The 112,742-nt window shown below is 49.7% G+C and overlaps 5 protein-coding genes across 6 annotated transcripts; 2 read left to right on the top strand and 3 right to left on the bottom strand.

The window, feature by feature from the left end:
* Positions 1 to 3,565: 3,565 nt before the first annotated feature.
* Positions 3,566 to 18,845, bottom strand: GLYCTK (glycerate kinase). 2 transcript variants are annotated; one of them, XM_059856327.1, is made up of 5 exons: positions 18,724 to 18,845; positions 9,994 to 10,381; positions 9,476 to 9,627; positions 7,486 to 7,661; positions 3,566 to 6,869 (listed from the first exon to the last, which is right to left on the bottom strand). In XM_059856327.1, exons 2-5 carry the CDS (start codon positions 10,278 to 10,280, stop codon positions 5,964 to 5,966), a joined length of 1,521 nt encoding a protein of 506 aa, XP_059712310.1. In that variant the 5' UTR covers positions 10,281 to 10,381; positions 18,724 to 18,845; the 3' UTR covers positions 3,566 to 5,963. The 2 variants fall into 2 exon arrangements, with proteins under 2 accessions (XP_059712310.1, XP_059712309.1); XM_059856326.1 differs by lacking the exon at positions 18,724 to 18,845 and adding an exon at positions 12,311 to 12,993.
* A 51-nt stretch (positions 18,846 to 18,896) lies between these two features.
* On the top strand, positions 18,897 to 34,974 carry WDR82 (WD repeat domain 82). Its single transcript, XM_059856331.1, has 9 exons — positions 18,897 to 19,295; positions 24,109 to 24,206; positions 27,010 to 27,076; positions 27,266 to 27,365; positions 30,002 to 30,118; positions 30,863 to 31,018; positions 31,143 to 31,212; positions 32,973 to 33,115; positions 33,291 to 34,974. The coding sequence occupies exons 1-9, from the start codon at positions 19,135 to 19,137 to the stop codon at positions 33,318 to 33,320; spliced, it is 942 nt and encodes a 313-aa protein (XP_059712314.1). The 5' UTR covers positions 18,897 to 19,134; the 3' UTR covers positions 33,321 to 34,974.
* A 2,506-nt stretch (positions 34,975 to 37,480) lies between these two features.
* PPM1M (protein phosphatase, Mg2+/Mn2+ dependent 1M) lies at positions 37,481 to 45,029 on the bottom strand. The gene is made up of 10 exons (XM_059856329.1): positions 44,800 to 45,029; positions 43,724 to 43,847; positions 42,884 to 43,138; positions 42,295 to 42,407; positions 41,269 to 41,353; positions 40,825 to 40,943; positions 40,364 to 40,427; positions 39,393 to 39,500; positions 39,042 to 39,190; positions 37,481 to 38,770 (listed from the first exon to the last, which is right to left on the bottom strand). The coding sequence occupies exons 1-10, from the start codon at positions 45,012 to 45,014 to the stop codon at positions 38,626 to 38,628; spliced, it is 1,377 nt and encodes a 458-aa protein (XP_059712312.1). The 5' UTR covers positions 45,015 to 45,029; the 3' UTR covers positions 37,481 to 38,625.
* A 24-nt stretch (positions 45,030 to 45,053) lies between these two features.
* TWF2 (twinfilin actin binding protein 2) lies at positions 45,054 to 69,271 on the top strand. The gene is made up of 9 exons (XM_059856330.1): positions 45,054 to 45,202; positions 55,105 to 55,182; positions 59,106 to 59,284; positions 60,607 to 60,702; positions 61,433 to 61,537; positions 66,809 to 66,934; positions 67,028 to 67,178; positions 67,590 to 67,711; positions 67,859 to 69,271. The coding sequence occupies exons 1-9, from the start codon at positions 45,178 to 45,180 to the stop codon at positions 68,024 to 68,026; spliced, it is 1,050 nt and encodes a 349-aa protein (XP_059712313.1). The 5' UTR covers positions 45,054 to 45,177; the 3' UTR covers positions 68,027 to 69,271.
* A 4,541-nt stretch (positions 69,272 to 73,812) lies between these two features.
* Positions 73,813 to 81,003, bottom strand: ALAS1 (5'-aminolevulinate synthase 1). Its single transcript, XM_059856325.1, has 10 exons — positions 80,722 to 81,003; positions 79,766 to 79,972; positions 78,608 to 78,763; positions 78,303 to 78,525; positions 77,664 to 77,848; positions 76,949 to 77,128; positions 76,616 to 76,780; positions 75,251 to 75,519; positions 74,647 to 74,809; positions 73,813 to 74,094 (listed from the first exon to the last, which is right to left on the bottom strand). The coding sequence occupies exons 1-10, from the start codon at positions 80,918 to 80,920 to the stop codon at positions 73,934 to 73,936; spliced, it is 1,908 nt and encodes a 635-aa protein (XP_059712308.1). The 5' UTR covers positions 80,921 to 81,003; the 3' UTR covers positions 73,813 to 73,933.
* Positions 81,004 to 112,742: the final 31,739 nt, after the last annotated feature.

Genomic DNA, 112,742 nt, shown 5'->3' with positions numbered 1-112,742 from the left:
TGATGTAGAAAGCCAAACCCCCCAGGTTTTGCACTGAAAAAAGCTTTTGTGTGGATGGATACCCCCTTCCTTGGGGTCTGGCAGCCCTGAGCCTGCGCTGCCCAGGGAGGGCACGTGTGGAGAGCCTTGCCTCAGGACTCCTGCCCATCCACCTTTCAGCATGGGCAGGGACATCCCACGAGGGGTGATGTGCAGAGCCCACCCTTCTGCACAGCTCCAGCCCCTGGAGAAACCTGGGCACTGGGGGTGGAGGAAGGCTTCTGGGAGTGTTTTGAAGAGTGTTGATGCTCCCAGTGCTATCCTGTGGCATGGAAAGGGAGCCTGAGACTTGAAATTCCTCCTGCTGGCTTAAGCGGAGCCCAGGGTGATGGTTCTGGTGTGGCTCAGCCCCTTTGGAGCTGCTTAAGACAAGGCTTTAGTGCTCAGCTGGAGGGCTGCTGGTTGGCTGTGCTGTCTTGGGCCAGCAAAAAGAGTTTTTTGGTGCTGTGTGGCAACCAGAGAATGTATTGGCACTTTGTTGGGGGGGTTTTTTGTTTGGTTTTTTTTTTTTTTTTTGCGGGGAGTTGCGGGGAGAGGTTGGTGTGGAGTTTTTATTTGTTTGGTTTAGTTTGTTTTTTTTCCTTTGGTTTGGGTTTTTAATTTTTTTTTTCTAGCTAGAAGGCCTTTCCCTTCTCAGTCTGGGCCGCATGAGCCTGCACCCAGCACCCATTCTCGCCTGCCCCAGGCACTGCTCCAGCTCTCCCATCCCATGGATGCCAGAATCACTGCCGGGATGTGAGCAGAAAGGCAGGAGGAGAGGAGGTGGCACAAACAGCCCTTTCTGCTGGCCACCACTTGGCTTCATCCCCAGCACTGCTTGGGTGGGCTCCCAGGGGAGCCTGCCCTGGTTGCCCCCCCGCCCCTGAACATGGGGCTGTGCCAGTGCTGCTCTCGGAGTGTTCACTGAAGAACAGCTCCCTGCTTTCCCTCCACCCACATCCACCTCCTCAGAGGAGGATCCACACTTGTTCACGTTAGTGCCTGGTCCCCTGTCAAGAGCTCCTGCAGGCAGCCAGGAGCTGCTCCTAATGGGCTGCCAGGGGATTTGGGATCTGACAGCTGGGTGCTGACAGCTCCCTGCAACTGCTCGCTCCAGCTGCTGGGCCCTCCTCTCCCTGGTAAGATGGAGAAGGATGCTCTGACTGCCAGAGGGAGGAGGCTGGCTCCTTTTTCTCCCTTCACCAGGTGTTTGTGATGGTGCTGGAGGGTTGTGGTACCCACTGCCTTGGTGGGGCTGGTAAAGCCCTGGGGGACAATGGTGGTACAAGCAAAGGGATTCCAGGCTGAAGGAGCTCCTGCAGGGTGGTGCTCCCAGATGGGCACTGTGAGAAGGGAGGAGGTCTGGGTGTTGTACAGAGCAAGTCTTGTCACAGCTCCTAGCAGGGTGTTGGGATGGGAGGCCCTTGTTAGCTGGGAGTGCTGGGAGCAAGTGCTGACACCTCCCAGGGCTCCCTCTGCAGCACCTCTGGGGCCTTCCAAGCTTTCTCCTGGCTGACACATCGTCTCTCTTCTCTGTTTGATGCAGGGCTCCTGTGTCTCCCCACAGACCCCATACAGGGGCTGGGGGGAATCCTGGGGCTCCCTGGGGTCTGGCTCCATCCCAGCGGGGCCATGGCAGCCCGGGCAGAGGGACTGTCCCGTCGTCCTCCAGCACGGAGCATCTCCCAGCCTGCCGTCTTGTATGGCTTTTTATTCCTATGTGATTATACATCCCACTTCATATAGGGATTGAAGCCGTGCACTACGCCGGGCTCTGCGGCAGAGAGCAGCCCCTGTGCCATGGGAGCCGGCCTCGGAGGAGCCACCAGAGCTGTCCCCCAGGGTGCTGGAGGAGGACTGACTGCTGGCCTCAGCCTGGACTCTGTCCTGCATCCCAGGCTCCCCAGCCTTCTTGGGATGCAGGTGAGGGGTGCCAAGCTGCTTTGGGGTGAGGCCAGCACAAGCCCACTCCTTGAATTGCACCCCCATGCGAGGGTGGGCCTGGTTCTACACCACATCTGCCGTGGAGAGCCCCAGTGACTGCACTGGTGGGCTGATCCCTGGGGAACCTGCTGCTTTGGTTTTGTCCCCGACTATCCTGGGATATGCAGCATCTGCGTGCAGGCACTGCCAGCAGCACAGGGGAGGAAGAAGAGGAAAAAGATGCTGAGGAATGGCCACGACAGCAAGGGCTGCCCCAGGCACGACGCTCTTCAGGGTTTCTCAAGAGGCCTCAGCCACTCTTTCAAGGTTTGTGTTATATCTGTCACATTAGCAAAAATGGTGAAAATTGTGGCTTGTGGAGGAGATGAAAGGCAGCCCCTTCCAATGCCTCCATAAAGGAAGGGCCCCATTAACACCTAGTGAATTATTGGCCATTAATCAGGCTCTGTGCAAAATAAAACCATCCACATTTATCATTATTGGATCCTTAATGAAGTGATAATGGGAATGCTGGGGAGCTGTGATATTAATGTCTTCTAAGAGGCAAGAGCAGAGCCAAGGGCGGCAGCCAAGATTTTTAATTTACTGCCAGAAGCTCGTGCTGTTAATAACGCTGTTACTTCTCCCGGCCGTTAGCACTGTTTGGCTACGAGCTGCCGACTTAGGAGAGCAAATCAAACCTGAACAACCCAGACTTTGTTCACCTGCTCCCCACACAGCATCTGAGCATGTTTTTCCCACCCACTGTCCCAGTGTCCCCTGCCCATGTGTAGTGATATGGCCAGGGAGCTGCTGGCCAACTTCACCCACCCGACTCCCTCCTGAAGGCTGGCTGCTGTAGAAAGTTTTGCTTTTTTGATAAAAAGGGAAGGGACTGTGAGCGTCAAGCCCCAGTGTCTCTTACTGTCCTCACTCTCACTCTGACTTTTCTCCTTAGGCACAAGCACCCAGAGCCAGGGTGGTGTGGAGCTGGTCCTAGCACAGCCCACACGCTGGGGTTGCTCGGTGTGACTGCAGCCACACTCTGGTGTCTTCATTTGCACAGTTTTACTCCCATGAGGCCAATATCCCATCCAGGACAGCAAGGACAAGCTGCAAAGCCCTGCCAGCCCAGAGGCAAATCATTACCAGGCAGGTAAGCGGATGCTTTCTTGTCTTAAGATTCGTGTTATCTCACAAATCCTGTTAAACCTGGCCAGTAGGGCCCAAAGGTATGTTGGCTCATGCCTGGGGCCTTTTGACCTTTTGTGAAGGGACTGCAGGTCAGAGGGAGCTGGCCTTGGGCTGGAACGATAGCCTACAATTCCCTGCTGAGCACTATCCAGAGAAATAAGATGCTGCTTTGTCTGTGAGGGCTGAGCACACTCCAATGCTCCTTTTGTCCCTAGGCAGAAGTTGCACAGGGTCCACCAAAGCAACCCCTTGGAAATGGAGCTTTGAGTTATCCAGGTAGAAGCATCAGAGAAGTATTTCTGTAGCCTGGGTGTTCCTGCTGAACCTCCCCCTGGCCTGTTATCTCCTCATTAGGAAAGAAAGGACAAGAACAAAAATCCATATATGGCAGCCAAGCAAAGGTAGATGGGAAATGCACTTCAAACAGCTCTCTCCTTTCAACAAACCTTTTATTAGACTTCTCTCCTCCCCAACACACACTCTTTACTTGTAATGAAAAGCCACCATTCAGGAAGCAAGGACACTGCTCTGGCTACCTGGAGTAGGCATTTTCTAGGAGAAGCCAGCCAGCACTAGTCCAAGGCCCTCTGGAATTGACTGGGAGGCAGCACAAGCAGCAGCTCCAAGTCCAGGGTGGTGCTCAGCAGTGTGGCAGAGCTGTAGGCAGGGGTTTATGGTGGCCCTGTGGCAGTGTGCCCAGGCTGGCACACTGTACTGCTGCTGAAGTGACCCTTCTGCCAGGCACCCCAGCCCAAAAGGCAGTCACTCTGCATTCTGCTGGAGCAGAATGGCCCAGGGAGCACCCAGCACGCTGTGGAGCCAGCCTCACCCAGCTGTCCTGGCTGCAGCCCACACTTGTGGCTGTGTGGCTGCCCGTGTTAGTGCCCCCGTGGAGCAGGCGACCTGCCAGCGACCTCTGGAGAAAAACACAGGGCACAAAGCAGCTTCTCCTGCACAACCACCCCCTGACATTACGGGGGCACAGCAAGCTCTGTAATGCTTGGCAGATTTTCCCCAGCAGATCTTGGAGCTGTTTGCCACTGTGAGCAAGTTCAGGCATGTTACAAAAGACCTTCAGACTCAGGACAAATGAGATGCGTGGATGAGTTTAAACCACCGGGCAAGAGTGGGGCTTTCAAATTCCCAGGGTTGTGCCTTATTCTGAGCCTGGGCTGTAGCCCAGACAGTCCAGCTGCCAGCCTGGCATCGACAACAGGCCCCATGATGGTCCTGCTGATATCCCTACTTGTTAGATACTGGCTTCAAAACCAGAACAGGAGGTTTTGCATCCTCCTCAAAACCCCACCCTCTGATCCACCTTGAAGTGGGGTGCAGAACAAGTGAGTGTTCAGTGAGACACCACAGGGTGTTGGCACAACGGTGTATTTATGTCACGAGATGAGATCAGCCACACAGAGTAGGTCGGTCTGTCTGGAAAGAGTCTGAGTCAAGCGTGTCCTATTACATTAGAGCTGGATTTTCAAAGGAGCTCAGCTCCCACTTAGGCTCTGTAACAAACAGACGGATATTCAAAAGGAGTTGGACGTGCTGGGTCATACTGGCTGCTGAGCTAAAGACCTTTGAATATCCAGCCAAACCGTCAGTATGCCTGTTGCTGCAGGCAAAGCCCTCCTGAAATCCAGCCCCACTGTGAGCTCCATGTCCTGGGAAACCAAGCTCATCTCTGCTCTCCACATACCACACTGCAGTAGGTGACAAAAACGTGATAACCACTGTGTCCTCGTGCATGTGGGGGGAGCAGCTCCCTGTCAGAGCACAGCTCTGGCAGATTTGCCCTTTGATCAGCTCAGCAGCATGGGTCAGGAGAGCTGAGCACGAAGGTTTCCTTGTCTTTTGTTCTGTGGAATTAGCAGAGTTAATCAGAATGACAGCAACTTCTGCCTCAGTGCAGAGGAAAGGTCAGTGGCTCAGGCTGGATGCACGACAGTTTTCTAGAGTTGGAAAACAACACCATGAAAGCTCATAGCAAACATGCTGCTAGCACACAGGCTCTCCCAACAAGGACCAGCAGTGAAGATGTTACTGTGGAGGGAAGGAGGCTGGACGAGGACTCCACACAGCTGGCTTGTCACTGCACTTCATTCATCCCCATCCTTACACTGCACAGTGAAGGTATGTTGTCCTCTTTGTCACTGTGCACTGCTTGTGTCATCCAGCCAGTATCAAAAACTTCCCTCTGCCAACATGCATCTTAGCCACACTTCTGGGTGTGCATCCTGCTGGGCCTGGGGTCTCTGTCATCTCAGTACCCTGGTGTGGGAAGAGCTACAGGGCACTGTGCTGGCATGTGGAGAAGGTGCTGGGTGTCCCCTTCCCAGCACATTCCCCCAGCACCTCCTTGCTTCAGGTGAGCAGGCCTTGCTCTTACTGCTTTTACATCCTTCAGTCACTGTAATTTGCTCCAGTGGACTCCTAGAACCCCACTGCTGAGCTGCTCTTTAGCTGGGGGCACTGGAAGTGCAACAGTGCAGCAAGGGCTCTCCATGGTAGCCCTGCCATGGCCTCAACTTCGCTACATCTCTTAAATTAACTATAGCTGAAGCAGTCACAAGCCTTAAATCCAGTTTCCTTGTCTGTAATGTGACCTCTTACCTTCCTCTGATCCCACCAATTACAAGTGCTTGTTTTTGCTGTGGATGTCCACTCATGTGTTTAATTAGTGGATTTTTGATTCTTTCTGTCAAAGACACTAGCAGCCTCAACAGTGAGCCCTAATTTAAGTAGTTTGCATTGTAGTCCACAGCATTGGTGCTTTCATTTACTCCTGCTCCTAATTAAGTGCATCTGAGTGTCTGCAGAGGGAGCTCTCATGATCTCTCCATGGCTCTAATTAAAATGGCCTGGATGTCCATGACATTGGTGCCTGTCAAGCCTGTCACCAGGAGGTGATGCCCACTTTGAAACTGGCTGAAGAACGTGTAGGAGTCATTGTTCCTGAGAAATGCCTCCACATCCAGGCCCTCCTGAAGTGCCTCAGCCACCAGCCCTGGGCTGCAGAAGGCTCCTGCTGCCTCCGTTGGCCCATCCTGCCCATCTGTTCCCCCACTGAGGAAGAGGATCTCACACCTCCCTTGGGGGCTGCTGGCTCCTGTGGCCTGGGCCTTGTGCAGCCCCAGCCCCACACGCAGGGCCAGCTCCTGGTTTCTCCCTCCCCTGCCCGTTCCTTGGAGCTGGACCGTGGTTTCTCCACCAGCCAGGATGCAGACTGGTCTGTCGGGCCCTAATCCTCGCAGGGCCTGTAGAAACTCCTCCAGGTGCAAGCCTGGGATCTGCAGCTCTGCTGCCAGCTGCAGGAGATTGCCCCTCAGCTCGTCCCCCAGGGGCCCTTCTCCGAGGCTGCTGAAGCCCAGGCAGACCAGCTGGATCAGCTGGCAGTACAGAGACGCAACACAGCCCACTTCCCCCTGGACTGCTGCACTCAGCACCAGAGCTGCGTAGCCCAGGCCCTCAGCCTGGTGCCTGGCCTCTTCCAAAGCCAGGGTGTTGGACCCAAGGATGATGTTGGAAACGTGGGAGTAGTTTTCTGGAGCAGTGGGCTTGGTGGGAGAGCTGGAGAGGACCATTTCCACTGACTTGGGCAGGTTGTGCAGCAGGTTGTATTTGGTGAGTATCTGAAGGCAGTCTTGGACACTGTGGGAGCTGGCAGCAGTGGGCCCACTCGCTATGATGTCCAGGGGGTCACCTATCACATCAGACAGGATGAGGCTCACCACCTATGGAAAGAAATGCCCACAGATTATTGCAGGAGGCAAAGACAGGTGACCACAAAAGAGCCCTGGCATAAGCACTGCTCTGAGTGCCATCCCCACATCAAAGCAGATGGAAACAGGGTAGGTCTTCACCCATTTTTAATTTATGGACCTGTGAGTGTCACCTTGCCCTTCACACACCCACAGATTTACAGTCCCCTTTGAAGCTGGACTATCATGTTGGAAGACGTAACCTGTGACACTGCACTTGTCAGGCCCAATCTAGTGTGGGTTCAGCAATGGGACATGCTGAGAACAGCCCCCAGGGGAGCCAAGGGTCAGAGCCAGCCTTGAAAGCACTGTGCTGAAGCACCAGCACTTGGAAGTGCCTGCTGAGTGTGGGCTGGGGTCTGCAGAGTGGCATGATGGGAGGGCTTATGTTTCCCAAGTCTGAATTCCCACTCTCCCAGCTCTGTCTCCCTGAGAGTTTCAGTCCAAAGTGAAATCTCAGCCAAAGAGTCCCAAAACAGTGTGCAAAGTTGTTCACTCAGTATGGACAAGAACCTGGCAAGTTGATTAAACTTGTGTTTTGAGGGTAGATGGGTGATCTCTGGGCAAACAGGGGCTTTCCCTTGGTTACCCGTGCAGGATGTGCCAGCTGGGCCAGCCCTCCACCCTTCAGCACGGACAGAGTCTTCCGGACAATGTTCAGCTCCTGTATGGCAGCTCCTCGGGAAGCCAACAGCTTTGTGAGCTTCTCCTTCTCCTCGAGGAGGATGGGAGGGATGGGAGCAGGCAGTAGGGCTGATCCACCCCCTAGGATGCAGAAGAGATGGCAATGACATCAGGACAACAGGAGAAGGAGGACAAGGGAGAGCAAGGCTTTAGCCTTTTCTCTTCCCTCACCAGTGTCTGGAGGGAAGGCAGAGGTGATTGGGGACCTAAGCTAACATCTCTGGAGAATTCAGTCATCTTCAACAATGGGTTTTAATCACTGCTGTCCTGCACTCCCTACAGTCAGCTACACTTCACCCAGACAGTGTGAGCCCAGCTGGATGGGGGCACCACAAGCCTGCAGTGTGGTGGGGATGACAGAAGAGGGACAGCAACTACCCTCACCCCTGCACTGGGCTACAGCTGGCTCCTCACACTGATATTCAGGGGTTACCTGGGTGGGTGAGCAGGGAGCATGGCCTCCACGGCTCACACAGCAGCCAGTGCTGTGCACATGGGGACACTGCCTGCTTTGGTGGCTCCATTTATTCAGGACAGTGTGCAAAACACTGGCTAGGGATGCAGCAAGATTGGAAACTGCTGAACTGCACTCATCTAGGCCTGGGAGGAAAGAAAAGGGGGGACAGTAATGCAAAGGACAAAGCACACTCTGAGTCCAGGGTGATAGCTTCACTGCTGGGAATTCTGTCTGATACAAGCAGGCATTGGAAATGTGGAAATGAAGGCAGGACTCTAATGGAAAAAGTGGAATGGATTGAAAATACAGAGCAGAAAAGAGCAAGGTCTGTGCACAGAGTGAACGTGCACAGAAGTACAGCTGAATGCTACTGTCAAAATGCAAAGCCTGCTCAGAGGTTTGAGACAAATCAGCATCAATAAAACATGATGAGCAAGAAAAACAAATGCAAATGCCTGTGTTTCCCAATAGCCAGGGATCTAGCTGAGAGGCAGGAGCAGTTGGGGACCGGCTGCTGTGTGGGAGTGCACATGCATAGGGAGTCACAGCCACGGGGAGATCCTGTACAGGCTCCCTGAAGGGCTGAGGAGTCTCTTGGAGATCCCTGTATCCAAAAGACAGGAGGAAGCCCAGGGGAATCCCCAGAAAGCACAGCTAGTTTCCAGTCACTTGGGTGTTTGCCTAATGGCACTGCTCTCTCTGTACTGGATCAGGCTTCAGCATCCACAGAGGAATAAACACTGAGCAGAGGAGAACAAGGCCTTTCTGCAGAGCTGCTCCAAGCCCCTGCATGTTTTTGCCCTGTGATACCCACTGAGCTCAGGATGAGGTGATGCCACTGCATCCCTCTGATGCATCTTCTTACACAACCCTGGATCTGGGGACAGCCTGGGGGCTACCAGCCAAGCCCTGGGAGTGTGCAGGGCTGCCTCTGCAAGGCATGCAGCTTACTGTGTGGTACCTGTAGGCCTCATTTCCACTAGCTGGGAAGGAGCCAAGCCCTGGGAAAGGTCAGTCCCAGATCTCAGCTTTCAGACTTACACTCCTGCACAAAGGCTGAGCACGCAGATCTACTGAGTGCTTGCTTCTCCAAGTCTGTGTCCCCAAAGGTAAGGAGGGGGCAGGAAGAACGTGTCTCCTTGCCAAGAGGTGGGAACAGCTGCCAGGCTGTGCCCAGAGGTGCCACTTCACTGTGGCAGCACAACAGGCTGTGCAGGTCAGCCTCTTTCCAGTGCTGGGAGGCAGCAGCAAGAAGCCCTGTGCTCTCCCTTGCTGCATGCCTGGAGAAAGGATGGCAGAAGGGAGAGGAAAAATCAAAGGTGCAAGTGTCTGTGCTGAAGGGGCTGGCACAGCACAGCACTCCCTTGCTGCAGGGTCAGGGATGGGCAGGCAGCTGGGGGCCCTCAGCAGATGCCACTCCCTGGGATCCCCACACTACCTGAGATGAGCACAAGGAGCAGATCATCTGCAGTCAGACCCTCAGCCAGCTCCTGGATGGCAACTGCTCCCTTCAGAGCCTCTGCATCTGGGAGGTTGTTCTTGGCGCCTTCGATGACCTGGATTCTGCTGTGTGGCTTCAGCAGCATCTCCCTGGTGAGGTAAGAGAGGCAATTACACCATGGATCTGTGCACCCACACATGCAGCCAGCCTGTCTCCTGCAGGTGCCTGGTGTACCAGTGGCACACAGTGAGTGACCAGGACAGGCACTTGGCCTTTGCTGAGTGTCTCTTCCCCACAGCCAGAGGCAGCACACCCAGTACAAGAGGTGGGCTGCATCACTGGTGTCACTGGGATGTGATGGTGATTGAAGATGAGAGCGGTGGGGTGGATGGGGTGGGCAACAGAGGGCAGCTCAAAAGGACTTAAGGTGTTCATAGCAACATCCCACAGAGAAAAATCTGACAGCCTACACCCATCCTTCCTGCTCCCCAAAATTGTCCAGAAACAGTCCTTACTGCATTCCTGCTCGCTGCAGGCTCTCCTGGATCCCCAGTGGCACATTGATAATCCCCCGAGTGAGGTGGTCTCCCAGGATCTCTTCTGCTGCTGCAGCCATCCCCAGCACAGCTTTTCCAAAACCCACCAGGTACAGGTCCCTCTTCACTGGAAAGGCCTGGCCCTTCACCAGCAGCTGAGGGCACCCATCTCCCTGGAGCTTCAGAGCCCTCCTCAGCATGGGAGCTGGGCGGACGGTGCCCAGAGCGCCACGGAACAGGGACAGTGCGTGCTCACGGAGGGACATGGTGCACTGGCTGCCAGGGCTGAGCCACTCTGCCTTGTGGGGTGGGCTTCTGCACTCCCTGCCAGCACTGGCAAGGCATCAAGGGCTGAAACAGCCAGCACCTGCAAGGGAAAGTGAACATTTTTGCTAGTAGAAGAGACAGAGCTGTCACAGAAAGAACAGAGAGGTCAAAACATGAACTGTGGAACTCTAGCTCCTGTTTCCCCTAGATTAAGGTGCCATACAAGCAGCATTTTCTAACTTTTCCCCAGGCAGGAGGAAGGGAAAGACAGTGTCACATTCAAACTATCTGTCAGCTTGTGATTCCCCTGCAATCTCATCACCTCCTGCAGGGAAGGTGAGCTCTGCCAGCCAGCTTCTCCATCACTGTAGTTTTGCCACTGGCAAGCCATCATTTCTATTTGCTTAGCGTTTGACACCTTTCCAAACTGTGGAAGCTGCTCTCTGTCCTGGAGAGAGCAGGGCATCTGGGTGGAACAGCTTTTCACTACATTAACTCCCTTCCCCATGCTAGCCAAATGCTGATGTCATCCTCTGGCTGTGCATTGCCCCATGTGTCCCTGCAGCATCAGACACGGACTGAGGAGAAACAACAGCCTTGCTGTCTGCCTCATCCCTTGCTGCTGGTGGCCACAGAGAGACCAGTAATGAGGTTTCCTCACCAAACAGCAAATTAACACAAGGCTTAATTTACCTTTCTCTTTTACTCCTCATTATCCATTAAAATCACATTTAGAGCCCAAATAAGACTTCATATCCAGGCAAAGTGTCTGTGTCTGTGAAAGCCCATTTGAGCTGCTCTCCACTGAGCATTAGCATTATCTGCAACAGATCTGTGCATGGACCAAAAGATCTCAGCTGCTCAAGGGCAGATACTTGTCTTGACAGAGGAAAGGTGGCCCCTGCCAGCACACACACATCTATTCCCTCCCAGCATTTCTCCTTCCTTCTGTTAACAGGCAGCAAATTCACTGCTGGTTTCTGAGGATCAAAGATCCTTGTGATCTGCATCTCTCCTGCTCATGGCATTTAAGGCAGGGTGCCAGGAGGCTGAAGCAGCCAGGGCAACACACTTGATCACAGGCCCATTGAAATTCCCTGAGAGAGAGTTAATCCTCTCTCAAGTAAGTGGATGTGTTTTGTGCAAGGGCTTCTTTTAGGAGAGCTCAGGAGTCCAGAGGTCTCTTTGTCCTGACACTCCCTAGCATTGCAAGGTGTTAATCATTAAGCTGGACAAGCTTTTCAACAGTTCCTCTGGGTCTAAATTTGCCTTATTTGGCTGCAGGGACCCAAAAGATCTACAAAGAAAACCTCTACACACCTTCTCAGGCATTGAAACTTGGGAACACTCTGAAATCTTGAGACAAGAGACTTGTAGGTAAGACTATACAGAGAATCAAAAGTTTGTCAGAGAAAGAACCCCAAGAATCACTGAAGTGGGAGAAGACCCTTAAGAACAAGAACAGCAATAAACCATTAATTGCTTAGAAGAACAGATTTTAAAGCCAAAAGCCAAGGCAGATTAACTACCTATGTGTACTTCCTTTAGTTGCAGGTCAGAAGGACTGGCTTTTCAACCACTAGGAGACAGGAGAACAAAAGACAGGGTGCCCTGACCACTTTGTTACTATAGACTCTTAAACTTCATGGCAGCTGATGCTGCCAGCGGTTGAAACCACTGACCCCACTTCAGTGAGGGCCAGAGTAACTGTGCTGACCGCAGTGAAGTCAGCCCTGCACCTCTCAGGAACTGAGATAAGCATCTCTGCTCCCAGCAGGTCTGTGATTCACCTGGCCCTGGGCACAGCGCAATCAGAGGAAGGTGCTACAAAGCAGAGGTGCATGCACCCCAGGTCACCTCGTCTGAGCTGCAATACAGGGTTTCAAGAATGGCTGGAGAAGAAAAGCTTAAGGGGAGCCAGGGGAGTTTAAGAAAATAAAGCCTCAAAGTTTTTAACAGGCTTTGTCTCTGCCTTGATGTTTCTGTGCCCGCTGACCCTGAAGCCCGGGGAAACAGAGCACAAGCAGACCTGCAGCCGTGGCTCCTGTCACACGTGCCCTCCTGGCAGCCCCGTCCTGCTCCAGCTCCAGACACCACACAGCAGGTGTGAGTTCTTTAAAGGCAATCCTCTCCTACTGGAGGTGGAAAAACTAAATGCCAGCTTAATTCATCTGGCACTTGTGTACATACTGCTAATGCTTACTCTGGAAAGCATTTCAGTACAATAGCAGGCATGTAATCTGTTTTCTGCACTCTGAACTCAGATTATATTTTAACCATCGAGGCCTGATCCAGAGTCTGTGGAAGCCAGCAAGTGCCTTTCTATTGCATCTCAGGATTTTGGGGTCCACTGCCTGACACTGGTCTCAGAGCACAGGTGTAAAGGCAGAGTAAATACAGTGTAAAACCCCCTTGCACTCAGAGGTTTTCCAACTTTATACCGGTGCAACAGAGAGCTGAATTTGGCACAGGTCCATTTGCTTTGGATGTCTCAGTGTGTGACTCTGCTCCTTGTCAGCTCTGATTAGACACACAGGCTTTCTGGAGACTCCCCTTGGAATGGGGGTGCTGCTAATGATACCACAAATCCCTTTTTATGTAATTTATTTATACAGTCTCAGGCACTGGGTACTAAATGTCATCAGGGAACAGCTATAAATCAGTGCTATGAAATCCACTGTAGATATTAACAAAAAATAAAACTCCTACTCATTTACTAAGGCTTTAAAAACAAGATCAAGAGAACTGAATATCACCCCAAAACACAGGCAGTTGTGGAAAGAAAAATAACCCAAATGGCAGCTCTCATGCTCCCTCCCCAGATGGTGGGTTTTGAAGTGGTGTAATTGCCTGTTAACTGCTACGTATTGCACGAGGGGAAATTACACCCTCACATCCCTGCGTTTTCCTCTTCCCACTGCTGGCTGTGAGGAATCTGGGCTGGGAGTAGGGGCTGATGATATGACTCATATTACTTCATGCACTAATCTTAGTTTCCCAGTTTCTCAGGAAAATCACCTAAGGATAAATGAGCCTTCTTCAGATATACGGATATAAGGTGACAAGCTATAGGCATGAGGAGGTTCAGGTTTCACACCTTCCCTTTGTCCCTGGTTGAGATAATTTGGAGTTGGGATACAGACAGTCTTTTGAAAAGTTTCCTGTAAGTTCGTACTAAGCTTAGGATGAAAATGATGCTAAGAATTGCCTGTTCCAAAGAGAGCTGGAGGATTGTAAGGGGTTTAGATTAATCCCCTTTAAATGAAAACTTCCTCAGCTTTCATTCATGAATAATCTACGCTCTTATAATAATCTACACACACCATTATAAACCCTTTCTTCAGAGGGCTCCTCCTAAGCCTGTAGAAATTTCCACTGTTAGCTCTCACACCAAAATGCAGCAAAACCCCAGCTTCTCATTTTCACCTTCTCTGGGAAAGAGGGAGGGGCAGGAGCTGGACTGTGATAAAATACAGGCAAAACGCTCATTTGCATTACCTTTCATTAACTTTTTAATTAAAGCAATTCTGCAGGCAAGGAGCCAAAGTCAGAGGGAGACAGAAAGAATCCAGCAGTAGGGGCAGAAATGTGGTAAAGCTGCCAAGTAAATTGGATGGTGGCAAGAGACCAAAAGCATGGACATAGCAGGGCAGAGTCTGAGCCATAAACTTGGAGGCACACTGGGGAAGAAAACAGTGAACAAATGAGCTGGCCATGCCCATGCAGTGAGAAAAATGAGCCAGCACCTCACTCCATGGCAGGTACTTGAAAGCTAGAAAAATATTCCTTTCTAGGGGCCAGTCTGCCATCACTGGGCAGAGCTGAGCTGTTCCAGGTGCTGCGGTTGGAGGTTTGTTCAAGGATTTGCATCTTGGGCTTGTGGTTTTTTTGAAGTTGGGGCAATTGAGCTTATTGCAGGCCAACCCAACCACACAGACATCCTGAGCATTTCAGGTGCTGTGAGTTCAGAGGATGCTGTGCCAGAATGCATGATTTAACTGAGAACTTCAGGGACCTAAGTTACCTTAGTTTCAATGTTGTCAGGATGCCTCTAGATTTCGTCCAGGACTGGTGGCTGGCACACCTTGTACAGGGTCAGCTTCAAAATCCCTGAGGGGCTAGGAAAATATTTGAGATAGCACTGGATCAAACCCCAGGTGCTGGAGGATAATTTTGAGCTCAAGCTCTAAGAGCTAGATTACAGTAGTAAACTCCCAGACGCAGCAAGTTTTAGCAGTGTCTCTTATTCCTCGTTTTTCTTGCTGCGTGACTTTTTTCTGGCCTCTTGACATGTAAATTACTGACAGACCCACCAAGGCTCCCTGCTTCCATTTCTCCTGCATCACCAGGGGAATTTACCTATGAAGTACAACAAAGTGGAGATTTTACTGCCTTAAACTCCCTCGTTCCCACTTACTGACACATCTCCTCTATCATTTGATATATCAGCTTTAATTTGCCTGGTGAGCCCTGCTCAAACCCAAGCTTGCTGCTCCACATGGTCCCAAAAGCATTACAAGAAAATTTTCCAGGAGATGCACTAAACCCAGGAGGGAAACAACGCACTGAAGGCTTGTTCCAAGTGACTATTCTGGGAGGATTAGATGGGGGATTTTTCAAGACTAATCTCTTTAAATGAAAATTTCAGAATTTGATTAATTTTTTAATCTGCACATGGATTTGCATAAAATTACTGCACTGCCTCATTCACATTTGGCAAAAGAGGAAATGTCTGCAGCAAGGATGGGCAGGTATGAGGGGTCCAGTGCACGAGTGGGTGTGCAGGGAGAGGGTGAGGGGCCCTTTGCCTCTTCTCACTGCAGTGCTCCTGCATCCATAACTGGGAAAAAGTATGAGGGTGGTCAGCAACAGTATGATGAGACCAGAGGGCTTGCCAGGCAGGCAAGGGAGAAAGTAGGATGGAGCCTGGATACCTTTGTTTTAAGAATATGCTGAGCTCTGGGAAACCCAGGAGTCCTAGTTTCCAGTACATGACTTTCTATATGTTGCTTGGAAAAGAAATATGTTGCTCTCATGACTGATTTACTCACCAGGAAAGTGTCAACAGGGTCTCTTTGCCTTTGATGGGGAATGTGGCTTAAGGCCAAGCACAGGGAAGATAAGTGCTCTACTCAGCATTTTATATATATAGATCAGTATCATTAGCAAAAAAAAATTAACTGGATTTGACATATGCATCTTACTAGTTTTTCTAGGTCACACTCCCTTCACTCCCTATATACCTTTTGGAAATGATTTTCCCATGCTCTGGGGATTGCAAGGAAGAAAAAATTTTCACTAAAAATTCTTCTGTAGCTCAACACAGAACACTACTACCCTGAAGCCAAGCCCATGCCAAGTCTACTTCCTTTCATGCTGTAATTTCTCAAGCTCCCTGTTCTGAGTCAACTTGCCATCAAAGATGAGAGTCATTTAAAATCCAGGGAAGGATCACAGTATTCTAGAGAAGATGAAAAGCTGCAAGCCTTGAGGACTGGAACAGTAGAAAGGGGTTGAAATTCAGTGCTGTGAAATACAAGGTCATGGTCTTTGGGATTAATAGCAGAAAATTATGAGCTCCTCAGCTGGAAATAACATAAGAGGAGAAAGAGCCAGGAATCTTAATCAGTCACAGGATGACAATTACAGCTGCCCTCTGGGCTGAGACAAGAGGCTGTGGGGAATGTGGAAAGCAGCAGATGTGAACTGCCTGGACTTTGCTGAGGTTTTTGACATCATTCCTGTGAGCACGCTGGAGTGTGGGCTGGGCAATCAGAGCTGGAAACCAGCCCGACCACTGGGCTCAGAGGGCAGAAAGCAGTGGCTCGGGGTCCAGCTGACAGCTGGCAATCAACAGGGACTCTGCTGGTATTTGTGTTGCCCCACGGCTTCATGAGTGACCTAGAGAGTAGCACAGAGTGCTCAGTCTGGGGAACTGCTGATGGGGGCACCTTCCAGGGGAACTGTGATAAACTCAAGGCTGGGGCTCACAGAAACCTCAGGGCACTCAGCAGGGAGAAGTGTGAATTTCTGCTGCTGAGCAAGAACAAGTCCCTGTATTGTGCAGGTTCCATGGTATCTAATACAGAAATGCATAGGTAGAATAACTGCATTTGATCAATATTACTCAAGCAGCAATTAAACATTTTTTCCATTAACTAATTTTGCAGGGGCATTATCCATAATTCCTACTTAATATGACATTTTTCTAGGAGATCCAATTATCCTGCCAGCTAAATTCCAGCTTGGTATAAACTGACAAACTAAGTTCCAACGATTAGGAAGAAAGGCAGAAGAATAAAAAGGAAGTGACAAAATATCAAATCAACAACCCACGGTGTTATACAACTCTAAAACTTAGCTAAGTATTGTAGGTGTTTTGAAGTAAATTGTCTTATGATGTTATTGGTGAGTCACCTCCGGGCCTGCAGGAGATAATCCAGGCTCTGATCCTGCAATTTAGAGTGTGCAGGAGGCACGACATTCCCAGATTTTCTAAAACCTCTTATCACCGGAAAATAAATCAGTTGTGGGTTTTGAACTGGTCTAACAAAAGGGCAGCTGACCCCGAGACACTCAGGAGGAATGAGAGTGTGTTTTGGTATCCCTGGACTCCCCTGTGAAAGTCTTGACTGTTTCAAAGTAAAAAAGGTAAATCATTCTGAGGAGCCAAACCCACCACAGCGTGACGGGATGACATCTTTAAACGTGTAAGAGGGAGCTCCAGCAAGCAAACAGCAAGGGCAAGGACTCTGAGTAAAGAAACAATTAACTAAATCAGACAAAAGTAAATGCACACAAAATAATTCAGCCCGTTTGAAGGACGTGCAGAGCTTTAACAGTCCTTGGACTTGCTGAGGTTTGACCACAGGAGGGCAACAGGATCTAAAAGCAAAATCAAACTCTATTCTGGACACCTTGTGAGGAAATGCAATTAACGTTCAGGAAGGCATTTTACAGTTTATTTTTTTCTTTTGATTGTGAGTTTCTGGGGGACTGAAGTGACAAGATCTCCTGGTTTCTAAATTTAAAATAGCATAAAACTTCGTGGGGTAAGATTTTCACAGCTACTCATACTCCAAGAGCAGCTTTTTAAGATAAGAAATACACAAAAACATGCACAGAGCCTGTCATCAGGTTTCGTGATAGAAAAAAGCAGTTCCAAGGTGTGTGTACTGGAGAAGCATCCTCAAAAGCCATGGTGTGTTGCTCAAAGGCTTAAGTGCGTGCTGCCCACCTTTACCTGAGAGCCTACGTGGTGTAGGAGCACAATGCTACAGCTATGGTCTTGCTGTATTATTGCCAACAAGTGGAATAAAGATTACTGGGAAATAAAAATGTGCAATAGCTGGACTGAAAGTGGGAAGGGAAGGGTGAGAAAGTGATCACAGTGTATCTCAAAGGAGAGGGAGCTGACTGATGCTCCCTGGGCACGCTGGGCTGCCCTGAGGCTGCTCCTGCCGGGCTCTGTCGAGATGCCGGCACAACACAAAATCACATGTGTTGAAAATGAACCCTGAGACATCGAGTCCAACCTATGACCCAGCACCACCGTGCCACCCAGACCCCATACGGCTACAGCCAGCCTTTCCTGAACACCTCCAGGGACATGACCCCACATCTCCCCGCGCAGCCCATTCCAGCGTCCAAGCACCCTTGCTGTGAGGAAATTCTTCCTGATGTCCAACCTAAACCTCCCCGGTCACAGATTGAGGCTGTGTCCTCTTGTCCTGTCAGTGGTTAGCTGGCCAAGCCCCACCCGGCTACAACCTCCTTTGGGGAAGTTGTAGAGAGCAATAGGGTCACCCCTGAGCCTCCTTTTCTCCAAGGTAAACACCCACAGCTCTCTCAGCCGCTCCTCACATGATGGTGCTCCACACCCTTCCCCAGCTCTGCTGCCCTTCTTTGGACCTGCTCCAGTATTTCAATGTCCTTCCTGAACTGAGGGGCCCAGAACTGGACGCAGCACTCAAAGCGTGCCCTCACCAGTGCCCAGGACAGGGAAACCATCAGCGCCCTGCTCCTGCTGGCCACACTATGACTGATACAGGCCTGGTGCCACTGGCCCTCTTGGCCACCCGAGCACGCCCGGGCTCATGTTCAGCAGGCTGCCGACCAGTGCATTTCTCTCTAGTTTCATTAGAAACTCCGAAAAACGCCTTAAATCGACATCACATGGGGACAACCCTGCACAGGGCGCGGCTGTCCCGCGCTCCCCGCGGCCCCTCACGGCCTGCAGCACCACCAGCCCGCCCAGCCCGCACCGGAAGTGACGCGCTCGCGCCGTCGCGAAGCCATTGCCCGTTCTACGGGATGACGTCATGCCCTCAACCCGGCCCCCTACGCCTCAATCGGCACGGACGGGCGGGTGGGTAAAGAACGGATAACGAACCCCGGCCCCGCCATTGCCGCCCGGCCCTACCCTGCGCAGCCCCTTCCCACCTCGGGCCCCGGGAGCGGCAGGGACGGTGACGGATGCTGGCAATCACGGCGAGCCGGGAGCGCGCAGGCCTTTCTGCTCTTCCTGCCACACTCAATATGGCCGCCGGACACCCCGCCCTCCCCCGTCCCAACAGCCCCTGCGCACGCCCCCCTCAGCACCCCCCGTTCCCAGCGTGTCTCGCGCGGCCCCGCCGGAGCCGCAAGATGGCGGACACAATGAGGGGGAGCCGCCTCTCCGCGGCCTGACCACGCCGAGCCCGCCGCCCTCCGCCGCCCCTGCGGCCCCTCACTGCCCCTCACCGCCCCTGACCGTCCCGCCTCGGCCGGCCCCGCCGTTCCCACCACCGACCGGAGCCCCGCCCGGCTGCCCTCAGCGCCGCCGCCCTCGCTCGGTGCGGCCCGGCGGGCGGGATGAAGCTGACGGACAACGTGCTGCGGAGCTTCCGCGTGGCCAAGGTCTTCCGCGAGAACTCGGACAAGATCAACTGCTTCGACTTTAGCCCCAACGGCGAGACCGTCATTTCCAGCAGCGACGATGACTCCATCGTTCTCTATGACTGCCAGGAGGGCAAGTGAGTGGCGGGGCTGGGGCTGCGGCCTTCGGGGTCCGGGGCACGGGGGTGCGAGGGGCCGTGGCGACTGCCCACGGTGGCCTTTGGGGACAAGCTGTGCCCGCAGATCTGGCCGGTGAGCTTCAGCTTGAACTTCTCTCTAGTTGTTTTTCAGCGTAGGCTTCTGAGTAGAATCCTAGCGGCAGGGATGGCAGCAGCGTGGGTTTGCCTGGTCTACGGGTGTACTTGTTATCTTGGTAAGCTGGAGATAGTGGTGATAATTTCCTAAGAGTAAGCGAAAGTTCATTTCTCTGAGAACTGAACAGTTGCTAAGCCTAAAGGGTTCAGTCTGGTCACTTTTCCAGGTCTCGGGATTGCTGCAGGTATGGAGCTGAGTTCCCGGGCTTCTCTGGGCTCAAGTCTCACTAATTGGTAAAGTGGTTGTTGTGAGCAATGTGCAGATGTGCCCTTTTAATGCCTCATTTGAGTGTAACTTCTTTCCTAAATGCTTTAAGCCAAAAGGTGCAGATGGTGTGGTGTATCACTACAGCTGTAAAAACCTGATGGTGTTTTCCATAAAATCCAGTTCCTAAGTGGTGTCTTGGATTGGTGCAGACAAACGTGTTCCTCTGTGTTTTGAATCATTTTCTCTAGTTGTGTCCTTATCTGTAAAGCACCTTGTGTGATTTTCCTGTGTCTTCGAACATTGTCTGTTTGGATGTAACCGATCAGGGTGTTGATTGATTTCTGTTACCTAAGGGTAATGAGGGTGTATTTCTGTTTCTCATTTAACTGTCCGGGTTTATCTTTCTTCTACCATTGATCACATGGTGCTCATCTTGATTTTTGATAAACTCTAAGAAATTTGCAGAGCAGTTGAGATCTGGTACTCCTGTTCAGCAGATGGAAACCTACACCAAGGGCGTTTGTAGTCTGTGAGAGTTGGAACAGTTTGAGCCAAATGGTGTCATTATGCCATTAAAATCTTTCTCTGTGCTTTCTCACGCTCTGTACAAGTGTGCATTTGTCTACTTTAAACTCTTTCAGGTTCTAAGTTTTACATGTGCTTATTGGTGTAGAGATGTAGTTCTGAGGTTGTTGGTTGTTCTTGGTGTTTTATAAAGTCAGGACTGGAAAGCATCATGTCCACACAGAGCATGAAAGGAGAAGCGTGTGTATTGTAGGACAGGGAATAGAAGGGTCAGGGTAGTGCTGGAATGAAAAAGAAATGGCTTGGGAGTGTCAAGACAGAGATATGTCAGTGTTGTATATATTTTCTAGTAAACTAGGTATTCCTAACCCTCCTGCTTTTCCAAGCAGGCCAAGACATCATACTTGCTGGGAGGAAAGATTGCCTCCTACATATTCTCTTTATTTCTGTCTATTGTATATTATTTTAGACTTCTGTGTACTTTGATTGCTTTACACATTAAATGAACTCTGATGTGAAAATATTTAATTTTGATTTATGTAAGAACAGGTAACTCTATACATATGGATTGTGCCATGGATCGTATCCCAGATCTTAATTATATACAGTAGTAGCAGGGCTGAGTGATGTTAATGCAGATGGTATTGATTGCTCTTCCCCTTTCAAACTTGTAAAGAATAGTTTGATGAGTTGGGAGGCATTTGGCTCTCTCATTCCTATCTCCATCTAAACCTGATGTGCTTTATAGTCAGAGGATTTGCTTTAATTAAGTTAAATGTAGATGAGTGGTCCTTTACTGCAGTGCTGCAGGGCAATGATAGTAGTTTCAAGGTAACTTCTGGGCTGGGATGCAGTTCTCTGGTGGTTATAAAATTTTTAAATTATTTGAAAGCTTCTCATGCACTGTCAACTGGCTTAAAAGTGTAGCTGTCATTTTTAGGGGTAGCTAAGGATGCAGGACACACTTGTTCTCCAACCTGGAAAGTTTTACTTTGCACTCGAACTTAATGTGAAGATGATGTTTCAGGTCCCTGAGTGATCATTGTTGTGGCAATTTCAGGCTTGTAGTTGGTTTATTTTTCCTTGTAAATCACAATTTCAAGAGCCTGGAACTCTCACCTGCTTAGATATAATGGCCAGGAGGAAATGAAATGTCCTGCTTGCTGGGGTTCAATGTAGGATACCCTGCTTCCTCAAATGGCCTGAAAATTAATTCATCTCCCTGTGTAAAAGTGGGAAAATCTGTTGTGTGTCCTCTGTTGATGAGCAGTTCTGTTGGTAGAATAAAAATGCAACTGTTTGGTTGTACTTAAGGAGTATCCTAACCTAGTTTGCTTTGTTTTGCCACACCAAAATGAGTTGTTCAGCTCTATGAGAGCGTGCTCGACCCCATCTTGGTGAACTTCAGCTTGTGACAGTGTCAGGACAGTTGACACAGTGCTGTGTAGCCAAGGGCTGACAGGACAAGATTATCTCCTTATCATGTATTGTTCTGGGCTTAGGCAACTGACATGAGCATCCAGTGATTTTGGTCCTGAGATTGCATTTCTATTTCAAAGTGTGCAAACAACTAAATTGTTACTAAATTTTTAACCCACCCTGCATCACCAAATCCCTCCACTGCAGGCTGGCTCAGAAGCTTAAGAGGCTCAGTGGAGTCTGCTTGGACTTGAGGAAGGATTGTGAGAACTTTTTGTGTGTTGAGATGTAGAGCAATCCCTGAGCTTGGGAACAGCCTGGTTGCACATTGGTGACCCTGCAGTGATAGAATGGTGCTCCAGTAAAGGTTTAGCTTGTGTTTTAGTGTATATCAATTGTGTGCTATTGAAACAAATAAAGTGACAAATAAAGTAAATCTGGACTCCTGCTTTACTGTGGTGGTTGCTGGGCACACCCACATTCCTGGTTGTGGTGATGTTTTACCCACAGCAGCAGTGATTCAAACCAAGGCATGAATGATGTTATAGTCCTTGCCTGTGTTTTGTTTCATCTTTGTAGCAGATTTGCCCGAGATCTTGTATTTTTCTTTGTCAATATTGCTTTTTTTGTAGGTGGACTGCATAGATTGACCTTGACTTTGGAATTGTTTTAGTGATTGTGATTTGTTGTTAAAAAGTACTTAGTTTTCTTGTTTGTGTTTAAAATAGTTGACTGGCAATAGGTCTTGTGTGCAGTGACACACTTCTCTGTGTCAGTTTACATGAGCACCTCACCTTTCATAGAACACAGAGCTCTTTTTTCTTCTTTTTGGTAGATGTACTTTTGTCCGTCTGTTGATCTTTATTGTCTCTCTCTGTATGTTAATTTATTCTAAATAGATCTTCTGAGGTTTAAACTTGTAAAAGAAAAGGAAAAGCCAAACTAGGCATGGGAGAATCTAATACATGTAATATATTTTGAGATTAGGGTTTTTTCTTGGTTTGTTGTTGGGTTTTATTCCTACCAGATTGGTCGACATCATAGCTGAGGTAACTTCAGAAAGCAGTGTGGGGAAGTATATTACACATAATGTTACAGTGTGTCAAAATATAAATTAGGTTGTGCTTTTTCAGTGTATGGCATGTTTAGATCTGAAGAATAATTTTAAAAAGTGCTGAAGTTACTGGGGAAGAATCAGTTGAGATTTGGTCTGTGGTACAGGTGGTGTGTGGCTTTGCTTTACTGCACTTGCTGTGCTGGCTTTCCCTTTGTGGGAACTTGTCTCCGGTAAGTTTGTTTGAAGTCAAAGCCCTATGACTTCTGCTGTTTGAGAATTGATATTCAAGAATGAATGTCTGTTTTTTGTTCTGATATGAAAGGTCTCCAACTTGTGCTCTTGTTTGGGTGTGTCAGGTTGAGGCTAATGAAGAAAGGAAAAAGTCCAGTGTAATATAAATTCCTTGTCTGAGGTGTAGTCTGACAAACTTTTCTCTTGGCAGCAGTATTGGTTTCGAGTACTCCTGCTGTTTGTTTCCGTTCCCATGCTGTTTGTCTTTGGTTGTGTGGGTAGAATATTTTGTGGGCCTATGTAATAACCAGAGGCATGAGTCTCTGGAATAAAAATTGCTCTCGGAAGAGACGGCATTTCTGGAGTTGATCAGTACCTTCACTGCCCCACTGCCCAGCTCTGAAACATTCATGCTCCCTCGGCTGGGAATGAAAGGGGAAGGAGGGGTGGTGGAGACCTTGTACTGCTCAAACAGGCACCACTGCTATGAGATACCCTTATTAGCCAGCTGCTTCCAAGCTTACTCTGCAGTTTGAATTTCTGGTACTGCAGTGCATTACCTGCTTACCAGACCCCCAGAAACCCAGTTCTGTAGGTTGTGTTTGCTCTCAGTAGTATTTTTCATTCTGTTGCAAAATGTTAAATTTCTTTCCCTAAGATTGGATTTAAGTATAATTCTGCAATGGTTTGGAAAAGTCCCTCTGTTACTATGTCTGTTAGAGATGACTGGTATATAGATGTATTTGGGTTAATACCCCATGAACAAGACACCCTGTTCTAAGGTTTGAAGTAACAGAGAACAAAGACAAATTATACTCAATCTAAAATAAGCAGCAGATGAATGGGGAGATTTGAATGGACAAGGGCACAGTAAGGCAGTGCTGCTTGCTTTGCTCATTATGGTAGCTCCTCCTTTTCTTTTTGCAGTAGAAGTCATAGGAAAAGGAATTTTTGGAGGAGACGCATGCATTTAGCAGGTGTTACAGAGACCTCTTCAAGCCTAGGGATCGTTTTGGAGAAACAACAAGATCCTTGTTTGAAAATAAAATACAAAAGTTTTTCTTTCTTTGTATAAAAACATCTGACTTCTTGAAACAATCATGTAATGCCTCAGTGGGAACAGGCCTTGTTGATGTGAGTTTTGTTTTGAGATTTTTTTTGCAGAGAGTGCAATTATTTGTGCTTCCTCCTGACAGACCAAAGAGGACCCTGTACAGTAAGAAGTATGGAGTGGACCTCATCAGATACACACATGCTGCCAACACTGTTGTGTACAGCTCCAACAAAATAGATGGTAAGTGATCCACTGGAGTGGAGCATATTAATCTCCTTACACTGCATGTCTGGATAATTAGAGCTAAAGATTTGGGAAAAAGTTATAACAGCTCTTCAGTGATGAGAATTCTGTCAGAGGCAGAGGAGGGAATTAATGTCCAACACTCATGCCCAGCTTGGTGCTAGTCCCTTGAGCTTCCTTACATCTTCATTCACTGCTGCAGTAACTGAGGGGTTAAACATTGTTAGGGAGATAAAACTCGGGTTCTTCATTGGGCGGCGTTGGTGTCAGTGCTGTCATCGGCCTCTGCACACGTGAGTGAGGTGGAAGGAGCAGCTGGGCCGAATGCCAGGGCTCTGGTGCACACAGCTCAGCTGCAGGGGAAGGGAGGGCAGCAGCTTCAGGCAGCTCAACAGATCACCAGCTAAGCCTCGAGGAGGTCACAGAGCTCAGTCTTGGTTTTGTTCATCGTAGTCAGTGTCTGAGAATTTTGCAATGGCTACGTCTCTTAGCACAGCACTTCACAAGTGGATTTTAACACTCTACAAGTAGACTCATAATTTCTGTAGTAGAGGTTTTGGTTTGGTTTTTGCTTTACATAGATGAAACTTAACAGTAGAGATGCTGGTACCTTCTGATGTGTGCTGGGCTACTAAAGGAATTGCAGAGGCTGTAATTTAGAGAAGATGGAAGTTAAGAGTTAGGAAGTTGGGTTAAACTAGAGCAAGCTGGGCCTGAAACTAGAGGAACAAGGAACTCTCCACCAGAATTAGATTTAATGGTGTAAAAGGTTTAAAAGTGTCACAGGAAGCACATGCCGTTTTAGTCTGTTTCAGAACCCACTTATTTTTTAAATTATATTATTACTATGTGTCACATTTTTAATTTGACTGTTATTTAATTTACAATAAGTAATAATTAACAATCTAATGAAGCATTTTAATGCTGTTTTGAATATTGAGTTTTTGTTTAGAAGCACTGGTAAGCCTTAAGACTTCAGTCTTCCTGCTGCAGGGTAGCATTATGGTGAGCACCTAATTAGAAGAAAAGAAAAACAGACGATGTGAGAATGTTTGTTGCTGTTACAAATTGTAACCTTAATAAAACCAGTGTGTTCTGTGGGAGTCCAGGTACTCTGTAGTCCCTAATGCATGTGGTCATGGGCAAGGTGCATTATATTAACCTGTTTTGCTGGTATTGGGAGGGAAAATTACCTCAGGAACATTCTATAGGAATGCTGGTGCTTGTTTGCAAGCTTTTTTCTGTTGAATGTTTTGTTGCTACCAATCTACTTGTGAAGATTTCCTCAAGACCTCTGGACTTAATTCTGTTGCCTGATTCCAGGCTGAGGTAGTAGTTTGTACAGTTTGAGGGTCTATGATACCACCCGGTACAGGAGATAACTGTACAGGCCACTGCCTTGCCTGGGACAGAGCACTGCCAGCAGTGAGCATCACGGAGGAGCGCAATTGCCCAGTGCTTCCTCTTTAGCCAAGGAGGATGGAATTCTGCATGGATACTTCAAGGATCAGGTAATGACACTTCTTGCAGGAAACCAGAGATGAGTCCTAATAGCAAGTTTGAAGCATGTTGGTTCTATCCAATGTGGGATGTGACACTGGTGTTAGGGATTTATATTTTTGGATAATCACCTCAGGTCACTTAGAGCTTTTCAGAACTGTCTGTCGCCAGTATTACATTTCCAGTTTGTTCAGTCAGCTTCTAAAATACTGGAAGTTGGTTTAGACCTCTGATATCAGCTTGATGAGCAACTTCAGGCAACAATGAGAACTTGATAGTTTTTTCACAGACGGAAACTTTTGCTGAATGAGCCTTTCAAAACATTCTGAACACAGTAGCCCCTCTGACTGTCAAAACGCCCAGTTCATGTTGCATCCTCTTGGCACATGTTCTTCTGAATCAAAAGTAGAATGTCCTTGACCCTCAGCAGGACTGGTTGTTCCAGCAGTACAGAGTCTGCACATAAACAGTAGCTTCTGTCTTTTAATAATTGTTTCCTCTTAGAAGGATTTCTTTTAATTTTGGGGAGGAAGTCTCAACAGCATGTTCCAGAATTGTGGGATACTCTTGGTATGTTCACCTATACTCAGGATAAAAGTGGCACGTGAGAAAAGTTGTGCTGCTGCTCTCGTCTATTCAATTTATGTTTAAGGGCGCTTGAAATGCACTAAGCTTTAGACTACTCTGTCCTCTTCTTAGAGCTTAGTGCAGAGAAAGTGTGAAGTTGTTGACTGTCAGATTAAACAAAAAGAAGAGAGATTTGCTAATTTTTAATGATCTTATCCTGGCTTCAAAGTATGGTTTTCTCTTTAGCTGAATGCCAGAATTTGTACATTTCCTGTGTGTAGTGCTTAGTTGGAGATTTGTTTGCTGAATGTGTATGTAGGAAAGAAAGCAATACTCATGCTGCAAAGCAATATGAAGTGGTATCAACTCTGTAAATTTGATACTCTCCATTTCGTGAGAGCAATGGAATAAAACCTGCTGCTAGTTAAATTTTAGCACCTTTGAAATTACCTTGCATAAATCACATGACAGTTATGTTTAAGATGTAACATGACTTCAGACTGTAGGAAGTATCTTTTCCTGTTGCCTAATTTTTAGTTCTGCTTAAGAACTGAGTTGGTTTATGTCTGTTTCTAACTTGATTCTCTTTAGAAGTCTTACTTGAAATTAAATTACCTGATTTAAGCACTGTGGTGAGATTACTATTGCCCTTGGGAGCAAGTTACTATGTGATCTCTTTCAGATAACCTTGGGCTGGTGGTATAATAAAGCTTATGGTTTGTTTATGTTTCAGACACAATCCGATACCTCTCCCTGCATGACAATAAATACATTCGCTATTTCCCGGGGCACACAAAAAGGTGAGATGTGGCTTGGGGGCGGGACAGGAGAAATTGAAATGAGAATGGTGATGGGCTGGACCTCCATTACACTTGGTTCATGCTGCTTTTTGCTTAGTTCAGTTATGGGTTTTTACACAGCTGTTGGGGTGGGTGTTGCTGCATTCACTTTTGGTTTGTTTCTGATGCATGTGGGTTTCTGTATTGAAGGGTGGTTGCTCTTTCAATGTCTCCAGTGGATGATACTTTTATTTCTGGATCTCTGGATAAAACTATTCGTCTTTGGGATCTCCGCTCTCCAAATTGCCAGGTAAGTTATAAAATTCACGTGCATAATATGTTGAGTTTTCAGTTGGAAGAATAAAAAATGGATGTGTGTTTGTAACAAACTAAAAATACTGCCAGAAGTGTGTGCTGCTGATTTAGTGTTGACACATTCCTGAAGGAGCCTGGGTCAGGAATCTGTACAGTGTGTATGTGTGTATGTGTCACATTGTGTAACAGCACTTGCTCTCACCTGTGTCTCTGCTGGAGAGGCACTGGGGTGGGCAAGAAATAACACCCATAGCTGATGAAACAAGAGAAGGGCTGGGTGTCATCAGCTTGTTCATCAGGCTGCTACCTTATGCAGAGGGTGTTCTCTCAGAGTTGGCATCTCTCCTGTGTTGAGAATTCATCTTATCTGAGTGTTTGTGTGTCTAAAATTGGTGCCTTGATGCAATTAAATTTGATGAAGAAACTGGCAATCTAAAGTAACACAGCAGCCATATGGTCTGCCACCTCCTTGCATCACCTCTGTTGTTGATCAGAACTGTTTGTGAGCAGGTTTGACTCGATAGCAAGACAGCAAAACTGTTTTTGTTTACTTACTTTTCTGGAATGCTTTACTCTTCTTAGTGGAAGCAGGCTTGTAAGAGCTGAGAAAAAGACAAGAACTGGCAGCAGTGGCAGGAATGAAAGATTGGAAGTAGAATATCTACCTTTAGTGGTGCTGAGTTGTTTTGTCCTGGTATCTGGGTACACAATGTTGTGCTCTCATATTTCCCCATCTCTCTGGCACTGTTTTGCTTATGAGAGAGGGCTCCTTGCTTGTTCCAGATGATGGAACTGTAAATGAAAGAGAAAGAAAAAAGTTACATTTCTTACCAAACGTTTTTATTGTTCTTCAAACCAAGCCTTTTCTTAATTTTTTCTTAATTCTGCTTTTTTTTGGGAGTATGCCTTTTATTCCAGTTTGTAGGTTTCCCTTGGGATGAATCTCCCATCTCCAAGTTGCTGCACATGAGACAGGGTTGTAGCCATGCAGTAGCCATTCTGTGACTTATGCTAGTGCCTGAACTTGTAAGAATGGTAAAACTGGGACTTGTAACTGGATGCTGCATCCATCCAAGTTTGGGAAACAGGTTTAGGAAGTGTTACTTGTAGTTTTCAGTTGGTCCGTGAGATGGCAGCCATACTGCCTGGAAATATTCCCAGGAAACCAGAGCTGGCCCACTCACCAGGACCCTGAGCATTGGCTGAGCTCTCTGCTTCACCTTCAGAGACCACAGGGAAAACTGACCTATGAGGGAAAGAAGAGAAGTAGTAAAATCTCTAGATTTACCTAAAGAGGAATGCAGAAAGAAATAAAAATGCAGGCACTTGTTAAATGTGTTACAGATTTAATAAAAGATGTGTTCTTGTTTATATGCAGTTCGTGGAAATGTTTGACTAACATGCACAGACTGGTAGTCAGGATACAGAAGATTACATATTTTGTTGGCTTTTAACAAACTTCCTCAAGTGTTTTCTATGATGTGACTTAAGGAAAAGGTAACATCAAAAATAAACACTGGTAGGAACCTATCAATTTTAATGTGTGTGAAAAATGCCATTCACTTTTGTTAAAATTCTAGGAGTTTAATAGTAATAAAAATTAAAACTATAAGAGACAATAAAAGCAAAGAATTATGGATGTCCGGGTGCCTGGAACTCTGCCTCAAAGCACACCTTCCTAACAAAGGATTACCCCTTAAAAGTAATAGCCTATTGCATATTCATATATCTCATACATGATTCAAACATTCCTTTCCAACTAGGGTGTTTCTGCTTAATTTTGACTTCCCTCCCCCATCTTGTAAATCAGTCTTCTTGGTTCCTCGACGTCTGAGCTTTCCTGATAAGGAGGCAGTAATTCTTCTCTTGGGATCTTGGTGTCTGTTGCTGTTATCTCTATCCAGTTAGGACAATGTGAAGAATTTCTTGATTATCTTTTCCATTCCTTGAGCTAGTTACAAAAAGTATCTTACATCACATCGTTTCTATTTTAATATTATGCTATAGCCTAAGAACTGTATTTACCACACTATTTAAAAGATATTAATACAGCACTACTTAAAAGGGATTAATACAGCATAACTGCCCAACATAACACACAGAGCATTGATTTTAATGTTTGTGAAGAGCCAATATTATAATGTGTATCTGTAACATCTGTAAGGTCTATTGCCTTCCAGCAGGTGTGAGGTTTCATTAAACAGGCATGTAAAGCTCAGCAGGGATATTCCCTTGCTTTCAAAGTACCTTTTTTTCCCTCTTGTGCAGCCATAAGTGGTGGAGCATTGCTGTTGATCCCAGCAGCTGTGTTTTGTGGTGCTGCTTGGAGTGGTTATCAACACAGCCGTATGAGCCTCCCTTCTCTGGAGACTTTAGGAGTGCATGACACCTTGAAGGATTTTTTGATTTGTTTTGGTGTAAACTTTGTCACTGAAGCAAATTGGAAGCCCTGTATGATGACCTAAAATTGAGAAAGCTGAGTTCTGAACCTTTGTAAAACCTCAGTATTTACAATTGAAATTAATTTGTTCCACCCCTAGTATGCTGTCCTGCTCGCAGTGGACTCAAAGGGGGGTGGTAGAAAAGTAAGCATCAGTCTTGCAAAATAATTCTGGCTATTTCTCTTTCTAGGGTTTAATGCATCTCCAAGGGAAGCCAGTGTGTTCTTTTGACCCAGAAGGGTTGATTTTTGCTGCTGGAGTCAATTCTGAAATGGTGAAGCTTTATGATCTCCGTTCTTTTGACAAGGTGAGGTACCTGACTTCCCTTTTTACATCTTTTATCTTGCAGTAAGTAATCTAAACGCAGTGCTCAGAGGCTGGATTTGTGTACTCAGGCTTACTGTCTGGGTGCCTCCTTGGCATCCAGAGAGTTCTCAGTAAGCACACATCTCATGGACAGAGATACAAATCCTAAGGTGCACTCTTAACCCATGTTAAAGTGCTAACTCTTGAACCAAACTGCAGTTCAGGCTCTTGTGCAGTTTTGGCCTTCCTTTCCTTGCTGCTTATTCTGGAAGAATGCTGGCAAAGATTGAGCCAGGACTGTCAGAAAGGATGAAAATTTCAAAGGAAACTGTACTGGTGTGGTCAGCTGAACTGAGTAAACACTGAGCAGAGTTTAGGTTTATGGTTCTCAAAACTCAGATGACAATTACACTGGCTCAAATTCTTTCTCTAACTTCATTTAGCAGCCTTGTTTGAAAACCTGTTCCTACCTTAATTTAATTTGTGCTGTTGATTGTGGTAGAGTATGAAACTGTTGGATTGAAATAGCCTATTGCACTCTTTTTTTTGTTTTGAAAACTAGATTCATATATTGAAACTTATACATATAAGAGACATGTTTGTCTTGACACTGTCTTTTGGTATCTTAGGGCTAAGGATTTCCTTTTAAAAAATCTGAGCTGTTTTCCTGCACTAAGGTTAAAGCAGATTCTTGTTAACAGCAATATGAACAGTGTTCCTCACATTTCCCATTTTCTGTCTGCAGGGGCCATTTGCTACATTTAAGATGCAATATGACCGAACGTGTGAGTGGACAGGCCTGAAGTTCAGCAATGATGGGAAACTCATCCTCATCTCCACCAACGGCGGCTTCATTCGGCTCATCGATGCCTTCAAAGGAGCTGTCTTGCACACGTTTGGGGTGAGCCTGCTGCCTCTGGTACTTGCTGGAAAACCTGGTGTTAGTTTGGGGAGCAGGTGCCCTTTGGTTGTGAGATTGCTGTGGACACACTCTCTACTACGTATTCTCCTGTTTTGTGCCATAGGGTTATAACAATAGTAAGGCTGTCACGCTGGAGGCATCATTCACACCAGACTCTCAGTTCATCATGATAGGTAAGATAATTCTTGGCAAGAATTTCAGTGCTCTGAAATTAGCCGCGTTATGTAGGGCTAAAGCTGTGTCTGTTGGGAAACAGAATGTATTTAAATAATACAATGCAGCTGTATGCTTTCTTTGCATTGACAGTGTTCTGTTTTGTTAGATTGCTCAGTGTTCTCTAGACTGAAACGTAAAAAAGCCTGCAAGAAGTCTTTTCTTCTTTTCTTACATATAAATGCTGTTCCAAAATAGCTAAGAAACCAGGAAACTGTTTTAGTGTGGGAAAACTGGTCACACAGTTTGCTAGTGGTCCTCTCCCTGTGGCTAAGATGCCCTCATATGCTGCCTCACAGCATTTTGTGGCTGTGTTGTGGCCATCCCCTGATGACCAAAGCACATGTTTGTGCTTGGGAGACTGGTCTCGTAGCTTGGTGCATTTGTTCTCACTGGTGACATTCTGGGGCAGCTGCAGTTTGTTCATGTGGCTCTTGTAAACCCCCATGTCTGTGGAACAAGTTCTTAACCCTTAATCGAAGCTGTAGGCATCAGTCTGGTGGCTCCTGGTGTATGAGTCCCCTGGCCCTCTGCAAGATAGACTCCTGAGGGAAGCAGGTGGCAAAAATCAGCTTCAAACTCCTGTATAGCCTGGTGCTGTACCTTGGGCACCCCACAATGAGCACTTCAGTCACCTGCTGCCCAACAGGACCTTTGGACACAAGTCAGATGAGTCTGTATGGTGATGGCCCATCCTAGAACTTTATATTTTCTTCTTATTTCTGTGGCTGATGTATCAACTATGTTTAACCTTGTGCAAATTTGATATCCAGATCCTCATTTTTCCTGTATGAGTGATGGTCTTGGCAAAACTCCCGTTCTTTTGTTCTGGCTGAGAACTTCCTGATTGCAGAGAAGTGGGGTGGGGTTTTTGTTTAGTTTGTCTCTGGAGAGCACTTTATTGCACATATTTACCTTCCTGTTGTGCTCTTCCAAATTAAAACAGTAGTCGAAGTTCCAAACCACTTATTCCTGTTCAGTTTTTACATACGTTAAAGTTGCAACTTGTGCTTCTCAATTTTTTTTCCTGAAAGGCTACAGACATAAATACAGAAGGAGAAGAAAATGCTTTGCATTTTTATTAGGAATCCTGTTTAAAATGAGTCTAAAGCAGAACTGAATTAAAAAGCTCTCAGTTCTCAGCCTCAGAATTTGAAAAATGTAATTTTGAAGTGGAAAAACTTGTTCCATTATAGTCATGTGGAGAGTCGATATCTCCGGGGGAGCTTCTGATATTTGGCTTAGTTCATTGAAATCTGGTTCTCTTCCATGGTGAAAGCTTTGGCTTGATTTTATGCCCACAGAGTGAGACATTTACCTGTGTCTGAACTGAGAACTTGTGTGAACAATGACTCTTTCCCCAGCACTTGGCCTCTGCACATTGGTGCAGGTAGGCCAGGGTCTCTCCTCCGAAGCTGGAGGTGTCAGGTCTCCTTTCCTACTGGGTGGCAGTAGTTAACATTTTTGCCTGAATAATGTTGCCCTGTTGTGTAGTTGAGTCTCTGCAGTGCAAAGATAAAAACCTGCCATTTGGATACAGGTGTTTCAACTCAATGATGTTTTGTACGTGCCCTTGTGGCACTTGAAGAACTCTAAAGGTTGTATTATGAAGTTGAGACCTGCCTGTTCCTAAAGTTCTGACAGAAAAAAATGTTCTTTCTTTCCTCTGCTGATATCTCCAGTGCATCTTACATATCTTGTTTTCCACTCCTACCTTCAGGTTCAGAGGATGGGAAGATTCATGTTTGGAATGGAGAAAGTGGGATGAAAGTGGCTGTCCTAGATGGAAAACACACAGGTCCTATAACCTGTCTGCAGTTCAATCCAAAATTCATGACTTTCGCTAGTGCATGTTCCAATATGGTAAGGAAATGGGCTTTAAGTTCCTCTGAGCCCCATGAGGTGCTGACCCTTCCAGAGATGAATCTGAGAAGGCTCAGTGCCTCTCATGTGTGCTTGCAGAAGGTGGCAGCTCCTACAGGTTGCTGTAGGAGAGATGTGTTTGCTATGAACAGATGTTTTCTTTCCTCCTCTGCAGGCCTTCTGGTTGCCGACTATTGACGACTAATTCCTGCGCTGCGGCCGCTGTGGATGGCGCCATGCTGCTAACAGCAGCACGTCATTGCAAGCATAGTTCTGGAATTGCCTACATCTCCTAGACTGTGTTCCTGTTCTTGCATATTTTCCATGTCTTACCTTTATCTACAGCATTCCGTTGTGAGGACTGCTCCTCTTGGCCTCCTGGCACGCTAAAGAAGCAGTATGCTACAAGTTCTTACCTTCCAAGCCCAGCAGGCTTTAGCCTAAGATGGAACTGACACAGTGTTATTTCTTAGAGCCTTGAAGTCTGTTATCTACAAAATGTTTGTGGCATTTTTTAAAGCTGTAATTATGTGTTTTCCTGCTGTAAATGCACAAGGCTATTGATGTTCCAATGTGGAGCGTGCAGTTCCTTTCCATAAGTGCATGTTTTTAACGTCTGGCATCTCTGGTTTCACTGCAGTCCACAGATGCAAATACTTCTGTGCCAAATGTGAACACTGACAGTTTTCAACGGCAGATGCTGGATTCTCTTGCAGTGGAACATGCACCAGAAGTGTGGGTAGCTGTGAACGTACCTCATACATCTTGTCATCCTCTTTTTTTTTTGGCAATTTAGTGTGCAACTGCACAGGTTTCATCCACTATCAGAGATTGCCAAAGCGTCCCTGCTGTTTGCTGTGTCAACATCCTGGAGGTGCAGAGAGCACTGCTGAGGTCCAGCCAGTGTCCTGAGCAATAAAGGAGTCTGTCAGCAGAAGATGGAGAAACCACACTGAGACTGAAAGCACAGTCTGCCTGTGTATCTTCCTTATGTACCATCTTGGCTGATCTTACTTGTAAATATCATGGGGTGGGTGGGCAGTGGGAATGGGCCATATTTTTTTACTTTTAGATATAAAAGAATATGATGTGGGCCAGTAATGTGAGGTGTCTAGGCTGTTTACTTTCACCGATGCAGTTTTCTGCCCCCTGGTTTGTAAATAAGCTCCATGCAATTCATCCCACAGCAGGCTTAGACTGGTATCCCTTTGTTGTTTGGTAAAACTGATTTGGGTAGTCCATCTCACAGTTTGGCACTGGTCTGCAGGTTTTTGGTGATAGCTCCAAAAGAGCCATACATCCTTTGTCAGATGTTGTCTTCAGAAATTAATTTTAAAAATCTTAGACATGACTGTGCTGACTCTGCTTTGCTGTGACCCTGCTCCAAGGAATGCCCCTGCAAAGTGATGGGGAGGGACATGCTCTCCTGCCTCAGGGGCTTGTAGCACTGAAAAGCTGGCTGGCTGGTCTTCAAGCCCAGTTCCAGGGTTTTTTTTCCTGAAATGCTGCTTCAATGGAATGCATTCACCAGCAAGCTGGGACAGGCCTGGCAAAAATGTAGTGTTCACTATATTCTTGCCTTTCCAAACACAGTTTGGAAAGTTGTGCTTGGGAAGTCTGTTCTTTCCCTTGCCCAGTCACATGTGCTTCCCTGCTCGTAAATATGAAAAGCTGGCAAGGTGACAAGACAGTAACAGGCATGTTCTCTCTGCTCTCCAGGGCCACTCCATACTGGCAAGCCATGCTGGAGCGTTTTCCTTAGGTCAGTTTCCTGATGTTCCCCTGTTGCAGCAAAGTTCATCTCAGCTGTATATGGTTCACATCATGACTCCCTGGAAAAGTAAATGCCTTGTAGAACAGCTGCTTCTGTTTTGCTTTTTCTTGCATATTTTTTGTCCCCTCCCAGTCCTTGTCCACAGAAAGGTGCTGTGCTAAGAGCTGGGGACAGGCACTGAGCATTTCTGCGCTGCTGGTTTGGTTCAGGTTGCAGCACTTGGCTGTGGCAGTGCAGGAGCCCTGCCCACACGGGGCAGGCTCACACCTTGGTGCTCCATCTGTGCTGTGGTTGTGGCTCTGCTGCTGCTTCCACATGGGGCATTTCTAACCACAGGTCTGCAATGTGAGTTTGCCATCCTCCAGCAGAGTGATGGATGCTTTCCCTCTGCCACACAGGCCTGCTGCTGGAGATGCAGATGAGAGGTTCATGCCACCCCTCTTCTGTGCTGTCCCACCGTCGCCTATAAATAAAACTGCCCCATGCAAAGGGAGGTGGTTTTCTCGGGGCTCGGTCACTTAAACTCAGCAGTGTTGCATTTCAGGCTGTTTGGTGCTATTTTACCTTCGTTGGTATTTGCAGTGCTTTATAAAATACAGATATTTGGGGTTTGTAGTGTGTTTTAACAGTCAAACTTCAGCGTCCAGTAGTAAATTATCTTTGAGGTTTTTCAAGTCTTTTGCCTGAGGAAGTGAACAGATAGCCTCTGGCCATATTCCTTGTTACTTCTGACAGAGAAGCATTTGCAAGTCTTTTATTCTATAAAAGCTCTTTGTTAATGTGGTTTTGAGCGCTTGTCTAGAGGTTGTTGTTCAGCTCTCTTCTGCTTGCAGTGTTGTAAAACATGGTGTTTTGTGGCATGGAATGTTGAAGAAAAAGGGAACCGGAGGAGTGGTTTAGGAGGATACACACACAAGCACATCAGTGGGTTTCTGGAGTGAAGAGGGATGTTCAGGCTCATGCAGTAGTTCTCCATTCAGGGTGGCAGCTGAGCGCCTTCCCAGGGCCCACTGCCACCCACGGAGGTAGAGATATCTCTGTTGATGTAGCATGGAGTGCTTTCCATCTGGCTATAGAAGAGGGGAATGTGCCAAGTGTTGTCAGGAAACATGAGGATTGTGTGTTTCAGACAGTTGGACAGGAAAGGTGAATAAAGCTTTTAGCTTTCAGCTTCTGTGTGCTTCTCTAGGAGTCCCAGGGCTGCAGTTCCTGTGTTCTTTAGGGCTGCCAGCTAATGAGAAACAGATCTGATGAAAAACAGCCTTCCCAGGTCTGACAGTGGCCAAGCAGCAAACAGCATTCCTCCTCCAAATCTGACAGGTAAATCCTCCCCATGTTCTTTGGGATGAATTCAAGACCTTTCTCCAAAACAAGGGGGAAATGAGACTCAAGAGCCCACCTCTAAGTCAGCAGTGTGGTGGCTAAGCACATCTGCCTGGGCTGTAGGAGATTTCAGGTGTAATTCTCCAAGTCAGTCTTGAAAGATTTTTATTACTTTATTGAAGCTCTCAGGTCCTGGATTTGTGCCCCAGTCCCTTTGTGCTTTGGAGGGTGCAGGAGTGATTGAGTGACAAATTTGGAAGCAGCAGGGTATCTTTTTCCAATGCCTCTTGGCTATTTTAGCACTTTAAGAGACTTCACCTTGGTTTTGGGTCAGGGGCAGGAACCTGGTGAGCCTTTCACAAACTGGTCTCTGTGGTCGTGAGCTGCTCTAGGGAGTTGGACTCCTCGGTGGTATCTGCCAGTGAGTGTAAATACGTAAAGTCAAATTATGTTTTGTCACAAAATACTACCTATGTGGAGAATTCAATGTTGTGGCTGTGACCAATAAATATTTTGTAGAGAGACCACTTGAGTGCTGTAAATTCTGCATTTGTCCAGTGTGATACAACTTGCTGGTTTCTTAGAGGGGGAATGTTAAACTCATGCACTTTTTAAAAATCTCCCTTTGTTTTGGAGAGTCAGAAATTACGTAGTGGAAATTCCAGTTCTTTGAAGTTACCCCTCCATAAATTGCCCATTTTAAGAGGGTTTTTTTGCCTATGAATGTACCAGGATAGGGAAGCCTTGTGACAGCTACTTATGGAGCTGTGGTGCTCTAGGTAAGGAGGTGTTCACAGCAGCCTGTGGTCTGAATGGAAGTGCTGAGCTCTTTCTCAGCAAGGTGAGAAAATAACTTCCTGAATTTGGGTGGCAGGAATCTTGGGTAATTACAGTTAATGCCTATAAATGTGTTACAGCTACTGAAGGGAGGAGAGCAGCCAGTGTCATTACCATGGGTGAATCCTCATGTGCATTGTTTTCAGGTCAAAGTTAAGAGGATGGAAGGAGAGAAATGTTTTTTATTCTACCCCTTGCCTAAAACATGAGCAGATAACTAAGAATACTGCCCAATTCCTGGGGGGAGTTTCCTCCCACTGCTGGAAACAGTCTGTCAGCATCAAGCCCTTGCAACAGTTCTGGTAAGGGGATGCTTCTGGTGACAAGCAAAGACAAATTAAAAGCAAAAACCCCCCAGTGATTTTCTGAGGCTGTTTTCCTCCAGCCCAGATCTATGTAAAACCCCCAGCAGGAATAACACCACAGTAAGATGCATGGGAAAAAAAAAACGAAGTACTTTTATTTGGACTTTTCATCCTTGGGGAACTTAAACCACACACTGGGGTTTGGCTGCTTCTCTAGGGAATCCTGGAGCCTGTGTAATGAACAATGAAAACCAAACTGAGGACCTGGGGAGATGGGAAGCTTGTCCAGACCTGAATTTGCCTGGCTAATAAACAGGTTGGGAAGCAGATCCTCAGAGTTTAAGACAACTCTGGGATGTCTGCTGCACTGTGTTTCTCCTGGAATAGGTGCTTGAAATTCAGCACTGCAGACAAATTGCAACAAACCGGTTTTATTTTACTTGGAGCTCTTCTACTGAATCAGCTGGTGCACTGAACACCTTGGTTCTCATCAGTGCGCTGCTGCAAAACCTGCTTTGCTATCAGAAATGACCTGAATAGACAAAGTGTCAGCAAATGTGGATTAAGATTTGTTAGAAATCTGTACACTGTGTTACTAACACACTTCAGTGTTCTTAAATAAGAGTAAGGCACATATCTTTGCACAGGAGGCTTCTGTACACCAGGGTGAAGCTTCACCTGGCTACATCCTCTGGGTTTGAGGTCCTGCCTACAAATGGCAACTGTCTGGGCTACTGCTCCAGCATTCCCATGCCACAGGCACAGCTGTGACCAATGCTGTCTTGGCAGCAGCTCCCAGGTTTTCAGCACATCTCACATTACAGCAAATGGATACGAGAGATGCTTTAGCTTATGCGTCCAGTTCAGCTTAGTTCAAGTCTGATTAAAAGCCAGCTCTTCAGACTGGCTGGATCTCAATTGATCCTTATTGTTCAATATTAAAAAGGGAGAGGGATCAGTAGAAATATGGATTTGAGTGTCACTGTACCGCAAAGCGCTCAGGAAAAGTGCCTTTTGGTTTGCATGGCCCCCTTTGCAGGTTCTCCTTGGTCCAGCAATGAGAAAGGGGAGTGATTTGTTGCCCACTGTGATCTTCTTGCATGTTGTTAAGGAGCTAATCTTGTTCATCCTGTGCCAAGTGCTGGCTGTGCATTTCAGGTTCCACTGCAAATGGCTTTGCTGGAAGAGCAGCAGAAGTGCCTCAGTCTCAGGCTGATGCAGAATGGCACCAGAGTAAGGGAACACAGAGATGCTGTGTGTCATCCTGACAGTCAGTCCTCTTCCCTGTTGTGTAGTGGGATGACAAATACAGAGATGTCATCATAGGATGCCTCGTGGCTGTCATCCAGCATCCACTGGTGGCCTCTCTTCTTTCCCCTTGCCCTGCATACCAAGCACTTGGCCAGTTCTAAAAACCTGTGGGTAGAAAAATGCAAGGGCTAATATAGCAACTATTCCCCTTACGTACAACGTTGAGATGTGACTTTATGTTGTCAAAATAACAAGGTTTTTTAAGACATCAGCTTAGTAATTGTTACTTTAGGATGGGAACAGATTAGTAGGCAGTTTCCAAAGCCACAGAAAAGAGTGGTCATGCCAGAACTGACCTGGAAGCAGTGGGATCTCAGCCTTCTTTAGGTCTGACCAGGTTCTTTGGGAGGGAAAAAAAAGGCAAAGCTGGTGTTACCTTTGAGGATCTGTCCTGTTTTCTGCAAGGAAGCTCCTGACCACATGGGCCACCTCGTCATTGCACAGAACATCCCAAAGGCCGTCAGTTGCCATGATGAGGACATCATCTTCCTTAATGTCATGCAGAGCAAAGTCAAATACATTCACCTGGAAAGCAGAGGAGTAAATCTGTGACAATTCCTACAATGTAACAGAGGGGTCAGGGAGATGAGACTGCCCCTGAGAGATGACACACTGGGACCAGGGTGCTTGGAGAAATGCTAAGACCTGCCCAGTCTTTAAAAGGTGCATCCTTCAGAGGAGCAGCTTGTTTAATTCCACCCTACAATTCCCATGTGCTGTGACTGACCTTAGGAATGCAGGAGAGGAAGGGTTTGACTTCAATGTTGGTGTCGATGACCTTGAGTTGGTGATCCCCCAGGCCTCGAGAGACAGCCAGAGTGCCCAGCAGGCGAGCCTGGCCCCAAACAAAGCAAAACAGGATTGAAATGTCAGGGTGTGGGGCCTTTCAAGGCTGGTGTGTGGCTTGTCCTGACTGATCTATGTGTTGCTTTAGGACCTTTCTCCAAGCATCACCCAGAACAGCCTCTGGAGACTTTGGAGATGGAGGAATGATCAGAAGCGATGGCCTGATGGGAGTGTGGAAGCAGCCTGACTGGATGGCTCCATGTGGCCCAGGGTGTGCTCTGGAGTTAGTACATGTGCTCTGGCTAATGCTACAGACCTCAGGAGGCCCATGGTGGCATCTGCTCTTGGCTTGAGGTGGCAAGAAAGACAGTTGGGCTGGTTGGGGGATGTCTGTTTGTCCTGGCAAAGGAGGTTCTGCACTGACTCAGTAAAGGGGGTGGCACATGGGCTGTAGTGCTGGGGGAGGTGATGGGACTTTCTGCTCACTCCCAGCAGGCAGATGCTGGATGGGTGCAGTCACTGCTTCTCCCTACCTCCTCCTTCCCTCTCCAGGCTCATTTCTCAGCCTCCCCTCAAGGAGGACAGTTTCTGGGAAAGGCACTAGAGCTAAAGGAGACAGTCCCAAGTGGGAGCTGATGAAGTTCTCATCTGAACTGAGTTCTGAGTGCAAGCCCTGTGTGCTGCTCTCTGCTCTGCTGTACTCTGGAGGAGGGAGCTCCAGAGGGCTCTGGGTTACACCAGCAAGGCAGCAGAGAAAGCTGCTGTATCCAGGCTGTGGGACTGTGCTGTGCTGCAGAACACCAGAGCTCCAGGTCTGCTCTAGTGCCCCAGAGTGTGACATGAGTGACAGGGACACTGAGGACACCCAGAAGACTTGCCTGTGCCTTCCCAGTGTGTAAAGCTTTAAGCTACCTGCTTCCCGTGACCATGGACAAGAGGATACTTGAGGTCAGCCTTCTCCACCGTCTTGTACCCCCTGGAACAGAGAATTCACTGTTGATTTGGGATTTGTCTGACTTGATAGTACAACCCAGCCAGAGCATTTTGACTCTGATTGACCCTTGTGGTGTCCCCATGCACAGGCACTGAGGATGGGGCAAGGTGCTCCTCACTCTCCCCTTCCTCCCCAGCTTGTACTTGCACCAGTTTGGAACTGCCTGCACCAGCCCCGTGCCCATAGGTGCCAGAAGGACCATCCTGACTGTTTTCTAACCACCCTGCCAGGGCCTTGGAGGGAGCTGCTCACAGCATTCTTCCCTACCATCATGCTGCTGCTCTCACTAGCAGGATGTGCCCCTTCTCCCCTCACTTCCCCATGGGTGTGAGCAGTAAAGCTGCCCTGTGCTGAGCCTTGCAGGGCAGAAGGGACTCACCAGCCCTCCATGAAGTAATCCCGGTACAGGACTTTGTGGCCCACATCATCTCCCTTCAACCTCCGTGGAAACTCAAAGCGGGTGAATTCACCAGCCAGGAGCTTGGGGAAAAGGAAAGCCTGGAGGAGGGAATGGAGGGGTGAGCATGGACAGGTTCTGCTTCAGTGGAGTAGGGCAGCAGAGCTGCTTCCACCTCAGGACTGGCACTCCCAGCAGCAGAATGGAGACCAGAATTGGGAAAGCACATTCCCATGAGGACATAAACATCTCCCATATTTAAGACTGTTGGCTGAATTTCTACCCCCGCCCTCCCTAGCTAGTTCCAGCTGACATTACGGCCACACAGTGGCCTTCAAGGAAAGCTGAAGGTCCTCTTGCCACAGGCTCTCTCTGGCCCAGTGGGATGCTTGCTGGATTGTCTGATGTGTGGAAGGAGTCACTCACCAAGTGCTGGATTCGCTGCCTCTCTGACTCAGGGGTGAACTCGCTGCTCATGGGCACAATGCTGTCCTTCAGGACAAGAATTGCCCTACAGGCGGGAAGAGGCAAAGGTCAGCTGTGCCAGAGAATAGCTGTGCACCCAAAACTGTTAAAAAATGCCACTGTATTTCAAATAACTCCATTGCAATTGCACTGTTGCAGCAGACAACTGTGCTTGCCTGGTTTGACAGTGGTCAAGCTCACTGTTAGAGGAATGGGGGGCCACAGCCAAGTGAGGGAAATCACCCCTCACTTTGAAACACCTGCCAGGCTGAGTGGGCTGCTGCATTACCACCCCAAGGCTGTGTTTAGGCAGCTTTAGTCCCTTGAAATCCCCAAACTGTTCCAGAAGGCATGAGATCACCTTTTTTCCAACAGGTCCTGTGCCAGGCAGGAGGGGGATGGCTGAGCTACACATTTACTGTCTGTAGGATTAAATCAGAGCTGTGCTTTAACCTGGCAGCTAAACAACACACACCCACTCACTCATTCCCCCACACCCAGTGGGATGGGGCAGGTAACTGGGAAAAAGATAAGTAAAATCTGTGAGCTGAGAGAAAGAAAGTTTTTAGGACAGGAACAGAGGGAAAATCATAATGAGAAAATAATTATAGAAAACAACTGATGCAGAGTGCATTTGCTCACCACCTTCTGACTGATGCCCAGCCACTTCCCCAGCAGTGGCCCCAGGCCACCTTTCCCCTCAGTTCACACACTGAGCATGGTGCTATGTGGTCTGGAACATCCCTTGGGTCACTTGGGGTCAGCTGTCCTAGCTGTGTCCCCTCCCAGCTTCTTGTGCCCCCAAACCTCCTTGCTGGTAGGGTGAGAAGCTGCTGAGCAGTGCTTGCACAATTCAAACATCAGTGGGTTTCCAACAGTGTTCTCTAGAACTCTGTCCCAGCTGAGACCAGGAGAGAAAGATGCTGGAAACCTTGTTTAACTCCCAGCTCTCATCCCCAGCAACTTCCCCCTTTTATTATGACTCACCTGCTGTCCCCAGCATTGGCCACATAGAGCTTTCCCTGGAAATAAAGGGCAGCCAGAGCAGTGCAACCTCCTGTCTGGTTTGTAGCTTCCATCTCCTGGCCAATAACTTCATCCTGTTGGTTTCAACAAGTTTGGAGACTGGCATGATCTGGGCTGCTGCTTTCTACACACTGTCTCATCCCTCCCAGCAGAGATCCAGAACCAAAACTGACTGTGGATGGGCCACAGGAAACCAGCAAAATAACAGGCAATGTTGCTTCTGTACAGCCTACACAGCTGCTGCTCCTGGAGTACAGATGCTTTAGGAGGGTGATTGGGGAGAGCTCAGCGTTGTAGGTGCTGTATGAGTGTGACAACAGCCACCTGCCTGCCCTACAGAATTGTTCAGAGCTACTGCAGCTTTGCTCTGGGTCAGCACTGCCAACACACAACTCTGACCCGGCATGATCTCAGCACATTTAAAGGTTTGGCCCAATGTTCCAGCCTACTCAGCAAGCAGAACAGCAGACCCTGCCCTTCCAGGGCTCAGGGAGGGGCAGACTGTGGCTCCCTGGGCCAGCAGGACTGGTGCCCTGCATGGGGTACTCACACATTCCTGGAAGGCATTCTCCAGGGCTCCCACCACCAAGTCTGCTGCATGGATGTGCTTCTCCTCCACGAACTGGGGGTCACTGTCACAAACGCAGCGCCCACTGAGGTGCATGGGGGGCTGGGCCTCGGTGATGCCTCCCACAATCTCCTCCAGCTTCTGCTTGATGCAGTAGTGCAGATAGTTGGAGGCGATGATGGCAGCGTCTGGGCCACCGTGGCCATCAAACAGCGCCCAGTAGTGACCAGTCAGAAACTGCCGTGAGGAAGAGGGAAAGACAGCGGCTGAAGAGGTTGTACAAAGGGCAGGCTCAAAGCCAGGATGCCACTGTATGTGTTTTGCCTGACTTTTCCACCCCAGCTTCCATTCCCTGCCACTGGTAAATCTCCTTAAAGTCAAGTGAAGCCCACGTGTTGCTCTGCTAGACCCTGAGCATCTGGATTTGCACCACACTCCCTCATGTGCTGTACTGGGGGAGATGGGGCCATTTCACAAGAAGTGCAGCAGAGCCTGGTGAGAGCATCCTGTGTGCCCAGCTCACGCTGCTGCCCAAGTGATTGCAAGACACACTGGCAAGGGAGGATGGGAAAGGTGAGGGCACCAAGGGCTTGGATGACCTCAAATGCTGCAAGTCATGGGCCACAGAAGTAGAAATGGCATTTAGAGAGCTATATACTTGCTGGCCACAGGGTACACGGGTCCCCTAAATACATCCAAGGAAGGGTTTTAGCATGTGGGCATGTAGGACTGATGGAGCAATCAGTGTTTCCCGAACCTCCGCCCTTCGGTGGCAGAAAGAGGCTGGCAGCAAGGGGAGCACAGCCTGCCTGGGGGCAATACCTGTGTGGAGCACAGGATCAGCCATTCCTCATCCTCCTCCAGGCCTGGCTCTCTCCTCCGGACAGAGATCTGACAGCAGGCTGCCTGGTCCTCATTGAACTCCGACTTCTCGGCATTGATAACCCTGCAAACACTCCAGGTAAGGTGTGGGGACACACTGCACCTCTGCTCCCAGGCAGCTGTGCTGGCTGCTCTGCAGCCCCTGCAAACAGCTGCACCTTGCCCCTCCTTTCCAGCCCCATGCTCCCTGCTCCCTTTTCAAACTCAAGGATCTCTCTGCTGATGACTGAAATAGTACGTCATTATGAGCAGCAGGGGAAAGCCCAGCTGGGGACACAGAGACCTGCACCCTGGCCTCAGGCAGCCCTCGTCAGCAGCCCACACCGAGCCATTTCCTTGTTGACACAGTGCATTGCAGAACCACCACCCTTGCTTTTCCTTCCAGCCTTGATAATGTTTGTCCCTGGATGGGAGTGGGCTCTCCTTGCATTTCACGCTGTACCATCCCAACACCGTGGGGTCATGACGTGGTCTGGCCAGGACGTGGGAACAGCTCCTGCCTGACCCATCCTCTCTGCCATCTAAAACATCAAACCAAGAGATCTCTAAAATCGTGGCCATCCCCTTCCTTCGTTTTAAAGACACTCTGCCAAGAGCGGTGCTGCTCTCGGGGCTGCCCCGGCCACTTGTCACAGCGCTGGAGCCGGCACTGCGGCTGGCAGGGGTGGCCAGGGCTGTCCCCGCCGGCCCCGGCAGGAACGGAGAGGGGCCGGAGGATTCACCGCCACGCCAAACCTCCTCTGGGGCAGAAAGCCGCTCTCTCCTCGCCCGCAGCTGCTGCAGGAGGGCGAGCTGTGCCTGCGGGCGACCGCTCCGGGCCGGGGCGGCTGCAGCCGAGGGGCGCAGCCAGGGCAGCTGGGAGCGACCGCCCGGGCACCCCGCCAGGAGTCCCCTAAGCCTCGCCGCACCCTCGACACCCCCTAAACCTGCACTGTTCCCCGGTATCGGCACCCGGCAGCGCCCCTCGCCCCGCCCGGAGCCCCTCCCGGAGCGGCCCCGCTGCCGGCTGCACTCACTCGGCGTATCCCGCGCCCCAGGGCAGCGGCCGCTCGGGCGCGGCGCCCCGCACGGCCCGCCCGCCCCGCGGGGCCTCCTCGCCGCCGCCGGGCAGGAACTTGGGCCGGCGGTAGCGCAGGGCGGGGGGCGGCGGGCCCGGGCCCGGTGTCGGGGCTCCGCCGGGGCGCTCCGCGGGGCCGCCCCGCCGCCAGCGCCGCAGCCACTCGCCCGACATGGCGGGGCAGGTGCGGCTCCTCCCGGCCCGGCCGCGGTCCCGCCCCGGGGCGGCGCGGAGCGGAGCGGCCCCGCGCTCCGGAACGGGCGGTGCTGCCTGCCCAGCCGTTTCCTGCCCGGGACGCGGCGGAGCGGAGCCGAGCGGAGCGGAGCCGAGCGGAGCCATGACTCACCAGACCGGCATCCACGGTGAGCGGCGCTCGCCGAGCGCTCGGGTCCCCCCGGCCCATCCCGGGGGCTGCCCCCGCCGCTCGGCCCCCGCCCCGGGCCGGGCTGCCCCGCTGCGCCCCCCGCCATCGGCACCCCCGGGGCCGCGCCCCGCGCATCCCCGGCCCCGCCGCGGCGGACTGCGGGCGGTGTCGCGACAGCGGCGGCGATGGGGGGGATAAGATGAAGCTTCGGGCTCATCGGTTCTTCGGTTGAACCCCCGCAGGCGGGTTTCCTGCGGTTAGCGGGGGAGGGGGACACTGAGTCAGGCTCGAAGGGAGCGTTTGGGTGCCGGCAGGAGGTGCGGGAGGGGGTTCGGCCCCGGGGTGCCGCCGGTGCGGGGCTCTCCCGTATCCTTTGTCTGGGCTGATGCTCAGCACCCGCCGCGACGTGCTCGGACAGATGTGTCACGCTCGTCTGCCTGGCCGCAGCCCCGGCCACCGCTCCCTTGCCTACGGGGATGCTCGGCCCCAGCTGCTCCCCAGCCCGGGGGAGCTGCAGAGTGCCCGAGTGAATGAATTCCTGCTTCCCGATTTCTCCGCCCGCTCCCACAGGACCCGGCCAGCACCCCGACACGACGGCTTCTGCATTTCTGAGTGTGCTTGGTGCATGACTGACTGTGTGTCCTCACGGTATTTCCCTCCTGCCTCTCGCCTTGCCAGCTCAATTAGCAATATTAATCAGGAGTAGAGGTGCTGCATAATTTATGTAACCGAATCAATATGCGAGCAGGGATGTGAGAGCAGCTGCCCCCGGAGCCTTGCTCTGTGCGGTCGGCTGTGAATCCAGCCCGCAGCATGTCCCGGGAGGGAGCTGGGACATTGGCCTCGCAGCTCCCTCTGGCCAGCAGCTTTGTGCCGGGGTGGGAATTTGTGTCTGCTGGTGCTTTGTGGCAAGAGCATCCTTGTTCCTTCAGCATGGTTGAGACCACCCTTCCTCTCCAGTTGCTTCTGGAGGGGCTGTAGCTGAGAAGTGGGCAGCAATGATGCTTAGATGTTTCTCCTGCCTGTGCTCAGGAGAGCTGGTGGTTGTTGATGGCGTTTGGGTTCAGGTTCATTGCTTCTGGCTTAAACTGAGATCCTGAAGCGCATGCTCTAATTAAATCTTCCTTGTTTTGTAAAAATATAACAATAATTTAAAAAGTTAAAAATCAGCAGGATGGAGCCCTACATCTACCTGAGCTCTGGGTGTGCTGGCCCCATGTGCAGCGCTGTCCATGGGCTTTGGCCAGGCAGGGCCTGGTGCACTGTGTGCCCCTGGAGGCTGCTGCCTGTTGCTCTCTGGCCGTGCCTGGCTGCTCCTGTGCTGCTGGTGCTGTCCTTCCTGGCCCTCTGCAGTTGCCAGGGAGGGAGATGTGCCAGCTTGGCTCTCTCTGAGAGCACTGACCTTCGCTGACCTTGCTTGCCCACTGCTTGGCAAGCTGTGCCCAGTGCTGGGAGTCACCGCTGCCCGTAGGACGTGACGTGCCCTGTCAGCGGGGAAGGGGAAGGGACTTGACTTCCCCCAAGGAGCTGCAGTGCAGGGGGGGATGGACCCGATGACTCTGTCCTGGCAGCAGATTCCTGGGCAGGGGGTGGTGTAAAATCCTCCCTGTGGTTATGGAAAATAGCTTGTGTTGGGTCTGGCTGTCACAGCATCTTGGACATCTCCGGGCTCTCTCTCCGTGCCCTGTTGCGCCGTCTCTCTTCCGGGAAGCTGCTGTTTCCTCTCTGAATGCAAATCTGCCCCTTCAATACCTGTCATGCACAGCTGGGGTGCTCCAGGCTTTAAGGGAATCCCCCCCGAGGTGGGTTTGGGATATTTCAGTCTGCCCCACCCCGTCATGGTGATGGGATTATTCTGTTTGCTCAGCAAAGTGCAGATTCCATATCGAATGAGGAAGAGCAATCCCACTGCTACTTTCATCCCCTCTGCTGAGGCACTGAGGTCTCTTGTTTGCTAGGAGGAGGAATTATTCACTTCTTCCTCGTTTCTGGGGCCTTGTTATCTTTGTGTGCACCCAGCGTTTTCTGTTTCTTCATTCCCATTTCTCCCGCATTTTCAGGAAGACATCTGCTCCCAGGGGAATTATGATCAGGTTCTGCAGCTGGCTTAGGGGAGGTTGCAGACAAGCTGGTGAGGGATTTTGCTTGACACAGTGCTAGATCTGTGTGAGGCAGGGTGACGTGGTGGTGGGGAACCCCCGGAGCAGCCCCTGTGGGAGACACTCCCACGTCATCCCAGCTTTTGGGCAGAAACAGGTGCAGGGGAAGCTCTGACAGTGAGAGCTGGGGGGTCAGGGAGTGCAGTCACGCCTGAGCCTTTCATGCAGGGGCAAGAGGCTAATTATTATTTTTTTAGGTATCTCAGGCAGCTCTCTTGAAGGTGCTGGCAAGAAAACCAGGCTGCCATGGAGACTGCCAGGCTGGGGAGGCGGTTGGAAGCTCTCAAAGGGTGCAGTGGGCTTCCTGGGGCTGGAAACCTGCTTTTGAGCTACAGCTGGGAGGATGCATTGAGTGGTTTTGCAGTCCCTATTTTGCTCTGAGTGGCATTAGCATTAGATTGGAACAGCATTTGCTGCCTGAGCTTAGAACCTTGGGAAGGCGATGCTGAACGAGGGCTTTGATGCCAGTGGGAGGTCATCTGCTTTCAGTTGCTTCTGGGATCTCTTTCAAGACCACTGGGTAGAGAGAAAAAGTCTCTTAGAGGGTATTTTTTTCATCTAGAAAGTAGAGAAATCAAATGCATTTTGTTTCTTCAACCCCAAAATAGAGTTTGGTACCTGCTCTTTCTGGGAGAGGTGATAAGATCTGGGGGTAGGGGGGAACCTTTGCTCCCAGCCACAGCTGAGCTGCCACTTTGCCCCAGGATCTTGCTTTGGGAATGCATCTGGTAGGAGTGGATGTTTGCTTCAGGAGAAGCATAACCATGGTGCACATGGGCAGGACTGCTGTCAGATGGGTAAAGAAAGAGCATAAGGTGGGACCCAGGAGCTGCTGGGTTTGCCAAAGTCTTAGTGGAAAGCAGGCAGCTTCTTGTCTCTCTAGTGAGAAGAAAGAAGGACCTTCTCTGCCCATCCAGCACATCATTAGCCCCTCTCCTCTGCCTGTGCTGGGAGGCAGCACTGGCTCCTGAGGCACCTGGATGCACAAATGTGGGGGGCAGCTTTGGAATGCTGAAGGCACCCCCGAAGCAGAGACATGTCACAAGGTGCCATCAGTGAAGGAGAAGGAGGAGAAGGATGGCTGGTTCATGACCCCTTTTATCCATGGGGAACAGAGGGCACTGGGCTGCTGCAAGGATATTTTTGAGGAGCCAGACCCAGTCTCTTTTCTGGGGCCACCTTGGAGGTTGATGCCCCCTGGGGCTATGGCCCATATCCAAGTGGGGGGCACGTCAGGATGGCCAGAGAGGCAGCACTGGTGGCAGACCAGATAAATGCCCTGAGATGGCAAATCCCTTGAGGTGAAGCAGTGATGGGATAGAGGAAATCCTTTGGAAAGTGTGCAGTGAGACTAAATGCAGTGAGATTGTGGCCAGGGTCTGTCCCTGGGTGCCTGCCCCCTCCAGTGCACAAACCAGTGCTCCACTGGTGGCTTTGCTGGGTGGAGAAAAGGAGCAGCAGCCAGCAGCTTCTGCAGGCAAGGGCAGACCATGTGTGCTGCACCACCACTCTGCCCCAGGATCCAGCTGATGCTGCCTGCAGGGTGAGTGCTGCCTACCCTGGAGCAAGGGAAGAATGAGTAACTCCAATCCAAGGTGGCAAAGTGCAGACAAGACAGGTCCTGGGCACATGTGGAAAATCAGGTGTTGAGAAGCAAATGTCTGGTGTCAGGCAGGTGGCTGAAAGTCTCTATGTGGGATTTGCATTAAGGACCAGGAGCTGTCCTTGTGAAATCCTGCAGGAATACAGTCTAACCCCACAGAAAATTGGGAGAAAAGCTTTGCTTGTCTCCTCTCTTGCTCCCTTTCCCCCCTGCCCCACTCCCTTTTTTCTATTTTCTTCTGACATCTGTAGCTTTTTTCCTCAGAAAAGATTCCCTGCGAGGACATATTTATTTTTTCCATGGTGAGGAATAAAATCCTCTTACTGCTTAAACTGGCCAACCGTGTCCATCACCAGAAAAGCTCTCTGCAGCAGCGAGTTGAGCAGGCACTGCCTAAAGGAGTTACACTGGGATAGACTGAAAAGAAGGAATTTTAGCAGCAGCAAAAGCTATTTTGTGCCTATTGCAGTTGTATCCTTTCCTGGCTGCCCAGACCAGGAGCTGGGCAGGGCTGTCTGGGCAGGGAAAGTGTGGGTAATGCAGGTATAACCATGTTTTATTCATCACCATCTTGACTTCTGTCTGGCCAAGCATCCCTGGAACTTGGACAAGTTTTGCCTGGGTTTGTGGCTGGATTTTTGGCTGAGTTTCCCTGTTGCATCCCAGGCACGCTGTGCCCCGGGCAGTGAAAGGGAAGCAGCCGCTTGCAGTCGCATCGAGTTGAAGACGATGTCCAGGGAATGAAAGATTGATGGCCCGAGGCTCGGGTTTCCCGCCGGGAGGGCAAGGTGGCTTGGTGTATTGGGAGAGGCATCTGTTTCAGGGAGCATGTATTATTGATCTGGGAGCTGCGAGGGGGCCACGGGGAAGGGTCAAACCAGCAAAAACCTGTTGCTGCCCCAGCAAGTGGTTGAGAGGCTGGAGGAGGGGATGCAGGGGAATGCTGCTGTCGGCTCCATCCCCTCCCGCGGTGCTTCCCCGGGGATTGCGCGGGTGGATCCGCCGGCATCCCCGGGGAGAGAGGCGCCCTTGCTGTGGGTACGGAGTCATCAGTGCCTCTCTGCCCTCCCCGGTGCCATCAGTGCCTCTCTGCCCTCCCCGGTGCCATCAGTGCCTCTCTGCCCTCCCCGGTGCCATCAGTGCCTCTCTGCCCTCCCCGGTGCCATCAGTGCCTCTCTGCCCCCCCGGTGCCATCAGTGCCTCTCTGCCCCCCCCCGGTGTCATCAGTGCCTCTCTGCCCTCCCCGGTGTCATCAGTGCCTCTCTGCCCTCCCCGGTGCCATCAGTGCCTCTCTGCCCCCCCGGTGTCATCAGTGCCTCTCTGCCCTCCCCGGTGCCATCACTGCCTCTCTGCCCCCCCCGGTGCCATCAGTGCCTCTCTGCCCCCCCCGGTGCCATCAGTGCCTCTCTGCCCCCCCCGGTGCCATCAGTGCCTCTCTGCCCCCCCGGTGCCATCAGTGCCTCTCTGCCCCCCCCGGTGCCATCAGTGCCTCTCTGCCCCCCCGGTGCCATCAGTGCCTCTCTGCCCGCCCCCCCCAGTGCCATCAGTGCCTCTCTGCCCCCCCGGTGCCATCAGTGCCTCTCTGCCCCCCTGGTGCCATCAGTGCCTCTCTGCCCCCACCTCTGCCCCTCCGGGCTCTCTGCAGCCGGGCTCTGCTCAGAGAAGCTCCCTGGGGCTGCAAACAGCAGCAAAGGCTCGCTCTGGGGACAGCGTTTGGCACGGTGGTACCCGCAAGCAGCATCGTGCAGCAGCTTAAACAAGAGCCATGCTTCAGGCACTGAAATCTCCTGGGGACTGATCCAAAGGGGCACATCCCAGCACAGGGCAGTCCTCTGGCTGCCAGCAGCGTGTCTGTCAGGAGGTGCAAGGATCTGGCTGCCCTGCTGCTCTCTGAGCTGGGGGAATTCAGGCTTTGCTCTGCACCTTTTGGTCAGTGCTGCCAGAGGGCAGGCACTATCCTGCCCTCCTCCCACCAGCTCCAGTTCTCCTCTGGCAGTTTGCCTGCAGGGTCAGGGCCACCTGAAGGCCACTGCTGGCCAGCCATCACCTCCCTGCCACACCGTGAGCTGCCACACCAGCCTGGGTGCCCCACTGCCATCAGCTGGCTCTGCTCAGCCCTCCACCCCAAATGGGTGGCAAGTGTCACAGGGCTGGGAGGCTGTGTGGGACAGGGAGACCTGGGACGTGCTGTTACCAGGCTTCTAAATGCAGGCTGTTTGTGAACAGGGGACAGCTCATCTGCAGCCTGCAAACAGGTGGGAGAGGGAGATGCTGCAGGACTCAGTGGCTGAAGGCGGTTTTGGACTGGGGTGTGTGTGCCCACCAGGTCTGCCATGAGAGTTGACAGCAGGGCTGTCTTGTAGAAAGGCCAGAAGGTTCCTCAGATGCCACTGGGCTCACACTGCCTCAAAGCAGCAACATCCATTTTTTGGGGCAGGGATAGAGACATGGTTCCTTCCCAGGGTGCATCCTCATCATGAGTTTTCCCAAACACCACGGTGGGTCTTGATGTTCCTGACTGGAAAACCAATACAAGCTGTTCATGATTTTTCTTCTCTTCCCTGGGCTGACCAGCTGCAGCTCCTGCACGCTGTGCCCTCTGGCCCAGGTGCTGTCTGTGCTGTGCCTGGCTCCTTGCACGATGCTGGGTGTGCTGTACGTGCTGTGCCTGCAGCCTTGTCAGCCCCAGATAACATGGTCACGCTCTTGTTCGTGCCCTCACCAATGGCTGTGCCTGCAGCAGTGTGAAGTGACTAACCTGGACTTGGCTTGTGAGCCACCTCTCTCCTCTGGAGCTGCTGGACCCTGCCCTGTCTGGTCCTTTCTCCAGTTACGGTACTCTGCTTCCTATTGAGTTTCATCCTATTTCTTTTTTTTCCCAGCCCATTTCTCCAGTCTCCTGGGAGAACACTGAATTTTTCTTCAGTGCACACTTGCATCTCCTCTAGCTTCCCACCTTACAGCTGCAGGAAGCACTATTGCAGCTGCCAGAAGTGTTCATGGAAATGTGGATAAAGCTGCACCCACCACAGATGCCCAGGACACCTTGCTCGACCCCAGCTCTGATCCCTCCCTGAGTGAGTTACCCATGCAGTGTTGTGTCTGTGCCATGGAGGTTCAGCACCCCCATGTTCCCACGCTGGCATCTGACACTTGGAGACACTTAGAAGCTGAGCTGAGACCCCTGAGGCCCACAGGTCTCTGGCTCTGCTGGAGGAAGCATGAGGGATCTCATGCATCTTGGCCTCAGCAGATCCACACTGGCTGTAGCCCAGCTTGGATTTGTTTCTGGATTATTTGTTCCAAGATTTTCCAGGAACCCATTTCTAGAGGGTGAGCTGGATCTGTGGGTCCCTTTCAGTCCTCTGCCCTGTTGCTCCTCCTTCTCCCTTGGTTTTTATGGTTTCCTCACACATGGGTTTTTCAGCTCTTGAGTTGTATCCTGGAGACTTCCTGGCAGGGGATGCCATGAGGCACCATCTCCAGGGTGAGATCTCCTCCAGCTCTTCCTCCAGAGCCAACTGTGGACTTCTCTATTAATATTTCAGGCACACAAGCCATCTCATCAAGTCGGCTGTGCCAATTAAGTCGTAATCATGCCCTAATGAAGCAGTTCTGAGCTCGTGCTCAAACCTTCCCTGGTTTATTCCTCTCCCTCCTCACTGGCTCTTGGCTCTGCGTTGTGAGAGGCAGGAGGGGACATTGGAGACACTCTGGTTTTTATGTAAATGAAAATTGCTTAAAAAAAAACCCCAACAAAACGGCAGAATTAAATCTTGCAAGCCCCTTCTGAGGTTTTTTTGAAAGCTTTGCTGCTGTCTCCTCTGGAAATATTCTCCCTCCTTGAAGACCTTGTGGTATTTCCTGTGGTGCTCTCAGCTTCTCTGGCAGCATCCAGACTTTTACTCACCCCCTTCAACCCCTCAGTACCTACAGAGACCCCAGTGCTTGGCTGTCACTTGTCAGCCACTCAACTGCCAGTCATCCCGGCTGTCAATCCTCAGGGCACTCCTAGCATTTCCAAATGGGCTACAGATTCCTGATTTTCCAGACCCCCCACCTGCCTTTGGGTTCTGGGAAGGATGGGGTCACACTGGAGGGATTTGCAGGCTGGTTAGTGCTGCCGAGCTTTCCTGTTTCTTCCCTGAAGTTGATGCTGTAGAAACATCCAAGAGTGATGTTATTCTCTCATAGTTTTGCAGTGTAATAGGAATTGGTGAAACTTGATGCTTATTAAGAGTTTTGTCTCCTGCATGAGGTTTCCTGGGTGTTACATGTCTTTTTGTCTTCCTCTTCCGCCTTGTGTGTGTGCAATAACCACAGATGCTGCCCGAAGGAAACTGCCACTCTCAACAGGGAAAGGGGCTAAAAATATCAGAATATCCTTGGCTGGGCACAGCAGGAGCAGGCTGAGCTCCCAGCTGGCACTGGGAGAGGGTGAAGGTCTGCCCTGGGAAGAACTGGGAGAGCTACATGCCCTGATGCTGTTGGAGGGAGCATGCTTGTGGTGGCATTACACCATCAAACCTTCTGCTTGTCCCCTGATGTGCCATTAAGGAGTGACATGCCTTTGCTGGGGTGTCTGTGTGCCCATTCCTGCAGGCTCCTGTCAGGATGGCATCTCTGGGTCTGTATGGGAGCTGCTGCCTGCTGGGAGCTCTCCCTGTGAGTGCCTCTGCTGCCCGTGGGAGGAGCAGCCAGCAGCCTCTGATCAGGGCAGGCTGTGAGCTGTGGAGCAGATGCATCACAGAGGTGTCACTGTGGGGGACAGGCAGGAGTGTCCTGGGAGCTCCCCAGGGATTCTTCCTCCCTCGGGGCTGGGGGAGCTCTGGCAGTGCCCCAGCCCAGGGTCTGCCTCCAGGGACTGAGGGCACCACCCCGTGACAGTCGGTGGCTGCCCGTGTCCCTTGTGCGGTGCTGGTGACATCCAGGCTCCTCCTGGGGCTGTGCCAGGGGTGGCTCCCCATGCTGGAGGGACTGCAGGGGATGGATATGGCCCTTGCAGGGATGGCTGCCTCTGCCACGTGCCTTAGCTGTGGGTGCTCTCGGGCTCCGGGTTCCTCCCTGCTGCTGGCACAGCAAAGCGCCGGGAATGGAGGGGCTGCTGATGGAGATTCCCAGCACGGGTCCTGGTCTGGGCTAAGGGGCATCTGCCCAGGTCTCTTATCTTTGCAACACCAGTTCCTTGAGTATTTCTAACGAGCACAGCAGCTTTTGAAGTCACAGGGCCCCCTTTGCTGCACAGCTGCACCCAGGAAATGTCTTGGGTGGCTTTAGGGGGAGCCAGACTAGGAGATGATCCTCGTTGGGGGATTGGCCCCTGGGAGCTACATCTCCTGGGCTTTGCCTTCACACAGAGCATGTTCCATGTGGCAAGGGGAGCTCTGTGCCAGTGGTGCTTCCAGGGTGGGCAGATGAAGCCTCCAGTGCTGGCTGGGGGCTGCTCCTTCGCTATCCAGTGCCTCCAGCTGCCTCCTGGTGGGATGCTGAGGATTGGTTGCCATTGCCTGGTGCTCAGGGAGCGAGGTGAGGAGGAATGCTCCCCAAAACACTTCCCAAAAGCCTTCTGCAATCCAAGCCCTGCCATCTTCAGAGCAAAACCCTGGGGCTGTTGCCTTTCCCTTTCCCACGGGCTCAGCTTCAAAGCAGCCTGTCCAGTTTGGAGCTGTGCTGGTTGCCAGCCGCTCGGGAGCAGCATCCTGCCGTGTGTCACCAGCCCAGGACACCACAGCCTGCCAGGACATCCTGCAGCCACCCCTGTGCCAGCCCTGCCGCTCTGTGAAGCCAATCAACTTGTCACTTGAGCTCTCCCTGCCTGCGCTGGCCAAGCCATCGTCTAAATTTGGGTGATTATGTTCACCCAGGCCAAGTATCAGGTTCTCTGGGTCACATGTGCTCCCAGCTGCTATTTAACTCTGACGCCGCAGGGAGACGCGGCACTTCTCTCCCAGCTTTTGGGGTTTTCTGTTATTGTTTTTGTTTATTAGAATTTTTTTGGCACCAGAGATTTAATATTTATTTTTTTATAAGTTTAAAATTTCTATCCTGCCAAGTTGGTCCCCTTTCTGGTCAGTCATTGAGCAACCCAGCACCTGCTCTGATTGCTAAATCTGATCACGATGTTTTTGGTTCTTTCAGCCACCACAGAATTGAGGGATTTTTTTGCCAAAGCCCGAAATGGTTCAGTTCGGCTCATCAAGGTCATCATTGAGGACGGTAAGTCCCATTTTTAAGTGCTTTGATTTACACTCTGTCTGTTCTCTGTTTCCTCTCCTCCTTTCTTCTTCACCACTGCGGTGCCAGCTTGTGTTCTTGTAAACCTCAAGGAAAATGCTGCTGGGGCTTTTGGGCATGTGGCAGCCCAGACCTGAAATACAAGCCCAAACTTTGGCTGTGCTGGTGAGCAGCTCTTGGAGCCCCAGGCCAGCTCCAGTGAGGAGCAGTGACTTTGCCAGCAGAGCAATACCAGCCTGGGATCGGTGCTCTGTGGGGGCTTTTGCTGCTGCTGTGTCATGGTTTATTATGGGATCCCTGTAGCAGGCTGCTGCAGGGACCCTGGGACCTTTGTTGGGCGTGATGCACAGGTGTCTTCTTCCTGGGATGTGTCTTCCCACAGCTGGCAAGGAGATGCTTAGGGCAGGGGTTGCTCGTGGCTCAAGGCCCAGCAGGGGCCCACAGTGGCATCCTGTGAGGAATGCCACACTCTGAGACCCATCCCATCCCATCCCATCCCATCCCATCCCATCCCATCCCATCCCATCCCATCCCATCCCATCCCATCCCATCCCATCCCATCCCATCCCATCCCATCCCATCCCATCCCATCCCATCCCATCCCATCCCATCCCATCCCATCCCATCCCATCCCATCCCATCCCATCCCATCCCATCCCATCCCATCCCATTGGCTGCCCCTAGCCCAGGATGCTGGCTGGCACCAGCCTTGCCCGTGTTTGTCCCATGGAATGGGTCCCTTGGGTGGCCTCTGCATGTGTCAAGCAAGTGAGCAGAGCTGAGCACTGATTGAGTGTCCCAGGGGCGGGAGCTGCCCTGGTGTAGGTTTTCCATCACCTCAGCCTCATACAATTGCATATGAATGACTTGTTTCTCCAGCAGCAGCAGGGACATTACTGCCCTGCCAAGCTGCTGTCACCACCTCCCCGGGGTGGGCCACCAGTGCAGACACCGAGGTGGATGTGGTTGTAAGGAGCCTGTGGTCATAAGGAGCCCACCTGACCTTTGGAGAGGCCACAACGTGCTGTTCAGAGGAGCAGCGTGACTGGAAATGCATGGGACACATCCATGGAACTGCAGCAGGGCTCAGCAGTGTTGGCTTTGGCCTTGGCAAGGTCCCCATTGTTGGGGGGTGAAACATCCACATTGTTTCTTTGGAGTGTCTTTGACAACAATTTTGTGTTCTCAGCTTCTTTTGCTTTTCAAAAGTGGGAGTCAGGTTTGTGTTAGGATAAGTCATGCCTGTCCCTAAGCCTGGACTTGGGATGCTTAGGGCTTGTTCTAGGTTTTGGGTTGTGGCTGCTGATGCCAGTGAGGGAGACTTTTTATCTCCAATGGAAAACATTTCCCACCATCTCTGCTATGGCTGAAAGGGATTTTTTTTTAATTTGTCCATGTCAGCAGCAGGGCCACCACTGTGCTGTCACACAGGGGACATCAGCCTGCTGGTACCCAGCAGAGAAGGACCCTTGGGCACTCAGAGTGGCCAGGCAGATGTCACAGACAGACAGACAGATAGATGCTCACCCTGGAAGGGAGGTGTCCAGAGCTGCCTGGGGGGGACATGCCAACTGCCCTGCCTGGACAGGGGATGTGGAAGAGGAGCCTCCCTCTCTGCTGGATGGCTTGCAGCACCTTTTGCCTGTGGAGAATTTGTCTTGGGGCATTTTGGAGCAGGCAGCAGTGAGTAGAAGGAGAGGAAGATGGTGCAAGGAGCCTTACGGCAGATGCTCTGTGTCCAGGCAGCTCCAAGACCACCACTGTGGCTGAGTGACCTTTTGGGAGCAATTTGAGAGGTTGTTTTTCCTTTGGAGAGCTACTGGGAAGAGCTGAGATTGGATGGAGGAGGGAGTAGGGGAGCAGGATGTGTTCCAAGACTCAGCAGCAGTTTCCTGGCGTGAGAGCCGCTCCAGCGCGTTTTTAGATGATGCTCTGCTCCTCACTGTCAGCAGGATTTGGGACAAGATTGGCTTGTGGACTTCCCTGTTGGATGCATTTCTTTGCTCACAGGTGATGGTGTGCCCTGAGTTTTGCAGATTGGCACCCACCAGAGCTGCGGGCAGGGCTGCCTTGTAGAGGCATTTTGGAGCAGGGCAGGGAGTGCTGGGGCACCTCGAGGGCCACAAACGCTCCCAGCTCTGCTTTTCCAGCAGCAGCTCCTGGGACAAACAGCCTGACACAGCCAGTGCTGTCTAACTCTGCTGAAGGGCGTCTGCTCTGTTTCCCCTTTCTGACACTGCCCAGGGAAGAAAATTTGTCCCTGAATGGATTGAGCAGAACTGCAAAGAGCTCGGGGGAAAGGTGAAGGCTGCCAGCTCACAGCAGCACAGCTGGGGTCCGGCTGAGTCACAGCCCGGGAATAGCCCGGGGTGACTCAGCACTGATTGCTTTGTGCATGAGGTGCTGGTTTGTTTTGAGACAGAGATACCCTCGAGCTGCCAGTGGGTTTGGCCCTGCGAAATCCCTGCAGTTTCTTCTTTGTGATGCACAAATCCATTCGCAGAGCTTTGTGTTTATTTTAGTACACTGAGGTTTTTATGCTTCCCTTTGTCCAAACAGGTAGTTTTGCAAAAGGTAAAATATTTCAAGCACCTTGTTCTCTGCTGTCCTTGTTACTGAACCAGCAACTTGTGCCACCCATGCACAAATAACTGGATTGAGTAGTGGTGGCAGATGCCAGGGCAGTGCTGGGCAGGGGAGGACACTGCTGTCACAGGGGATGTCCTGCCTGGGTGGGAAGAAGGGGTGAGTAATTCCTCCCAAACCCTTCATTCCTCACCTATTTTCCTTAAAAGCTTTTCTGCTGTGAGATCTGGAGCTGCTGAGCTGAATGGGTTTGGAGGGAGATGTTGGGCCCCAGCCAAGGGGCTCCCTGGCTCCCAGTGGGGAGAGGTCCTGGCAGGGCAGGCCCTCAAGTGAGAATTGCCCAAAGCCCCAAAACATTTTTCTTTGGCACCTCCAGAACATCCTACATCCTGTTCTGAGCCCTGTAATCTCCCCCCAGACCTTTCTGCAGCTACAAATGGAGTAAAAATACAGGCTGTTCTCCAGCAACCAGTGCTGGTATCCCCAGCACCCCCAGTTTTCCACCCAGCCATCCCAAAGCTTGACTTGACCCTTGCCAGGGTGTGGATTCCTGTCTGTAGGATGCCTGCGCCAGTGTTTGAATCCCAGCTGAGCAGTGCCCAGCTCACAGAGCTCCCAGTCCCACTGCCACTGGTGTAGCAGCTGAAAATAATGCCTTGAGGTGTGTGTGAAATGCACAGGTTGCTTCCAGAGGCTGGGGCTCTCCTGCAGCATGGTCTCCCTCCAGGCTGGGGACTGTGGGACATCCCTGCTGCCCACAGACATGGGCTTTGGCTATCAGCTCTGATTTTGAGCCCTGTGAGGTTACAGGGAATCCAGTGAGAGCAGCTTTGGCTCATCAGCCTGGATTTTGCTGAGACCATTATTCTTCTCAGCACCCAGAATGTTGGTGGCTCTCTGTGTCCCTGGTGAGGTGTTCTAGTGACCCTGGGGCTTGTCCAGGTGGGATGGGGGAGCTCTGGTGTTCCCCTGTGAGCGAGGAGGGATGGGTGGGGACTGCAGAGCTGGAGGGAGCAGGATGGAAGGAAGCCACAGGTGGTCACCAGAGAGGAGACTGCTGGTGGGAAACACAGGAGGGGAAGAGATGGGTGACAGGAGGCTGGCAGAAAACCAGCCCTCCACAGCAGCCACAGCCCCATGGTCTCTCCTGGTGGGAATGTACACTCCTGCACGTGGGTTGAGGTCACAATTTGTTCTTCTGCAGTACAGCATCTCTGTTGGTGGTGGAGCTGCAATGAACCCTTAGTGAGCCACCAGCTGGTCCTGTGAGATGAGCCTTGCTTTGGTCTAACACCACCTTTCCTGTGTTCTCCTTGCAGAGCAGCTCGTGCTGGGAGCCCACAAGGAGCTGTCCCGGCGCTGGGACACCGACTATGACACCTTGGTGCTGCCCCTGCTGGACGAGCAGCAGCCCTGCTATGTCCTGTACCGCCTGGACAGCCAGAACGCCCAGGGCTACGAGTGGCTCTTCATCTCCTGGTCCCCCGACAGCTCCCCGGTGAGCCCCGGGCCCTGGCACCCACCTGGGGACAGGGACCTGCCCGGGAGGGGCAGGGGGAGGAGGTGCTGGCCAAGGGGGCTGTGCCCTGGGGCTGGGGAGGGGCGTTCACACCCTGCTCCTGGTGCCTGGGTTGAGACATGGAGACTGCTGTGGGGATGGGGAGTTTTTTAAGACACAAGGGGATACACTGGGTCTGTGTCTCTGTTCTATTTCAGTGCTAGTGAGGAGGTGGAGGAGCTGGGATGTAGAGGGGGGAGTGGTGTGGACCATGAGGCCAGGATGGACAGACACATCCACCATGGCTCTGGCTGTTGCTGGGAAGAGCTGACACTGACACTGATTTGCCTCCAGCCTGGCCTTGCTCTGCCTGAGGCTGATGCAGAGTGGCTGCCAGCCCTTCTCCAGGCCTTGCTCCAAAATCAGCTGGTGGAGAGTGACACAAAAGGGCTGGTTGGAGGGGAAGCAGATTTAGAGGATGTCAGTGGTACAGCTTGGAAAATGCCATCCTGTTGAGCACATCAGCTGAAATTTACTGATGTGTTAACACGTGTGCTTGTCTTCTATATACATATTTGTGTGTGTGTGTGTATATATATATATGCATATATATATATGTATACAGTATACATTATATATATATGTATGTGTGTGTGTGTATATATATTCCAATGTGGTCATTTGTTATATTTTTATTGTAATCTGTGAGCTAGATAGATTTACTGCCATGTTAATGCATGCTCTGGTCACATATATAAAAATATGTATAAAAGTGATATATATGTAATTTTATATGCATGTGCATATTTTTGCATGTGTACATGTACATATACACATGTATATATAATAATATATTTTTTAATATGTAAATCTTTCAACAAACCACAGAGGCTCTTGCTGCAGAAGCACAGTGTGCCCAGGAGCACTTGCCAAAGCTCTTCCCTGCATTTTGCAGAATGGTGCAATAGAAGTGCCAAAGGCCAAAGTCACTCTTAAGTGTGTCTGTGGTATTTGTGCCTCCTCTAACCCAAGTGCTGGTGGGAAATGGTGCTCTGGAGCTCAGGGACTGGAAAGCAAAGCATGGAATAAACTGTTGGATTGTGGGCAGCTCTTGGCAAGGCTGCAGCCCCAGAAATAGTGCTGGTGGGTTTTCCCAGCTGATCCCTACCTAGGGCTGCTGCCATTAAAGCTCAGACTGAGCCAGAAACTCGGTGGGTGCTGCCAGGAGAGGCTGAGGTGTGTGGAGCCCGTGGTGGGGTGGTGGCTGTGAGCACTGGTCCCCGGTGCCCCTGTGTGACAGCAGTGCCCCCCTGTCCTGGCAGGTCCGGCTGAAGATGCTGTATGCTGCCACCAGAGCCACTGTGAAGAAGGAGTTTGGCGGGGGGCACATAAAGGACGAGATGTTTGGCACAGTGAAGGTACCGTGGTGGGTCCTGGGCAGCCTTGGGGTCCGAGCCTGAGCTTCAGAGCCTGCCCAGAGCTCAGTGTGAGGCTGGTGGGTGTGGGACGCTGGTGTCTGGTGAGGGAGCAGCAGGGTGTTGTTCCCTGTGTGGCCAGTGCTGCTTTCTCCTGCCTGCTCAGCCTGGTCCTTGATAGAGAGCGTGGGAGAGGTGGGAGGGAGGCTGTGACATGTGGAGCTTTACACTGAATGGCAGAAGTGCCAGGTGGTGGCAGTGTCACTCCAGCAGCAGAGCTGCCTCCACACTGGGGTTAGCCACTGCCTTGCATGGAGGTTTCTCCTCCTCTTCCATGAGCAGAGGGAGCTGCACAGCCAGGGCCATCAGTCCTGCTGGGGCCTCTGGTGCTGGTGGAAGCCAGGAGCATTCCTGCTCTTCTCCAAGGTCCCTCTGCTGCTCCTGGGCTATGGGCTCTGCCTTTCCCTCTCACGTCCATGCTCATGAGCTTCCTGAAACAGCCAGAGGAGCCCACTGCCACAGCCATGGGTGACTGGGGAGGGGCAGGGTGGTCAGAACAGACAAATGGAGTGAGGGATTTGCATGGAGGAATCCAAGAGCCTTCAGGCTGGTCCTCCTGGTCAGGAGGGAGCCCGAGACTCTCTGGGTTGCTCAGACTCAGCTCAAGGCTGGGGGCACACCCAGCCCTGCAGCAGTGACCACCTGTGACACCTGCCCTGTGCTCTGTCTGCAGGAGGACGTGTCCCTGAGTGGTTACCAGAAGCACGTGTCCTCCTGCTCTGCCCCCGCCCCGCTGACCGCAGCCGAGCAGGAGCTCCAGCAGATCCGCATCAACGAGGTGGGTGTGCAGCAGGGATGGTGTCTAACAGGGATGGGTGTGCAGCAGGGATGGTGTCTAACAGGGATGGGTGTGCAGCAGGGATGGTGTCTAACAGGGATGGGTGTGCAGCAGGGATGGTGTCTAACAGCAGGATGGTGTCTAACAGGGATGGGTGTGCAACAGGGATGGTGTCTAACAGCAGGGATGGTGTCTAACAGCAGGATGGGTGTGCAGCAGGGATGGTGTCTAACAGGGATGGGTGTGCAGCAGGGATGGGTGTGCAGCAGGGATGGTGTCTAACAGGGATGGGTGTGCAGCAGGGATGGTGTCTAACAGGGATGGGTGTGCTGCAGGGATGGGTGTGCTGCAGGGATGGGTGTGCTGCAGGGATGGTGTCTAACAGCAGGATGGGTGTGCAGCAGGGATGGGTGTGCAGCAGGGATGGTGTCTAACAGCAGGATGGGTGTGCAGCAGGGATGGTGTCTAACAGCAGGGATGGTGTCTAACAGCAGGATGGGTGTGCAGCAGGGATGGTGTCTAACAGCAGGGATGGGTGTGCAGCAGGGATGGTGTCTAACAGCAGGGATGGTGTCTAACAGCAGGGATGGTGTCTAACAGCAGGGCAGGGTGTCCAGCAGGGCACGGTGTCCAGCAGGGATGGGTATCCAACAGCCCTGGGAGAGGAGCCTGAGGCCCTCTGGGCACAAAGGGATGAAGGATGCAGGGAGTGAGCATTCAGCTAAAAGGGATGGCTCATTTTTACTTCACTCTCTGCCATCTAAACCATTCCTGCCCTTCTCATGGTGGATGAGCACTCTCACAGTCAAATTGGTAGCACAAAGAGGAATTAACACTACTGGTTTTTTCCCCCTTGCTTGGACATGAGCTCAGGACTGTGTTTTGCTGACAGTCAGAAATGGTTTGGAGCTGAAAGCAGATCTCTAACCTGTGGATATTGGAGCAAAAGCCAGAGCTGAGTTTGAGGAAAGGGAAGGCAGGAAGAATTCAGGCTTATCTTTGGACTGCAGCAGCATCCTCTCCCATACACTTCCTTTATCTCTATGAGGGATGCTGTCCCAAGAAATACAGATCCTAGCCTGTGTTTGGGTGCTTATGTGCTGGAAAGGAGATGTGGAAGTGGTGCAGGGTAGGGCTGGGGGCACTCAAGGCTGGGTCACCATTGCTCCCTGCTGGCCTTTCACAGCCTCTGTGGTGCTGTGACACTCTGAGGCAGAAAAGGGACTGTGCTCTGTGTGGGGAGACCACTTGGAAGCAGTATTTTGTTTTGGGATGGGGGAATTTCCCTTAGAGAGCTTTCCTCTCTGGAGGAGCATCCCTCTCCTCTGCCTGTGCTGGGGCTGTGGCTCTCATGGGTGGATCAGGACATGTGTGGAGATGTGAAGCCAATCAGCCTCATGGCATTAATTGATAGCACAGATGAGGCAGGTAGTTTCTACCTGTCAAAGCAGGTCTGGGGGTGATTTCCACCTGCAGAGCAGGTCTGCAGGTGGCAAAGTTGAGGGACATCTGGGACATGCCACCAAGGGGTGGTCTCCACCAGGTGAGTCTTAGGGGAGTTATCCCAGCTCCCAGCCTGGAGGGCAGAATTTGTTCTGCAGGATCCAAGGAGATGCTTACATTTGGAGGAGAGGTGCTGATGGTGACTGTGTGGTTTGTTTGGCACCTTGAGACATCTGAACTTGATGATTCTTGAGGGTCCCTTTGACTCAGCTGATTCTGTGATCTGCCATCACCTTGTCTGGCCTGTGCTGCAGGATTCAGTGGTTTGGGGGGCTGCTGGGTGTGTCATACAGGGCTGTATGGCCCAGGTAAGTGGTGCTTGTGATGCTCATTGATCTACCTCATTCTCCTTCCCTCCCACCTTGCCTTTGGGAGATGCAGCTCGTGGATGGAGGTGCTGCTGCTGTCTGGTTTGTTGGGGGTTATTTTAGGGGTACATGGTCCCCTGTGTCAGCCTGGGCCACAGGGAAGAGTCACTGACACTGAGAAAGAGATGAGGATGGATTTATTTTTGCCTGTGGATTTAAAGGTGGGAAGCAGCCACACAGTGGTGGGTGTGCTGAGGGGTCTCTGCGTTGGTGTCACAGCTTGGTACAGTGATGCTTCCAGCCTTGTTCATTGCCTGCAGCTTGCAGGGTCCAGGGCCCTGTGCATCCCCTTGTGTTCAGCCAATCCATTGGGATTTCAGAAGTGGCACAAGGGACATGGTTTCTTTAAAAGCCACCAGCCCACGAGGGCTTTGCTCTGCCCCTCCTCTGTCACTCTGCTGACTCACAACCTTCCCAGGTGTCTTGGCCAGACTTGCAGCCTTCACCCCACACGTGGCTGTGTTTCTGGTCAGGAGAAGCTGCCTGGGCTCCTCCCCAGCCACCAGGTGAGTGTGGAGAGGGTATGGGAAGGGAAGGGCAGGACAGCCCAAAGGGACAGTGAGGGCTGCAGGGCAGCAGAGTGGCCTTTAACACTGAGCAAGGAAGGACTCAGGTTTGCACATCCCCCAGGGAGCTGCCCAGCCTTTGGCAAAGCAGGTTTCAGGCTGGGGTTTGAGGATTGGATGGGCAGAGGTGATGTCATGAGTTAACCCCCTTTTTGATAGCTGGGTGGGAGCTCATGGAAATTTGCCACCTGCTATATATAAATGCGTATATTTTTACTAGCTGGAAAATGCCAGCTTCACTGAGCTGATAGTTGTCACAGACCGTGGGCTAAGAGACAGCTTTGAGTTTGGCATTGAGCTCAACACCCACGGCTGGGGAGTCTTTGTAGAAGTGTTTCAGGTTCAGAAACATGGGTGGAGGGGAGCTGGGCATATCCATTGGTGGGCCTGTGGGGCAGAGGAAGGCAGCCTTGGAGCTGGGGGAGGAGGCAGGAGAATTGAGAAGAAACAAAGGTGGGAGTGCCATTGCAGTGTGTGAGGGGGTGTCCTTCACAGCTCCCCCACAGTGCTGGTGGTGCTTCACCAGAACCTTCCCATGAGGACTTTGACATATGACAGAGAAATGCTCCTCAGGCACGGTCAGCACCCCACCAGGGAGGAGGGAAGAGGAGGAGAAAATCTCACCTAAAGAAAAGGAGATTAAATAACTTCCCAGGCAAACCTGCTGCTGCAGGCAAGGTTGGGAGGCTGGGGTGCAGCACATGCTCAGCTGTCCCATGCACTGCTCCCAGGCTGTGCCCTGGGGAGTGCCCAGGCAGCCAGTTTTTAATGTTTCTGAAAAGGGAAGGAGCAGAAAATGCAGAGGGATATGGGGGAGTTGATGTTGCTGGGACAAATTTCCATCTCCTGGTGTTTTGATATTTCAGTGTGCTTTGTGTCAGAGCTGAGGTCTCTATGGTCCCGCTGTAACTCTCCCAGTCTTCTTACATTTATGGGAGAGAAAGCTGGGGTTCTGGAGGTGTTGGCAGTGGTAATGGCCTTGTGCTGCACCTCTCCACAGGGTGGGACCAGGTGAACTTGTGTGTGTCCCTGGGTGCTTGCCCTCAGCCCCTTGCTGGTGCCAGGGCACCCTGGGGGGTGGCAGCACAGCAGAGCTGGACGTCAGCTGGACCTGACGCCCACCTGTGCAATTATTTCCCTTTCCCATGAGCTGCACATCAACATCCTGCTCATCCTCCAGGGTGCTTGGCATGGATAGAGGCGTGGGCAGTTTTTTTTCCTCACAAACCTTCCCTATATGCTCCTTAGTGGAGGATAGCCCAAAAGCTATTGCTGCAAGTGCTGGAACTCCTCCAGACCCTGGACTGGAGCCAGCCTGAGTGGGGAGCCAGGAGGACATGGGGCAGGGATGGGCTCTGCACAGGGATGCTCCTGGAGACCCTGCATGCCCAGGCTTGGGGCTGCACTGGCATCTCCTGTGTCGTTTTTTGCTGCTCTCCCTGCCCACGTGGCTGGGATCAGCCTTGCCTGTGCTCCAGCAGGAGTGGTGCAGCTCCCTCCTCCTGGCACATCGGTGTGTCCCTCCCCTTCTGCTGTCACACGAGTCCCCTCCCTGTGCCACTGACAGTGTGTCTCCTCTCCCCACGCTCTCTCAGGATTCCTGCTCCCAAGGCTCGAGCACTGAGATGGTAGGCTGCTCTGCTCGCTTGGTGCCCAGTTTCTCCCTCTCCTGGCAGTGTTTTCCTGCATGCTCTGCTCCGGGCATCTGGCTCCACCATCTCCCCAGGGTGTGGGGCTGCAGTAACAGAGGGCAGCCTCTAACGAGAGCCACCTTGGTGCTGTCCAGTGGTTTTGAGATGTCAGCTCAAGCTCTTGTGCTTCTCTTGGCATGCCTTGACTTCTCTTCCTTTTCTCTATCAGGGGGAGGGAGATGAAGAAAGGAAAAAAAAAAAAAAAAACCATGAAGATTGGATTCTATCCTAAATCCCCAAAACTGATCCCGAAGGAAAGGGACCCACGCTCGCTGCAGAGTACCTGGGATAGTGTTGCTGGAGTGTTTCCCTGGGTGGGGGTCTTGAGGTGGGAGGGGCTCCTCTGCCATGGGGTGACCCCGTGTCCCTGTATTCTGTGGCAGATGGTGGGGGGCTGTTGCTGCTGCCCATCGCTGGTAGAGTACCCCGACCCCGAGGAGGTATGGTGTGCCCCCCGTGTCTGCCCTGCTCCCCAGCCCCACCAGGGACCTTGCTGAGCCTGCGTGGAGGCACCTGGAGCCATTTCATATCTCTGCAATCTCCTTCTCTCCCTCTTTGAAGTGGGGTTTGGTCTCCTGGACTAGGGGGTTTGCTGGGGATGTGGCTGGCAGCCTCTGTCTTGTAGGGGTTGTGGGGAAAACAGCGGCTGGGATCTTTCTGAGCTGTGGATCTCCAATCACCAGCTCCAGCGTTGTAGGGAGTGTCTGTCTGCTGCAGTTAAGCCCACTGAGGAGGGTGGGGTGCCCAGCTGAGGGCTGTAATTCCAGGGCCTCCCCTGTCACCCACAGGTTGCAGTCAGAGATGATCAGAGAGGACGTGTGCCAGTGCTGGTCACAGCATCCCTGCCAGGGATTCACTGGGAAACGTTGGTTTTGAGCTGGTGTTTGCTGAGAGTGAAGCAGGAGGTCTGGGGGTGCATGGCTGGGGCCGGGTGGTGTCCTGGAGAGGTGGGATGGTGCCAGGCACCACCATCCTGAGCCTGGCTGACTCTCAGTGGTTTAATGCCATGATCCCTGTGGGACAGGTGTCAGACACCTCCTGGGATGAGAAGTCTTTAGCTGCAGAACCAGCTGGTTTTCCTGTTCCTCCCTTCCCCACCCTTTGCCACCGTGCTCTGACACTGGAGGTGGTCTCCATCCCCAGGTGAAGACGGAGATCAGCGTGGAGAGCAAGCAGCAGACGCTGCAGGGCCTGGCCTTCCCCCTGCAGCTGGATGCCCAGCAAGCCATCCAGGCTCTCAAGCAGAAGAAAATCAACTACATCCAGCTGGTAGGTCCCTCACACAGCTTCTCTGTGCTCCACTCCCCACATCCTGCTGCTGTCTCTCACTCCCATCTGCTCCCTGTCCCCTCTGTCCATCAGAAGCTGGATCTGGAGCGGGAGACCATCGACCTGGTGCACACGAGCCCCACGGAGATCTCTGACCTGCCCAAGAGGATCCCCCAGGACTCTGCTCGCTACCATTTCTTCCTGTACAAGCACTCACACGAGGGAGATTACCTGGAGTCTGTTGGTGAGAGCCTCAGCACTAGAACGGCCACTTTGAGCCTGTGCCAATCCCTGTTTTCCCTGGACCATTGGTTTCCTGGGGAGCAAGCAGGGATGGGGATAGGGATGGTGCTTTAGGGAGCCTCGAATCAGTTCCCTCCTGTGGTGGGTGCTGCAAACCCTTTGGTGCCATGTGCAGGGCAGGTCTCTGGGTGCTGCCCCAGAGCACTTGGTGGTGGTGGTGGTTTGGTTTCCTTCAGTGTTGTGGGAGCACCAGGGGAGATTTGGGAGGGGTGATAGATGGGATGGCTCACCCTCTGTTGCTGGATGTTATCTGGCACTCTGGGCTGGAAGAGCTGTGAGCAGGGTGGGATGCAGCAGGTGCTCCCTGGCCTTGGGCCCGGGCAGTGCCACAAGCCCTGCTCTGTTTTTGCAGTTTTCATCTACTCCATGCCCGGGTACAAGTGCAGCATCAAGGAGCGCATGCTCTACTCCAGCTGCAAGAGCCGGTTGCTGGACACTGTGGAGCAGGAGTTTTGCTTGGAGATAGCCAAGAAGGTGAGAGGGATGGAGCTGGACACTGCCAAGGGCTGTGCTGCAGCCTTGGTGCAGCCCCTCTGTTGGGCCTGGGGAGGAGCTGGGTGCCCTGCAGGTGGGTGTCACATCCCAAGGGAGCTGCTGAGCCCCGTTTGGTTTCCCGGGCAGATCGAGATCGACGACGGGGCGGAGCTGACGGCAGAGTTCCTGTACGAGGAGGTGCACCCCAAGCAGCACGCCTTCAAGCAGGCCTTCGCCAAGCCCAAGGGGCCCGTGGGCAAGCGGGGACAGAAGCGGCTGATCAAGGGCCCGGGCGAGAACGGCGAGGACAGCTAGATCCTGCGGGGCGGCGGCCACGGACACCATCCCTGCGGCGCTTCCCGCCCTCCTCTCCGCTGACCTGGGGATCTTTCCCTCCATCTCAGCCGTTCTTTGGGTTTTTTTACCTTTTTTTTTTTTTCCTGTTTCATTCCTTTTTTAAACATCTGGATGGCTTGTTGCACCTGGGGCCGGGCGGTGGGGAGGGTTCAGGGTGGTCGCTGGTTCTGTTCCTCGTGTCCTTGTGCGAGCCCCGGGGCTGCGGGGAGAGGACGGGAGCAGCAGAGCCACATACCCAGCCCTGCTCCTGTACCCCTCAGGGTCACAGCCACTGCTCTCAGTGTCCCCTGGGTGACTGAAGGACACACTCACCTGAAAGCTGCTCTATGCAAAAGGAAGGGGGTTGGGGATTCCTGTTTGAAAAGAGAAAATGCTTCTTTCCCTGCCCCCCCAGCCTCCAGACTCTGTTCCCCTGTCCCACTCTTGGTGTGCACGGCCCCTCTGCCCCAGGCTGGAGTGATCCCACACCCCCTCAGGGTGTGGGCAGGACCCCCTGTGGGGTGGGCTTTGCCTCCTGTGGGATGGGAGTTTCTCCCTGCAGAGAGCCAGGCATCGGGAGGTGGAAGTCCCCACTGAGTCCTGAACTCAGCCTGGACCCAGAGAAGGGTGACTCTGCCTTTGGGTGATGTTTGCATCTCCTTTTTGAAGTGCTCCAGTAAGGTTTTCCCCCTCAGAAGGAGCTGTTACAGCCCTGACTCAGCCCTGCTCCTGTTTAGGATGGGAGCTGAGGGGTTCCTGAGCCCTGGTCCCCCATCTCCATTCCCCAGCCCCCACCATTACCTTACCCCCAGGTTCTCAGCTGGGTCTCTGGGCTGGGGCAGCCCCATGTCTCAATAATCATGTGGGCTACTCCAAATCCTTGTGTGGGGGAGCATGACAGCCCCTGTGTGCCCTGGGGGTGTCCCCAGCCACCAAGGGCCGTCATCAACTCCACGGTCTGAGCTTGGCACTGTGATTTGGGCTGCACTGGGGGCTTGGGGAGAGAGCACCTTGCTGCTGGGTACCAGCGAGGGCTCGAGAGCCACCTGCCTCCCTGAGAGGATGGCAAAGGGGTCAGTGAAACCTGCCCTCTGCTTTCCAGCTGTGGCAGTGAACATCCAGATGTTGCCTCAGCCTCGGTGGAGTCAGGGGTTGAAGCTGGGAGGAGCAGAGCACACTGTACTGAACGCTGTATTTTCTAAAGAATAAAGTATTTTTAAAACAGTCTGATGCTCTTTGGAGATCCCCTGGGTTCACCATGTTTGGCATTTAGCAGCTGTGAGCTCTGGAGCTGCAAAGCAAATTGCTTGGACATTGTGCCCTGGCTGAGTCCAGCCCTCACCACCCTGAAGGACATCCACAATCCAGGGGTCTGGCACAACCACAATGGCTGGCAGAGGTTTTTACACTGAGCCACTCCAGCAATGCTCAGAGATTGAGCTGGCTGCAGGAGGCAGCATCCCTGCTCAGCCCAGCTTTCCTTATTTTAATGGCTGGTGATTTTGCAAGGTTGTGAAGATGCTCCTGGGGCTGTTCCCTTGCCTGGAGTGAATCCCTGCCTGTCCATGGGGAGAGAAAACAAGAGGATGCTGAGCCAAGAGAAGAAATTGGGAATGCAGTGGGGTCTGCCTGCATCCTGGGCTCCAAATCTTCCTGCTCCTCACCCAGGTCAGGGCATTGCCATGTCTTGGCTTTACCCTCCGTGCCCAGGATGAAATGGAAGATTTGCAAAGCCAGCTGTAAAATGTTTTTTAAAAAGGTTTAATGCAAAAAGAAAAAAAATCCAACACCTAATCAGTTTCTTTTTGATATGGAGATGGAGGAAAAGGAGGGAAGATGCTGCTATGCAGGAAGCAGCCTCAGTGCAGGAAAGTTCCCTCTGTATATAAATGCTAATAAGCCTGGCTGATGCCACCAGAATCATTTGACAAGCTGAGTCACCCTTCTCCTTCAGATCTTACTCCCCTTCTGTGCTCAGTAATTTTTAGCTTGCCCAAATATTGAGGGGGCGTGAGGGCTGTGCCCCTTTTCCCACCTGCCCCACGCACTGCCCCCACCCCCTGGCAGTGCACCCATTCCAGGGGACAGAGCCCTATGCCAAAGGCCCATGGTCATGGGAGAGATGGCCAGGAGCAGCGGGCACCCTTCCCATTCTATCTCATCCTGTCTCCTGTCCCATCCCATCCCATCCCATTCCATGTCCTTTCCTATCCTCCAGCCCATTCTCCATCTTCCATCCCTTCCTATTCTGTTATCACCCTTCCCCTCACATCCAATCTCATGTCCCCCATCTCTTCCCATCTCCTGATTTCCTTTCCTGTCCCAGCTTCTCTTTAAGGCTTGAGCTAAAAGTCTCTGCTGCTGCTGCTGCTGCTGCTGCTGCAAATGACCTGGAGTTTGAGGCAATGCTTGGGAAACCCACATTTGGCCAGCAGTGACTTGTGCCTCCTCAGGGCACCTGGCATTTGCCTGGCTGGGCAGGAGACAGCAGGGCACAGCCTGTTTCAAATAGAAGGGGCAGCTGCAGGGAGCTGTGGCTGAACACCACACCCAGCCTGAGTGCTCAGGGCTTTTAAGATTCACACACAAATGTTCATGGACTCCACAGCAAACGAGCTGCAGAGTAAATGATAGGACTATGACGCTTTTCTTTATGGGAGTCCCATGTGGGAAAGGCCAAAATCTCACAGGAGCTAACTGCTTTGGCTTCCACTCCCCTGAGATCTTGAAGCAGAGGGGCTGCAAAAGAGTTACACCTGGTTGTAAGCTGAATGTGTGAATTAAGAGTTAATTGACACCTGGGCTATGAAACCTCAGGTGCCTGTGGGAAAGGGAGATGAGCTCTTGCCCTCTCAAGAGCTCCGTGCCCTCCCTATGATCCTTGGAGAATGGCAGGAAGCAGGTAGGAGCAGCAGGGAGTGAAAGGCTGCTTACCTGGGGGGGGTAAGGATATCTGGGATCAGCCCCCCTGGGACTGTGCAGGCTTGGGGGTCCAGGTGGAGAGGACGGTACCTAACCCTAACTTAACCACCCTAACCTGGGGATGATGATGGTTTGGGATCAAGCTGGAGGGTGGCTGGGGCACAGAACATGTTAAATAACCAGGAGTCCAGCTGTGCTATGGTGGGCTAGCAGCTCTGGGCCAGGGGTTACCTTGCATTAGGCTTTTGGTGCCTTGTGCCAGCGTGTGCCCCAACAACAGTGGTCTGTGGTGAGTCCACACTCACATCCCCCATCCCAGCTGCTGGCAGCAGGCCAGGTTGCAGTGCAAGGGGTGTGTTCCAAAATAAAAGGGTGCAAAGCATCAGGGATGCCAGAGCTGTGGGTTTGGTGGTGTCAGCAATGCCATGGTAAGAGCAGAAGGCCCTGCAGCTCCTCCCAGCAATGGGGCACACGGGAACACGTGCTCCTGCTTGCACTTGGAATGGTGTAGCTGCTCCTGTAGCACCTGGGGTTTCTCCTTTGTATAAAGAGGTTGGGAAATGGAGGGGAGGGGGGTGGGTGGTGGTGTGTGTGAGTTTAGGGCTATGCAACATTTAACTAGATGAATTGTTTTGGCCCAGACAAATGTTAGCCATGGCTTTATGGCTGCATTCCTTCTTCCTCACTCTGCCCATGCCATTGTCTGACCTTAAACATATTTTACTGATTACTTCCTCTGTTATTTTTTCCGGGAACCAAACTAAAGTTTGCATAACTTATCCCTACTTATACAACCCCCCCATTCAATTTTTATTTGCTGGGAAACAATATGTGTTTGTTTTTTCTTTCTTTGTCCTTTCCATTGGGGAGAATTTATCTTTTCAATGTGCCATTGGATTTGTCTTTCTTTTGCAGTTAAGTGATGGACATCTGCTGGCCTCTTGCTGTGCCCTGGTTCTGCTTTCACACTCTTGCTTGCCAACAGCAGTGCTAAAGGTAATTTGTCACAGCTGATGTTAAAGGTGTGGAGGCACTGGCTGCCACGTGCTGAGGTTATTCGTGTTCCTGTCATTTCAAAGGTTGCCAACTTTGAATCCTGGGGTTTGGTTCTCTCCTGCGAATAATTTGGGGGAACTCTGGAGATTTTTTGATAGCTGGTACCTTTCTATGTCTTATTTCTCCTCCTTGGTAGAACAAAGTTTTGAGTCGCTGTTATAAAAACTAGGGAGAAAAACTGGGCTTATGAACTGGTTTGTAAAATGGACTGGGCCAATTCTGAAGGCTTTCAGTGAAAAAAACTAGAAATCCAAGTGACCTGGTACTGTCAGAATATGGCCATATGTGAGTCAACATGTTGTGTTATCTCCCACACACACTGATTGCTTACAGCTGTTCCCTGATTGTTACCAGAGTTTGCAATGACGTTGGCATGTCATGGTGCTGGGGACAAAGTCCTTGGGAGAGGCTGATGGAGGAGCTGTGGTTGTTATTTTATGTTTCCAGTTAATGCAGTAATATAACCTAAAAGAGAATGGAAAGAGCTCTATAACAGATGCATATGCATTGAGTTTTGGGCCACAGATGATTCATGGCAAGGCCAGGCAGGTCACATCCTCCCTTCTATAGAACACCTGCACATGGCAGAGGCAGCAGCAGCCCCTTGGCTGGCTGGCAGAGGGTTTTTCAGAGCAGCTTGACTGCTTGGAAAGTCAAATGTTTTATAAAACTCTTCTGAGAATGGCAGGGTGCTTCAGTACATGCTTAAACAACTGGTGACTTCCAGCTGATGATTTTGCTTTCATTTGGGATTCTATCTCCACCCCACATGGCTATTTGTGATACTTTAACAGATCCCCAGTGGGAGAGAGACTCGCAGCACACACGTGAGTGGGCCAGCAGGGGGAAGTGCCAGGTTGGCTCCTTACAGCCACAAGAGTCCCTGGAGAGAGTGGCTGTTCAGAAGCAGCAAAAGCCACTATAGCAGTCCCTGGACGTGCCTGCACCTGCAAGGAGCAGTTCAGTGCTCTGCCTGACTTCATGCCAATACTGACCTCTGAGTACACGTGCTTACCTAGAGAATTGACTTGCCCCTGTTCAAAGCAGGCCTTTGCTATTTACCAAAGCATTAAATAAGATGGGCCTGTTACACCCAATTGCTAAGGTTTCAGAAGGGTTGCAAAGGCAGTACTGATGCCACCCCACAATGACTTCTCTCAGAGACCTGAACTATTCTATTGTTTGCTGCCAGTTTTTACAGCAGCTCATGCAGACACAGGCAGCCAGAGCCCACCTGCAATGGTGAACACGCCTTCCTTTTCCAGCCCCTGCCACACCACCACCTTGGTTTTCTGTCAGGTAGTCAGAAGATACCACTTAATTAATGCCATTAGCACCTTCTCCCTCAGTGTAGTGAATGCCTCAGTGTAGTGAATGTAGGGGAATGGTTGTGCACAAATTACAAAGGAAGAAGAGGGTAGCAGAAGGAGACAGCATCTAGAAGAATCCATTCTAACTGCCTGCCTCCTGAAACATGGGTGCAAGCTGCTTATATGCAGCACTTCTCAAGGTGCTTAAGTATTAGTGGGCAGGTAGAACTCTACCTACAGGTTTTCAAAGGCGTTCAGGAAGATGGCCCAGAGAAGCTGTTTTCTCTTTTCATAATAAATAACCCCCGTGCAGGAAACGCTACTGCAGTTCTTTGGGCATTGTCATTGGACAGGCAGTTCAGCTGAGGGGCATGAAGCTGTAGAGCACTGTTTTATCCCATCAAATGCCATCCCAGCCCCTGAGACATCAGTTCCAGTTATGGAATGGACACAGAAGCACACAAACACAACAGGGCATCATGGCTCTTGAAATTTATTTTCAGAGCGTAGTGCTTCAACTACAATTAAAATACTTGAGCAATTAAAAAAATGCCACTGACTCCATACTAGGGCTGGACAGCAACTAACACTGTTACTCTCATGCACTGACAGATACTAGTTTGCTCATGCCACTGAAGTAGGCTCGTTCTCTTTCGCTCATCACTTCAAAATGCAGGGGTCGTCTACAGAAGTTGCATTCCGCTGAGGAGTGTGGTTTCAGCTCCAGACCAACATCCTTCCACGTAGCCAGCAGTTTTTCTGTTAAAAAAAGTTTATCAAGATCAAAGCTTAAGACTGGATTACTTTAGAGAAGCAGGAGAAGTTTCAGCGTATTTATTCTCCTAACCAAGTGAGCAGGGATAATAGGATTTCACTCTGACACAATCTACCTTTTAAAACAACTGGGCTGCAACTAAGTCTCAGCTTCCTCCTATCACCTCTCCTTACAGGATCAAGCAAGATCTACTGTCTCTGAACAGATCCATGTTTAAGACAAGTTAACAACTCAGCTGAGGACAGCTGAGTTTGGAATCCATATAACATGTGAAGATTGATTTAGACAATGCATGAGCAGAGCCCTAGCTGGGGATAGGTCTGCAATGGCCTTGCAACCTCTGCTCCAAGTCACAGCGCACTGGCCTTCACATCTCACACTCCAAGCAGGGAAACGTGCAGGATGTGCTGCAGCAAAGGAAACACACAGCCCAGGTCATGACATCTAAAACTGAAGTGCTTCCCAGTCTCATCTTCAGTACAAAGACGGCACAGACAGGCAGGATCTGCACGGCACTGATGCAGGAGTCCACTCACCGATAAAATAACTCATCATCTGGGGGGTGTGGTGAGGTGTAGGGGCAATTCGGAGCAGCTCCTCTCCACGGGGAACTGTTGGGTAGTTGATGGCTTGGACATAGATGCTGTGCTGGCTCATCAGCTTGTCACAGATCTCTGTATTTTTAGCAGCATCTGCAACCTGAAGTTCAAAATTTTAAGTTACAGGAGCAACCAAAAGAATGAGAGTTGGTAAAACTGTCAGCCCAACTTAACAAGTCATAAGAATCCAAGAGGGCTGGTAGGTCAGAAAGAAAGACTAAAAGTCGGTATTGCAGAGCACTCTGGGCATAAGAGCACCACTGCAGTCTAGGCAGGTACCTGTTTACCACCCAAATCTTTTTACTAGCTTGTCAGCAGTTTCCTTATTTTCTGTATACTGTTAGTGTATGAAACCCACAGTCTTTCTCCCTCTATTTTATATTTACACCAGACTTAAGCCAGACTCCTGGTACACCACCACTGAGCAACAGGGTGAATTTGAACTTGGTGAAGGCTGTACCTAATACCTGATGGTACAGTGTGCTCATGGACAGCAAAATGGGTGCCACAGCCCTGCGTTAACAGCACCCCAAGTGCTCACCCTTATGGGAATGATGTGGCTGGGGCAGTGCACCACGGGCAGCCCTGCATCCATCAGCATCTGCCTCATGAGCTTGACGTTGCGCTGGTGCTGGCGGCGCAGCCCCTGGCCCTCGGCGCTCTTGAGCGTGCGCACGGACTCCAGGGCCCCTGCCAGCAGCATGGGCGGCAGCGACGTGGTGAAGATGAACCCGGCCGCGTACGAGCGAACCGTGTCTATCAGGGAACTCGTGCTGGAGATGTAGCCTCCCACACAGCCAAATGCTTTGCCTGAAGGAAAAAAAGTAAAAAGGTAACTGAGTGGATTTATTCTTTCCAACTATTGAAAAGCTCCAAGACTTCACATTATTCCACTTGGAAGAATGGGTTACTCTGACCACACATGTAATGTAGTCATGGCATGTTCCAGCCCCCCTCAGTAATCTTGTATTTACTCAGCACATAGTACAGCTTTGTTTTTAAGCCAGTCTATCTTGATAATGTGGATCTAGCTGCTGCACAGCAAGGACAGTTCATGCCTCTATCAAATACACAAGTTTTGATTTTGGGGAAGACCTTCCAAGCCAAATCATCAAGCAGGGACTTGAGCAGTGACCCCAAGTGATCAACACTAAGTCTCTCAGCAGATTTAAAATAATCTGTTTCAGAGATGCTAGAAATAGCCTGTGATCCTAAGGAGCACAGAAGGCCGTTACTGTGATTGTGTGGTTGATACCAGCCCTCCTTTCCAAATGTTTGGAGTGTAGAACACAGCCACAGACAGAAGTAGGGTGTCTGGTGAACACTTCTGTTCCTATTAGGCTGTAACCCAGGACTTGAAGTTCCAAAGGACATGAACTTTTCTAGTAAATTTTATTTATGTTTTGAAAGGTGTTTAAACAACCTTTCAAATTACAGCAGTAAACTTACTCCTGAGCCTGCCTTCTACTCAGATAATAGCAGTTGCTTCAGTACTTGCCAAATCTCTTTACATAACTCCCCATCTCAGGTTTCTAGATTAGGAGCACTCCATTTCACATAAAGGAACTAAGTCCTACTAAATATAGAGAACTGCTCTACTAGCATTCTCACCTGAATTTCTTCTTGAGTTGTATAACATGCCACTGGAGGACTTTTTGCTAGCTTGCTTAAAAGAAAACCCCATACAAAGCTACCATAACTATTTCTAAGGCAGCATAAGTAGCTTAACAGAAGCTTTTCAAACTGTGGGGCACACTTAAATCCCCTGGGCTTTCTGAAAAATCCTAGGCCCCAGCAGCCCTTAACAAGTTCATCTGACTAGACTGATTTTTAGCTAACCCACTTAATTTGGCTGCTCAGCAGCTTTGCTGCCTCAGCTCCTGCAGGAGTGCCAGGCTGTGCATACCCAGCGTTCCAGAGATGATGTCCATCTTGTGCATGACTCCATCCCGGTCTCCTATCCCGCCTCCTCGGGCTCCGTACAGCCCCACAGCGTGCACTTCATCCACAAAGGTGATGGCCCCATGCTCGTGGGCCACATCACACAGCTCTTCCAGGGGACAAACAGCACCTAGGAACCAAAGCAGTGACTGGCAGTTTAGGATTTGCTGTATGGCTGGATAAACCCCAGAAGTACCCCTAGACAACCCCTACAGCATTGTACACTTTGAGACTAAAGCAGATGATTTTGAGGACTAATTGCACCAGAAGCAGAGAGGAAGCTTTGATATCAACTTACCATCCATTGAGTGAACAGTTTCAAATGCAACAATTTTAGGGGTGGATGGATCAGACTTTTTCAATAGCTCTCGAAGATGGTTGACATCATTATGGCGAAATATATGTTTTGGCACCCTGCTGTTACAGATCCCCTGGATCATGGAGGCGTGGTTTCCAGAATCAGAGTAGATCTCACAACCTGAGGAAACAGGTTACAGCCCAGTTACATTTTAAGTATAGAAAGCATTAACTGATTCCTAGCATTGCATTATGTATGGGAAGAGGTCAGGAAACAAGGCTTGTTCTTGAAAGTAATAGTCTTGATCAAAAAAGCAAGTTACAGATCATGAAACAAGAGTAATATCTGAGGTTTATTTTAGGCATTCAAACTAGCACAAATGACAGCTTGAGAAAACAGTTAATCTAACTCTCCTAACTTCTGGGGAAGACATTAAATTGCTGCAGTCTCATTTTCAGGTAGAGTTTAAACACAAGTAGAGAAGACTCAGCTTGTCTAACCCCTCCAGCAGATCCCAGCTCATAGATCTCAATATCTCAGTAGGTTGACACATAGGTAATTTGCACTGAACATAACTTGAATATGGTTTTAAAACCAGCAAACCACACTCTGCCCCATGGATTAGGGTGAATCCTCACATTTGCAAAACATACTCCCAACAGCTTGGGGCAAGGCTGTGTTTTTGTGGCAACACAGGTGCAGTTTGAGATCTCACCTGGCAACATTTTAGCTAGAGTGAAGAGAGTGGAGTCATTGGCTACAAAGCAAGATGAGAACAACAGTGCTGCATCTTTTCCATGAAGATCAGCTAGTTCTTTTTCCAAGTCGACATGAAATTTACTTGTTCCTGATATGTTTCTGGTACCTCCTGCTCCAGCACCATGTTGTTTCAGTGTTTCCCTAAAGAGAGCCCAAGAAAGGCATTAGCATTGCTATGGGACACACAGAAGAGTAAAGGATCATTGCTGAAAACATTCTGCTACATAATCCGGACTTTTCTAAAGAAGAAATGGCAGCAAAAAGCAGTTGTTGGGTCTTTGAGCAACCTGCACACTCAGGAGTCCAGCAAGGTCAGATATCAGTGACCAAGCACAGCTGCAATATAGCATCCAGTTTATCTGGTAGCATTTGGGGCTTTTAAGGAAGATTCAAGGAGCACAATCAGTGACCAATACACAGTGCAGCGCTGGATCTGAGCTCTAAGTGACCACTCAAGAAACGAGTGTAACCTTAACTGCACAGCAAGAATCACATCAGAAGCAACTTATGTCCCACAGTACAGAAATCAGTTTTTCAGAAGCCTTCTCGCAAAATACAGCCTGAAAACCCCTCTTAAGAACACAGCAGCACTCACATAACTGCTCCACAGACACGAGGGTGGCGGCTCATGCCCAGGTAATCATTGCTGCACCAGACAGACACCTCCTTCTTGGTGATCAGGGAGTCGGTGTAGTCGTCTGCCATGGGGAAGATCTGTGCCTTGCGGTTCACGGTCTTGAACACTCGGTAGGTGTGATCCTTCTTCTTCTCATCTATCTTCTTCTCAAAGAACTGATCATACTGGAAGGTGGATACAGCTGAAAGGAGACAAGAGACTTCAGCACACAGGAAATAATCACAACAGACCAGGCCTCTGGGGGTTTTGCCAGACATTCTTACATTTTGGCAAGTTATCCTGAAGCAGATGAGAGACGCTTTCCGGCTTTTGCTTCAGCATAATATCCTTAAACTTCTCAAGCAAGCCACTCTGCTCTGCTCCCTCAGCCTCAATCTTTCTCACTGTGGAAGTACTTGGTATTTTGGCAAATTCTGTACCTACAGATATTGTAATAAATTCCAGTGAGTTTGTTTGGTTTGAAACAGAGTGAAGTAAGTTGAATTCAGCAAAGCAAGCATTTTAAGTAAAACCAACATTTCAATCTTTAGGAAGTACATGCCCCAAACCCCATGTCGATCCCGCTAGGATGAACTATTTTATTTGCTTACAAATTTGCCTTTGACAAGACAGAAGGATTAGCCTTGCTAATCAATCACAGTACAACAGGCAATTTCCTTATACCGTATTTGGTTCACCATGACTCAGAGAATCACACTATACAGCTATTCAGCTGTACAGAGAACCACACTATTTAGCACTCATCTGAAAGGATTGGTACACACCTAACTGAAGGCAGAGTTCTAATCAGCTGCTTCCTTTTTGTTCTGTTAGCACAGATTTTATTTTTTTAATAACTATGCCACAGAAGGCAAGCAGGAAAGTAAAATAAGCCTTCTGAGACAAGTAGCAAGGCTTTACTGATACTGCTGAGAAATTCCTTCCTTTGGAGGACAGCCCTTCCACACTACCACTGCAAGCCAGCCAACACCCTTTAGCTCCATAAACACAAAAAACCACCCCAAAACCATTTGCCTGCTTTCAAGCTTGGATTTGTGCTGGTACTTGCCTGGTGTCTTGACACTTTGCTCCATCTTTGGATATAAAGCCTTTGTCTAAACCAGCACCCTGGCAAAGCTATCTACAGATCTAAGCATCTGCCTGGGTGCGAGTGTAACAGCTTGACTTACACATCTAGAGCCAGCCAGCACATCAAAATACAGCTCACGGTATTCCCACATCAGAATCACCCAGGGAAGCCTTGAAAAACGTCACAGGTATGTCATTAACACCTACATTCTCCAGCAGCTTTTCCCTGCAGTCTCCCATAATCCCAGCTGCATAATTTCAGTGGTGCCTGTCAGACTGGGCATGCTCCACATCCAAGTCAGGCACCAGAAGCTCTCAGGAGGAATCACTGCTTCAGTGCACAGAGAACGTACCTTTCCTGTCAGCCTGCACTTCCTGCACATCCTCCTGCAGTTCCAGGCTGGCTTTGCAGAAAACATTGCTCTTCTTGTGGTTCATCTGAGCTGCCAGGAATGGGCATTTGGTAGCTGTACTCTGGCTAGCACTGGCAGGTGGGTGGCCAGCAGGAAGCTGGGTTCCATCTACATTCTGCTGGGCCGCTTCTTTGACATTCTTGGCCTCTGAAATGCAGGCAAGAGAAGGAAAAACTTCAGCTTCATCATTTGAATACACTGACTTCAGTTTCTTGATCCATTACTTTTGTAATTAATTTGGCAAGATCCATTCAGAACTATTTAACTGAGCAGTCACATTTTATTTATACAAGCACAAAATGCCAGCAACACCCAAGGGACGCCTGAGTTAAGATGCTAGATCTAGCACTGTACCCTTTGAGGGGGAGAAATACCTCTCTTTCAATCCCAATGGGAATATTTAAGGAAAGACTGGCTATGGCATTAAGTGTCATGGTTTAATTGACATGGCAGTGTTCAGTCATAGGCTGGACTCCACCTCAGAGATCTTTTCTAACCTAACTGTGATTCTGTGACCTTCCTTCGAAGAGTTTCAGAGATTTTTCAGCCATGCAGCTTTCTCTGCTGCAAGCCTCAGCTCCTTCCCCAGCTTCTGCCTGGGGAAGAATTCCCCAAGGAATATTCCTGGGTGGCGTGAAGGGGCACCGTACCGTGAGAAACACCGCCCCGGGACCCAGGATCCCGAATCCCCACCCGGGGCTCGCCACAGGACGCCCCAACAGGCCGGTCCCTGATTCATACCACGGTCACAAATTTCCTTACCGCGGACATTTCAAGGATTAAGCAACCCCTGCCTCAGCGCTACCTATTCCAGAAGTTTCGCCCCGTGACATGCAATGTCTATGTTATTCCCCCCCCTCTCAGGGATCCTCGGCTCGCTCCCCGGCCGTACTCACCACGGCGGCCCGCGGGGGTCTCCTCCTCCGCCTGCTGCCCGCGGGCAGCGGACGTGGCGAGGGCGCGGGCGGCCGGCGGGGCCGCCTCCATCATGCGCGGGCAGTGCTGGGCGTACAGCAGCAGCGACGGCCCAGCCTTCTGCAGGAACGCCTGGGACACACGGGCCAGGAACGGGCAGCGCCGCACCACCGCCTCCATCCTCACTATCGGACGGGACACCGGAGGTGACAGCAAAGCGACACCGGCGACGGGAAGGCGACACCGCGGTGTGTTCCCGCACTGCCGCTTTTATAGACCCGGGGGCGCGGCGCAGGCGCGGTGGGGCTGCGCAGGCGCGGGGAGGGACCGGGGGCGGCGCCCGGCGGCTCTGGGGTGTTGTGGGGGGTGAGGGTCTGGAGGCAGTATGAGGGTATTGGGGGAGCTCTGCGGGTCCTGAGGGAATGGACGCGTCCCGAGAACAGGGAGAGACCTCCGGGGATCATGAGGGGTTGGAGGCGTCCCGAGGACAGGGAGAGACCTCCGGGATCGTGACGGGCTGAGTGCGTCCCGACCCCTAGAGGTTGTGAGGGCTGGAGGAGGTGTGGTCGCCATGGGGGAATAGGGGCGCTGTGAGGATGTGCGGGAGGCTGAGCCGCTCCCGCAGCGCTGTGAGGGTACGGAGGGGGCTTGGGTACTGTCGGGGTCTGTGAGGGGATGGGGCAGCCGGCCCTGAGAGGGGGCTGTGTGGGCATGGTCCGCACGGGAAGCGCTGCTCCGGGTTTCCCCAGAGTCCCAGGCTGTGCAGTGCTTGTTTCCCATAAGGTTTGGGCTCCCTCGCTCCCAGGACATGAGACTCGGGGTCACCCCAGCGCTCCCGTTCGTGGGGAGAGGCGAGCTCTGGGTCAGCTGGGCTGGGGGAAATCCAGCGCTGCTAGGACGCGTCTCGGTGTCTTGTTCCTAAATGCCCCTCTGACTCCCCGCGGAGCCCGTGCCCGGGGCTCAGGTGGTTGTGGTGGGATCCTGAACTCCTCTCACTTTTCCTACAGCTGATACTGATCTAACGGGTCCTCTGTAGGTGACGCTCAGACTTTCATCATTGCATTTTTGCCAGGTTTTGGAGGGAAGAACAACAGCAACATGTAAAATAGAACCCTTCATTCTCTGGTTTGCAATGGACTTTAAAGCTTGTTTGCTTACAAGAGTATTTGGTGGGGAGGATAATGGTAAAAGGAGTTTTCCTTATGTGTGTGGCCATTCAAACCACAGTAGTGCTACTTCCTGTGAGGACTGACTGCTCAAGTGTGGAAAGAATGGAGAAGGAAAAACGACAACACATTTTTTTCCCCCTCATCTTGTGAAATAATTTCACGGAAGACAGGATTTTGGTAGAGAGCCAAGAGCTGTCTTGGGTGCTTTGGGGCAGGAGTGGGTTTTGTAACAGGTGTGGAGTTTGGAGGAGAGCCTTCTTAAAGGTCACTCCTGGCTCTTGCCTTGCATGAAGTCACATTCTGTAGTTACTAGAAGGTGCTCATTTAGCATGACTAGAGAAGTACAAAGCCTGTATAGGACTGTGGCTGCTGAACACAAATTTGGCTTTAAAAAACAATTCTTTAGCATTTAGGTACTGCAGATTAATCTGGGGGACAACCAGCAAGGTATTTGCCTGACCCTCTTTTATTCACCACTGATTTTCTTTGAGGATGCTGCATGCAGTTTGTACACTTTGGGATCTGAGTAAGTTGGTCAGGAGGAAAACCTCATAATCAAATGTCAGATTTGATGTCAGCTCTAGTGTGTTACTAAGCTCTGAGGCAGGAAATGGGACAGAGTTCTGCCCTCATGTTCTACTTACAAAGCCCTGAAAAAGTTAGCTGGGGTTGTACAAGGCAGGGGGTGGGATTTGGGTTTTAGTAGGAGTGTTTTAAGCACAGTTCACTTCTTGCTTATTAGAAATTTAAGACACTGTTATATAAGAAGTCTCAATGCTCAGACCTTAACTCAGTATTTGTCAGTGTAATGCATAATTGGTGTCATTAAACCAGATATGTGCTAGTTTTAATTTGTTCTGTAGATAAATTATTAAAGTAGGGCAGTGGTATTTGACCTCAGCCTCTGTAGCAGTTATGATAGCAGGAGTCCTGGTCATTTGGTAATACCAGGATAGTGTTTTGAATTATTAGTTCAGTTGCTCATCAATAATTTATTTTTGTTTTTTTTTTTCTCCCACAACTGTGTTTTGGCTAGTGTTACATACCTCAAATATTTAGCAAAATAATAAGTTTAAAGACATCTGATCTGTGTTTAGATTACTGCTGTCCCTGTTTCCTGGAACATCAACATTTGACTCTCTACCCTGAAGTTTTGTATCACATCAGTTATTGTAAAGATTGAGGGAACATCACAGCATTCTAACTTGTGGATACCTGACAAGTGTCCTTAGAGCACAGTTCATGTGTCTGGGCCTGAGGGACCGCTCCTGTGCTCCTGGGGTTAATTGCAGTTTTAGCAGCAGAAATCACATCCCATAAGCTTGATTTATAGTATGTTGAGAGTATTTGTCTTTCTCCTCCTATTTTTCCCTTAACGTTTGTCCATGGTACTTAGCTCAGAGGGAACGTGTGTTTTTTTGTAAGAGGCACCAGAGAAAGGTGTTGTGCAAATGAGCACAAATCTGCTGCAAGAGGCTGCAGAGCTTGTCGGCCTGGACACCTGCCACAGCAGGTTAGATCCCTCAGAAATCTGCTAATCCTCCTTTATCCTGGTGATGGGAACAGCAGCATCTCGCCATGTTGTAGGGCTGAGGGATGAAGTACGTTAGTCTGCTTGATTGCTGGAATGCAGAGACTGGTGGGCTTGTGTTCAGCAGTGCATGTGAAGCCTGAAGAGCATCTGCTTTTTACACAAACATCATTCAAGGCTGGCAGCTGAGACACTGCGACCTTGGCTACGATATGAAGATCTCCAAATGGAGCAGAACTCTCAGCTTTCCTGTCAGACTCCCCTCCAATCTGTGCTGTTCATCACACACTCCAACAACACTTCTTTTAAGGCTTGATTTTGGTGAATTTATTTAACCTTGTACATGACAGGAATTGCGCAGAACGGCGGAACGACGTTAACTTGACCCTCATCTTGGAGGGTGCTGAAGGAACTGTCCTTGTCAGTGCACAGAGCTGGCTGGAACTCTGGGAGCCACAGAGCAGGGAAAAGACAGGAAAAGGGTGTCTTGTCAACTGCTCTGCCAGTGTCCTTTCTCCCTCTGGAAATACTGGCTTACGTGTTGAAGGTGAAGTAAATACTAATAAAGCTGCCGTTAATTAAAATTTCTTAGGGCTTCAGTGGATTAATTAAATGGTGTTTAAGGATGTTAATTGTGGCAGTGTATTACTGCCATCCTACAGGGCTCAGGAGAAATAAGTGCTGTTTGCCACACTGCAGGAGGAGCACAGTGTGCAGCAGGGCCAGTGACAGCCCAGGAGGAAACAGGGGGCCCATCCTGAGAGAGAAGAAGCAGGCTTAGATTGGAGAGAGGCAGCAGGTACAGCAGGCAGGGGAGAAGGAATGGCTGCTTGGCACTACTGAAAGGGCAGGAGAACATGTAATAAAGGAGGAAAAGGTTTAAGCAGAGTGGGTAGCACTGGTGTGAGAACAAATTTATGCAGCTGGCCCTGACAAAATGTAGCTCAGAAGGTGAGTATTTCCTTACTCAACCTATGTTTTGGAGCAGCCTTTACAGCTGGTACCTGAGACCAGATGGATTGAGCAGAGGAAGCTCAATCTGGCTGAAAGGCCCTTGTGTTGCAGTGGCGGAGGAAGAGAAGACTCTCAGCTATCCGGAGTCTCTGCTGATTTTAGTTTCCTAAAGTCCATTCTGTTCTGATGATTTATCAATTTCTTAGCTCAATAAAAGTTAAGGGAAAACAAGGTTCAATTCCAGCAGTTTGGGTGGTGGGTGAGAAGCCACAGAAAGTGCTTCCCACAGAGAAATTGAAATGGGGAAAAATCCCCTGCCACAAGATCAAGTTTATGTCTGCAGATGCCCCTGAAGAGTTGCTGGTGAAGATGGTCTCTTTCCATGTTGCTGGTTTACCATGTAGGGTCAGGTGTAAGTTATATTGAATACTTCCCTCCCATCCCTCTTCTCTCAAGCATGTTTGCCCCAGTATTCCTGGAAACAGAATTTGGTTTGTGGTAGGTTTGTGGCATTCATCTGCCCTTGCATTTGTCTGCAGGTACCTCTTTTAATAGAATTTTCATGAAATTTATGCTTTGAAGAGAGCATTTACATACTTAGCAGAAAAGCAAGGGTCAGAGCCCTTCTGCATTCAGCCTGTTCAAATGAAAGGCTGTAACTGCACCATAATTAGCAACATCTAATCCCTTTTGCCCACTTCTGAAGTCAGGACTGTGCTTTTTCCCATCCTGTCAGTGTCAGCGAGGGCAAGCCAGAAAAACAATTCCCCCTCCCCATGCACAAACCCTTGTCTATATTGAGATCTGAATTTTCTGAGGGAGTGGGTGTGAGCCTGACATCTGGATTTAATCCAGACTCAGATTCCAGGCTTCATCTGAGAACTTCCACTTCTGGTCCTGAGACCAGCAGTTCTTAGAGAGGATTTAGTTTATTTACCTTTTAAGGCAAAATTGGGAGGTTTGTTAAAGCAGCTGCGTAGTGGCAGTTCTTCCAATGGTGAATTTCTTTAATGCGTTTCCTGATTTGGAGCCAGTGTCTTCTTTACATGACAGAACAGGAAATCTCATTCCTTTCTAGGACCCTCTAAGCAGCAGACTTTGAGCAAGCTGGAGGAGCTGCTGGATGCTGAGGCTCGTGTTGCAGAGTGGCTGAACAGCACCCCTGTCTCGCTGACACAGGCCAGGCAAGATCTGTACCCATCTCATACAAACAAATGTGAGTTGTTTTGTTCCCTACTCTAATGGATCTCCTCAAATTCACAAGGCTGTTGGGTCAGGACACTTTTCCTGTCTGCCAGGCCCCAGGAGCTGCCCACTGCTGCGGAGGAGTTTGGTTTCCTGGCAAAGTCCCATCACAGGGGGGTGAGTCAGGCTCAGTCCGGGCAGTGGAAGCTGTTGCCACCCTCGTACAAGGTACCTTGCTGTCCCACTGAAGGGCACCACCCCACACTACTGCTGCAGTCCACAGCCCAGCTGATTAACACATCCACCAGTGGCTTATCCTAAGTCCAGAATATCTCCCTGATGTCTCTCCAGTTGCTTCAGATGTGGAAAATCTCATGATAATTTTTTTTTCATCTTTGATTGTTGAGTTTGTCTTGCTTTATGCAGCAAAGCATAGCAGGAAATGATACACTAATCCTTCCAGCTACTGTGTGCTTTGCTGCACTTGCCATGACTTGCCTCCACACCCTCATTTCCTCCTCTCTCACACAGTTTTCCTTCTTCTCTTAGAAAGAACCAGTAGACCCCAACCAGTATACTTTTAGTTATGGTTATTGAAGTTATTCAGCCTGTCATTTTTCTTGCATATCTCAGCCCTCACTTCTCCTCATTAGGTACTCAGAGACAGCACCTTCTACATCCAGTTTAGAAACTTGAAGTCTACTCAACAGAGAGCAGAAATACCTTTAAAAATGTGAATTCAAGTGCTTCCTATATTGAAGGTCTGAAAGGGTGGGGAAAGGACTTGGAGTTTTAGTCAGAGCTCTTTATAGAAATAGAATGGAGTTTTCCAGAAAGTATTTAAATAGATGGTCTGCTTCTCTATAGGAAGGACAGCTGGCAGAGAAGTGTGTCTCTCTCTTTGAATTTAAATGCTTTAGGCCCAGAAAGACACTCAAGAAAGACACTCATGCTTATGTAGTAAAGCATCTTGCTATACCTAGTATCTCTAGTGAGAGCCCCGAGTGTTGCTCATACCTATGCTGCTGTGGGCTTTGGCAGGCAGGTGGAAGTCAAAGCAGAAGGGGAATTGTCCAAGTCCTTGAAAACAAGAAATCAACCCATAGCAGTGAAAAATGCTGTGCTGGAACCTATGGGCTCTCTCCCTTAAAGCAATGTCAGTGTTGGGAGTTTTCTGTCAAGAAGATTGCTAGAAAGCAAGGAGCCTACCTTGTTCTCTCCCTCTTGTCCTCTAAAAATATTCTGGTGTTGGCTGGGATAGAGTTAGTGCTCTTCATAGCAGCTAGTATAGTCTGTGGTTTGGATTTCTGGTGAAAACAGCAATGATAACAGAGGGACATTTCAGTCATTGCTGAACAGTGCTTGTGCAGTGTCAAGGGCTTTTCTGTTTCTCACACTGGCCTGCCAGCAAGTAGGCTGGGGGCACACAAGAAGTTGGGAGGGACAACCCCAACTGAGCAGAGGGATATTCCACACCATATGATATCAAAATCAGCAGTTAAACTGGAAGGGTAGAGGTTGGTTGGGGCTGTCATACCTCAGGGACTAGCAGGACATCAGTCACTTGATGGTAAGCAATTGTTTTCTTTGGCATCATTTGTTTTCTCTATGTCACTTTTGTCCCCTTTTTTACTTATTAAACTGATTTTAACTTGTGTAAAAACCCACAAGTTTTTACACTTTCACCCTTCTGATTATCTCCCCCATTTGAGAGAAGGGGAGGACTGAGTATGGGCTGTGTATGGATTTGGTGCCTACTGGTGTTAAATCATAACCAAAAATCATCTCTCTGACTTGTCGACCTGTCCCATGGGCCTGCCATGGACCCCTGAGAAGGCAGTAGCATAATAAAACTGCCCTCACTTCTTTCCAGTCACCACAGACTCACATTGATACAGCAAGTAAAATCCTTTGTATAAATTGATGTCCTTTTTTTTGTCAAAATGAAGATTCCCTGACTGGACAGTTTTTAATCAGTACTATTTCCTGCAGCCTTTATATGCTGCCTTTCTGTTCCCAGGTGTAGCAATACAAGTAAGATTGCCTTTTCAGCCTGGGAATAGGGGTAAAGGCATCCAGTGAAGTCCTAATAGTCACAGTACACCTACTAGTAAGGCTCGTTGTTGTGGTTTGATTCAGCAAAGTTTGTTCTTCTTTTACACATCTGGTAATATAATTTCTTTTGCAAAGATCAGTGAAATTCAGTGATGTAAGGAGAAGCATTTCAGAATGAAATACCTGCTGATGACGTGAGAAGGTGGGAGAAAATCCTGCTCCTGACTAGAGCCAAGCTGGGTGTTTCTGTGTAGGTGTTATCCCATGAATGAGTACCCAGTGAGGCAACAGAACTCTGTCAGCTGGGTGGCTTTTCTCCTTATCCAGTCATTTCATAGCATTAGATATTGCTGGCTGTGAGACAGTTTAAAGAACTGTCTTGGAGAAGGCAAGCAGTAACAGAGTAAAATATAAAGCAGTTTTGATCTTTCATTGTTTCCATCAATGACCAGGGAAAATTTATAGTTTTAGAATTAGTTGTCATAGTTAATATTGAATGCTATAGTTATACAGTCAGAATTAGCTCCTTGCAAGAAATAGTCCAAAGGGTTGAGGCAAAATGGCCAAGCAGTAGAGCAGAAGGATGCCTGACATTTAAGTAGAGGTTTTCCAGACATGAAAATAGCTTCAAAGTGTGTGGTAACAGGGGGTATAAAACTTCACAGAGCCAAACTCTCCTGTAAGTGGAACACCACAGCCTGTGTATACACCAGAAAGGTGGAAGAATGAGTTTACAGCCTTCTTAGGGTCCAGCTCCAAATACTTATACCTCCCAATGTGCATTCTGCCCATGGTGTTTGCTGTGCTGTTTTGCAATAGCTCTTGTTGCTTAACCTGTGAGATGCAAGACATGCTATTCCTCCTTATGCACTGAAGATTACAGCTAGAGGGTGGTGATAAGGGTATTGAAATGAGAAGAGTGTCAGCCATAGGGAAGAAGGGGCCTTGTGCTGAAATATTAAGGGAGGAAATTAGCACACTCTATCTCCAAATCTGAACTTGAAAGCTGCAGATCAGAGAAACTCTGTGACGTATTGAGATTATTGGAGTATGCAAAGCTTCCATTCCTTGTTTGCTTTGGTACTGAACTCTCCCAGAAGCTGCCAAGTGCTCTGTGTGCCCTGTCTTACAAACAGCCTCAGTCATCCAAAGCTCTGACTCCACTTCAAGGCTCCCCGGCCGCTCTGCCTGCCAAGCAGCACAGGCGGTACCAGGAGCAGTGAGGATGCCAGGACAGCTGGACTGGGAGGTTTCTTGGGGTACTGTGACCCTGCTGGCAGCCTTGTCTGCATTGGTTTATTAGACCTGATGGTTCTGCAGCTGCTTTGAACATCATTCCAGCTGAGATCTATTGGACTAGAGGACTCAAAGGAGTGAGCTGTCTTTGGCTTGGTGTGCTGAGCAAACCTAGTTGGCTTGGGGTGGTGGTAATGGTGGGAAAATGTGTTTCTCTTGTGCCTCCAGGAGATGTGGCAAAGAACTCAGAGCTTTTAAGGTCTTCTTTTCAGGAATCTCACTGCTTAATTGGGGGTTTGGCATGTCCTCTCTCTTGGAAATGCATCTTGTCCCAGCCCTGGACAAAGAAGATGAAAACTGATTCTAGAGAATGTCCTGGAAAGAGACGGAAATGCAAACATTGCATAACAAAAAGGTTGAGAGGGATCAGCTGAGACATTAAGATTGAAATGACAAAAATACAAACCTGAGGTTAAGTCATTCTCTTTACTTCTGTGCCTGGTTTCTCATGTCCCACTGACTGTAAGAGCAAACCAAAGGAGAGTACAGGATTATTGCTGGCTTAGCACTAGTGATGGATCAAGTGATTGACCTGTGCTGTGGTTTTATAGAGAGGTCTGATAATTTTATGGATATATACATTAGATATTTTAGTCTCTTCCGAATTGCAACTCAGAAATTCCTGCAGAAATCCCACAAGCTTTTAGGAAAACTGGAGTGCAGTTCTGATTATTTAGTTTTGTACTCCTTATCTTTTTTTTTTAAGACCTCTAGTCTTGAAAAGTCTCTGCTTCAAAGTTTAACTTGAAAAGGCAATTTAGAATTCATGTTCTCAAAAAGATGCGTTGTGTTTTCACTGTGAAATTTAATAATGTATTAATTAATACAAAATAAAAATAATTCTATGTTACTCCAGGTGACCAGTTGTGAGACACCCTCTTTAGGCTCTGGTAAGGATGATTGATCACATGAGGAGGAAGTACTGAGACTGTGAGAGTGAAGTGTGGTGGCTCTGTGTGGAGAGGGACCTTGGGGCAAAGGATAACTGGTATTTCTCCAGCCATCAGTAGCAGCAGACAACTTTGAAATTAGCTCCACTGCACAAAGCTGGCAGTGGCTGAACTGTTTCCACAAAAGCCCTGATGGCAGTTTTATATTTCCTTGTAGCTCTTTGGTACTTTGAAGTCTGCAAATGCAGCACATAATGATGTATTATTGCAGTGTTTAACTGGGAGGTGGTTGGGTTGCTTTGCAATGTTTTTCCACAGCCCATTCACTACTTTAAGGTTAGTTCTTCTGCCTCTGATGGAGTGTGCTGAGCAATCTCTGTGTACAGGTGGGTGTGAGGTTGGGTTTTTTTGTCAAGCTGAATTTTGTGAGGCAACAATATCTTGCAAGGAGTAATTTTGGGGAGAAGTACCATGCTGGGCCATGCACACTTATTGGCCAGGCTCTGACATGGAGCAAATGTTATCCTCTCTGAATGTTCATCCTCTCCAACCTGCAGCAAGAATGATCCACTCTAGTGGAGGGTGGGGTGCCTGAGAAGGGGACAGTCATTTCAACCACAAAACAGAAGCCAAAAGTTCTAACAAGTGAACATGTGCAAACCTTCTGCATCTTTGTGCTCTTTAGTGCTGAAATCCAGAAGGATCTTCAGGGCTTGTGTAGCACCTGGCTTTGCACTTTGGTTGGAAGAGGTAAAGAGGAGGCTGTTGCTTAGCACAGCAAACAGCTCTGCTGTTCTTTGTGGGGTGTGATGGGGGCAAGCTCTGAGTGCACTTGTGATCCTTTGAGGCCATGGATTGCTCTGTGAGAGCTGTGCGCTCTGTACTTCTCTCTTGGAAAGGTGCTAATCTTTCCTGTGTTTATTTCAGCTTCGTTCCCAAAACTGCCTGCCTCCTCCACAGTAAAAACTCTGTCAGGATTATCTGCCATGAAGAACACTGAGATTTTGAGCAAGTAATTGAAATTTAAAGCTCTAATTACAAGAGCAAATAAACTAGAGATGCTTCCTAAGCTCATATTTTAATTAGAAGAAGTGATTTCAGTGCATCCTTCCCAAAGTCCTGGCACTGTATCTTGGGTTTGATAACCAGTGACCCAGTTTTCATGGAATGATCTCACTGTAGTGCAGTCCTTCACCCAGCTGCACTTGGATGAAGGAGAACAGTGCATGTCTACAGTGATGGTGCATATACTATTAATTTGATTGCTCTGCTTTTCAAAGTTTCCTTGGGTAAAAATACTGTTTTATGTTTACTTGGAAGCTTTTCTCCTTTCTACTTGTCTGGGTTTAATTGTGTCTGTTCCCTGGCGTGCTGTCATTTGTTCATGTTGGGGAATACAATGCCTTTGGGGTGGTGGTGAGCACAAGTGACACCTTAATAAGGATCCCCAGAGACATGGCTTTAGTACTAAGCTGCCCCCCTCTCCCAACAGTTGTCAGTGTAGGGCTTATTAGTCATCCATCTCTCCTCTGAAACACTATTTTTAATGCTTCTGCTCTGTGCTGAGTCCTCAAAAGCTCTGTTAGGTGTTACTGATTTTGCTGACAGTGGCTGCTTTTTAATTGCTCAGGTAGCAGAAGCAGGGCTTGAAAACTTAATCAACATTATCCTGTCTTATCTCCCTGTCACCAGTGGATTTAAGCAGATCAAGATATTTGTATGGATCATATGTAGAGGCAAAACACAACCAGCTGTAGAGGCCAGGGCAGGTGACATTACCTAGACTGCTCTCCCCAGTGCCAGCCATCCATGGCCTTGCCCTCAGTCAGTCTCTGCTCCCTGTGGGCAGATGTGCTCTCCACTGTCATGGTCAGGACCAGCTCTTTCTGCCAAGTGAATAGCCTGGCTTTGCCAGCATGTGACCTCTTCTAGTGTCAGCTGCAGTGTCAGGCCCTTTTCTCCTCTGGCCTTGATGCCCCTTTGCAGCATCCAGGGCTGTGACTGCCTCTGTGAAAGCTAAGGCAGCCCAAGCAGAGCAGCTGGTATCTCTTAGCTTCTCCCAGAGGACTTGTAGGAAGAAGGGACTTGGGATAGCACACCCCACCCAGCACAGGGATGTGCAGAAGAGAAGAGCAGGGCTGCAGGTTAAGCACAGCCCAGGGATCCAGGGTTCAACTGTCCATCAGGATTTGGTACAGCTCCTCTACTGGAGCCTCATGTCTGCCCGCCCTGGTCTGTTTTCAATCTCATCACTCTCCTGTGTCATGGATTATGTCAGTGTGGTTTGGGCAGGGGCCTGTGAAGAGGCTCTGGGTTGCTGTCACTTCCTCAGGGGAGATGGGGAGAGCCTGGTGTCTGCTGGCTAAAAGCTTGGCAGGGAGCAGGCTTGGCAAAGCAGTTGCTGCTTGGCTTGGGTCTGGCATAACCCCTGGCCTGCTTTTTTGCTTAATGAGCCACCTTATCTGTCATGTTCCTCATGGCAGATGGGGAATCTTCAGGATTAATTAAGGCTCATAACTGTGACCTAGTTACCAGACTTGCACTATTGTCACTGGAGCTTCCTGAGCCATCAGGCTGTTTGAGAGAGCTTCTTACCCTTGCCTTCTCTGGTTACTCGCCTGTGTATCCTTCTGGGACTGACTCTGAGCCCTAGGCAGGATCACATTACATTAATTTCTCTAATAGATCCCTGCTTTACCCGTGGGTAGGTAACTCTCTGCTTCCTGTCTGCAGTGCCACAGTTGGTGTGGGGATTGGATATGCTGACATAGACCTTTCACAGGGCTGTCTCATGTTTGGGAGCAGGGGAGAGATTGGCTGCAAGATGAGGGAAGATGGTGCTGGAGACAACATCCTGAGACAGTCTAATTCCATGCTACTATACCTTAAACCATATGGATACTGAAAGGTTATTCCAGGGCCTCTCTTCTCTTGGCTCAAATCTTTCTCATTTCTAGCTTGTGCTTTATTGTGGCAAACACTTAGGGATGCTCCCCTTATGGGGAAACAGCAATGATGACTAGAGCTTGAGAAGTAAACTGAGTTCAAGCTCTTCTAACCCTGCTTTTCACCTGTCAGATTTTCAGGTAGAGCACTTTTCCAGCACTTTTCCTCAGCCCTGTGTTCCTGTGCTCTGCTGACCTGTTACAGCTCAGTTCCTCCTTCTGCTGGGGAGGGGTTTGCACCACAGGGATCTTCTTGTTCTCTCCCTCCTGTTGCTGCTGGTTTGGTGGGAGCTTGCCTTGCCCACGGGACTGAGTCCCACACAGCCAGGCCATTGCATGAGCTCCCAGCCTCGTGCACAGGGACTGCACATGGCCTTTGTACTGCCCACGTGAGGGAGGTTTGTGTTCCTGAAGCTCCCCTCAGTCCCCCATGGAGCTTTAACCAGCCTGGTGTTCTGCTCAGGGTCTGTCCATAGCCCCAGTGGGATCCCAGCAGCTCCTGCTGGTTTTGGACAGAGGAGCATGAAGGAGGCTGTGGAGTGGGACCCTGGGGAAGCAGCACTTCATCCTCAGAAGCCCGTCTGGAGGGGAAGCTGCCTGGCTTTTCTTCTCTGCCTCGAAAAACATCTCTCATGTTCCAGTGACCTGCTTATTATGTAGGTCAGCATCAACCGGAAAAAAAACCAATTTCAAAAGTAGGAGAAATGCAGCATGAATCCTCCACACAGCAGTTCTTTCCAGAAAAGCAAGGAAAGTTTTCCTGGGGGAGGTGGCAGGCAGCATGGCCTGTTCTTCCACCCACCCAGGACAGAGCAGTTGGAGAGGGAAAGCTCTGAGGCTGTAGGGATGTGTGATACCCTGAAAGCAAGCACAGTGTGCCATGTGACGGGGAAACAGTGCATTGAGTTAGGCAATAGGAACTTGACTTGGGTGGGTTGTTTGTCCTTTATTGACTTCCTTGGGCTTGGTTTTGGTAAAAGGAGGCAGTTTCTGCTGGTCTGCTTGGTCATGTGTCTACACAGCACAGACTGGTGCCATGTTACTGGAGAAGTCGTCCCTGCTGGGACACAGCTGTCCTGCCAGGGTGAAAAGGGGACACAGAACAAGCAAATGCCTTTGGATGCCAAAAGTAAAACTGGGATCTCAACCAAAATTCATCTCAGTGTTGTGCTGGTGCCATTACCCTGGGGCTGCTCCACTATGCTTGTAGCAGAGCTGACACCTTGTGATACCCACTGCAGAAAGAAAGTCTTTAGCATAAACTCCTGACTGTAACCTAAGCAAGGGACAAGTTGCTCTGTGCACAAGAGGTTTGGTGAAGTCCAGCTCCTCTTGTACTTGCCACTGATGCAGTAAATCTTAGTATCCCTCACTATGCTCACTTCTCTCCCAAATCACCTGCTGAATATCAGCTTGGTGGGAGACACCCTGTGCCCTGGCTAATTCTCACTTGGGAAAGTGTGTCTGTGTGTGCGTGTTCTTGCTGGCCAGCCAGCAGGCAGGTGAGGGCTGCAGCTTTTTCTTGGCAGGAGCAGGAATGTAGCTCCTCTCTCTCCCTGCTCACTCATGGAATTTCTCTTTCCCTTTAAACATGTAGAAACACCATGTTTTTGAGACAGCTGAGTTTGATAGGAGAGGCTAAATTCACTCAAAGGCTTCACTCATAATCAAGGTGAGGCAACACAATCTAGTAATTGTACAATGAGATTTCAGTATGCTGCATTTTGGTGATGAAAAGGTGTGTGGGGAGGTGGGTTGTGCAGTAAGCAGATGGCTCTGCCTGCATCTGCCTTGCTGTTTGCTGGGTCCCCTCCCCATTCACCTGGCCTAAAACTGAGTGTTTGAGGCCTCTCCAGCTGCAGGAGGCTCCTGGCATCACCTCTTGTGCTTGAAGGTGTACTGTCTTTTTCCCAGATCACAGGTTCTTGCAGAGCTGCTCACTCTTGTTTCAGATACAGCCTCCTGCAGCCTTTGCTCTTTGCTTTATACCAGCATCTGCTGTGCTGGCTTGATAAAGCATATCTGTCTGTGACTGGACTGTCCTTCCTCTTCAGTGTCTTGATCTTGGTGGTTTTTATTTAATATTTGAAGAGCTCTCTGCAGATCTCAGCTCTCCCATTGTCTCACCCAAGGGCAGGCAGTCCTTGTCCCATCACACCATGGTAGTCTGGAGAAGTCAATGCAGGAAGCAACACAGCAATGAAATTTTGAACAGAATGAGGTTTTCTCACCTGCAGTAACAGGACATCTCCCATGCTTTGTGCACTCACATGGAGCAGAGCATTAAGGCAGCAGGCCTGTGTCTTAGCTGGAGGCACTGCCAGTGTACTGCACACAGCTTGGAAGTCTCAGTAAAGATGTAGGATTAGGGTACTTTCCTAGCACAAGATTTTCTGAGTTAGCAGGGGATGGGTGCCCTGAGGCTGGGACTGTCACACTGGCTTGGTGGGTCCTTGCACAATGAGGCTGCTCTGTGTTGGAGACAGCAGAGTGCTGGAGCTGTCATGTACTTGTGGTGAGAGTGTTGAGGATGACTTGTTATCTGTGCTTGGAGGAAGGATTTGATTAGAAACTGTCTCATAAATGTGTGGTTATTGAATGAGTTGCTCCTTTAATATGCACGAACCATCTCCACATATGTGACAAGTGCATCTGTCCTGGGAAGGCAGCTGCTCTAAAGGAAATCAGATGAGCTTTCTTCATCACAAGCCTTTTCTCATCAAGCTTTTACTAAATTGCTCCCTGCATGGAGCAATTCTACAACAATATTAAACACAGCAGCAGGGGTGAGTCAGGCAGATCTTGTCAAAGCTGCCCTATTTTTTTCTCTTTTTGGTCTTATTATAAATTGAATTAACTGTGCCACAGGGAACAGTGCTGTTCTCAGCATGACTGGTAGCAACAAATAGCCACCCAGGAAAAATATGTATTGTGTGGTAACTGGGAAGAACCTCCTGTTCCAAACATCTCCAGCCTATCTGGGGCTTGTTGCCATGAAATTGTGGAGCTTAACTAAAGGATGATTGGGCTGTGAGAAAACCCTTTTAGCCACTGGTTAGCTGAGCTTATTTGTGTGTATCTCATTGTCTTCAGAAGTTGGGGAGACCATAAATTTAGCAAGATGGAGTGTCCAGCTCAGGTTCTTAAAAGGAAAACAAGGCAACCTGGTGTTGGAATCAACAGTGATGCTTTTGTGAGGAAAACTTGGGTGTTACTGTCCACACATAAACCAGTCTTGAGGTGCTGGAGGCCAGGTATGCAGGCAGTCTGTGGTTCTTGCACCTCTTTGGGAAGTGTCTGGAGTTGGTCTGGATAAGAGATGAGGTGAGGTGGCCCTTGGACTTGACATGGAGGCCTTGACAGCACTCTGCCTAGCCTGGGGCTCTGCATAGCTTTCTGTTGTGAGAGCACATCTCCCATTTGCTCAACTTTGCTTTGGTAATATCAAGATAAGTCTTGGTATTGTTCAATGTAGGTTTTTGCCCAAACCATGAACAGCAGTTGAACAGTTACTGTAGCCTCAGATGTTGAAAAACTTGTGGGCAGTGGGTGAGCTGTACTGGAACATGGAGGGTCTTTGAAGCAAACACCAGCCTGAGTCTTGGATAATTACTTGGGCTGCTAGCAAGTAGTTGTCCCATCAGTTACTTGTCTTGGAAGCTTCAGTTGTGCTGTGGATGAAACAACTACTAATTTGAATTCATGTTAAAGTAAAGAGTGCCTGAAGAAATAAACCACCATGGCTGTTTGTGTGGCAGTGAGTTCTCTGAAACCTGGAGTTGTTCTTTCCTGCACACCCCCAACTTGCCAATGCTCAGATCTTGGCTTCCACCTCTGGGGTGGTGCAGTGGCCCCAGAACAGACCTGGCCTGCCCAGGGCAGGAATGAGTGAGGAGCACAGCTGAGCCCTGCTGGGCAAGACAGGGTGGACTTGGGGATGACTGTGCACTTCTGGGAGCAGATTGAGGGAGGTAAGGAGGCAAGATGAGGCTGCTGGAACCTCAATGCAATGGTCTTAGCATGCCTCTGCTCTTTCTGCAGCCTGAAAAGCAGGCCCTTGCAGCCCCTGTCCCTGCACAGCCTTGCCCAGACACTGCTGGGTAAAGCAGGGAGCACATCCTCCCTAGGAGGTGATTTAATTACAACCAGACAAAGCCTCAAGGATCACAGCCTCCAGGTAAGCCTCTGCCATCTCTGGTTGCTCAGCCCAGTGGAGTGGGACTGTGCAGGGAACTGGTTTCACAGCTCTCTTGTGCTGGGTGAGATCGTGCTGCGGGGGACAAGAAAACAGCCCAGTGTCCCAGCATGAATGAGCCATCCATTCATAGCCAGCTTCTCCAGCAGTACCAGGCAGTCCTGCACGGAGATGGGCTGCAAGGATAAAGGACTGACTCTCCTCTTGTGACAGGAAGGTTTATGCCAGGCAGTTGTGGCTGGCTGCTGTTGGTGATAGGAGAAGGAGACTTGGACTGAAAAGCTTCCCTTGTGCTCTGGGTGTTCAGGGCTGAAGATCTAGTCTCTAGATCATGAGTGTCCAAGTGCTTTGGTTTGGAGGTTCAGGCTACATCTCTAAGAATTGAGGAGATGAGCCTACAAAAAAGAATCTTCTGATTTGGTGCCTTTTCAGATTTGGTTTTGCAGTTCTCTTTTGCTTTAAAGGATTTTTGCAAGGCTAGGATATGATTTGCTCTTGGCTTCCTTTTCCATTTGTTTCAAGCTGAACTCCATGAGGGCACAGTGTTGTTCTGGGGTTGTGCTGACTGCCTGCCAGTGCCTTTGAACGTGGTGGCCATGCTGCAGTTCAGGAAAAAGCTCAAAGAACAGTAAAGCTTTTAAAGCTTCCTAAGAGATCTCTGAAACCACAAAGCCAGTTCATAGAGACCTTGCCATCCACTGTCCAAGAAACAGGCTGTAGCAGACTTGAACTGTGGCAGCCATGAAGAAAAAAACCAAACCAGAAACCAATTATCCAAATACTAAATCCATGAGGGACCTGGTTTCCTTAGGTCTGCTGTTGAAGGAGCTCTTTGCATCACAGAGGAAACAAAATTGCTCACCAAGTAGAAACTAAATGAGTGGAAAATAATTTCTGGATTGCTTGCAGCTATTTGCCAGTAGTGTAAGGCAGGAAAAGGTTAAACATTAATTTCTATTTATCTCTTCTGTACTTTTTTCACTTGTCCAGTGCTAATTCAGTGTAGCAATCTGGAGGGCAGATGGCACACGCAGTGCTGGGGAAAGAGGTGCTTTTGGGTGAGGATATAGTGGGAATGTTCACCTTTGGGGGATATCCTGCCAGGCCAGGGCTGCTGTTGCCAGTTAGGCCAAATGTCACTGAGCTGTTGGGGTGAGGGTTTGGCCTTGGCAGCCAGGGTTGCTGTGCTGTGGAGCTGCCCTGCTGCAGCCAGGCCCATTCTGTGCTGTGTGCCTGGACAGATGAGCACATGAGGACTTAGCCTGTGCTATAACCCCTGCCCTGGGTTTCTCCAAACCTGTCACTTGTGAGTCACTATTTGTTTATTTACAAAGCACACGCAAATGATATCAATACAGAGTCAGGCTGTTACAGACACTGCTGTTTGGACATCAGGCTGTGTTTGCAGAGCACAGGCAGAGCAGTTGCACAATCTCTGTAAGCAGTCAACCATTCCTAAGAAAACCACTCAGATATCTCAGGTTTTCTACCTGATCAGTTGCTTGAGCCCAATGACCTGACTCTCTGCTTGCTTTTACAATGTAGAGGGTTTGATTTTCTTGCTGCAAAGGTGTTTTACAACGTGTGGGCTTGGTGTCATCTTTCCATCTCCCCTACTGCATAAAAGCACTAGCTGTCAGGTCAAAAGCTGTAAGAGCACCACATCCATACAGGTGCATTTCACTTGGGAAGGACAGGGGTTGCATAAAAGATATGTTCAACTTAATGTAATGTGGTTACTCAGGATTTTATTTTTTAATGCTAAAGTTTCCTTTCCACAGTCTAAGCCCAGAACTCCATTGTGAATGCTGGTTTCACCAGCACAGCAGAGACCACAGCTCAGCTCAGGGGCAGAGTTTTGTACCACACTGAACAAGGTACAACAGCTTATGGTGAGGTTGGCACCAGGAACCTTTACCTTATCATTACGACATCTGGAGGTGATATGAGGGTACCTCTTTATAGTAGCAAAGAAATGTTTCTGTAACTGTGCAAGAAACATATTCAGCAGTAACAGTAAAATGATGCTTTTGCTGTTGACCTTGTAAGATCAAGGCAGCCCCCTCCAGATCCGTGGCAGAAAATCTGCTCTAGCATAGTCCTCAGCTAAGATAACAGGCCACAGGTAGGTGCTAGTTGTTTGGCCTAGCTTAAGAGAGGTGGGAATCTCTATAATTAGAGTAAATAAGCCCTGATGGAAAATTGTCATCCTTGGGTCATTTTTATCCATGACACCCATGATTGCAACAGCAGTGTGATTAATTCTGTGCAAGGGATTTATCTAAGATGTCTTTTCATGCAAGGTTAGACCATTTGCTTGCACAGTGTTGTAATACTTTACAAACAAGAAGCAGAACAACCCTGTGCCTGCCCTCCTTGGGGATGATGGTCTGTCTTTTCAGGCTCACAAGAGACAGAAGAAGGAACTGAACACTCTGAGAAGTCACTTTGAGAAATGAGCCTGTGAAATCCCACACTGCCAAATGAGGCTTTGTTTTGCACAAACAACACTGAGACTTGAATACTTCAGTCTTGGCTGACTGTATGAGTCAAGTGAGTCAGAGCAAATGTCCATCCAGCAAATGTCCATCCAGCTAGCAGCAGACTCTAAATGAAGATGCTGGTGTGCACTGTGCTCCTGGCAATCCCTTGAGCCAGAGGATATGAACCAGGAATTAAAAAAAAAAAAAAAAAATTGTTAATCATTAAAAGAATAAAAGTTCTGGTGAACTCTGCTTTGATGAACTTTTATGAACTTCACAGAATCACTAGGTTGGAAGAGACCTTCAAGAGAAACATGCTTAGTTTTGAGCTGAAACTTGGCAATGAGTTAAACAGCTCTGTGTCATTTGGAAATGAACTTCCTTAAAAGAAGAGAATATATTTGTGTTCAATATCAGCTGCATTTTCCTGCCCTCTGAACTCTAGGATAGCATATCACACTGTCATGAAACTTGCTGGTCTTTAAACTCAGTTTGAAAGCCATACAGTTTTGCTTTGGCTGAGTATCCTGTAATATCAACAGCCTGCATTTCTGACATCTTTTGTCATGGTGTAAGTATTTATGGCAACCATGTTGTGCTAGAGAGATTTTTCCCTGAAGGTCAGGACAGCTGCAGATGAAATAGCTGATCCCTTTATCTGCTGGTCCTTTACTGTACCTCTGCAGTTTCTAATAAATGTTTGCTGATTAGAATAATTACCTTTGGGGTAATTTGACTAATTAACCCAAAGGTAGTTAGCAGAAGTAAATGCTGCTAACCCTAATTGTTCAATAAGTTGATTTAGCAAGGGAAGTGCTTTCCCTTATAGTTAGGACCTTTTTGGTGCACCTAGGTTTGCACCACTAGGTTTGGACCATTCTGCATAAGTAGGAAAACAAAACTGGATGTTCTTAGCATAAGGTTCTCTACCCCCTGAAATTGGACACCTTCTCTCCTCAGGTTAACACAAAATACTGAAAATACTTCAGGTTAACACAAATTACTGAAAATAATAAAAATAATAGGAATTAGAAAAAACAGGTCTAGCACCCCAGCTCTAATTATAATAGTGTTCAGCCAGTGCCTGCATTTGGCAGAGGTACTGGCTTCTGTGATCAAATCAGCCAGCTTGAACAAGAGCTTGGCCATTCTCCAGCTTTAGTGGCACTTTCCTAGGCAGGCAATGCCTTTCTCGTGCTGTTCTCTGGGGAAGTCCCTCACACAGAACAAGTTTCAGTGGATCACTTCCTCATTCTGCTCCTCAACTTCTGCTTGGCACAGGCTAGAAGTTGCCAGGAGCTTGGCAATTGGGCAGTAGCCATACAGCCCTTGAACTGCAGCCAGCATGGATGCAGCTGTGGCAGAGGCTGTGAGGTCTGCTCCCAGCAGCTGAAGTCTGCTCCTTCTGTGCAGTTGTGGTTATTCAAGGGACTAAGCAACCCCTGAGGAGCAGCTGAGGGTGATATTCCCCCTGTTCTCCTCCTGGCTGCTTGGAGCACCCTGAAGCCCAGCAGGTGTTTTCTGTTCAGCTACGGTAGCAGGCTGTACTAGATAAATATCTACATACTCAGCAGGTTCAGGAGGGTTTGTGGGTGTCTCTGTTTAGGCTGGTCTGGACTTTGTCATGTTTTGCTGCCCTTCCCAGATGCTTCCTTCTGCACTTAATAAAGTAGGGTATGGCGTCACTTTTGGTTTTGTCTTTGGAAGAGTAAACAAAACAGAGACCAAAAGCCAACTACTTAAAACATATTCCTCTGCTGTAACTGGGGAAAATCTCTCCTTCAGATACAGGCATCCGCTGTTTGCATTGCTCATCCTCTTGGCAGGGGTTACAGCTTTGTCTGCCTCACTTGGTTCAAGCCTAACCTTTATGATCTTTCTATTTTTGAATGCCTGAAATTCTATTGCTTCCTCCCACGGATTCTGGCTCTAGCTGTTTCCCACATCTCCAGGAAATGATGAAAAAAGAACTCATCAGTGGGTCAAGGTATGGTGCTAGACAAGAATGTGCTTGTTTTTGCCAGGGCTTGGTTTATCTATCAGACACATTACAGGCCTGGCATTGAGCTGAAAGGCAGGGACAGAGGAATGTGCCTGGTCTCCAAGAGGGAGTAAGCCTGACCAAGAAATGCAGAGCTGGGTGACTTGCAGTGGGAAATAAATTCTTCTGAGAAGGCCTGAGGTGTTGCAGGAGACTCCTACACCTACAGGCTTTTCCTATATCTCAGGATAATTCAAAGCAGCACATCTCAAACTCACTGCAGCTGTTGCACCTTCCTTTTTTTTTGACTTGTCCATCTTCCTGTGAGAACCAGCATCTTTCTTCACCTTTCTGCTTTCACAGGAAAAAACACAACAACTTACTTCCTAAGGCTGAGTTAGGAGAGGTGGTTCTGTGATCATTGGATGCTGGCTCTTCACCCCAGAGGGTTTGCCCTGCTGCCAACAGCTGCATGTTGCTGTTCCTTGTCTTCTGTGAATGCTTGGTCAGCTTTGCCCTTGGAGTAAGCCTAAATTGCTGAGGATTTTCTGGAGGTAAAGCTGAAGCCAAAAGCTGAATATAGACACTTTATAAGGGTCAGAACCTGTTAGGAACTGGCTTGTTGAATCTGTTTTGAATGGAGGAGTCACATTCATTTGCAAAAGACTGGAGCTAGACAGTGAAATATCCTCTGACTCTCCAATTTTCCAGCCCTTAATACAGTATTAAAGCTCTGTAGCAGCAGTTTGAAGGATTCACAGCTAGATATAAACCGTTCTATAGAGGAAATATAATCGTATTTATACTTCTCCCTTGTGCTGCTGGTGACTCTCCCTCTGTTGACAAGCTCTTCATTCATTGGCATGACCATGACAAGCCTGCTTTTAGCACCGTTTCCAAACTTAGCCAATGTTTAGAACAGATTGTCAGAGAACAGCAACCTGGCAGTGCTAACAAGGTGAGCTCAGGGGTTGTTCTGGGCTCTCAGCCGTCTGCTGGGTCTCTGTCACCTCAGAAATAGCCTCCCCTCTTACAGAGATCACAGAATGCTGCAGCCAAACTGCCTCACACTGGGCTGCAAGAGAGAGACAAGCAGCAGCTCAGAACTGGGTACCAAGACAGGTTGCTTGTATTGATCCTGCTGGCATGAAGAGTGTTTACACCACACAAAGGCTTGCTGCAATGTGTTTCAACAAGGAAAACCCTTTTCCCTTGGCAGAACTTTTCCTAGCCAATTGAAAGGCTAGTTTGTTACCAAGGAACTTTGTAAGATGTTTCTCCAGTTAATCACAAAAGGTGCAGACTGTCAGGGTGTTTCTGAGGTGTCAGAGAGGTGCAGCTGGACAGGTTTCCAAACAGGGCACTGGGATGTCCCAGGCTGCAGCTGTCCCTGCTGCTCTTTGGGGAACCACTCCTGGGTGCAGCTGAACATGGCCCAGGCCTCTCCTTGCTCACAGCCCTTCAGGACAGCTCTGTGGACTTGCTCAGGTAAAAACCCAGGGCTGGTTATCACTTAATAGAACCAACCATATTGTAACATCTGAGCCAGCCCAAGCTTGAGGTTTCAAACTCCCCTAACTGTCTTCTTCAATACCCAGGTTTGGATTTTGGCCAAGACTAAAGTCTTAGTTCTTATGTATTTTTGTTTTTCAGGCTTGAACTGGTTACAACTAACTCTCATTCTCTGCACTTTCTAGCTTCTATGATTCTGTTATAGCCCTGGTTTAAGATGGACCATCCCAAGGTGCTGGAAGGCTACAAGCCAAGAGTGAGCCACAAAATAAGAACCCCAGCTGCATTGTGCCTGGATGAGGAGCTGGAGGAAAGCTGCCAAGATCTTTGTGCAGGGAACCACTGCTTGCATGGAGAAGGAGGTGCTCACAGCAGCTCCTGTACAGGACACACAGGTGTCTGCTCACAGAAAGCTTGTACTTGCCAAGGTAACACAGCTTATCCCTAACACATGTCCCTACATATGCAGACCCTGTACACCTTGACAAGCAGCTGCTCCCCCACTTCCCAGCTGTGCTGGAGAGTGTCTGGAATGCCTCATCTCTGTCACCACCACCCAGCAGCCAGGCCCCGGCTGGCCTCCACCTTTGGCATCAGGGCTGGGATTTCCCACATTCCCTCTGTGCAGTCTGGTGCAGTCCCTTGGGCTGGTCCGCTGGGCTGGCCTCTCTCCCTGATATCCACAAGGACATTTCTACAGGTGTCAGAGGGGCCCAGCCAGAAAGCTCCCCAAACAGAGCCCTGGGATGCCCAAGGCTACAGCCATCCCAGCTCCTCCCTGGTGCAGCCAGACACGGCCCAGGTGTCTCCTTGCCCACAGCCCGTCAGGACAGCTCTGTGGGCACTGCTGGGCTCTGGACTCCCACCAGACAGAGAAGCAACAAGTTCTCTGCAGCAGTTTCTGCTTGGGCTGCTCCCCCTGCCAGGGCACCACTGAGATCAATGGTGAGATCCATGGAAACCATCACTGAGATGTCACCTGCAATGTCCCCACAGCCCAGGCACCACAGTGATATGCCAGAACATTCCATTGGAACCCACAGTTAGCCATGACCAGTTGGTTTTTCCCACTGACTAGGAGAACGAGGTATGGCTGTGCAGGGCGATGGCCAATGAGGGAAGCTTCTGCCCACCTGTGAGAATAGAAAAGTGAGCTGATTCCCCCAGAAACACCACCCCTTTCTGCTCCAAATGCACTGGGGCAGTGGGCTGACATGGCTGCTCCTGACCTTCCAGGACAGGGGGAAATTGTGCCCTGTGACACTGCCTTACAAGTGATGGAGGACGAGTGGGACATCTGGAATGGCAGTGACAGACACAAGACCAAACGAGCTCCTGCTGTTTCCAGTGAGAGCAGAGGCAAAGACAATAGATTCTTTCCCCTCTGCTTTCCAGAGAAGCTTTGGAAAATGCTTGAAAGTGACCAGTTTCGGTCCATTTGGTGGAGTGAGGGTGGAAAATGTGTGGCCATCAACAAAGATCTCTTTGAAGTGGAGGTGCTGGGCAGGGGAGTTTGCCAGCGGGTTTTTAACACGCAGCACATCAGGAGTGTTATTCGCCAGCTGAACCTCTATGGATTCACCAAAATGCAGCGGGATTTCCAAAGATCTGCCTCCCTGCCTGAATTCCTATTGGAGGAAGCAGCAGCTTCTGCTCATAGCCAGGTACAGCAGCTGCTCTGCACAGCTACTAATGCTTGTGATAATCTGGGGGGGGAGAGAGACCTTCACAGCAAATAAGGCCTTGCCATAGAAGAGGTGGGGATGGGAGTGTGGTCTGGTTTTCATTCCTTTCTCAGCCTGTGCTCAGGCAGATTTGAGTGAGTCTTTCTGACTAGTAGAAATGCAGATAAGATACATTTCAGTGAGAGCTACTGAGTTTGAACCTGTTTAAGGGACAATCCGACTCCGTGTAATCTGATTTCTTTGAATGCCTTTGCTCTATGTCTGGCTGTACCAAATCTGAAACCTTCCTGTGGCACCTGCCCAATGCCAAGCAGATGCATCCAAGGATCATGGGATTACCTGCCTGCTCACATCTGCACTGAAGCTGCTGAGAAATAGTGATATTTAGCTTTTGAAATCAGTTGTTTTGTTTTGGCCCCCAGGAAGAAAAAACCTCAGTTGTGATTGCTGAACACCATGGTCACATAATGCTTTAGCCTGAGCTTTAAGTTCTATATTTAAGTTCAAAGTCCTTTTCCCTAGCCATGCTCCTCTTTTGCAATTCAGAGTCCTAGTTCTTGTAGCTTGGGTTTTTCCAGTCTTGGAATAGTTGCAACTAACTCTTCTCCTTGTTTTAGATCCTCTACTACTATAACCCCAGCTTCAACAGAGCACATCCCTGGCTGCTGGGAACGTGCAAAAGGAGAGCTGCCCTCAAACAGAGAGCCCTGTGTGCAGTGGGGTTGGATGAAAGGCCCCTCCAAAAGCCCACATGGTCAGTGTGGAGGGACATGCAGGTGTCAGCTGAAGCCCATCCATCTCCACTGACAGCTGCTCCCATGCTTCTAGAGCCTCCTGGAGCACTGTATGGATATGAAATCTAATGGACACAGCCTAATAGAGTTGATAATAAACTGTTTGAACAGTAAACCTTACTGGTTGGCCTGTCCTATTTGATCAGTGGAAAACTCTTTTCTATAGTTCTGTGTCTTTACTGTCCCACTTGTCCTTTAGTGGCCTAAGCAAGACAGATGTCCCAGCACAAACGTGGCCATATCCTGCTAGCACAAAGAGGTGCAGCAAAGGCTGAGCTCCTGTTGGCACTGGACAGAAAGGAAACCAGGAGCTTCTTTCTCTCTCTGAGGATAAGATGTTGGAAGGGCAAATGATCTGTGCAAGGAAGCAATTGGTTTGGGTGGTAGGCAGTGGGCCCACCACTATCTAGTTCTGCCTGCTTCAGCTGGCTTGGAAATACAAAGAACCACTACCCCCTCATATAGCTCAGTTCACAGCAGGAATGTCTAGTTTTAGTAATTATGGTCTGTTCAGAGGGGAAAGTGCTGCAGGGGAGATGCTCAGGTGGGTGCCATAGAGTTTATGCTCATTGGAACAAGGGCTGCTCTGACACTGCAAACAGGTGCATCCTTCCCTGCAGCATGTAAAGGCAGCAAATGTAACAGATGTTTGGGGTTGTTCTGTGGTCTGCTCTGATCACACTTACCTGCCATTCTTCTCTGCAATGTGCAGGAATGATGTGTGGGAAGGAGAGAAGCCAGCTCTGGGTCTTCAGGAGGTGCAAGGCTCCTGAGAGCGTAGAGCTTTAGAAGGAGGACTGGGCAGTTCTGTGCTGACCAAACTCTCCTGTCAGCAGGAGTTTCTCTAGGAAGGTTGATGTCGCCCTGCCCACTCTGCTCTCAGCATGGCTGAGTCTTTTAGTTTTTCCCATGTGACACATTCCATGGACACTTGATACTCTTCAGCAGGGTCTGACTGATACCCTTCTCTATCTGCAGAGCGGGGACCAGATTTGTGAAATTCTGGGACAAAGAACTGTTCGATAAGATTAGAGGCTTAAAAGTCAAGGCCAAATGTGATCCAGCCCAGTGATCAGTGTTGTTTAGAAAGCAGCCCCATGGGGAGAGGTGAATTCTGGAACATGCTTCCATGGCACTGGCAATACCAGCCTGCTTTGTAGGTAGGTGGTGCTGGACTGTGCAGTGTTACCTGCCCTGGCCAGGCCAGACCCAGGGTCTGTGTGGCAATGAACTCTGCTGAGTGTGGGTGCTGGACATATGCCCCATGAGTGAGGAATTCCATGTCCCAAAGGTTTCAGCTTCACTCCTGTGAACTCAGCTAGCATTTTCCTAGCACCAGTTTTTGTGCACTTTGGGCTCTGCATTGATGCAATTGTGAGTTCAGCGAAGCCTGAACTCTGCTCACCCCTGCAGACACCAGCAGAGAAAGTTCAGGGACAGAAAGCAGCCACCTGCCCTTGGTCAGCAAGATCAGCACAGCTGAGCCACCTGTGCTGGAGACATTTTAAAGCCAGCTTTTATCTACCTTCCTGTAACAGATTTTAAGATCTCATAGTGGCTTAAGACACTAGAACCAATGTAAGTGGTCAGAGACAACTTTGTAGATGCCAAGAGGCTGTTGATGGTATTCTTGCTGGATCCAGCTTGAGATTTTCTCAATCCTGAATCCTTCTCCTCCTTTGGTTAGTTCTGGAAACTGCAGGCATGTACAAGCTCCCTTTACTTGCTCTCTCTCGGACGGCTTAAGAACTGTGTAGCTCCCGAGGGAGTAGCAGTGTATTCCTCTGGTGCTTCTGCATGGATCCCCTTTCCACCCTTCCCCTCAGCCATTCACATGAGCAGTAAGTAGTACGAATCCACTGCAAAGACAAGGGAGCAAATAAAACAGGATATTGCAATTAACAGGGTGCTTTCTGACTCTCTGCCTAGCAGACACTTCAAATCTGAAGCAGAAACATTTTCTTTTAAATGTCCTGAACAACTGCAGAGTCCAGGCTTTGCAGCCCCTCTGCTTTACAACAGCAAAGACCCTCTGTATACTGAGGGGAGGGCCCCCCCCAAAGACCCTCTGTATACTGAGGGGAGGGCCCCCCCAGCCTTGTCAGCTGTTTCCTGCTGTTGCTGTAATCAGCTCGTGTCACTTTCCTCCCTCTTTTCAAGGTGCTGATAACAAGTACCTGGGGCAGCCAGGTGACCTTTGTCTGAGCTTCCTCTTTAAATTCCCTTGGCTTTTGCTTCATTGCCTGGTTATTATGAAGCAGTAAAGATCTGTTCTGATAGCAGTAGAGGCTGCTCCCTTCCCTTTCTCTTCTTACGCATCATCAAAGCTCTCTGAATTTGCGTGAACAGATTTGCATTTAGGTCAGGACTTACTTGACTAAAAGGCTGGTATTTTTTTCCTCCTCTCTTTCTCTTAACTCTGTAAGGAAGGGTAATAAGCACAAAGGCAGGTGGGAAAAAGAAATGTGGGCTATAAATAAACAGGTTTGGCACACAGGGGAGGACAAAGTCATTAGTAAGAGAAAAAATAACTGATGTGGCAGCAAGCTACATCTTCAGCTGATGTAAAGCAGCCTCTCCCCATGGAAGCAATGGGACATTGCCATTGTCACTGTCATCAGCTGAGCTGTCTTGGTGGGTCTGCTCCCTTCTACAGTCTAACCTGTCTGTAGCTGCCCCCTTCCAGAGCAGCAGCAAAAGAGGTTGGACAACAACTCTCTGTGCTATGAATCTTCATCTACATTCTTTGGCTCCTTGTAGCTGTGTGCTTGGGCTACCCAAGTCCCTGCTGTGCTCTCTGGATGCAAAGTGCCAATACCAAGGTGGCTGTCACACCCAGATGGCCATTTCAATCTATGCCATTGCATTGCAGGGTTGGTTGCCCAGTGCCACTGCCTCCATCTCCAGGATGTATTGGGATGGACACAAAACAGCAGTGAAGGAGCCATGCTGGGATCGTGGGGATCATGGGGACAGGATGACCTTGTTGTGAGAGTGCTGCTAGCAACTGGAGACCTGGGTGTAGATTCTGGTTCCATTTTAGTGTGTGTGCATTGCATTCACCAACTCTGTGTCTCTTGGAGCTTCCTTTGTAGATAGCAAAGTACTTCTTCCCATCACTGGTCTCACTGAGAATTCTTTTTCAGAAAAACTCTCATGGTGGCTTTCTGAAGCTTTGCATTCTGTCCTTTGGAATATTCTTAGAACTGCAAAGGTACAAGTAGAGACTGGTATGTTCAGCAGTTTAAGTATTAACAGGACACGTGAGAACTGGGGTTTGTTGTATAGTATTGGTAAACATTAAGTTTAGTTGCTAAACTTAGACCCACACACTCTAGAGAGAAATTCAGGCTTTTATGAACTGGGCTTGAAGTCAAAGGTTAACTGTAATTTCATGCAAGAAAAACTCACCTGAATTCTGGGTGTGTCTGATGCTCTGCAGTAGCTTTTGCAGCATGCAGAAACCACAGCTTTTGCAGGGCTGCCAGTGCAAGGCTCTGTCGAAGTGACAGAGGGAGCAGATCCTGGGGCTTCTGGTTTCTTTCTGATTCACTGTGACACAAATAAGCCCAGAGAAGGACTTGCTGAGAACTACTAGGTAATGCCTAGAGGTGCCAAGCTGGGAAGTGGCATTTAAAAGAGGCACGCGCAGAGCTTTTATCACCCAGAGTTACGATATTCTTCCCAAAGAAGCTGCCTAGATGGGCCTGATGTATCTCTAATGAAGCCGCGCTGCATTTCATCCCGTTTTCCAGCTGGCTTTTCCCTCTCCCTCCAGGCGAGGCTGCTGCGGCCCCCGCCCGCCCCCCGGTGGCCAGCTGAGGGACGGCAGGAGTCCCTCCGGGGACACCGGGGTGACAGCGCGTGGCCTGAGCGCCCCCGCCCTGGCTGGCTCCAGGGACACCGTGTCTGAGGGACTGGAAAAACCCCATCCTGCCCAAACCCGGGGCAGATAATGCCACAAGGATGTCTGAATGGCTGAACTGGGCTATTCAAGACCATCAACTTCACTGCTGGACCCAAGGTGTGCTTGTTGCTCCCAAGGGCCCCCGTTTCCCTCTTGAATTTTCTTTAATTCTTAATGAATTAATGAATTTTCTTTAATTCTTTCTCTTTTGACATTTGCTCTGAACTCCCACAGGTGGGAGTGTCACGCCAGTGATCTGCTGTCACCTCTGGCTGTTGGTGTTACACAGTGGCACCCTGGGGCTAAGCTAAGCAAAGTAACCATCAATGGCCACCATGGATGCTGCTTGTGTATTACCTAGAAGGTAACTTGGGGTGTTTTTTTGGGTGGTGGAATCCTTCCATTAAAGCAGATGTTTCTATTTCCTGCTTTTATAAGTGGGAGTGCAATTACAACATGTTTCCGGTTTTTTATTTCTCTAAAATGGATTCTTTCAGACCTCAGGCATATTTAGCATCATGTATATCTTTTTTTTTTTTTTTTTTTTTTTTTTTTTTTTTTTTTTTTTTTTTTTCAGTACAGAAAAAGAAAAGCTAATACTGAAATGCCAAAGAATTTAATGAGGAACAGGTCAGGCCATGCTAGAAACCACTCAGACTTCCAGATCCAAAATCCATGGCTATGTGGGCAGAAGGGCCATGTCTGAGGGAGGAATGTATCTCTTCAAATGCAGTACTTCAAATGGCAGGGGGAATGCAGAGCTTTTCAGGCACACAAACATCCCTGAACCAGCAGACTGTCTGCTGCAGAAAGGCAGTGCATCAGGGAGATGGAGGGATGGCTTCCCTGAGAAGACTCATTCATGGAATTGTGTTCATGGCTCTGCATTTATGAACAAAGCAGGAGTAATTCAGATAAAGTAAACCAGAACATCTCTTGACCACATGGCTTGGGCTTTGTTCCCCCAGCCTGACTGCTGGGACATTCATGGATGGAAAGGAAACTACTGCTTTTGTGTCTCATGCCAGAAATGAAGCAAGTGTGTCCCCTGGTCCATCTCTCCCAGCTAGTTTTAAACCCACTAGATAAAAAAGTGCAATCATATTCAAGAAATCTGCAAGGAGAATGGGTTGACATCAATGAATCCTTGCCCCTTTGGGGTAGGAGATGTCAAGAAAATTATTCTCCATGCTATCACTGCTGTTTCTGAATTGCAGGGATCCAGGGAGCCCCATTTCTGCAGGTGTCAGAGGGGCCCAGCCAGAAAGCTCCCCAAACAGGGCCCTGGGATGCCCAAGGCTGCAGCCATCCCAGCTCCTCCCAGGTGAGGACCCACTCCTGGTGCAGCCAGACATGGCCCAGGCCTCTCCTTGCCCACAGCTCCTCAGGACAACTCTGTGGGCACTGCTGGGCTCTGGACTCCCACCACTTGGGATAGAGAAGCAGCAAGAGAGATCAGCCTTTACAGTTCCCTGCAGCAGTTTCTGCTTGGGCTGCTCCCCCTGCCAGGGCACCACTGCTGGCCATCACTGAGATGTCACCTGCAATGTCCCCACAGCCCAGGCACCACAGTGATATGCCAGAACATTCCATTGGAACCTGTGTCTGTTGGTGCCAGTTGGTCTTTGCCTGCCAGCTGGTGGGACACAGCCAAGCTGTCCAGGGCAATGGCCATGGAGCGAGAGTTCTCATCCCTGCGCTTTCCACAGAAGCTTTGGGAAATGCTGGAAAGTAGCAAGTTTCAGTCAATTTGGTGGACTGAAGGAGGAAAATGTGTGGCCATCAACAAAGATCTCTTTGAAGTGGAGGTGCTGGGCAGGGAAGGACAGCAGGTCTTCCACACACAGAAAATTAAAAGTTTCATGCGACAGCTGAACCTCTATGGATTCACCAAAATGCAGCGGAATTTCCAAAGATCTGCTTCCCTGCCCGAATTCCTGGCAGAGGAAGCAGCAGCTTCTGCTCACAGCCAGGTACAGCAGCTGCTCTGCACAGCTACTAATGCTTGTGATAATCTGGGGGGGGGGAGAGGGACCTTTGCAGCAAATAAGGCCTCCTCATAGACGGCCATTTGCAGGTTGAAAAGAAGCCACTTTTCATAAGGGGGCTCATAAAAATGAGGGAGAGGGACTTTTAGTGCAGACAGAGAGTGACAGGACAAGGAACAGAGGTTGTGTAGTGAAAGAGGCCAGGTTTAGATTAGCTCTTAGGAAGAAATCCTTCCCAGGGTGAGGCCCTGCCACAGGATGCCCAGAGAGCTTGTGGATGCCCCAGCCCTCAAAGTAGTCTAGGGCAGGTTGGATGGGGCTCTGAGAACCTGGGATAGTGAGTGGCATTCCTGCCAAAGGCAGCAGGGTTGGGACCTGATGATTTTTAAGATCCTTTCCAACCCAAGACAGTGTGTGATTCTGTGATGGAGGGGATGGGGATGGGAGCGAGTGGTCTGGTTTTCATTTCCTTCTCAGGCATGTTTGAGTGAGTCTTTCTGACTAGTAGAAATGTGGATAAGATACATTTTGGTGAGATCTACTGAGTTTGAACCCCTTTAAGGCACAGACAGGCTTAGCATCACCTGATTTCTTTGAATGCCTTTGCTCTGTGTCTTGCTGTATTAAATCTGAAACCTTCCTGTGGCACCAGCCGAATGCCAAGCAGATGCATCAAAGGACCAACAAGATTACCTGCCTACTCATATCTGCACTGAAGCTGCTGAAAAATAGTGGTATTTTCAAAAATAGTTGTTCTGCTTTTGAAAATCCTACGCTGCTCTGCTCTCAGGAGGCAAAACCCCAGGGGTGGTGATGCCTGAACACAACCATCACAAGCTTTAGCCTGTGCCCTCAGGATACATGATCCTCTGCTGCAGTTTGGAGTAACTGGGGAGATGGTGGCAACTAACTCTTCTCCTTTGCCTGTTTTAGATCCTCTACTACTATAACCCCAGCTTCAACAGAGCGCATCCCTGGCTGTCAGAAATGTGCAAGAGGAGGGGTGTCCTTAAAGGAAGGGGCCTATATGCAGAAGAGATGGAGGAAGGGCCCCTTTAGAAGCTCACATGGTCAACCCAAGCTTCATGGAGAGGCACCTGTTAGAGAGCAGTCATGTCCAGTCTGTAGTGTCTGATTAACAGCACTGTTCCTAGATAGAGATGAATAGAGTTGGAAGAAATAGATTTGAGTTGGTATTAAACCACTGAAAGAATAAACCTTTCTCAGTTGTCCTGTGCTCTTTGCACAACCCCGGGGTGAGTTCCTATTTGGAACATTCACAGACCAAGCAGAAGCAACTATCTCCCACCAGCTGAACCACTTTTTGGAAGTGAGCAGCCCGGCTTCTTAGCCCTAGAGCACGGCTTTGTGGTGCTCCCCTGGATGCGATCCGGAGACCGCCTCACCAGGCTGGGGAGCCATTCGGCCCCAG

The sequence above is a fragment of the Haemorhous mexicanus genome, chromosome 11 (assembly GCF_027477595.1).
Source record: "Haemorhous mexicanus isolate bHaeMex1 chromosome 11, bHaeMex1.pri, whole genome shotgun sequence".
Classification (NCBI taxonomy): domain Eukaryota; kingdom Metazoa; phylum Chordata; class Aves; order Passeriformes; family Fringillidae; genus Haemorhous; species Haemorhous mexicanus.
Note: the sequence above shows the minus strand (reverse complement) of the source record. Positions and strands in the feature narration are given on the sequence as shown.

Excerpts from the sequence above, each read along its gene's own strand:
- GLYCTK (XM_059856327.1), bottom strand. The coding sequence starts at position 10,280 with ATGTCCCTCCGTGAGCACGCACTGTCCCTGTTCCGTGGCGCTCTGGGC. Across the intron at positions 7,662-9,475 it reads GCTCCTTGTGCTCATCTCAG|GGGGTGGATCAGCCCTACTG; the intron begins GTAGTGTGGGGA and ends TCTGCATCCTAG. Across the intron at positions 6,870-7,485 it reads AGCTGGCACATCCTGCACGG|GTGGTGAGCCTCATCCTGTC; the intron begins GTAACCAAGGGA and ends TTCTTTCCATAG.
- WDR82 (XM_059856331.1), top strand. The coding sequence starts at position 19,135 with ATGAAGCTGACGGACAACGTGCTGCGGAGCTTCCGCGTGGCCAAGGTC. Across the intron at positions 19,296-24,108 it reads TATGACTGCCAGGAGGGCAA|ACCAAAGAGGACCCTGTACA; the intron begins GTGAGTGGCGGG and ends TCCTCCTGACAG. Across the intron at positions 27,077-27,265 it reads TTCCCGGGGCACACAAAAAG|GGTGGTTGCTCTTTCAATGT; the intron begins GTGAGATGTGGC and ends TCTGTATTGAAG.
- PPM1M (XM_059856329.1), bottom strand. The coding sequence starts at position 45,014 with ATGTCGGGCGAGTGGCTGCGGCGCTGGCGGCGGGGCGGCCCCGCGGAG. Across the intron at positions 43,139-43,723 it reads TGATCCTGTGCTCCACACAG|TTTCTGACTGGTCACTACTG; the intron begins GTATTGCCCCCA and ends TCCTCACGGCAG. Across the intron at positions 39,501-40,363 it reads TCCATGGTCACGGGAAGCAG|GCTCGCCTGCTGGGCACTCT; the intron begins GTAGCTTAAAGC and ends GTTTGGGGCCAG.
- TWF2 (XM_059856330.1), top strand. The coding sequence starts at position 45,178 with ATGACTCACCAGACCGGCATCCACG. Across the intron at positions 60,703-61,432 it reads AGATGTTTGGCACAGTGAAG|GAGGACGTGTCCCTGAGTGG; the intron begins GTACCGTGGTGG and ends CTCTGTCTGCAG. Across the intron at positions 61,538-66,808 it reads AGCAGATCCGCATCAACGAG|GTGAAGACGGAGATCAGCGT; the intron begins GTGGGTGTGCAG and ends CTCCATCCCCAG.
- ALAS1 (XM_059856325.1), bottom strand. The coding sequence starts at position 80,920 with ATGGAGGCGGTGGTGCGGCGCTGCCCGTTCCTGGCCCGTGTGTCCCAG. Across the intron at positions 78,526-78,607 it reads TCAGGATAACTTGCCAAAAT|CTGTATCCACCTTCCAGTAT; the intron begins GTAAGAATGTCT and ends GTCTCCTTTCAG. Across the intron at positions 76,781-76,948 it reads AACTGTTCACTCAATGGATG|GTGCTGTTTGTCCCCTGGAA; the intron begins GTAAGTTGATAT and ends TTTGGTTCCTAG.